General features: G+C 38.1%; 6 protein-coding genes across 9 annotated transcripts; 2 read left to right on the top strand and 4 right to left on the bottom strand.

Annotated features, from left to right (window-relative positions):
- The first annotated feature begins 61,996 nt into the window (after positions 1 to 61,996).
- Positions 61,997 to 67,253, top strand: LOC145014900 (disease resistance protein RPS2-like). Of its 2 annotated transcripts, XM_078973339.1 has the most exons (4): positions 61,997 to 62,204; positions 62,294 to 62,392; positions 63,293 to 66,270; positions 66,859 to 67,253. In XM_078973339.1, exons 3-4 carry the CDS (start codon positions 63,308 to 63,310, stop codon positions 66,860 to 66,862), a joined length of 2,967 nt encoding a protein of 988 aa, XP_078829465.1. In that variant the 5' UTR covers positions 61,997 to 62,204; positions 62,294 to 62,392; positions 63,293 to 63,307; the 3' UTR covers positions 66,863 to 67,253. The 2 variants fall into 2 exon arrangements, with proteins under 2 accessions (XP_078829465.1, XP_078829464.1); XM_078973338.1 differs by lacking the exon at positions 62,294 to 62,392.
- A 421-nt stretch (positions 67,254 to 67,674) lies between these two features.
- On the bottom strand, positions 67,675 to 75,737 carry LOC145014609 (uncharacterized). 2 transcript variants are annotated; one of them, XM_078973023.1, is made up of 4 exons: positions 75,256 to 75,737; positions 73,485 to 74,618; positions 68,251 to 71,431; positions 67,675 to 68,081 (listed from the first exon to the last, which is right to left on the bottom strand). In XM_078973023.1, the coding sequence occupies exons 1-3, from the start codon at positions 75,398 to 75,400 to the stop codon at positions 68,271 to 68,273; spliced, it is 4,440 nt and encodes a 1,479-aa protein (XP_078829149.1). In that variant the 5' UTR covers positions 75,401 to 75,737; the 3' UTR covers positions 67,675 to 68,081; positions 68,251 to 68,270. The 2 variants fall into 2 exon arrangements, with proteins under 2 accessions (XP_078829149.1, XP_078829150.1); XM_078973024.1 differs by having other exon boundaries at positions 75,470 to 75,737.
- Positions 75,738 to 87,148: 11,411 nt separating this feature from the next.
- LOC145015166 (uncharacterized) lies at positions 87,149 to 94,354 on the bottom strand. 2 transcript variants are annotated; one of them, XM_078973614.1, is made up of 4 exons: positions 92,929 to 94,354; positions 90,769 to 91,911; positions 87,500 to 90,621; positions 87,149 to 87,406 (listed from the first exon to the last, which is right to left on the bottom strand). In XM_078973614.1, exons 1-3 carry the CDS (start codon positions 94,034 to 94,036, stop codon positions 87,521 to 87,523), a joined length of 5,352 nt encoding a protein of 1,783 aa, XP_078829740.1. In that variant the 5' UTR covers positions 94,037 to 94,354; the 3' UTR covers positions 87,149 to 87,406; positions 87,500 to 87,520. The 2 variants fall into 2 exon arrangements, with proteins under 2 accessions (XP_078829740.1, XP_078829741.1); XM_078973615.1 differs by lacking the exon at positions 87,149 to 87,406 and having other exon boundaries at positions 88,339 to 88,479; positions 88,553 to 90,621.
- A 6,490-nt stretch (positions 94,355 to 100,844) lies between these two features.
- Positions 100,845 to 102,520, top strand: LOC145015173 (mitogen-activated protein kinase kinase kinase 17-like). The gene has a single exon (XM_078973621.1). It carries the CDS (start codon positions 101,312 to 101,314, stop codon positions 102,371 to 102,373), a length of 1,062 nt encoding a protein of 353 aa, XP_078829747.1. The 5' UTR covers positions 100,845 to 101,311; the 3' UTR covers positions 102,374 to 102,520.
- A 1,159-nt stretch (positions 102,521 to 103,679) lies between these two features.
- LOC145015176 (cytochrome c) lies at positions 103,680 to 105,098 on the bottom strand. The gene is made up of 3 exons (XM_078973625.1): positions 104,866 to 105,098; positions 104,135 to 104,268; positions 103,680 to 104,026 (listed from the first exon to the last, which is right to left on the bottom strand). The coding sequence occupies exons 1-3, from the start codon at positions 104,975 to 104,977 to the stop codon at positions 103,934 to 103,936; spliced, it is 339 nt and encodes a 112-aa protein (XP_078829751.1). The 5' UTR covers positions 104,978 to 105,098; the 3' UTR covers positions 103,680 to 103,933.
- A 2,308-nt stretch (positions 105,099 to 107,406) lies between these two features.
- On the bottom strand, positions 107,407 to 110,185 carry LOC145015171 (uncharacterized). The gene is made up of 2 exons (XM_078973620.1): positions 110,008 to 110,185; positions 107,407 to 109,021 (listed from the first exon to the last, which is right to left on the bottom strand). Exon 2 carries the CDS (start codon positions 108,806 to 108,808, stop codon positions 107,669 to 107,671), a length of 1,140 nt encoding a protein of 379 aa, XP_078829746.1. The 5' UTR covers positions 108,809 to 109,021; positions 110,008 to 110,185; the 3' UTR covers positions 107,407 to 107,668.
- Between the last annotated feature and the right edge of the window lie 33,994 nt (positions 110,186 to 144,179).

The raw sequence follows: 144,179 nt of genomic DNA, 5'->3' as shown, positions 1-144,179 counted from the left end.
CTCACTTCTTCTTAATCCTTGCAAATCGGAACATCTATGAATACCGCAACCAGTATCAAGGACCCAAGAGTTAGAATAGGGTGAGTTATTAGATAAGATAATGTAAATACCTGCATGGTTGGGTTTAACTTTCCCATTCTTCACATCTTGCTGGTACTTTGGGCAGTTCTACTTCCAGTGCGACTTTTCATGGCAATAGAAGCATTCAACCTCTTTTGGGTCAGACGAAGGAGTGACGAAACCTTTCTTGGTCCCACTTGACGAAGAGCCATCAAGGGTCCTAGCCTTGGTACCCTTCAAAGAGAACTTCCTCTTCTTCCCTATACCTTTCCCGATTGCCAAGATAGGGGCGGAGTTTGGAGTAGGAGTAGGTGTGTTAACAACCGTCTTACCTTTAAGACCTGTTTCTACGGTCTTTAGGAATCCCTGAAGTTTGCTGAGTGTGACTTCTTCCTTATTCATGTGGTATTTCATGCAGAATTGATCATAGCACGAAGGTAAGGAGTGCAAAATGATATATATTGCAAGCTCCTCATGAAAGTTCACATTAAGCTTCAGCAAACGATCCATATACCTTTGCATTTTCTGCAAGTGGCTCATGACGGAGTCTCCGTCCTTCATCCTGGTTGTTATCATAGAGCAGATTATTTCATACCGCTCTTGACGAGCACTCTGATGATATCTTTCCATCATATCTTGGTGCATTTCAAAAGGGTAGAAGTCCTCATAGGACTTTTGGAGTTTTGCTGTCATGGTGGCCATCATGATGCATGCCACTTTGGTGGCATCTCTTTCATGAGTCCGAAATTCAGCGATATCCTGGGGAGTTGCAGTGGTATCATCAATCTTTTTAAGCTCCTTATCGAGGACATATTGAAACGCCCGAGTTTCGGGGCTAAGCATTTTAGACGATGTAATAGTCTAGGTCAACTATTGTAACTCATTTTGAAGTAATAAAGATGAAATATTTGAGTATTATGCGAATTATGTGAATTTTTATGTTTATTATGTATTTATCAATATTTAATAAATAAAGAATAAAAATAAGCATCAAAATTAAAGTGTGAGATAAGTCCGACATCTTTATATAAATTTTTAGTGGTCAAAACAAGGATTCCGGGGATATAAAAAACGCCGAAATCCGAGTTATAACGAAGAAGTTATGACTCGTTGAAGTTTCACGACTAAACCGGCACAATATCGGGAAGCGTAAATAGTGAATTTACGATAGAACGATTTTTAGCCTTATCAATCCAAACGAAAGACGAAGAATATGTTAAACTAAGAGTGTCGATAAAAAGAACAGCCAAATCTGACTTCGTATGAGGAAGTTATGATTTTTCGAAGTTTCAGATTAGCAGTGTACAACCCGAAATTCGAATAATAAGTCGAGCGGTTTTAGCCGACATTACCTAAATGAGAATAGAAGATCTCGTTAAGTGTAGCATAACAAGAAAAATATGGACGAAAATAGACGTCGGATGAAGAAGTTATGGATTTTTAACGGACCAATCCTGTCCCGGCCTGTTAATAATATAACTTTTAAAATAAAGTCAAAATTAGCCAACGGAGTCTAAAATAAAGTTGTAGAGTACGTTCCCGCCTATGCATGGATATAAAGAACATCGAAACAGAGTTCGTATGCGAAAGTTATGATTTTTAGAAGTCGGGAAGCAAAATTGTGAATCTGCAAGAAAGGTGATGACGTGGCCGTATCTAAACCGTTGCTTGCTCCCCACGGTCTCGCTTTGGATGAAGGACACGTCGCCCCTTCGCTACACCGCGCGTTCAAGTAAGAGTACTCCCCACATACTTGGCCTTATCTTTTCCGAGTCCGAGTGCGAGGCAGCTGGTGCGAGCTGGCACCCTTGTCTGAAGTTACGCCCCGCGTAACTTATTGAACGCCCAGTGTAATCCGAGAGGCTTCGCGCCTATAAATAGATGCGAGGGTCTCCGAGTTTTTCACACCATTCTCTTTCTCTTTCTAAATTACTTTCTCTCTCTAAGGGTTTTAACCCTCCCCTAAGCCTAGGTGATCCCCTAGCACCCTAAGGAAGCCCTGCGGCTCCCGGAGTCTCGAGAAAAAAAGGGTCTTTCGGTTTCGAAACGCTGCTCCGAGCAAAGCCCGATTTCTTTAAAATTCGCTGTAAGTGAGCTACGCTTACGCAATTTATAATATAGCTTTCAAATAATTATAGTAATGTTATTAGGTCCTTAAAATAATTATTTGAGCTATTATTATGAGTTATATTGAGTGTTATTTAACACTTATATGATAATAATAATAGCTAGACTATTAATTAGTCGCGGTTGACGTTAGACTAAACCCTAGTGGTATTGATACTAGGTTTTATCGAAGGAAAATTGTTTTGAGAGTATCGAAGCGCTGTCCGAGTACCGAGTCACCACCTTTCAGGTGAGTGCATAGTTATTTTCAACTTACACATAGATATGAAGTATTTTATATAAATTACGTGTTGTGTATGCATATTATCTATATACTTGCTATATATGTTGGATGAACGATTTTATACACGTTTTAAATTATTTAAACTGTATATGTATTTTTATATCTACAAAATGTGTTGGGTAGAACATGGGTAGATGTAATAGTTGCTGTGTGATATAATGAAATAATGAGAGGTCTCATTATAGATGTTATTGATGATCCAGTCATCTAGTGGAGTATAGATGACAACCACAGACTATTCTAGACAGTCCAGTGGAACACTAGCAGGTTCGCAACCTATAGGTGTTTATTTGAACTGTGTGCTCACCAGGTGTACTCCATCCCCCACATGGTTGCCTTAAGGACATTTATTGCTAAGGAATCCCCTTAGTAGTAGTGTCTATCCCGATGATAGTCCTTAGATTATGTCCCTTGTGTTAGATGTTTTAGGGACGTAAAGTGAGGATAACGGGAACGGGCAATCGGGTTTGTTTGGCTTGATAAAGTTAATAAACTTATTTATTGTGGGTTGAAAACCCTATGTGCTCACCAGGCTCCCAAGCCTGACCCACTCAGTTTCTTGTATTACAGGTAGTGGCGCATGAGCATAGATGTGATGTCTTGGGATGAGAGATTAATGGATTTTAGGCCTGTAAATACGGAATAATGTAGTAAGGCCTATGCTGTATTATTGTTTATGCTTATGATCTGTATCGAACATGACATCCCAAATCTTTTTAATGAAATACATTTCTACGGAAATGCTTTTGATAAATCTTTATCATATTTTGTTTTGGGAAAAATTCTGCAACACTTTTATTTAAAATATTACTCTGATTTTTAAATAAAGCATAAACAAAATCGGTCTTTTCTAGCCGTGAAAATGGGGATGTCACACATATTCCTTGTCCTCGTAGCGGGTAATCATCCTGATGTTTCTGATCCATTCATTGAAGTTGGATCCATCAAAAGTGACTTTCCCACACAAGTTCATAAGGGTAAAGGATCCATTAGGATTAGAGCCAAAAGCAGTGTTGTTGGAAGACATCTGAAAGGAAGAGAACAAGTTTAATTTAGATATAATATAGTGTTGGGTTATGAGCATTCTAACACTCCTAAGTGTACATGCAACCCTAAATACCTTAGATTTATGTTTTCTCTATTATACATGCAAATATCAACTTTCCAAGGTATTGTTCTATTCTAGCATACTAAACTTTGAATAACACAAGTTAGAATAACATAACTTTTGTTAGTGCTTGTCTTCATGAAGCTTGAGTGCCTAGTGCCCCAAGTGTGACACCTCAAATGGTTCACACAACATCAAATACACTTGGAATAACTTGAGAGAATTCTACACTTCATGAAATCGGCTAGCCCTTTCTTTCTCTCTCTAGTGGCCGATTTTGATCAAGAATAAGATGCTTATATAGTTATACAATTAGGGTAAACCCTAATTGTCATGACTTTCCATTTCCTTGGATCCATGGGTTCAAATACACCATGGACCATCCATGGACCATCCTATGGGTTTTAGCCCAACTTGATTATCCATGGAGCATTAGCCCACTATACAAGTATGGATGATTTACATAATCAACCCATATATTTAATTAGTCTTCTTTTGATCACTTAATTAATCCTAGATTAATTCTTGATCAATACTAATTAAATAATCTCATTATTCTTATTATTAATATACTAGAACTTATAATATATTAATAACCATAAGTGTCTTATTTCTCTCATTATAGTCTATCCAAGTGCATGATGCCATGCAACCCAAATGGACCATGACGGGTCGGGTCAAGTCTTACCAATTATAGTTATGGACTTAGACATTAATCCAACAGTCTCCCACTTGGATAAGTCTAAAACTATTATTGCGTATGACTTCAGGAACCAACTGACAATCGTAGCTCTCAAAAGCTTCTGTCGAACTCTGACCTTGTCGATAAACTCTGACCTTTGTCAATGACTTGTCCATTAGATAAGGGATCATATATTCCTCCATTCTAGATATCATATGGACTGAGACATGGATTATAATCATTCTCTCTGTCCATTTGTTGTTTCCCGATTTTCGATTTATGACGACTGACTAATTGAACAAATCAAATCAGTCCTGGCCCGACCGAGCACTTCCATTTGTCATCATCAAATCATCGAGGGGCCCACAGATATCGCTTTTATCCCGAAGGTAAAAGGAATGGATAAAATTCGACTCATATGGCTTGTTCTACTACTTGTTGAATCATACACAAAGACACGTTTTATAACATCGAGTTACCAATGCGTTTTTGTGCAATCAATGTACTATCAACTCATAGTAACAACTCATATCTCTAGGTTTGAAGAATATAAGATATTATCGTCTCATGATCACTCGTGATAAAATCCATGAAGTGATTCCAATGAGCGCGGGTTGAATCCAATACTCAGAACTTATGAGCACTCATGAGTGTTGTAGCCCTTTGTCCAACACCTTAGAACTCTACAAGCCAACCCATGACAGTCTTAATTCATATATACTTCCAACATATGACCGACTGTGGATGGTTTGAATAACTTAGTCATTCCAGAAGAATAACCTAGTTTATTCGGGAAGTCAAAACATGAAAAGTGAAACACAATAATAATTGAATCCAATATGGTATCAAAACCTATGAACATAAATAAAACACCTTTTATTTATCACAATATGATTATACATTATTCATTGTATACTGTTTCAGCTATCAACTTTATTCTTGAATTTAAAACAATAGTTGTCCCATGCTCCAAGCATGTACACTATGTTTTCTAAACACTAGTCATGCCACACACCAAGTATGCATACTATGTTTGTCTATGATCTTTACTTTGTGAACTAGATCAATTGAACATAACTTCAATGATTCTCTTTTCACACTCCCAAATCCTTGCAAATGCAAGAATTCCAAATTCATGCCATTTACTGAAATCTGTTAGATTCTAAACTTATATGCATTGATCCTCTTGTAACGATAATGCACAAATTCACAAAGACTTGGCAACAATCATTACAAAGTATTCCAAAGGAGATTAACTCCTTGGAAACATCCTTCTTGCATTAAGTTTCCTTAATCTCACATAGATTGAAATTTCTGACTTTGAAACATCTCCAGATTCATTTTGACTATCACTTGTGAATAAGAGTTGCCTCCTTACAGATTATGTCAATATGGTCCTTCCAAAATTATCACTATACTTCCAACTATCCTTGAGCAACCAATCTTTGGTAAACCTTAGATTATCCTCGAGAACTGTTTAATCCTTTTAGTCATATCCAGTTCTAAACCTTTTCCCTTCTTAATGCCCCAGGGATTTGGAAACTTTTAGAACGTATAACTATAGCACATGTAATCGATCCTATATCCGAAGCATATGGGACACGATTCATGATGTCTCACATAAAGACTAAACCAGTCTTTTTCTATAACATTTCTATTTCTATTTGCCAAGTTCTCATAATTCAGATTATGAAAAGGGATGCCGTAATCATAATCGAATTTTAGAACGCAAATAATGGACCCATATACAGAATTTCCTTATGTTGAGCCATTCCAACATGAAATTCATATATATCCTTGACTAAATGATTAAAACCTCACGATCTAAGCTTATAGATTTGAGATGAAGTATAATTTCCTCTCCCTTAATTATAGCAAAACAACTTTTTCCCAACTGAAACCTTTTGTTTTCTATAATTAACATTGCTAACTTGCAATCTTTATCATAATTATCATGCTCCCACTAACATGATGATTATTAGCATAACACTTATGCTCCCACTAGCTTTGACATGTACTCATAAATCAGCTGGACTTCTAGAAATCAATACTTTATTGACTTTCTTACCAAAGTTCAGATTTCTGATACTGGATTGTTTTGATAGAACTTTATCAAAATCATACACCTTCCCTTAGATAGCACATTTGTGTGTCTAAACAATTATTTAGAGGGATGCCGTAATCATAATGGTTAGACCTTTTTGCCACTTCTCACAAGTCCAGGTTAGTGTGCCGGTAAACCACACACGCTCCACTAACGACTTTGAGAATGCAAATATCACAATTTCTATCTATCTAAAATCTACTTAGTGAAAGTGTTTCCTCACCATCATTTTCATGAATCAGAGAGAAACCTTATGACACTTAGATTTAATGGTGTATGTGTTCTTATCCATGTGAATTGTCAAAACCATAGTCACAAGACAAGGATAATGACAAATCCAAACTCATATGGACTGAACTCAATCTTAACTTCTTGCCACCTGGCAGCTCAAGGGCCTGCCATTGCTTCCAAGTTGTTGTGTAACCAATTGAGAACTCTAAGAACTCAACTTTAACTGGAATGGGCACAGACTATGTCAACACGATAGGTTATAAACCTCAAGTCGTGTGCTAGTGAAGAACTTTAGGTTTTATTCTTGATTAGTTCTTGAGACTTTCAAGACCTTTAAGACTCCCACTGTCCTCTTGACCTATAAGACTCCCTTGTCAAACATCCAAGAGATAGTGTGGATTCTAACCAAGACAAACACTTTACATAGTTGGCCTAAGTTGGTCTTTGTTTTATCCAAAACATCATAACTTACCAACTTCAAATGAACAACAGTAGGACACTTTTACTCTTACATTTGACACGTGTTTTAAACCTTCTTAAAGACATGTCACTCAAATTACAATCTTGGAGTATGACTCTAAGACTTGTATTGGAACGAAGTATGACTCATCTTCTTGATTTAACCATTTCAACAATTCAAGATCCCTTATTCTTAATCATAAGAATGCACTAAGACTTCCTTAGAGAACTAATTTTGATATGGTTTCTTAATCATTAAGATGATCACAAAACTGATACTAAAGTACTCTCCCATCTTTTCAGATTTGAGAAACTTTTATCCTTCTGCCTAATTTGATTCTTCTTATTCGCTCTGCCATGCATTGAAACCTTTTCCGATGTCTTAGAGTTACACTTAAGCTTGTAAGTATAATCATATTTAGTGAGCTTTAGTAAACTATGACGAATAGCCTTATATCTTTTGTGGTGGACTTAATCAGTGCACATGACTGTGTACTCGATCCCTTAGTCCATTACTTGACTCACACATCCATGTGAACAAGTAATTAGTCTTAATTTTTCCAATACTTGAAAGTTCTCATTCATCATGCTATACAACTTGCATGATTCCAAGTCCCGGTCCAATTGAGACTTTGGATGATGAGAATCTTTACTTATTTGGTAAATTTAGACATTACCACAAATGAAGAATCAATTTCATATTTCCACTCTTGCTATTAATGGAATCATATAAGCAACAATTTTTCCTCAAATGCCATTGTAAGGATATTTTAAAATAACTAAAATCAAAAAATTTTCTTTTATTTTAAAACTATGCGGAAAAACTTATCCTTACAATCCATATGAAAACTTGTTGTTATCTATTCCTAAGCAATACCTCATAACTCCTAAGAAGTAGCTCAAGAATCCGATCTTCAAACTACGCGATAGAAATCCATCTATGCGATCAGATTCAGCATATTCTTTCTTTAAGTTCCTTCACTTTTTCTTTGATTCTTAAAACATTACCATGTGACCCAGTCACATCATGTATCAGGAATCTCAGAATAGAAACTTAACAGAGCTAGATTAGTGGATTTTACTAGAAGTAGAGTCAACCTTATTGACTTTAACATCCTTAGGTAAATTTGGCAGCTTCACAACTAATGACCCTTCCTTTGGCAATATAAACATATGGACCCTTTGATAATGGTACCCGGGACTATTACAGACTAAGCCTTTTCTCTTTACCATTTGGTCAACCTAGTTGACTATGGTCAATCCCTTTCCTTGGGAAGAGAATGCCTTTTCTGTATTTCCAGTGTCACCATTGTCAATGTCCATAAAGTTTCAGTTAGTTGATCTTAGCAAATAGATAAGATCATTAAGGGTCTTGTCATAGTCTGTTTCATAGGTGTTCCAAAAGAACTCACTATGTGACTTAGAGGGTAGTTGAACCACCAACTTCCTCAGGACTTTGACACCCTTCTCTCCCGACTTGTCAATATGTGACTACATCTCCAATATGTGACTACATCTCCAAGATGTGACCACACCTAGACCTTCACTTGCCAATAGGGTTCGAGTGACCTTAAACTTTTTAAGAGCTTGTAGGTTAGGGAGAATAATTGGAGGAGGTGAAAAGAAGTATGATTTCCATGGGACATCATCTTCATTTAGGAAAGCTTGTTTCAAGAGATTTGGGAAGATCATAAATGTCTAAACCAGACATCTTTTAGGAGATATTCAAGATAGTTGATTTTAAAGTCCTTAATATGACACCCAATATGAAATATTAAGGCTAGGACCCAACAAACTATTTTATAACTTAGAATAGGGATGCCGTAATCCAAGCTATAAAATATTTGAAGGTAGGTGAATGACGATTCACCAATTTCCACCAAGATAAACGAAATGTATTATTAGGTTTTAATTGGTTTTTGAAACTCCTAGATCTTTGAGATTCATTGAACTGTTCAATGGCATATTTCAATCTCGAGTGTGCCCTTCAGGTTTTGTGACTGGGATGCCGAGGATCACAAAACAAGGTGTGAAGTAACCATGCAAATTACTTGGTACCCTTAATTGTTTACCCCTCAATCGATGTGCCGATTAACCACACACGCTCCATCGATACTATGATAAACATTAAGTTACCCTTTGCCTACCTTGTTAAATACGAGTTAGTGTGCCGGTTAACCACACACGCTCCACTAACCGACTTAAACAAAGTGCAAAGTGTAGTTTCATGGATTAGCACCTTATTCACATTTTCCAAAGTAACTAAGATTGGGTATTTATAAGAGTTTAGTTACTTAGTATTTATCATTAATACTTTTAATGAAGGGAGAATTATAGTCCTGTCAAACCCGTTCGGCTAACGACCCTCCACCGGTCAAGCAAGCGGTGGGTGAGAGTGGACACCCATTAAGTTGCCATTTTATAGGCAACAACCTTATACCCACCTTATAGACCGGCTTCGTGAATGAGGCGTACTAGCGGTAAGACCGACTTTACTCTTATACATATATATATATATATATATATATATATATATATATATATATATATATATTAGTAAGTTATAATATTATAAAGTATAAGCGGTTGAATTTTAACTTTTAAAATTCTAAGGGCTATCTTGGAATTAAAGTATTCATAAGAGAAAACTTTACAAATTCCAAAACTTGAGGGCAAGTTTTGAAACTATTCAAAACTAATTAATTCCATAACTTATGTGTTTAAAGTAGTTTTAATCCAAAAACTCTTCAAGTTCCATAACTTGAGGACAAGTTATGGAAGACTTTAAACTAATAAAAGAATTAACTTTTCTTTATTTTATAACTTATGGAATTAATTAAGGTTACACCTTTTTTATTTATTTATTATTTAATGAAGAGACTCTTGGTCCTCCATAACTTGAGGACAAATTATGGAGTCATAACTCCAATTAATTAGAACTAGACTCTTCATTTTGTAACCTTTGCCAACTTTTATGAGTTTTATGAAACTTAAATGTGACTTTTCATATAACTTGAGGACAAGTTACAAAAACACATTTTAGAATCAACTCTTAGATTAATTTGGATTGAAAACAACTTTTTCACTCAACTTTTCTATTAATCTAAGCAACTCATAAGAACAAGATAATTCAAATCAAACTTTTTCATGTAATTAGTCGAACCTTTAAACTAATACAAAACATGAATCTATTGACAATTATCTTTGAAATTGGATTAACATGAACATTACCACATCAAAAACATGTTGATAAGTTCAAAACCATCTTAGGGTAATGTTCCTAGTCCAATTCCAGCCAAAAAAGTCGAGTTTATGCTGTCTGGGATTCCAACTCGTCGAGTGCACTAACCAACTCGGCGAGTTGGATGCTTTTTGCCTTGGACTCGTCGAGTCCCTTCATGGACTCGGCGAGTCTGCTGGGCAGACAGCATCGAAACTCGATTTTTCAGCTTCTATTTCAAGTATAACAAGAAAACAAGCCTAGGCTCTGATACCACTGTTGGGTTATGAGCATTCTAACACTCCTAAGTGTACATGAAACCCTAAATACCTTGGATCTATGTTTTCTCTATTATACATGCAAATATCAACTTTCCAAGGTATTGTTCTATTCTAGCATACTAAACTTTGAATAACACAAGTTAGAATAACATACCTTTTGTTAGTGCTTGTCTTCATGAAGCTTGAGTGCCTAGTGCCCCAAGTGTGACACCTCAAATGGTTCACACAACATCAAATACACTTGGAATAACTTGAGAGAATTCTACACTTCATGAAATCGGCTAGCCCTTTCTTTCTCTCTCTAGTGGCCGATTTTGATCAAGAATAAGATGCTTATATAGTTATACAATTAGGGTAAACCCTAATTGTCATGACTTTCCATTTCCTTGGATCCATGGGTTCAAATACACCATGGAGCATCCATGGACCATCCTATGGGTTTTAGCCCAACTTGATTATCCATGGAGCATTAGCCCACTATACAAGTATGGATGATTTACACAATCAACCCATATATTTAATTAGTCTTCTATTGATCACTTAATTAATCCTAGATTAATTCTTAATTAATACTAATTAAATAATCTCATTATTCTTATTATTAATATACTAGAACTTATAATATATTAATAACCATAAGTGTCTTATTTCTCTCATTATAGTCTATCCAAGTGCATGATGCCATGCAACCCAAATGGACCATGTCGGGTCGGGTCAAGTCTTACCAATTATAGTTATGGACTTAGACATTAATCCAACATATAGTCCATAATAAAACACCCAAATATAATATTAAGGCTAGGATCCAATCACAATATATTATAACTTAGAAGAGGTATGCCGTAATCCAAGTTATAACATATTTGAAAGGTAGGTGAATGACGATTCACCAATTTCCACCATGAAAAACAAAATATAAATATTAGGTTTTTTAATTGGTTTTTAGAAATTCCTAGATTCTTTTGAGATTCAATGAACTTTTCAGAGGCATGTTTCAATCTTGAGTGTGCCCTCCAAGTTTTGTGACTGGGATACCGAGGATCACAAAACGAGGTGTGAAGTAACCATGCAAATCACTTGGTACCCTTAAATTTCATCACTTAATCGATGTGCCGGTTAACCACACACGCTCCACCGATACTATGATAAATCTTAAGTCACCCTTTACCTACCTTGTTAAGTCCAAGTTAGTGTGTCCGTTAACCACACACGCTCCACCAATGACTTAAACAAAGTGTAAAGTGTAATTTCATGGATTAGCACCTTATTCACATTTTTCCTAAAGTAACTAAGATTGGGAATTTAATAAAACATTTAGTTACTTTATAATATTCATTATACTTTTAATGAAAGTTTATATGTCCTTGTCTTACCCGTTCGGCTAACAACCCTCCACCGATCAAGGAAGCGGTGGGTGAGAGTGGACACCCATTAAGTTGCCATTTTATAGGCAACAACCTTATACCCCCTTATAGTCTGGCTTCGTGAATGAGGCGTACTAGCGGTAAGACGACTTGATCTTATACATACATACATACATATATATATATAATTAACTTATAATATTATAAAGTATAAGGCTTGAATTTTAACTTTTAAAAGTCTAAGGGTTGGAACTAAAGTTTATTAATTGACTTTACATGTTCCAAAACTTGAGGGCAAGTTTTGTAACTTTACAAAACCTTTCACACTCATAACTTATGAGTCATTAAAATGAAGACTCTTCATTTTATAACATATGTGTTCTTTTAATGGTTTTTTAACACAAAGAGACTTTTGGTTATCCATAACTTGAGGACAAGTTATGGACTCCATTAAAACACATAAAGATCATGAATTAATCATATAAACAAGTAACTCATATGATCTATCAAGAACTCATAAGAACATGTATATTTATATCAACATATCAACACATATAATCATGAAAAATTGATATTAGCCATTGTAAATGGATTAGAACAACCATCACACCATCAAAAACAAGTTTTATAACACCAAAACAGTTTAGGGTAATGTTTCTAGTATATTTCCAGCAGCACAAATCGAATTTCTGCATTTTGCATGGCCAACTCGTTGAGTACACGAACCGACTCGCCGAGTTGGTTGCATTTTCACTTGGACTCGTCGAGTCCTCCCCATGGACTCATCGAGTCCCCTGTGCTGACAGAAAAAAAAAACGATTTTCAACACTATTGTGCATTAAGTATTCACAAACAAGCCTGGGCTCTGATACCATTGAAGGGTTTTGAGCATTCTAACACCCCTAAGTGTACATGCAACCCTAGAAAACCTTGGATCTATGTTTGTCTAAAATACATGCAAAATATGATTTCCAAGGTTCTTAATCCTATCTAGCATACATGGGAACATTTAACTTAAATGTAAGATAGAATAACATACCTTGTTGTTGCTTGTGATTCCTTGAAACCTTGTGAACCTAGCACCCCAAGTGTGATGCCTCAAATGCTTCACACAACACCAAATGCTTTTGGAATGACTTTTGAGAGAATGCACACACTTGTGAAATCGGCCTAGCCCTTTTATGTTCTTAGTGTAGCCGATTTTGGTAGATAACATGTTCCTTATATAGTGTGACACATCTAGGGTTACACCATGTAAACCCTAATGTGTCATGACTCTTCATCTCCATGACCCATGGGTTTGTAACTCCCATGGAGCATCCATGGAGCATCCTATGGGTTTAACCTAACTTGATAATCCATGGAGCCTTTTAGCTCACTATACAAGTTATGGATGATTTACATAATCAACCCATATATTTAATTAGTCATCTTTTTGATCACTTAATTAATTCCAAATTAATTCTTGATCAATACTAATTAAATAGTACTATTATTATATTAGAACTTATAATATTTTTAATAAACCACAAGTGTTATTTCTCTCATTTAGTCTATCCAAATGCATGATGCCATGCAACCCAAATGGACCATGCCGGGTCGGGTCAAGTACATACCATAAATAGTTATGGACTTAGACACCTTATCCAAAAATTGGGGGTAGGGGTAAAATGGTCATTCTACCCTGAGAAGGACTATTGCATTGAGCTAAGTGTTATTTAATCTTGGTAGCTCGGGGAGCTGAGGGAGCAGTAGTCGGGGAAAACTTCAGTTAGCAGCCAGAGGGTTATCAACAAAGTTCAGCACTGCATGTGAGTTTCCCTTTGTGTGAATGGGTCTACGGCCACAATGTCAGCCCATGTAGTTATGAGTAGGAAGACTCGGGGTTTAGCCCTAGGCACTGTATGCTAGTATGTTATTCCGGACCAAATTCCGATGTCGGGAGGGTGCCTGAGGAAGGTTTATGTGTTAGTTATTTCGAATCAAGATCCGATGTCGGGGTAAGCCCGAGGGAAGTTGCATGTTAGATTATACTCGTTGTCTATGTGATACTTGTATGTTCCTGGTAAAGAGGTGAATGTGGGCGAGGTCCCATATCTCATCATTAGCAGAGTATAGAAGGGGTTCCATATCTCATTAGTAGCAGAGGAGGGGCGAGGCTCGAGTTAGGAAAGTAGTGAGTTTGGGCAGGGGCCCATATCTCACTATCAGCAGGAGTGTGGGCGGGGTTCCATGACTCATTAGTAGCAGGACAGGAGCGGGGCCCAAGATAGGCAAGGCCTTAGGACAATAATGCAGTAGAGTATGTTTAGTTTATGTGTTATGTGCTATGGTTATATGTTTGTACGCGTTAGTGGGCGGGGCAGGCAAGGCCTAAAGTAAAACAGACGTGTATACCGAGCGGGGCTCGATGCCCGGCGGGGCCCAATGCCAGAGCGAGTCCGATGTCGAGCTAGTCCCGAGGCAGCATGGGCAAGGCCCAATATGTGATTATGTGTATGGTATGTGGTAGGTTGGGGAACTCACTAAGCTTCGTGCTTACAGTTTTTAGTTTTGGTTTCAGGTACTTCCGGTAGCGGAGGGAAGAGCTCGGGGTGATCGCATGACACACACCATTGTTTAGTCAGTCTGGTATGTTTTACTTTGATATTAAGAATACGTTTGATTTAACACTCTGATTTCATGTTATGGATTGATGAATGCGGTTTAAGTAACGTTTTAAAAATGAAATTTTTAGTCATGATTTTTGGATCGTTACAGTTTGATTGGTACAAATTGATAATGTTATATACCAACTTCCTTTAATTTTTTATTGTAAGATTTAAAGACAAGCAAAGATATGTATCAACTGATTTTGACATTTAGTGAATGAATTTATTACGGTGTTCTTTAATTTACTAAATAATTCTATAGAAATAACATTAAAGTAATGTTTTTTTTTTTTTAATTTAACTTGGTAGTAACTATTGACTAATTCGGCTAAATGATATATATCATGTTCTTAAAATTGTAAACACTAAACACAATTGAGAATTGAAATATATGATTTTGTTTGCTTATATACATATATATATATATATATATATATATATATATATATATATATATACATACATATATATATATATATATATATATATATATATATATATATATATATATATATATATATATAGGGAGAGAGAGAGAGAGCTAGGTTCAGGTGTTTAAAGTAATTATTGTGTTATTGTATGCATAAATGTGGGTCAATCAAAATTTAAAATAAAAACAAATAAATAAACAAGGGTAAATAGGTAATTTGACAATTAGTTTCCACAAATAATATCCTATAATTATGGTAACCATTGACTTGCTACCTACCTACCTAGGTTTTCTCCATCGGCTTTTTAAAACCACCGAAAGTGAACAAGATCGACATCACCATGGTCGCGATTCTTAAGATCGGCATCATACGAAGGTTTTAGGAGGAGGAATTAAAGAGAAATTTTCTTAGATGACTGTACAGCAACGACATCATAAGCAACAAAATGATGCAGGGTTCATCCCTGCGGCGAGTCCAGTGGTGGTTTCAGGTTCTCCGATGAGTTTTGCGACGGTGATCCCGGAACAATCTGATCCTATCAAGGTTTATAGAAGGCTTATCTAAAGTCTGATCCCTTCTCATCCTATCAAGGTTTACAGATGGATGATCTAAAGGATGAACATCAATTTCAACAAAAAAAATATATGAGATTTGATTTGGGGATTTGGTTTTAAGGTATTTCATACTACTCTGCTTATATCAGCAATGCATACTATCTATTTTATTTTTATTTTAATGGAGTTTATCATTGGTTTAATTGCAGCGATTAGTTATCGCCAATTATTCAAATCCAATCTTTTGGTAACAATAATTGATCTATTGATCCAAACGAAACCCCTGATCAAAACACGAGAATTCAGATCCAAGAAAATATATATATATATATATATATATATATATATATATATATATATATATATATATATATATATATATATATATATATTACAAAGGCGCTACTACTAGTGCTACTCCTAAGATTTTGACGAGGATAAAAAGGAATCAAATGGGCCACTGCCAACACCGAATCCCTCCTCCATATTTAAATGGTAAGAACCTTTTCCTTTTGTGCTTATGCTTCCGAATCTTTGTGTGCTCCTGAATGTTTTTGCACGACAAGTATCTTAAATTTAGGGTTTATGGTCTGATAATTCTAGTTCCTTGATGATGAGAATTGGTTGAAGTTAACAAATCAAGTCTCGTTCTAGCAACAAATTGGATCAGGCATTGAGATTTAAGACAAAGATTCAAAAACAATTCTTCAACAGATCATATATCTGGATTCTAATTGTTTCTTTTTTGTATTTTGTTGAAAAATTATCCTTTAAACTGTTGTACTTCTTCGAGAGTGTTTACTACTTACAAGTTGATCATAAAAGGAACGAAATCTGTAATCTTGTATGTCTCTTTCTAATGTAATGGGTCTAGATTCAAATGAAGTCTTTGAATTTTGCATTCCAAGTGTTTGTGAAAAGTCTTGGTTTGGAATTTAGAAGAACCTTACAAATTATAAGTATATTCTTGATTGTTGTCAATTCTGCATAACTAAATTAGAAAATTGGGACAAAATTGATTGTATTTTTTTATTTAACTTAAAATCAAAACTGAATTGTGTATCTATACAAGTGATTCATTGAGTGTATGTGATGGTCTAAGTGTACAACTTCCCATTGCAACAACAATAGCAACAACCAAAAGATTCAGATTCTCCCCGAAAAAATCAACCTGCTCCAACAGAATGCATACCGTAACTGAATTTTGAATTCCAATTCTATCATAATGGAATCGCGAATTCCAATTCTATTGGAATAGAAAATGGATATTTTTCTCATTGATTTATGCATTGGATTTGTTTCCACAAAAGCATCTGATGCTTGAAGAATGGACCATGAAATTGAAAGTGATTCTTAGCAACATTATTCTTTTAGAATGTATTAGTGTATTTGTTAGATTTTGATGTTTTTTTTTTTCCGATTTGAAAGTTCTTTTAGTTTTATTCTTTAACAATAAATATAATTATTAGCAATTGTTACCTGTATTCTATAAGAATTAATGTAAATTTTGTTTTTATTCTTCAATTGATGGTTCAAGAATTTGTTATTCTCCAAGAAGTTTTTAAAGTTATGATCAAGAAATAGGTTCAAAAATATTTTTATTATTTTATGGTTCAAGAATATTTTTATTTTTGATAAATATATTCTATCAAAATATCCGAGAATTATCATCACTACAATCAAATTTTTAAAATTAATAAAATCTATTATCTCTTAAAATATGCAATTTTCATTTTTTAAATTTATGTTAATTGACTAAATTACCCTTAAAATGGAATTAGATGGTATTTTCTAATTATCTTTAATTTAATAATTGTATTATTCACTTTCTTAAAATAAGTAAAATTGATTGGCCCATATTTATGCATACAATAACAAAATAATTACTTTGAATAGAATAACCTAAGCGTATATATATATATATATATATATATATATATATATATAATGAATTGGTTGGTATGGTATTACTGTGGTATTCAAAAGTTGACTATTATTAAGTTTTCTGAACTTGCAAAATCATAACAACACCCCACTTTTTCTTAGTTTCTTAACTATGTTACTTTTATTAGATCTTTTTAATCTGAAATTATTCCCGTTTACCAAGTGCTCGATAAACCGTTCTTACCGAAAATTATATTATTTCATGATTAAGTACACTGTCTAATTATGTTTTAAGCTGATTTAGATTTGGTAGGTTATATAAATTAAAAACAAGCATATAAAATTTGTATCAATGTGTCAATCGGAAATTAAGTTCACAATAGCTTTTGTAAGGTTCTTTTATCATTTTGTAAGGTTTGTTTACCTAATTATAACGAAAAGTGTTGTCATTCATGAAAATCATAACAATTTACATATTTAAGTTTAAAATGGCATTGCATTTTCTTTTATTTAGACTTGATTCTCATGATTACTTGTAACTTACGTATGGTGCAAACATATAACGTCTATATAAAATTCAAGAAATTATGTGTAGCTTCCAATTTTGCCAAACGCATTATCAACCATTTCCACTTACTCATCTAGTGTTGCACTTTCCCACGTGCTTCTTCGATTCGTTACATTGAGTTAACAAACACTTGTATATCTTTATACATCGTAATGAGGAACATTTTCATATTGCACACTAATTTTCTATGATCCTCGACAATAGAATACGGTAATGGGTTTTCCACCGATTTCTCTTTCGCACAGTGAAAGTCATGAATCATTTTTAACTTGATCCTATCAGCAATACCATATTGTTTAATCTCAACGCGTAGCACTTCATATTTTATTGGTCGATGTGGTGCAATAGTGGATGTTGAAGATTGTGATAAAAGAAAACATAAAGATCTTTAAAAATTATATGGTTCCAAATATAAAGACAAACATTATAAAACGGTATATAGTTTGTAGAGTTATCAACATCCAAAACACATGTTACACTAGTCTAAAATAATATGTTTGTCTAAGATCGACCCGCATCCATCTTTGGGATATTCATCTGCTTTCGGTTTAACTTTTAATTTCCTCTCTGATTTCCTTCTTAATTCGCATGTTTGACTTTGGTGGGTTTGCGTGTGGCTTTTTTCTTTCATTTTTCCCCACTTTTGGTACTTGTCTCCGCAAATAAAAATTTGTATTTTTAGTATAATAAAATACGAATATAATGAAAGCTTTTAAATTCAAACTTACCTTAAACGATTCTAATTTTGAAAATTCTTGTGGTTTGTTCATAATCTCGTTATTTGTAAAATCCATTTTTTTAAACAACACTCATGCAAATTGACCGTGGGGAACCTTTGTAATTCAAACTATGGCTTCGGATTTCAGACTAATCCAACAAATTGAATTTATGCAAATCAACATTAGTTATTAAATAAATAATACAACCATATACTGTGTTACTAGAGATTGTTTTGTAAATAAATGGAAAATAAATTCCTAATGGATCATATCATTTCGTATATGTCTTGGCCAATTCGTTATATGTAACACCTAGTTTTGAAAGTGCTTCGTTGCTAGGGGTTGCGGTCCAATCATCAGTTGTCATAAGGGTTAGGGCCTTGGGAAAGGAAGGATTTGGCCCATTTCGGATGTGGGTGTTAGGGTACACGTGGTCCAAGTGTTTGATTGTGTCTTTGGAGGCCAAGGGTATAACTATAATTTAACATCTCGGTCTTCTAAGGATTTTGGGTTCTTATTCAGAAATTTGTTAGGTAATAAGGAGTGGTTAGAAGCGTAGGGCTTCTCGTCACCTTTCCATGGATATAAAATTCGTCGAAAACAGACTTAGAACGAAGAAGTTATAACACTTTGAATGTTTTGGCAAATTTAGCCCCTAATGGAAATGTTTGGCAGATAAGTCACATGCATGCAAGGGATGCATGCATGTGTCCGACTGGGAATGCCTAGTGTAAGTTGGGTTACGCCCAGCGTATAAAGTTATATGGTCGCGAGTGGTTTGTGAGTACGTCGGGCGTACTAAAAGGTACGCGGGGCGTACTCCATTCAGACCAAAACCCTAAATTTTAGGGTATGGCACTATATAAGGAACATTATGCCTAAATTGTCAGTCTCCCTTTCACCCTAAAAAAGCTACTACGAAACCCTAATCCATATTTGAGTGATTTTGGAGCTTAGAAGGCCTTTTGAGAGCATTTTGTTGTTTTGGATCCATTCTCCAAGGAAGTGAAGAGCAAAGCAAGGTGGTGGTTCAAAGGAGAAGTTATAGATCTGGGATTGATATGTGCATATTTAGCTATATATTTAGTATATAATTTTAATATTTTTTTTGGCTAATTTATTGCAATTTATGGACAAAAGGTACTTAATTATGCTTAAATTATATTTTTAGCCTAAAATATGAGCTCAGAAGCAAAAGGAAGATGATTTAGCAATTGCAAGCTTGGACCTTGGATTTTGAAGAAAGAATGATGTTGCGGGATAGCTTAAGCCCTCGTCAGTGTTTTGGCCATATATCATGAACCGTAACTCCGATTGATGAGATTCAAAATGTTGTAAAAACTATACACAATTTCGGACAACTTTCATGTTTTGAGAAAATGTTGATTCCAAACGAACTCGATGAGTTAGGCCTCAACTCGACAAGTTGGTTAGAATGTTCCCGATTCAAAGATGCCTTGGCGTACACGTTGTATACGCAGATTATCGAAAAAAAACTAGATGAGTTGGTCGTAAAAACTCGACGAGTTAGGTTGATTTTTGGTAACTATAAATAGAGAACATCTATGCTCGAAACCCTAAGTTTTTCTGGAGGCTAGCTACGATTAGTGAATATCAGAAGGGTTCTTGAAGCTTCAGTTTTCGAGATTTCAACCTAAAAGGCAATTTAGAAGAGATCAAAGGCAAATAATTATTCTTCTTTTCTTAATCTTTGTTTTGAACCATGTTTGAATCATTATATTTTGAGTTTAGGTTATTACTTGTTGTAGATATGAGCTAAAAGCTTTACACTTCTGTTAGGATGAGATAATCTTATGAACATGGTTTGATTGAGTGGTTGGATTAATATTGATTTGGTTATTCATATTGTTAAGCTTGTTAAAGATCCTTATGTATTGATGAAAAATATTTTTGTTAATAAGTAAGTTATTGAGTTGCATGAACATCTTCTTGATTACTTGAATCATATAGTTTTGTGAATACAAGATTGTATTCCTAGGAATAGTTAACATGAAACTAGGGTTAACTAGAAAATATGTAAATCAATGTGAGAGAGTGTATGATGAACAACCACATATGAGTTGATTGAATTGAACAAATTTGATTAGCTATTATTATAAGTCTTACTTGATACAAACTGAACACTAGGAAACTTGTTAGTTTAATCACTTGATCACTGTTTAAATTAATATGTCTACTAAAGGATTGGTAATAGTGAACATGAACCCAATCACATTAGGAATCGGTAACCATTGACATATTGATCCATTACACTTTCCACGAAATCAACCATAGGAATAAGTGAATCAAATATGAACAAAAGTCTCTTTTATCATTAAATCTAGTTGTCCTTTCTTGTTCTTCTTAGTTGTTAATTGTCTTTGTTTGAGTGTTAAATTGATTGTTTAAGTTTCCAGTCTTGCAGAACTAGAGAACCCCCTATTTTATTAATTGTTTTATTTAGATAATATTAGTATTAATTTTAACTGTTACCGTTCCCTGTGTTCGATACCCTACTTGCTTGAACTAAACTGATATCGATAGGTACACTGCCTGCGAGTGTTTGTTTTTATTTGAGTTTGTTAGGATTAAAACTAGTTCGTTTCACACACATTAGGATTGTTGCTTCATTTCAGACCTTTTCAAGGTATACAGTATTGAAGTTGATCCTTGAATGCATTAGATCTCTTATATTGAGTTTTTGGACCTTTTTGGTCCCAAGAATGGAGCTTTATGGTTCCAAATCCGTTTCTAGGCTTAGGGTTGCCACCCTTGGTGCTATATGAGTCTTTAAGGTAGAAATTTTCCATCTAGAAGGTCTTACTAGGTTCATACACGTGGTATGGGCATTTTCATGGAAGTAGATTGCTATACTTTGAGTTTGGGTTCATGTGGGTCATATAAAGTCACCAAGTCAGTGACTTTATGGATTAAGACGTTGAAGAGGACTTGGATTTGGGATTTTAGCCTTTAGAATAAGTATTAAGTGATTAATGGTAGAAGTGGCTTAATCGAGCAGTACGTTGGGCGTACATGCATATACGCGCAACATACAAGCCATACAGCCTGTACGCTTAGCTTACTGAGGAGTACGCCCGCGTACTCAACATATTTGGGCTTTGCGTGTTTAGGCCTCAGTTTGGGCCATTCATTGGACTTTGTTTCTTTAGGCCTTAGTGGGCCATCAAAAGTCATATATTTTGGGATAAGAATATGTTTGGGCTTTAGGGTAAGGCTTATTAGAGGGGTTGGGCCCAATTTAGAAAATTGGGCCATTGGTGGTCCATGAGTGGGCTTGGGAAGTCTACCTAGTATTGGGCATTTCATGTTATGGTTTTAGGCCTTAGGTGGAACACCCGGTCTCAGGTACGCATTTAAATTTAAGCCAAACTTCATATTTTTACCCTTGGACTCGACGAGTTGAAGTCTCAACTCGTCGAGTAGGATCGATGCAGGGTCAGGGGATTAAGTGACCTGTTCGACAAGTTGGAAGACCGACCCAGCGAGTAGGAGTTGTCTGAGTGAAACCCTAAATTGGAGGGTTTGCATCCTATTTAAACAACTTGTGAGGCTTCCACCCCATCCTCCATTACCCCTAAGTCTTGTTGTGACATCCCCAAAATCTCGGCCAGAAAAGACCGATTTTCATTTATGCTTTTAAAATAATTTCAGAGTAAATCCTTTTAATTTGAAAGAGTTGCGGAATTTGTTCCCAAAAACAAAACATGATAAAACAATGTTTACCAAAGCATTTCATAAAAGAAATGTATTTTCATTATATAATCAAAACTCGGGGTGTCATGTTCCGATACAGACCAATAAGCATACACGATAACATTACAAGTCATTCAACAAATATATACATATACAAACTTGTAAACAAAACAACTTGATGGTTCATCCATCTTACGCCCCTGCGCCACTTCCTGTAATACAAATAAAACTGAGTGGGTCAGGCTTGGGAGCCTGGTGAGCATATAGGGTTTTCAACCCACAATAAATAAATTATATTTAATTTCACCAACCAATCACTATCCCGATTACCCATTCCCGTTATCCTCACTTTATGTCCCTAAAACAACATCTATCTCAAGGGACCTAATCTAGGATTTTCATCGGGACAGACATTACTGCTAAGGGGTTTCCTCAACAATAGATATCCTAAAGGCAACCATGAGGGGGATAGAGTACACCGGTGAACACATCGTTCACAACACCTACAGGTTATGAACCTGCTAGCGTTCCACGAGACTGTCTAGAAGGAGTCTGTGGTCGTTATTCATACTCCGCTGAATAACTAGGTCAACAACAACAACATTGAGGCCTCTCATCTGTTTATTACACACCAACTATCTACACATGCTCTACCCAACATATTAGTAGATAAAAATATATTTTTTTATACATAGTTTAAAACCTATATAGCATTTTCATGCAATACATATTTCAGATAACAGATGAGGCATACCCACATAACACGTATTTCATAGAAAACAAATCAGATCTATGAGATTGAAGAGAGTGAATATACATTCACGTACATAACAACAAAACTATACACATAACACGTATTTCGTATAAAATACTTCATAATTATGCGTTATAAGAAAGTAACTACACACTCACTTGATCAGAAGATGATCGGATAGCACTACGGCTTGTAGAAGTAGTATTCTTCGGTAGATCTGGAAGATCTTCACAAAAATCGAACTTCTCGCGGGCAGAGCTTCGGCTCGGGAACCGCACTTCTCGGGATCTTCGGGATCTCGGGGCTTGCTTCGGGACTCGGGAATATTACCGGGGCTTCGGGGGTAAAAACACAGAGCTTCGGCACGAAACGGAGGAGAAATGAGCAATTATGCCCGGACCCCTCGCATCCTATTTATAGGAGGCTGGAACCTCCCAGTACGCGAGGCGTACATGCCTCCGAAGTCGTCACTCCATGCGTCATCCAAATTGTCGACATTTCTTGCTGTACGTGGGGCATACTCGAGTACGCGGGGCGTACTCCGGATGAGTCCGGTGACTCGTCTTCGGATAAGGCCGGATTTAATAATTAAATTTAATTATTAATTATTTAATAAACTTCGAAAATTCATATCTTCTTCATACGAACTCCGTTTTCGACGTTCTTTATATCCACGCGAATGTGAGACTACGCTCTATAACTTTTGTTTAGACTGCATCGGCTAATTTTGACTTTATTTTTAGTATTTATTTTTAATAGGCCGGGACAGAAAATTTCGTTATAAATTCATAACTTCTTCGTTTGACGTCCGTTCTTGCCTAACTTTTTATCGCTTTGATACTAACAACGAGATCTTCGATTCTCGTTTAGATCACTAAGGCTAAATATCGCTCTAACATAAATTTCACTTTTTACGTCATTCATCGGTGCCGGTTTTGTTGCGAAACTTTGACATGTCATAACTTCTTCATTATAACTCGGATTTCGGCATTCTTTATATCTTCGGAAACCTTGTTTCAACTACTACAACATTATCTAAAGATATCAAGTTTATTTTATACTTAAATTTTGATGCTTATTTTTATTCTTAATTAATCAAACCACATAATTAAGCAATTAAGCACAAAACACATAATACTCAAATAATACACTTCTATTATTTCAAAACGGGTTACAAAGGTTAACCTAGACTATTACATTGATAAAAATGGCAAGCCCAGAAACACAGGCGTTACACTTATCCTCGAAACCCTAATAAGTTGTGAGCATCTTTGAGCTATATTATGCCTTTGCATCTTGATTTGAAGCTAGAAGAAGGAAGGGAAGTTTGGTGAATTAAGGAGCAAGTCAGTGGATTTCAAGTTTGGTTGCATTTCTTGTGTATTTGAGGTAAATATCCCCTATCTTGACCTCCTATGTGTTAGATTTAAATTGGGGATTGAACCTTCACATCTTTGGGGGCATTTCCATGTCATTTCGGCTTCTAGTGTGTAATGTAGGGTAGAAGCTTCAGATCTGGAACCTTGGAGGGTCCTCATGGCATAAAGGTGTCATCTTTATGGCCATGAGAACCCCATGCATGTAATATACCCCATTTTTGGTCCTTTAAGATTAAAAGTCCCATGCATGGATGTAAAGTTCATGACTTTACATGTTATATCAGCCTTAGGAGCCCAAATCTACCTTTTGGATGAGTTTTGCAAAACATAAATCGAGTTATGGACTTGGGCATAAGTCGACTCGACGATCCGCTCATGGGACTCGGTGTGTCGGGGATTTGGTTCTCCAACCTGTTATGATTCGAAGGGATCCAGTTGAGTTTAGAAGGGATCTAGATGAGTCCAGAAGAAGGACTCAATGAAATAGATGTAGTTGTGGACCTGGAAACCATGGGACTTGGTGAGTCCAAGGCAATATCCCAACCCATTAAGACGAACTTGATGAGTTGTTCATACAAGTCGGCGAGTCACAGACTGGTCATACTCATATGATGAAGATGAACTCAACGAGTTCAAGGATGAACTCAGCGAGCCAGATGAGGATAGTCATGATGTCATGTTTGAAGGAGAACTCGTTGAGTTCTTGCTAGACTCGACGAGTAGAGTCGGGTTAGAAACATATGAAATAATAGGGACTCAAAGAGTTGGTGAACCAACTCGGCGAGTCAGGTCAACTGGGTGTTGACTTTGACCAGGATGTTGACTTTAGCCAGGGGTAAAATGGTCATTTTACTCTAAGAGTAGTTATCTATTTTTAACTAAGTAATTATTAGGAAATTTATAGCCAGAGAGTCACCGGAGCAACAGACAGAGATTCCTCACCCAGAGTTGTAGTAGTCAGTCATGCGAGGTGAGTTTTTCCTCCAGTAGGAACGGGTCTAAGGCACCAATGCCAACCTGTTTAAGTAGTATAGTATGTCGGGGTTTAACCCGATCCAGTTTATATATTTCCGTACTTCGGTCCGATGTCAGCGCGGTTCTGAGAAGTAGTTAAGTATGTGTGATGTCTTTGTGATTCATGCATGTTATATGATATGTGTTAAGTGTTCCGGGCTTCGGTCCGATATCGGGGCAAGCTCGATGTATGTTAGTTTCATGTCATGTGTTATGTGTTTCGGAGTAAGCCCGATGTATGTTAGATATTATACTATGTATTACGTGTTCTGGGGAAATCCCAATGCAGATTATGTGATTATGTTATATGTTTATGATATATGATATGTTGTGTATGTGTCGGGGTAAGCCCGATGCCCGATGCGATTGGATACCGGGGTGAGCCTGATGCCGGACAGGAGTCCGATGTCAAGTAAGCTGATGCCGAGATTCATCTTGATGTAGTTGGAAGTAGTCCCATAGTTATGATATTTGTTATATGTGCTTTGTATGGTATGTGGTACTTTGAGGGAGCTCACTAAGTTTCGTGCTTACAGTTTCAGGTACTTCAGCTAGTACAGGGAAGGGCTCGAGTTGATGGCATGACACACACAAGAGTCTTCAGCCTGGGAGTTTTACTCTGATATTTTGATATGATATTCGATATGAGGCTTGATATGTGATAGATAATATAATATTTTAAAACACATGGTTTATGATTTTTATACTTTGGCAATGATATTATGGTTTTAATATTATTTTAAAAACAAAATTTTTGGATGGTATTTTTGGGATGTTTCATTAGGCATGGACCAAATTAGATCAGGGGTAAAATGGTCATTTTACCCTAAGGAGGATCATTGGTTTTTGGACTAAGTGTTATTTTGGTAATACTAGCTCGGGAGTCAAGATATCAGCAATTCGGGAATCTATCAGCTAACATGTAACATCCCAAATTTCGAGTCCAAAAATTTCATTTTAATTAACTGATTATAAAAACATTCATAAGAGAACTATGTAAAAATATATCATGTCTGAAAAACCAAATCATAAAATAGCAACATGTCAGAGTACAATCTTAGAATATCTCAAGTGCGGAAAATCAATGTGTGTGGGTATGACGTGCTGCTACCGCTTCAACTCCTTCCCCTTCGCTGAAGAGGTACCTGAAACTAAAACTGTAAAGTGTAAGCACGAAGCTTAGTGAGTTCCCCCATCGTACCGCATACCATACAATCATATAGCATGCATACTGTCTGGCAATTATGGGGTGCCCGACCTACCCGGTACGACCATTCTGGGGTGCCGACCTACCCGTGTCAAGCCATTCTGGGGTGCTGACCTACCCACGTCAATCCATTCTGGGGTGTTGACCTACCCATCGGTCCTAACAACCGACCCTCGGGGACTATTCCACCCCCTACTGCTACTATTACATATATCATAACATAAACACACTATCAGACATATCTGGGTGTCCAAACTACCCTTCGGTCCTAACAACCAAACTTGGAGACTATTCCCCTCCTCCTACCACTATCACATATAACATATCAGACCAGCATATAAACTTATCATCACATACTGTCAGACATATTTGGGGTGCCTGACCTACCCTTCGGTCCTAACAACCGAACTCTACTACTATCACATATAACATATCATGCCAACATATACCATATCAGGTAGTAGCAAACCTAGATGATATCACAAAGACGATCATCTATCATACAACTCCTACTGGTGGGCCAACATTGTGGTCGTAGAACCACCGCTACTGGAAGGTAACTCACCTCATACGAGTAGCTGCTGATAATCTGTGCGGGAAATCTCTGTCTGCTGTTGTTATGGAAATCATCTGGATATAATCCCCACAAAACACTCAGTCATAATCTGATATATACTCTTAGGGTAAAATGACTATTTTACCCCTGACCAAGTCCAAGTCAAAGTCAAAGTCAACTTCCAGTTGACCCGACTCGCCAAGTTGGGCCGCCAACTCGTCGAGTCCCTATCCTTTCATTTGTCCTTCTTCATGCCTCTACTCGCTGAGTTTGGAAACGACTCGACGGGTTCTCCCTCTAAAACAAACCCGAATGAACCTTCATCCGACTCACCGAGTTGTATGAACAACTCGTCGAGTTCATCTCCATCCTATGAGCAAGTCCTGTCCTTGACTCGCCCATTTGTATGAACAACTACTCGAGTTCATCTTCAAGAGTTGGGAGATTGCTTTGGACTCGCCGAGTCGGCTCATGCATTCGCCGAGTCCTATGAACTCCAGGACTATGGCTTATCTCAATACGTTTGGGTCACTCCCCTGGACCCTCTAAAACCTTTCTGACACTCAACTGTGTCTCTTTGAATTATAACAGAAAAGGGGAGCCTAACCTCGGGCTCATTGAGTCCCAAGAACAACTCGCCCGAGTCGATACTGTCCAAGTCTATTTCTTCGATTTTTGGCGTACAAATCTTGTCCAAAAGATAGATCTAGGTCCCTAAACTCGATCTAGCACGTAAAGTTACGAACTTTATGTGCATGCATGGGACATTGAGCCTAAAAGGCTCTAAAAGAGACTCTTAAATTGCATGGGGGCTTCCATGGGTGCAAAAGCAACCCTTTTCTGCCTTGTAACTCCTTCATGGACCTAGATACGAAGCCTCAACCCCCAACCATGCTTGCAATCATGGTTGGTTACCAAGCATGGCTTATAAAAGCCCTAAATCTCCCCAAAAAGGGATCTAGCAAATGAACAAGCAAGGTATCGACTTTATACCTTCTGGGAACTACAAATGATGCACAAACTTGAACTCCCTTGGTCTTTTCTGGATCCCTCTACGCCCTTCTTTCTTCCTTGTGATCAAAATCACCAAAAAGCACCACAAATGCCTTAGTTCTTTACACAATGGTTAGGGTTTGCTATGGGGGCTTTCTAGAAGCAATATGGATGAAGGGTGGCTGGATGAGATGCTTAAATAGGGTGCAAACCCTTAGATTAGGCTTTTTTCTAGTCAGATTCTACCCGTCGAGTCTGGAAGCCGACTCGACGAGTACGTAATTTAAATCCCGTATCAAATCCGCTTCTACTCGACGAGTTGGGCCTTCAACTCGCTAGGTCCCATGCCAAAATGCAAAACACTTAAATAAAATACATACCAGGAACCAGGTGCTACACCCCTCCCACTTATTTTAATCTTCGTCCTCGAAGTCTGCTACTCGTTCCTGGAAAAGTTCTCTCCATCATCTCATCTACCGGCTCCCAAGTCCATTCTAAGCCCTTCCGATGTTTCCATTTCACCTTCGCCAATTCGACCTTCTTGTTCCTCAGATCCTTTTACTTCCGGTCAAGGATCGCCACAGGCCTCTCAATGTAATTCAGGCTGTCATCAACCTGAATATCCTCTAAGGGTACCACTGTTGAGTCATCCACCAGACACTTCCGCAGTTGGGAGATGCGGAAAGTGTTGTGGATATGACTGAGTTCGTCTGGCAGATCCAACATGTACGCCACCTTGCCCACCCGGGCTAAAACCCTAAACGGTCCAATCTACGTGGGGCCCAACTTGCCCCATTTCCTGAATCGGATGATGCCCTTCCATGGCGACACCTTCAGGAGAACCATATCCCCGACCTGGAACTCCAGGTCTGATCGGCGCTTGTTTGCATAACTTTTATGCCGACTCTGAGCAATATGAAGCCTGCTCCGGACCTGCTGAATCCTCTCTGTCGTCTTGAGCACCACTTTGGTGCTCCCCATGACCCTCTGGCCAACCTCACCCCAACATATCAGAGTCCTACACTTCCTCCCGTATAACATCTTGAAGGGAGGATGGTCAATGCTCACGTGGTAGCTGTTGTTGTACGGGAACTCAACCAATGGGAGGTAAGTATCCCAACTACCACCGAAGTCTAATGTAACGCCCGTAGATCAGGGATAGTCCATTTAAAGATGATAAGCATAAAAAATGACTTTTTGATAGAATATTATTTAGAATGAATAATCTTAACTAAATTGTAGTATATGTTATAAGGATTCTGTACATATAAAGAACGCCGAAATCCGAGTTTTAACAAAGAAGTTATGACCTATCGAAGTTTCGTGACAGAACCGGCATGACGCTGAATGACATAAAATATGGATTTAAGATAAAGTGATATCTAGCCTTAATGATCTACATGAAATTCGAAGAATATGTTAAACAGAGAGTGTGCAAAAGAACGCCCAAATCTGACTTCGTATGAGGAAGTAATGATTTTCCGAAGTTTCGACTTAGCGGTATGTAACCCGAATACTCGAATATGAGATCGAGTGATTTTTAGCCGAAACAATCTAAACGAGAGTCCAAGATCTCGTCTATATTAGTCCAACGGTAAGAAGACAGACGAAAACGGACGTCGGATGAAGAAGTTATGAATTTCTAATGGAGTTTTCTTGTCCCAGCCCACTAAAAATAATATAAAAGTAATATATTTATAATATATTAAAAATAAAGTCAAAATTATCCAATGGAGTCTAAACGAGAGTTGTAGAGTATACTCTCACCTACGCGTCTATATAAAGAACATCAAAAACGGAGTTCGTATGCGAATGTTATGACTTTCTGAAGTTCGGGGCGCGAACCCCAAAGTTGTGTCAGTGGCCATGACGTGGAAATAGTGCCCATGACGTGACATGAATTTTGACACCTTTTGGATCCTGACAGAGCAAGCGGACGATGACGCATGAAATGACGTTCAAGCCCACGACGTGGAAAATGAGAAATTAGCCCTAAAAATAGATTTGAAGGGGCAGCCGACCAACGTTGCTAATTCACCCTTCTCTCACCCATTTTACCTCGATTTACGTGCAAAGAAGTACCCTCGAAGCCCCGATATCATCCCGAGACCCGAAGCAAGTCCCAAAACCTGAAGATCCCGAGAAGAAAAGAGTTTCCGAGCCGAAGCTCTGCCCACGAGAAGTCCGGTGTGTGAAGATATCCCGGTTTCACCGAAGAATACTACCATTGCAAGCCGTAGTGTTGTCCGATCCACTTCTGATCAAGTGAGTATATAGTCCCTTTCATAAACATGATATTAATACAAGTATTGTTTGAATGTATTAAGTATATGTTTTGGGTGAGTGTGTAGTCACTCTCTTTTAACACATAAATATGAAGTATTTACTATGAAATACGTGCTATGTGTTTATATATTGTTGTTTATTTGAGTTGAGTGTAAATGGATGTTTTATATAGTTTTAAATAAGTCAAACTATATATGTATATTACGTCTACAAATATTTTGGGTAGGACATGGGTAGATGAGATCCGTGAGTATGGATCAGATCAAGAGGTTAATTTTAGATCCGTGAGTATGGATCAGATCAAGAGGTTAGTTTTAGATCCGTGAGTATGGATTAGACTAAGAGGTTAGTTTTAGATCCGGAAGTATGGATCGGGTAAAGAGATAAACTTGCTATTAGTCGAAGAGTATGGATTAAGACTAAGTTAATTGTCCCTAGTCCGGGAGTATGGATTGAGCACAGTTATAGATCCGGGAGTATGGATCAGATATGAATTAAGACTAAGTTAATTATCCCTAGTCCGGGAGTATGGATTGGGCACAGTTATTGATCCGGGAGTATGGATCAAATCAGGATTAAGGTATAGTTAATTGTCCCTATTCTGGGAGTATGGATTGGGTACAATTATTGATCCGGGAGTATAGATTAGATCAGGAGGTTAGTTTTAGATCTATGAGTATGAATCAGTTAATTTTAGATCCGTGAGTATGGATCAGGGGAAAAGGTTAGTTTAGATCCGTGAGTATGGATCGGGTGAAGATGATAGGTTTAGATCCGTGAGTATGGATCAGGTAAAGAGGAAAATTTTAGATACGGAGTTTAGATCGTGTCGTTGTGAGGATCAATGGGGTGGGATAAGAGTTGTCTTTATATGGTGATATTGTACAAGTTTGAATGTTCTATTTATATGAATATATGATATAACATTGTGGGATGAAAACCCTATATGCTCACCAGGCTCCCAAGCCTGACCCTCTCAGTTTTCTTTGTATTACACGTTATGGCACGAGAGCATAAGTTGGCTGACATACCGAGAGATTTTGAATTATAGGTCAGTAGTTATGAATAACTGTTGTAAGGTCTATTTTGTTTTGTTTATGCTTTTGGTCTATATTGAACGTGACGTCTCGAGATTTTGTTATATAATGAAAATTTATTTCTTTAAAGAAATGCTTTGATAAATGTTGGAATAGTGTCTAAGGCTGCAACTATATTAGGCAATGATTTTTGATCCGGTTGTGCATGGTCCTTTTGGGTTGCCTTCACCATAGTAACTTGATGGGATGATTTATTAAGAGAGAGTAAATATTATAAAGAATAATATAGAGTTATTTGATTAATATAAGTCATAGGATTAATTGGAATTAATTTGGTGACTTAAAGAGATTAATTAAATAAGAGGGTATAAACTGTCAATTGTTTGATAGTTAAACTTGAGACTGTAAATCCATACAGATATGGATTGGACGAATTCTAGGAGCTAAAGGATAGCTCAAAATCGTCCATGATGTTATCTAGGAATGGATTTGGATAGCCTTAAGAGAAGATTATCCAATTAGGGTTTAGACTATAATCCTTAAGGAGTCTACAAGTATAAATAGACCCCATAAGTAAGGGAAATCGGCATCTCATAAAAAGTAAGAGAACTCTGGCCGATTTCCTCCCTTCTCTTCTCACCTAAATCATCCTCCTTGCTATTGGTGTTTGTAAGCCATTAGAGGAGTGACATTTGTGACTCTAGAAGCTCTAAGACAACTAGATCAACAAGGAATTCAAAGGTATGGTTCTAGATCTGTTTCAATGTTGTTATTTAACCTAATTAGGCATTAGAAGTCTTGGATTCAAAGCATGTTTAATTACAAAGCCTAGATCCAAGCATTAGGGTTTTGCATGCGCACATAGGAAAGTTCTTATGGCTAAAACCCATCAGTGGTATCAAAGCCTAGCTTGGTTTTCTTTAAATTGTTGCTTGATTAACTGAAACAAACCTGCAAAATTCGATTTTTTGGGTTCTGAGTCATGGACTCGGCGAGTTCCAAAGTGGACTCGGCGAGTAGGCCTGACTCGGCGAGTCCCTTTGTGTACTCGGCGAGTCCGGGCGTCAGGATTAGCCAAAACTGGGATTTTTTCATGTTTATCTTATGGAAACTTACCTTAATCATATTAGATCAACCCTAATCCGATTTTTTGATATATATATATATATATATATATATATATATATATGACTATGATCTTGATCTAATTAAAGATATTTATCATCTAATAAAATATTTAATTTCCTTATATGATAATTAATTAATTATTTTGACTATTTTGGTAATTATCTTAAAAGAAATCTTGGATAAATCAAATATAGATAATTAGGATATTAATTGTTAATTGGAATTATTTGTTATTTGATCCTCCATGTTTTAAATGTTTAAAACTTGCCCTCACGTTTTGAAATTTATATTTGTGATTAAAAGTTTTAATTTAGACAACTTAAATTTCAATACCTACGTTTTAAAAGGTTTAAAACAGAATCCTATACTAATATGATATTACTAGAATAATATATATATATATATATATATATATATATATATATATATATTTATATTTATATGTATGTATAATTAAATGCTAATCTTACCGTTAGTAGGCCTCATTCACGAAGCCGATCTATAAGGTGGGTATAAGGTTGCGGCCTATAAAATGGTGCTTAATGGGTGTACACTCACACCCACCGCTTGCTTGATTGGTGCAGGGTCGTTAGCCAAACGGGTAGGATAGGGCAACCTCAACCTCTCATTAAAAGTATAATAAGTAATACAAAGTAACTACATGTTTTTAAAATTTCCCAATCTTAGTTACTTTAGGAAAAGTGAATTGATGCAATCCCATGAAATTTCACTTTTCACCCTTGCTAAGAAGTTAGTGGAGCGTGTGTGGTTTACCGGCACACTAATTGGTTCTAAGCGAAGGTGGCAAAGGGTGATTCATTGTTTATCATAGTTCGATGGAGCGTGTGTGGTTTACCGGCACATCGAATAGGTGATCGCTACAATGAAGGCACCATGTGAATTTGCATGGTAATTCACACCCGCTTTGTGATCCTCGGTATCCCAGTCACAAACAAGAGGGGCATACCGAGATTTAAACATGCCATTGAATAGGTTCAATGAATCTCATCCGAACCTAGGAATTCTCAATAAACTTAGGACTAATAGTTTAGGTTTTGTGATGGAGAATTAGTGAATCATCATTCACTTACCTTCAATTTATTTGCATGTTAGATTACGACATCCCTTTTCTAGTATGTAAATGTTATTGTTGGATCCTAACCCTAATTTTTCTTATTGGGTGATAATTAGGGATTCTTATTCTAATCTATCTTTGTCCTTTCTATAGACGTCAAACACAAACAACGCTGCTGCTAGTTCTTTCACGTTGATGAGCCTTTGCCAAAAGGTCACCTTCGATGGAACGAAATTTAGCGAATGGATAAGATACATTCGCACCATTGCTCGCTATGAGGATAAGGAGTATGTCCTCGATGAAAAGCTTGAGAAGATCAACCCCGAAATCGCTACTCCGGCCGAAATCACTGCTTTTGAGACTCATGAGCGAGATGCAACGAAGGTACATTGCATCATGATTGCCACCATGAACTCTGAATTCCAAAAGTCCTACGAGGACATGTACCCGTACGAGATGCATCAAGACTTATTGGAGAGATACCACCAAAACGCGAGACAAGAGCGTTATGAGATTTTCACTAACATGATTTCCGCTAAGATGGGTCATGGAGAATCTCTTACCGTGCAGCTGCAAAAGATGCAAAGGTATGTCGACCGCCTTCGCAAGTTAAATGTTGACTTTGGGGAAGACTTGGTGATCGACATGGTGCTTCACTCTTTGCCTCCGATGTACAACCAATTTAGGATGACCTACCACATGAACAAAGAGGAGGTCACCCTAAGCAAACTCCAAGGTCTCTTGTGGGTCGCTGAGAGCAACTTCAAAGACAAGTCTGCTGCACCTACTCCCAATCCGCCTGCTGCTCCTGTCTTGGCAATTGGTCAAGGAAAGGGAAAGAAGAGGAAGGCTTCATTGAAGAACTATCGCAAGGTTAAAGCCCGAGATGGTGCCTCTTCTAGCGGGAGCAAATTTGATCCCACTAAGCCTTGTCCTAACCCAACGGAGGCAGAGTGCCACCACTGCCACAAGATAGGACAATGGAAGAGAAGCTACCCATAATACCTGCAAGCAATCAAAGAAGGAAAGATCAAGCCATCTTTCGCAGGTATAAACACAATTAAATCTAACGATTCTAATCATGCTATTTCTTGGGTTCTTGATACTGGTTGTGGTTATCACATTTGTTCTAATGTGCAGGGACTAAGAAGAAGTAGGGATGTGGAGCAAGGAAGGATCAATCTAATCATGGGGAACAGAAGATCGTCGCCTGTGACCAAGATTGGAGTGTATTCTTTAGTGCTTAGGAATAATTTATGTTTAGATTTGAACAATTGTTGCTATTCGCTAGAAATGGCTAGAAACATCATTTCATTTCATGGTTTATATAGACAAGGATTTAGATTTTCTTTTAATAATGAGAATGGTTCTATTTTGGCTTATCTAAATGGTGTTTTTTACTTTGAAGCTATACCATGTAATGGAATATATGAAACTGTTATGATTGTTGATAACTTAGGAAATGATGTTTTGAATATTGATTCTTCCACTAGTATGGATAAAGCATCCTTGTGGCATTGTCGTCTTGGACATGTCAACAAGAAACGCATAGCCCAACTCCAAAAGGATGGAGTGCTGGAGTCATTCGACCTTAGGGAAGATGACACATGCAAGTCTTGTTTACTTGGAAAGATGACTAAGTCACCCTTCACGAGTACTTGTGAAAGGGGTGAGGGGCTATTGGACCTAATACATACCGATGTATGTGGACCCTTTAGATCAACCACGAAGGATGGGAACCGCTTCTATGTGACTTTTACCGATGATTAAAGTAGATATGGGTATATCTATTTAATCAAGCAAAAGTCAGAAACCTTTGAAAAGTTCAAAGAGTTCAAGAATGAAGTGGAAAATCAATTGGGCAGGAAAATCAAGATGCTTCGATCCGATCGAGGAGGAGAGTACCTAAGTCTTGAATTCCACGATTATCTCAAGGAGTGTGGAATAGTTTCGCAATTGACGCCTCCTAGGACACCGCAGTTGAATGGTGTGGCAGAAAGGCGTAATCGAACCTTATTAGATATGGTTCGCTCTATGATGTGTCGTGCTTCACTACCTATCTCTTTTTGGGGGTATGCCTTAGAGACTGCCGCCCATATCCTTAACCAAGTCCCTACTAAGAAGGTTGCCAAAACACCTCACGAGATGTGGACAGGGAAAGCTCCCTCGTTGGCACACATCAAGGTTTGGGGTTGCGAGGCTTTCGTAAGACGAGATACTCACGACAAGCTTTAACCTCGAAGTGAGCGATGTATTTTCATCGGCTATCCGCATACATCCTTTGGATATCTCTTCTATAGACCGAAGGACAACGTTGTCTTTGTTGCGAGGAGAGGAGTTTTCCGAGAGTGAGAACTCATAAGCCAAGGAGATAGTGGGAGGAAAATCGAACTTGAAGAGATTCAAGAGTCGATAGATGAAGGAACCTCTACCGCTGGCACTCAACCCGAGGAGGAAACTCCGGTTGAACCGATTGACGATTCCTTACCTCTTAGACGTTCCGATAGAGTTAGAGTTCATCCCCAGTTTTATGGTTTTCATATTACTACCGAAGGGGACACATATATTAGTGATGGTACACTAGTGAATCTTGATGAACCTAATAGCTATAAGGAAGCCATGGCAGACCCTGAGTCTGCGAAATGGAAAGAGGCAATGGACAGCGAGATCCAATCCATGTATGATAACCAAGTTTGGAATTTGGTTGATTATGTGCCCGGACGTAAGACCGTTGGGTGCAAATGGATCTTCAAGAAGAAAACCGACATGGATGGGAACGTACACACATATAAAGCGCGATTGGTCGCGAAGGGCTTTACTCAAACTCCAAGAGTTGACTATGATGAGACCTTCTCACCAGTTGCGAAGATTAAATCTATTAGAGTGATGCTAGCAATTGCCGCATTTCATGATTATGAAATTTGGCAAATGGATGTCAAGACCGCCTTCCTTAACGGAAAGTTCGCCGAGGATGTTTACATGGCTCAGCCAGAGGGGTTTGTGGATCCGAAGCATCCAAATAGAGTGTGTAAGCTTGAGAAGTCCATTTATGGACTTAAGCAAGCATCTCGCAGATGGAATCTTTGCTTCGATGAGAAAGTCAAAGAGTTTGGATTTGTACGAAGCGAAGACGAATCTTGTGTATATGTCAAAGCCAATGAGAGTATAGTAAGCTTCCTCATTCTATATGTCGATGACATATTACTCATAGGAAACGACATCCCGACTCTGCAGGAAGTCAAGTCCTAGCTCGGGAAGTGTTTCGCTATGAAGGACCTCGGAGAGGCTTCTTACATTTTGGGAATAAGGATAGTAAGAGAAAGAAGTAAGAGACTAATTGGACTTAGTCAGAATACTTACTTAGAGAAGGTACTAAAACATTTTAGTATGGAAAACTCAAAGAAGGGAGAACTACCGATACAAGGTAATGCCAAGTTGAGTAAGACTCAAAGTCCGAGTACCGAAGCTGAAATAGCAGAAATGAGCCGAGTACCATACGCTTCCACAGTTGGCTCAATCATGTACGCTATGACGTGTACTCGCCCTGATGTAGCCTTCGCTTTGAGCATGGTTAGCAAATATCAAGGGAATCCTGGAAAAGCACATTGGATTGCGGTGAAGAACATCCTTAAGTACCTTCGGAGGACGAAGGAATGGTTCTTAGTCCTTGGAGGGAGTGATGACTTGAAGGTGCGAGGGTATAGTGATGCCAGTTTTCAGACCGACGGGGACAACTACCGTTCGCAGTCGGGCTGGGTCTTTACACTAAATGGAGGAGCAGTAACTTGGAAGAGTTCCAAGCAGGAAACCGTAGCTGATTCAACGTGCGAATCAGAGTACATCGCAGCGAGCGAAGCATCGAAGGAGGAAATATGGCTAAAGAACTTCATCGGTGATCTTGGAGTTGTGCCTGCCATAAAGGAGCCCAAGGAGATTTTCTGTGATAACGAAGGTGCGGTTGCCTTGACCAAGGAACCGAGGGATCATGGTAGATCAAGACATATCAACAGAAAATATCACTTCATTAGACATCGTGTAGAAGAAGGACAACTAATAGTTAATAGGATATCATCAGAAGATAACCCAGCAGATCCACTTACGAAAGGGCTGAGTAGGGTTAAGCACTTGCAACATGCTAGGAGTATTGGGCTGAAGGATGATATTAGTATAGATTAGATAGTATTAGAAACGTGTAATAGATAAATGTAATTAACATTTGGCGATTAAATAAAGGAGTTTTATTTATGAGTAATGTTACTGTCTTATGTTAATCGTTTAACTATTGTTTCACTTTGCATGTTTTGACTTCCAGAATAATTGAGTTTATTAGGAATAATCGAATTGTTCAAATTGTCCACAATCGTTCATATGTTGGAAGTAGATATGAATGAATATTGTCATGAATTGGTGTGTAGATTGTCTAAATGGTGTTAGATATAGCAAAGGGTTGCTGCAACGTTCATGAGTGCGTATGAACTGGTTTTGAGCATTGGAACAAACCCGTGCTTGCTGGAATCACTTTATGGAATACGATATAAAAGGTGATCGCAAGACGATAATATCATATAGTCTTAAAACCTAGATATATGGTTTATTATTTGTTAATTGATTGTACATTGATAATGCGAAAACGCATCAGTAACTCAGTGTTATAAAACGCATTGTTGTGTATAGTTGGTTAATGATTAAGTAAATGCATATAAGTCGAAGTTTATCTGTAACTTTTATCAAAGAAGGTAAAAGCGATATCTCGGCCGCTCGATGATTCGAATTGACTTATGTGTCTGGCCCGGTCAGAACTGAATTGATGTGTTCGATTAAGTTCTATGTCAAATAAATCATAGATCGAGAAATCAAATGCTAGACTAACCATTCCATTGGACTGTCAGCATGATATCTAACAGAGGACTGTACGATCCCTTATCTAAAGGACAAGATTGATTAGATCAGAGTTTGATAGCGTCTTTGAGAGCTACGATTGCAAACCGAATTATACTTGTATAGTTACTAGACTAATCCAAGTGGGAGACTGTTGGAATAGTGTCTAAGGCTGCAACTATATTAGGCAAGTATTTGACCCGGTTGTGCATGGTCCTTTTGGGTTGCCTTCACCATAGTAACTTGATGGGATGATTTATTAAGAGAGAGTAAATATTATAAAGAATAATATAGAGTTATTTGATTAATATAAGTCATAGAATTAATTGGAATTAATTTGGTGACTTAAAGAGATTAATTAAATAAGAGGGTATAAACTGTCAATTGTTTGATAGTTAAACTTGAGACTGTAAATCCATACAGATATGGATTGGACGAATTCTAGGAGCTAAAGGATAGCTCAAAATCATCCATGATGTTATCTAGGAATGGATTTGGATAGCCTTATGAGAAGATTATCCAATTAGGGTTTAGACTATAACCCTTAAAGAGTCTACAAGTATAAATAGACCCCATGGTTAAGGGAAATCGGCATCTCATAAAAAGTAAGAGAACTCTGGCCGATTTCCTCCCTTATATTCTCTCCTAAATCATCCTCCTTGCTATTGGTGTTTGTAAGCCATTAGAGGAGTGACATTTGTGACTCTAGAAGCTCCAAGACAACTAGATCAACAAGGAATTCAAAGGTATGGTTCTATATCTGTTTCAATGTTGTTATTTAACCTAATTAGGCATTAGAAGTCTTGGATTCAAAGCATGTTTAATTACAAAGCCTAGATCCGAGCATTAGGGTTTTGCATGCGCACATAGGAAAGTTCTTATGGCTAAAACCCATCAATAAATTCTTATCATATTTGGTTTTGGGAACAAATTCCGCAACTAATTTCTTTAAAAGATTACTCTGATTTTAAAAAACAAAGCATAAACAAATCGATCTTTTCTGACCGTGAAATTGGGGATGTCACACTTGGTATCAGAGCATTAGTTCAAGCGAACTAGGAATTTGTAGGATTTCTAGACTTAAACTTATAATGCTAAGTGATGATCGTGAGATGAGTGTCTAACATATTTTAGACACGAGCACTAGTATATTTGTAACACCGTAAATTTCAAGACAAAATTTTCATTTAAAATAATCATTTTACTCTTAGAAACACTTGTTTAAAATCTTATTCATAGTCGATTTACAAAACATAACTCCATTTTCACTTGCATAGAAAACCAAGATCCTCCAAAATATGACTCTTTCTCTGGTGTGTACAATCAAGCCGGTGCCGTCCCGTGATACTGAAAGAAACCTGTAAAACATCAAACAAAACACTATAAGCATGAAGATTAGTGAGTTCCCCAAAATACCACACATAACACATATTAGCCACTCGAGGCTATAACTCTGTGGGTCCGTGCACCCAAACTCTGTGAACCCTCAGGTTCTAACTCTGGGAACCTTCCGGTTCCAACTCTATAAACATGCACAACATAAATCACATAGAAATAATGCAGTACAACACATCACGTACATATAGCATACCAATACTCTAATCACATAACTCTGGTTACCTACTCAAGGTAAAGTATAGTGAGAAGACTCACCTGGCAAGCAGAAAGCAGATATCCCCACACTTGAATCTCGAACTCGCCACCGCCTAACACGTAAGGCAAATACTCTCATGAATATAACTCTTGAGGCTAGAATAAATCCTCTCATAACACCCTCTTATGGGTAAAAGACTATTTTACCTCTCTCTTGGCCCAAAGGCCACATCGCTGTCCAAACCCTAAAACTCAACGGCCAACCCTTGGTCGAAATCAAAGTCCTCAGTCTAGGTCAACCCTTGACTGACTCTACTCGCCGAGTCAACCCTGTGACTCGTCGAGTTCCCATAATCAGAACTTCCCCATATCGTGACTCAACTCGTCGAGTCACCACGAGACTCACCGAGTCCCACAACTCTGAGTCCACTCACACCCAACTCACCGAGTCATCCCTTGACTCACCGATTCTCGACTCAACCAGGAAATATTTGGGACTCTTCGTCAAGACTCGTCGAGTCCAAGAACAGACTCGCCGAGTCTACGGCTATCTTCAACCTACTCGCCGAGTTGTTCATACAACTCGCCGAGTTCCAGGCCATCTTCATCCAACTCGTCGAGTCCACCCATGTGACTCGCCGAGTACCACCGGTCTGAATACATTCCGAAGCATTCCAGGCCATGCAACTGCTCCAAGACATAGATCTAGCCTCCTACCACTCATCCATCACGTAAAGTGGCAAACTTTACGTGAATCCAAAGAGATCTAAGCCGTTTGCACATTGGGGCTAGGGTTTGGGACATGCAAGCTTCACTAAACACTCCAACACAGGGACTTTCATGCTCTCTGATTCTTCTCCCTTCCAGATCTGAGGTAGCAACCTCAGATCTAACCTCTAGAATTCCCATTTCATCCATAGACAATTTCTCACAAACCCCAAAATGAAGAAACAACATAATCAACAGGTCAAAAACGAGATACTACCTCTAAGTGATGCCCCAACTGCAATGCAATTCGAATCCAAGCAAAGCCCCTTGCTCCAAGCCTTCAATCTTCCCAAAATTCCTTCAACCATTACTTCTCCAAGCTCCAATCCACTCAAAAATGGTGCTTCTCCGCGATTTAGGGTTTTCTGGGGCTCAAGGGGTGATAAAGAGGCTGGGAGGAAGACATAATGATCATTATATAAGGCTCAACCCCGAGAATTAGGGTTTTCTCCACTCAGTGCCTACTCGCCGAGTCCAATACACTGACTCGCCGAGTCGGCCACTTAACACGCGACCAAGTCGCGACTCTACTCGCCGAGTCCACACATGGACTCGCCGAGTCGCTCTTTCCCAATTTACTCTTTTAGCCCTTCAACTCTACTCTTGATATTTCGGGATGTTACAATTCTCCCCCACTTAAATTAGGCTTCGCCCTCGAAGCCTACAGTAACTCAACTCCAGAAATACTCCCACAACGTGCCACCTGGCCTTAATCAGACCAGATCTCACAAGGCATACCCATCGAAACTCGAACACACTTTCCCTTTCCCTACGGTGTCCTGACCATTGTCTCGAACCGGGCACCGGATGCACCCTCTGATGACCACACACATCGATCCGAGAATTACTCATGAAGTGTCACTGCCCCAAATCTCAATAATCACTCGACCCATAAGGGTTAGAAGACATGAACCATCGGATCCCCGATTCGAATCCCTCTCTATCCAATCCGTGACGACGGAAAGACCCACTCTTAAATCCCAGAGCAACTCCCATGAGTCCTCTTCTTGCAATCACACACCCATGCCGCACCAACCTTCGCACTCTCGGGTTAGGAAAACCCGTCACAATGATGACGTCTCTAACATCCCCAGGAGAAACCACCACTACGCACACAACCCTCGATCAGAATCAAGTTGGGAGTCCCAGACTCCATCCCTACATCCATCCTGAGACTCTTGGCTCTACACCCGCGGAATCCTTCCGCGTCCTCAGCAGACATCCCATCATGATGTCATTCCATACCACTGTCACAGACACAGTGTTCGACCACCATACTCCAAATCATCCATTCTCACTACAACTTTCACTTCCGCGAATCAACACTTTCCCCAGTAAATGAGGATCCAAAACTTCCTCCCATACAACAGCACAAAGGGTGGCATACCAATGCACTAATGATGGCTGTTGAAATAGGATAACTCAACCAAGGATAAATACGTGCCGCAACACCCTCCGAAATCTAATACACATGCCCGAAGCATGTCTTTGAGCATCTGAATCATTCACTCCCTCTGAGGTGTCCTCCGACATCATCAGGATAAGCTCTAGCTCATCACATATCCCTCTTCGAGACTGAGCACCAGGTCAGCTTTTGACTCCACAGCTGAGCCTCCAAAGGTCACCCAAATCATGATCCAAATATCCCACTAACTTCCTCCCCGTGACCACTATCCCGGCCCCGTGACACGCAAGTCACGAAATTCTCTTTTCCTTATGCAAGAAAGTACAATCCAACCGAGGATCATCTCCACTCTGATCTTTGGTTTCTGCTGCGCATATCCCTTGCCATCTCACCACATTCCCCGACAGAGACGGGGACCCCAGTCTCGCCCCCGGTCCAACATGACTTTTTGATAGAATATTATTTAGAATGAATAATCTTAACTAAATTATAGTATATGTTACAAGGATTCCAAACATATAAAGAACGCCGAAATCCGAGTTATAACGAAGAATTATGACCTGTCGAAGTTTCGCGACAGAACCGGCACGACACTGAATGACGTAAAATACGAATTTAAGATAGAGCGATATCTAGCCTTAATGATCTAAGAGAAAGTTGTAGAATATGTTAAACCGAGAGTGTGCATAAAAAGAATGCCCAAATCTGACTTCGTATGAGGAGGTTATGATTTTCCGAAGTTTCGACTTAGCGGTATGCAGCCCGAATACTCGAATATGAGATCGAGTGATTTTTAGCCAAAACAATCTAAATGAGAATCGAAGGTCTCATTGAAAGTAGTCCAATAGTAAGAAGACAGATGACAACGGACGTCGGATGAAGAAGTTATGAATTTCTAATGGAGTTTTCCTGTCCTGGCCCACTAAAAATAATATAAAAGTGATATATTTATAATATATTAAAAATAAAGTCAAAATTAGGCAACGGAGCCTAAATGAGAGTTGTAGATCATACTCTCACCTACGTTTGGATATAAAGAATATTGAAAACGGAGTTCGTATGCGAAAGTTATGACTTTCTGAAGTTCGGGGCGCGAACCCCAAAGCTGTGTTAGTGGCCACGACGTGGAAACAATGCCCACGACATGATATGACTTCTGACACCTTCTAGAGCCTGACAGAGCAAGTGGATGATGACACATGCAATGATGTTCAAGCCCACGACGTGGAAAAAGTGCCCACAACGTGGAAAATGAGAAATTAGCCCTATAAATAAATTTGAAGGGGTAGCCGGCAAAGAAGTACCCCCGAAGCCCCGATATCATCCCGAGTGTCACACCCCCAAACCAAGGATGGCGGAAATGTCCAGGGGTGGAGGACTTCATGTAGAGTATCACAACAACGAGTATAATAGTTCTCAAAGTAATTACAACCATCATAAATATAATTGAAAAAGTTACACTAAAGTATATGTTTACATGTTTCAAAATCAATTACATTATGATGACAAAAATAAATTGTTAACGGTTTAACGTCCCATCCTCAAAGCGCTGAAGTTTTCCTATTTCACTGATTTCCTGAGAATACAAGTAGTTTTGAAAAAGTGTCAACAATTAAGTTGGTGAGTTCATAAGAGTTTTGTTTGAGGAAGAAAATTGTTTTCATTGTAAAATCGATAGAGTTTGATTTCCAGAAAATCCAATATTTTCTTAGTTAAGTATGAACAGAATATTCCTATATGATGTGTAAATGAACCCTAGAATAACTCGTAGATTTCTCCTATAATCGTACAGCGTATACAGGTTATATAAGATTTAAGTTAGATAAAACGTTGAATATAATGGGTCTGCCCTAGGTCCACAACCAAACAAGGAACAGGAGATGAGGCGGGCCCCACAAATTCTAAGCCAATCGAGACTAAATCTTATACGACTCGAACATATTCGTTCAACGATTATAATTGAAATCTAATAATTCTAGATGAAATATAGTTTTAATGTCATAATAACTACTTTATGTGAACCCGGTACTTTGTATTTATACCCCTTTTTGTATAAAGATCCGACACTTTGTATTTGTATCCCTTTTTGTATAAAAAAAAACTGGTACTTTGTATTGGTACCCCTTTTTGTATAAAGATCCGGCACTTTATATTTGTACCGCTTTTTGTATAAAAACCCGACACTTTGTATTTGTACCCCTTTTTGTTTAATAACCCGGTACTTTGTATTGGTACCCCTTTTTGTATAGAAACCTGGCACTTTGCATTTGTACCCCTTTTTGTATAGAAACCCGACACTTTGTATTTGTACCCCTTTTTGTTTAATAACCCGGTACTTTGTATTGGTACCCCTTTTGTATCAAAATCTTTAGTGATGTAAATGATCATAAACTATACCTATTATAGTTTATTAAAATGTTTGAAATGTATATGCAACCTAACTATACTTATTATAGTTTAGTATGTTTCTTTGTGGTGTTTAAGAACCCTTTCTATGTAGGTCAAATGTATAGTACAATATAGCTATGGTTATCTTGCTCCGTTTGGTACTAATGGTTATGATGGAGGATTCTTATAAATTCAGTGTGTGTTTTTCTATTATATAAATTATACTACTACAAGAAATACTTATAATATATGAAAATTCCAAAGATTTAACACTTTGCTCAACATGTTACAAAGTGTTATGAAATTTATATGCTGTTAACTAATTTTAACCTTTCTGCGCTGTTTTAGAAAAGTCATAGAAAAATCATACGAAGTCTAAAACTAAATCCGTAAATTCCGAGAGTTCCCAAAATGTCTGTAGTATACTCATAATTTTTATCATGATTTTTAGTGACCTCCAACTTGGGTGAAAAAGTCCATAATCACAGACTTGTCCGGATTGGTGTTTGAAATGATAGGCAGTTTTGTAAAAATCACCATAAATTGTAGAAAAATCGTATGGAGATGTGGAAGTAGTCATTTTAAAGCTAAGAACTTGAAATATTTTCACCTTGTACACTTTTGAAAACAAAAATGTTTAAGTTGTCCAAAACAGTCCGTTAATGGAGTTGAACTTTTCTCATGAAGGCTGTTAGAAAAGTTTGGTTATGTTATTGGTGTTTTAACTTGTATTCCCCCCCCCCCCCCTAAAAACTTGAGAAAACATTAAAATGTAGGGGTATGAACTCACCTTGAGTGATTTCAGAAGATGGATGATGGAGAAAAGAAGTGTTCAACTCAAGAACACTTGAAGAATCACTTGAAGACTCGAAGATCTAACAAGAATATGATGATGTTTGTGTAAGCAACTTATGATTTTGAGTAGGAGGATGTGTAATAATCATAAGAGAGATGATGTAACTTAATAAATGAAGGATAAAAGTCTTGGAGTATGACTTGAATCTCGAATTTTTAGAGAGAGGAAGTGAGAGAGAAGATATGTTTGATCTTTGGTGGAAGAATGAGAAAATGAGAGAAGTGTGAGGAGAGAGGAGACTTTTCTAGCCTTTGACCAATTGTGAGGTTGGAAAATGGTCGGAAAAGTACAATGATGTGACTAGGTAAAGGTTGATGGTGAATAGTGACATGGAGTGGGTATGGGAGTGGTTGCTTGTGTCATAAGGTAAAGCAAAGTCAACACTCCACCTTAATTATTCATCACTAGATTTTATTATTTAAATAAGGATATTCATGAGAATATGATTTAATTATGAATATTTAGTGCCTTTTATATAAAAATATAATTTATGGAGAAAATCCCGCGTTAAAATCACGAAAAACGGGCTCAAAATGCTAAAAATATCAAAATGGGTGAAAAGCATCAAAAATCCGAATTTCTGGTTGGAGGTTCGGTCCTCTGGTGTTGGAATCGAGAGAAGGAAAGAAGACCGAGAGAGGGCAAGGAACCGAGAGGAGAAGAGAAAGGATCGAGAGGAGAAGGGAAAGACCGAGAGTGGAGAAAGAACCGAGAGGCGGGGAGAAGACCGAGAGGCGGAAGGAGCAGAGACCGAGAGCCGAGAGGAGGAGAGACCGAGAGGCGGAAGGAGCAGAGACCGAGAGTGAGGTTCGGCCCGAGAGACTTCGCCCTTCCCTGTTTCAGCCCGAGAGGCTTCCGGTCTCGGTTTCGGCTGTCAGTTGGGGTCTCGGCTACATAGGGTTTCGGTTCCTTAGGCTTCGACTCCTTAAGGTTTCGGTTCCCAAGAGGAGTTTCAGTTCCTTGAGAGGAGTTTCGGCTCCTCAAGTTCGTTTTTCTCGTTTTTACCCCGTTTTAAGCCGTTCTTTACCCGGTTAAGGGTCGGGACGGCCCGAAAGACTATAAAAAGTTTAAGGAACTTTTAAGAGAGATTTGGGCACATTCTTGGAGAGATTTCTCATACAAAGAGAGATTTGGGAGAGATTTCACATTCTTGGAGAGATTTCTCATACAAAGAGAGATTTCATATTCTTGGAGAGATTTCTCATACAAAGAGAGATTTGGGAGAGATTTCTCATACAAAGAGAGTTTCAGGAGAGATTTCACATACTTAGAGAGATTTGGGAGAGATTTCACATTCTAGGAGAGATTTCTCATACAAAGAGAGTTTCGGGAGAGATTTCACATACTTAGAGAGATAGAGTGATAACGATTGAGAGAGGTTTCGTGTGTGGCATTTGTGAGTGTCTGGCTTCGCAATGCAAGGTCCGTAAACCCCATTAAGCTGTGTTTAAGGATCTTACACACTCCCGATGAGTATGCAAAATTGTTTTATCGGTTTGGCTCGTCACTTACCACAGTTTTAGGTTAAGGAGATCTGGATGTACGTACTTTTTGGTTATGATCTCTCATTAGAATAACGAGTTGTTTAGTATTTACCTAACATAAACTCTAGTACCCACGTGCAACATGAGTCGAACGGTTGACTTGTTGACTTTGGTTGACTTTGACTTGACCGGAAATTGATGGTTATCACATCGAGACCCAAAGAAAGTCCTGAAGCCCGAAAATCCCATGAAGAAAAGAGTTTCCGAGCCGAAGCTCTGCCCACGAGAAGTCCGGTGTGTGAAGATATGCCGGTTTCACCGAAGAATACTACCATTGCAAGCCGTAGTGCTGTCCAATCATCTTCTGATCAAGTGAGTTTATAGTCCCTTTCATAAACACGATATTAATACACGTATTGTTTGAATGTATTAAGTATATGTTTTAAGTGAGTGTGTAGTCACTCTCTTCTAACACATAAATATGAAGTATTTGCTATGAAATACGTGCTATGTGTTTATATATTGTTGTTTATTTGAGATGGGTGTGGAATGGATGTTTTATATAGTTTTAAATGAGTCAAACTGTATATGTATTTTATATATACAAATATGTTGGATAGGACATGGGTAGATGAGATCCGTGAGTATGGATCAAATTAAGAGGTTAATTTTAGATCCGTGAGTATGGATCAGATCAAGAGGTTAGTTTTAGATCCGTGAGTATGGATTAAACTAAGAGGTTAGTTTTAGATCCGGAAGTATGGATTGGGTAAAGAGATAAACTTGCTATTAGTCCGAGAGTATGGATTAAGACTAAGTTAATTGTCCCTAGTCCGGGAGTATGGATTGAGCACAATTATAGATCCGGGAGTATGGATCAGATATGAATTAAGACTAAGTTAATTATCCCTAGTCCGGGAGTATGGATTGGGCACAGTTATTGATCCGGGAGTATGGATCAAATCAGGATTAAGGTATAGTTAATTGTCCCTATTCCGGGAGTATGGATTGGGTACAATTATTGATCCGAGAGTATAGATCAGATCAGGAGGTTAGTTTTAGATCTGTGAGTATGAATCAGTTAATTTTAGATCCGTGAGTATGGATCAGGGGAAAAGGTTAGTTTTAGATCCGTGAGTATGGATCGGGTGAAGATGATAGGTTTAGATCCGTGAATAGGGATCAGGTAAAGAGGAAAATTTTAGATACGAGAGTTTAGATCGTGTCGTTGTGAGGATCAATGGGGTGGGATAAGAGTTGTCTTTATATGGTGATATTGTACAAGTTTGAATGTTCTATTTATATGAATATATGATATAACATTGTGGGATGAAAACCCTATATGCTCACCAGGCTCCCAAGCCTGACCCTCTCAGTTTTCTTTGTATTACAGGTTATGGCACGAGAGCATAAGTTGGCTGACATAACGAGAGATTTTGAATTATAGGTCAGTAGTTATGAATAACTGTTGTAAGGTCTATTTTGTTCTATTTATGCTTTTGGTCTGTATTGAACATGACATCTTGAGATTTTGTTATATAATGAAAATACATTTCTTTAAAGAAATGCTTTGATAAATTCTTATCATATTTTGTTGTGGGAACAAATTCCGCAACTATTTTCTTTAAAATATTACTCGGATTTTAAAAACAAAGAATAAACAAATCGGTCTTTTATGGCCGTGAAATTGGGGATGTCACATCTAACACACATTCCTGCAGCATATCCTCTAGAGTCTGGAGGGTCCGCTCGCTCTGACCATCTGTATGCGGGTGAAATATCGTGCTAAAGTGCAGACGAGTACCCAACTCATCATGGAATTTCTTCCAGAACCTGGAAGTGAAACATACATCCCTGTCAGAAATCACGAAGACTGGCACTCCGTGTCGAGCCACCACCTCTCAAATGTAGATGTCGGCAAACTTCTCGGCCGAGATACTCTCCTGGATCGGTATGAAATGGGCACTCTTGGTCAACCAATCCATGATGAACCATACAGAATCCACTCCCCACGCGGTCCCGGGTAGTTTGGTGATGAAGTCCATGGAAATATCTTCCCACTTCCACATGGGAATATCCAACGGCTGCATCTTTCTGTGTGGCCTCTGGTGCGCGACCTTGACCTTCCTGCAGGTCAAGCATCGCTCAACATACCATTCTACATCCCGCTTCATGCAGGGCCATAATTAGTCTAGATGAAGATCCTTATACATCTTCGTCGCCCCCAAATGAATGGAGAATCAGGATTTGTGCACCTCTTCCATCAGGACCTGGCGCACACCCCTGTGGCATGGAACCCACACCATACGGTGTAGTGTTAATAACCCTCGGCTATCATAGTCGAAGGAGGAAACCTGTCCCACTATATGCTCGCTCTTCCGACTTTCCTCCTTCATGGCCTCCTGCTGGGCCTCTCGGATCTGCTCCAATAGTGGAGTCACTACTATCATCCGCATGCAAATGTCTCGGATCGGCGATGCCTGGCTGCTAAGCGTATCGGCCACCACATTGGCCTTCCCTGGGTGGTAAAGGATCTCGCAATCATAATCCTTCACCACGTCCAACCACCGACGCTGCCTCATGTTCAGATTCGGCTGATCCATGAGGTACCTCAAACTCTTATGGTCTGTGTAAATGGTACAACGAACCCCATAAAGGTAATGACACCAAATCTTGAGGGCGAACACAACAGCTCCCAACTCCAAATCATGCGTCTGATAGTTTTCCTCGTGAGGCTTCAGTTGCCTCAAAGCATAGGCGATGACATGCCCTCTCCGCATCAATACTGTGCCCAAACCCGAAATAGACGTGTCACAGTACACAACAAAAACCTCTACGCCCTTTTACAGGGCTAAGATCGGCGCCTCGCACAATCTCTGTCTCAGTGTCTCAAACGTTGCCTACTACATTAGACCTCCAACGAAAGACTACGACCTTCTTTGTCAGCCACGTCAAGGGTACGACTATCTTGGAGAAATCCTGGATGAATCTCCGATAGTAGCCGGCTAATCCCAAGAAACTCTGAATCTCAGATGGAGACTTCGAAATTTCCCATCTCATCACGGCCTCCACCTTGGCCGGGTCGACCAGAATGCCGTTCTGGTTGACAAGGTTCCCAAGAAACTGCACCTCGCACAACCAGAACTCACACTTGGAGAACTTGGCATACAATCTCTCCCTCCTCAGGGTATCCAAAACCTCTCACAGATGCTCCTCATGCTACTCCTGCATCTTGGAATAAACCAAGATATCATTGATGAAAACTTTCACAAACCGATCCAACATCGGTCTGCACACACAATTCATGAGATCCATGAACGCGGCAGGAGCATTGGTGAGCCCGAAAGGCATCACCATGAACTGATACTGGCCATAGCGTGTTCGAAACACAGTCTTCTGTACATCCTCCTCTATGACCCTCACCTGATGATATCCTGAACGCAGATCAATCTTGGAGAACCAAGATGCTCCCTGTAGCTGGTTAAAGAGGTCATCAATCCATGGAAGTGGGTAACGGTTCTTCACCATTACCTTGTTCAACTCCTGATATTCTATACACACCGATGTGACCCGTCCTTCTTCTTCACAAAAAGAATCGGGGCTCCCCAAGGTGAAGTGCTCGGTCTAATAAATCCCTTGTCTAACAGCTCTTGTAGCTACGTAGACAACTCCTGCATCTCAGGAGGAGCCAACCGATACAATGCCTTAGCTATCAGAGCCGTACCAAGAACTAGGTCTATCCTGAACTCCACCTGCCTCTCTGGAGGTATCCCAGGCAACTCCTTAGGGAATACATCTGCAAACTCTTGTACCACGGGCACATCACCCATCGCCGCGTTACCTATTTCCCGGGTATCCATAACATAGGCGATGAATCCCGCACAACCCTGTTGAAGGTAGCGCCTAGCTCTCGCTGCTGAACATAGAACCAGTCCTTGTTGTGGCCTCTCGCCCTGAATCACCAGCTCTCCTCCACTTGAGGTCCTGATCTGCACCAACTATTGCGCGCAGTCAATCACTGCCCTATTAGGGCTCAACCAATCCATACCAATAATAACCTTGTTCCCACGCAATGGAATGGGAACCAAGTCTACCAGGTAACGTTCCTCCAACAGCCTCAAAACACAATCCTGGTAGACCTCTGATGCTCGTACTGACCGGTCGTCCACAATCTCGACCTCTAGAGGGAAATCCAACATGCCTGAAGACTCAAGAAACTTTTTGCTAAGCGCAAGAGAGATAAATGATCGGGTGGCACCCGAATCAAACAATACCTAAACTGGAATACTGTTCACATGGAACGATCCTAAAAGCGCATACACATCAATATCATATGCATCATATAAATAAAAAAACAGAGAGAAGGAATCATACCTGTCACTATATCGGGTGCGGTGCGTGCCTCCTTGGTAGTCAACTGGAAGGCCCGACTCCTCACCACTGGAGCCTGTGTCTTGCCCTGCCGGCCATCCATAATCCGCAGGGTCGCTGGAGCTGGCGCCTTCACCGGTGCTGCTGCTGCTGTCAACTAGGGGCAATTGACCTTTTTATGGTCCCTCTAGTTGCAGTGGAAACACAACAACTCGGATGTATGAACAGTAGCTGCAAGGGCAGTACAATCCCTGCTGAAGTGCCCCGTCTTGCCGCACTTGTAGCATCCCGACGATCCCAACCTACAAGCTGCCTCATGCGGCCCTGTCCTGACTGGCCCTTCGGCCTAGTGTCTGATCCCTTGGGCTTCTTCCCCGAAGCCCCCATCATTTGTCCCTCATCGGCCTTCCTCTTACGGATGTGATCCAAATCAATCTCTCTCTCCCTTGCCCTGGCAATCATGGAATCCACGGTGGGACAAGCTGAAAAGATGACATGCACCCAGATATTGGCTCGCAGCCTGTCGTGATAGCGGGTCCTCCTTATATCCTCATCTCCTACATACTGGGGCACCAATAAAGCCCTCTCCCAGAACTTGGCGGTGATCTCCGCCACTGTCTCCGTTGTCTGTCTCATATCCAAGAACTCTTGGGCCAACTGATGAAGCTCCACCGCAAGTGCGAACTCATCCCTGAACCGGGTCACAAAATTCGGCCATGTCATAGCCTCAACAGCTGAGGCTTCCAGAGAGTCACCAACTGACTCCCACCAATCTATGGCCCTGTCTCTCAAGCACCCTGCTGTATATCTCACCTTCGACCCATCGGGGCAGAAGCTGGTCAACCGTGCAGACTCAATGTATGCAATTCGTCGCCTGGCTGGAATGGGGTCCTTTGCCCCATGGAAATCCGGCGCACCACTGCCCCTGAAGTCCTTAAAGGACAATGTGCGTGATCCCGACTGGTTGGTCGCCATGTCGCTCCTGAACGCCTGGAGGCAATCCTCCATCAGCTCTTGATCAACCCAAAGATGACCGAGGTCGCATCAAGGATGCCTCTAGTGATCTCGGACGTGATGAACTCGCGTAGCCTCTCATCCACTGGTTCGGAACCTGAGCCCGAACCCGATCCCTCTCCTGAGCTGCCAATTGTTGGCCTCGGACATAATACCACCATTCTGCAATACATAATGACAACCGTCAGTGATACTAATACATCTATAGGGATCACATCCATCACAAGTTCCCTGGTCTTGCCTCATCCTTCCTCGATTCAAGTACGGATCCTCTGCTTTCAATAGTACGGGCCCATACTACCTTCCACATCTATCCGTACTTTCCTCAAGAACCGCCTCGACTCCACCAAGTCCCTTTTACTACTACTGATCTCTGCTACTCCCATCCTAGGCTCGCCCTAGGGTACCTCTGACTCCACCCTAACCAGCCCTCAGCTGTTGAAGGCCCCTTTGTAATGCCAACTAGCCATTACATGAATACAATCACATGCAACGAGGCCCAGATAATCCTTCGAGTAAGGGGCTCATCCTACAATGGTTAGGACTCAAACAAGAGCTGCGAAATAGGATCAAATCCAATCCTCTAAGATTATCCAACCCTGATCACATGTGACTTTAGCGTATTCACATAATAGCTAACTCCCATCACTCAGAGTCCCACAAAGCACAAAGCAATCAACATTCAAACAAAAGGGAACGATCTCAAGCAATCCTATCCTTATAACAGGAAACTGTACTAGCATACAATGCTAAGCTCATACAATCATGCATAACCTAAATAGACTATCCTACTGCTGTCTACTCAATACTAGCATGCAATTCTCATAAGCTAAAACACATAAAGCAGGCACATAAGGCATCATTCCTAGATCCTTAGTCCTATTCTAGCATGCTATTCTACTGAAGCTGATAAACATAACATAAACTTGAATGGGTACTTTGGGGAATACTTACTTGAGCTCGGCCAGTCGCGCACATCACACACTTCGTTCTTTCTCAAACTCCTTTAACTTATCTTTTAGAAAACCATTTTCTTGTAAAAAGCTTTTAATCCCTCGATTTGAGTCCAGACACCCCCGAGGGTGTGTCTGAATCCCTCAAATCAGGGCTCTGATACTAACTTGTAACATCCTAAATTTAGAGTCCAAAAAATTCATTTTAATTAACTGATTATAAAAACATTCATAAGAGAACTATGTAAAAATATATCATGTCTGAAAACCCAAATCATAAAATAGCAACATGTTAGAGTACAATCCCAGAATATCTCAAGTGCGGAAAATCAATGCGTGTGTGTATGATGTGTTGCTACCGCGCCAGCTCCTTCACCTTCGCTGAAGAGGTACCTGAAACCAAAACTGTAAACTGTAAGCACGAAGCTTAGTGAGTTCCCCCATCGTACCGCATACCATACAATCATATAACATACATACTGCCGGGCAATTCTGGGGTGTCTGACCTACCCGGTACGGCTATTCTGGGGTGCCGACCTACCCGTGTCAAGCCATTATGGGGTGCTAACCTACCCATGTCAAGCCATTCTGGAGTGCTGACCTACCCATCAATCCTAAAAACCGACCCTCGGGGACTATTCCACCCCCTACTGCTACTATTACATATATCAAAACATAAACACACTATCAGACATATTTGGGGTGTCCGAACTACCCTTCGGTCCTAACAACCGAACTTGGAGACTATTCCCCTCCTACTACCACTATCATATATAACATATCAGACCATCATATAAACTTATCATCACATACTGTCAAACATATCTGGGGTGCCTTACCTACCCTTCGGTCCTAACAACCGAACTTTACTACTATCACATATAACATATCATACCAGCATATAACATATTAGGTAGTAGCAAACCTAGATGATATCACAAAGACGATCATCTATCATACAACTCCTACTGGGGGGTCGACATTGTGGCCGTAGACCTACGACTACTGGAAGGTAACTCACCTCGTACGAGTAGCTGCTGATAATCTGTGCGGAAAATCTCTGTCTGCTGATGTTCTGGAAATCCTCCGGCTATAATCCCCACAAAACACTCAGTCATAATCTGATATCTACTCTTAGGGTAAAATGACTATTTTACCCCTGACCAAGTCCAAGTCAAAGTCAAAGTCAACTTCCAGTTGACCCGACTTGTCGAGTTGGGCCGCCAACTCGTCGAGTCCCTATCCTTTCATTTGTCCTTCTTCATGCCTCTACTCATCGAGTTTGGCAACGACTCGACAGGTTCTACCTCTAAAACAAACCCGAATGAACCTTCATCCGACTCTCCGAGTTGTATGAACAACTCGTCGATTTCATCTCCATCCTATGAGCAAGTCCTGTCCTCGACTCGCCCAGTTGTATGAACAACTAGTCGATTTCATCTTCAAGAGTTGGGAGATTGCGTTGGACTCGCCGAGTCGGCTCATGCATTCGCCGAGTCCTATGAACTCCAGGACTATGGCTTATCTCAATACGTTTGGGTCACTCCCCTGGACCCTCTAAAACCTTTCTGACACTCAACTGGGTCTCTTTGAATCATAACAGAAAAGGGGAGCCTAACCTCGGACTCGCCGAGTCCCAAGAACGACTCGTTGAGTCGATAATGTCCAAGTCTATTTCTTCGATTTATGGTGTACAACTCTTGTCCAAAAGATAGATCTAGGTCCCTAAACTCGATCTAGCATGTAAAGTTACGAACTTTACGTGCATGCATGGGACTTTGACCCTAAAAGGCTCTAAAAGAGACTCTTAAGTTGCATGGTGGCTTCCATGGGTGCAAAAGCAACCCTTTTCTGCCTTGTAACTCCTTCATGGACCTAGATTCGAAGCCTCAACCCCCAACCATGCTTGCAATCATGGTTGGTTACCAAGAATGGCTTATAAAATCCCTAAATCTCCCCAAAAAGGGATCTAGGAAATGAACAAGCAAGGTATTTACTTTATACCTTCTGGGAACTGCAAATGATGCACAAACTTGAACTCCCTTGGTCTTCTCTGGATCCCTCTAGGCCCTTCCTTCTTCCTTGTGATCAAAATCACCAAAAAGCACCACAAATGCCTTAGCTCTTTACATAACGGTTAGGGTTTGTTATGGGGGGTTTCTAGAAGCAATAGGGACGAAGGGTGGCTGGATGAGATGCTTAAATAAGGTGCAAACCCTTAGATTAGGGTTTTGTCTAGTTAGAGTCTACCCGTCGAGTCTGGAAGCCGACTCGACGAGTACATCATTTAAATCCCGTATCAAATCCGCTTCTACTCGACGAGTTGGGCCTTCAATTCGCCAAGTCCCAGACCAAAAATGAAAATTTTGGTCATGATTTGTGGGATGTTACATTATATTCCAAAAAAGTTCTTCGCATTTTGTAAGCAAATCATAGCATTCCATATATTTCTTGGCCAATTTGTTATATTCCATTAAAGTTATTCGCATTTTGTAAGCAAATCATAGCATTCCATATATTTCTTAATATGTAGAGTGTATTTCTATGGGTATTTACGCTAAAAACTTGTTAACAATAAGATTGAACATATGGACATAAAATCTAAGTAGATTAATATCTAAAATTAACTGGTTTCATGGAATTCATTGTTGAAAATAAAGAATAGCTTCAAATGTTAGGTCGTAATTTTTTTGGATTTTACAAAAGGGGAAATGACACAAATGCCCTACGAAGTTTCTAGGGTTGGTCAATTCAGTCTCTAAAGTTTTTTTTCGGGCTTTATGTGTACCTAAACTAGGATACGACCTACTCTTTTAGTCACTGCCAACCTGTAATAGCCGATTCAACATGCGACAGAAACCATTAGACCAAAAAAATCACATTCTGCCCCTATAAAGCCAAAAAAAATAAATTCGGGGATCAAATGCTTATGCCACAAGATCAAAGTGATTTGCGAGAAGAAAAAACCTGAAAATGAGAAAATGAAGAGAAACCCTCAGTTTCAGAAATAAAATGAGCTGTTGGAGTAGGAATTTTGAAAGATCCTGACATCAATAGACATGTTTCTTCATCTAATTAAGTGAAATTTAGTAGTTTGTTTCTTTGATCTTGTGGTATAAGCATTTGATCCCTGAACTTATTTTTTTGGCTTTATAGGGGTACAATGTGAGTTTTTTTTTTTGGTATAAATGGTCATTGTCGCATGGTGAACCGGCTATTACAGATTGACAAGGACTAAAAGAACAGGTCGTATCCTAATTGAGGGACCCATAAAGTCGGACAAAAACTGGACTGAACCGACCGGTTTTATGTCTATTTCTGGTTGGACCATGAATCAGGGAAGAGAACAGTTCAACTATCACCGGTTTTATGTCTATTTTTGAACCGGACTGAACCGACCGGTTTTTACAAAAATTCGGTTGAACCGGTTCAATTAAACTGGTTAAACTGAATAAAAACACATGAAATTTAAACCTTTGTAGTTTTTTTTTTTCACATTTATTAAAATTTTTCTGAATAAAAACACATGATAAATGTTATGAAGTTTTATGATGTGTTTATATTCATCTACGACTTTATTTTTTTTTAATGCACATGGATGATGTAAAACTTATGGTTATGAGTTATTTTAATGTACGTAGATTGATCTACAACTTATTTTCATGTGTATTTTAATGTTTGAACTTGTGTACATCAAATTCTTGATTTGTGTATGTATATATGTGTATGAAAATACAAAAAATATGAAAATTATAGAAACCAGTTTACTCAGTGGTCGAACCGGTTAAATAAGTTGAACTAGAAACCGGTAATCATATCGGTTCAACTAAAAAACCGGTTTTTAAAACATTGCAAATAACAACGGGAGGAAATTGGGAGTTGGTGGCCGTTTCGGATTATAGGAAGTGGAGTGAAGTTGCAAAACCCTAAAAGTTTTTTATATATATATTTTTGGGATTGCTTTTTAAACATAAAACTCATTTTTATAAAAGAAGTTTTTATAAAAGATTTTTTTTTAAAAGATGGTGTTTAAAATTTGTTTGACTTGCCGTTTATGACTTTTAAGGGATAAAAGCTAAAAGTCACAAAAAGATAGGAATTCTTATCTTTTCTCCAGCCAGTTTTTCATTCTTGACTAAAAGTTTATTTTAAAAGATTTTTTCAATTTACCAAACAACTTTTAGCAATTTTTAATATGAACATTTGTATTGCCATTGACATTTAAGATGAAATGTATACTACAGGATAATCAAAACTAAGAGATGACCAATCTAATATTTCTTTAAAAAAGCATAACCAATTTGATTTCAAACAAAAATTGAGTGCTTATCGTCGGAGTTGGAAGAATGGTTGACAAGCGCTGGTGGAAGAAGGTTAGTCGTCGCGACTGGCGGAGGGAGGCAGATGGTGTAGACGGAAGACGGCAGACGAAATCGAGTTGTACTCTCTTGTCGTCGTTCCGTTCGTGGTCTCGCGTCTTAGACTATTGTCATAGTTCGATTGCTAGAGGCTAGAGAGGAGGTGTGATTTGTGAAGTTATTGAACTGTGAATCTACGACCGTGAAGACGAAGTCAAATAAGCAATGTTTTAAAAACCGGTTTGAACCGGTTGGACCAGGAATCAGGGAAGAGAACAGTTCAACTATCACCGGTTTTATGTCTATTTCTGAACCGGACTGAACCGATCGGTTTTTACGAAAATTCGGTTGAACCGGTTCAATTAAACTGATTAAATTGAATAAAAACACATGAAATTGAAACCTTTTGTAGTTTTTTTTTTTCACATTTATTAAAATTTTTCTGAATAAAAATGCATGATAAATGTTATGAAGTTTTATGATGTGTTTATATTCATCTACGACTTTATTTTTTTTAATGCACGTGGATGATGTAAAACTTATGGTTATGAGTTATTTTAATGTACGTAGATTGATCTACAACTTATTTTCATGTGTATTTTAATGTTTGAACTTGTGTACATCAAATTCTTGATTTGCGTATGTATATATGTGTATGAAAATACAAAAAAAATATGAAAATTATAGAAACCAGTTTACTCAGTGGTCGAACCGGTTAAATAAGTTGAACTAGAAACCGGTAATCATACCGGTTCAACTAAAAAACCGGTTTTTAAAACATTGCAAATAACGACGGGAGGAAATTGGGAGTTGGTGGCCGTTTCGGATTACAGGAAGTGGAGTGAAGTTGCAAAACCCTAAAAGTTTTTTATATATATTTTTGGGATTGCTTTTTAAACATAAAACTCATTTTTATAAAAGAAGTTTTTATAAAAGATTTTTTTTAAAAGATGGTGTTTAAAATTTGTTTGACTTGCCGTTTATGACTTTTAAGGGATAAAAGCTAAAAGTCACAAAAAGATAGGAATTCTTATCTTTTGTCCAGCCAGCTTTTCATTCTTGATTAAAAGTTTATTTTAAAAGATTTTTTCAATTTACCAAACAACTTTTAGCAATTTTTAATGTGAACATTTGTATTGCCATTGACATTTAAGATGAAATGTATACTACAGGATAATCAAAACTAAGAGATGACCAATCTAATATTTCTTTAAAAAAGCATAACCAATTTGATTTCAAACAAAAATTGAGTGCTTATCGTCGGAGTTGGAAGAATGGTTGACAAGCGCTGGTGGAAGAAGGTTAATCGTCGCGACTGGCGGAAGGAGGCAGATGGTGTAGACGGAAGACGGCAGACGAAATCGAGTTGTACTCTCTTGTCGTCGTTCCGTTCGTGGTTTCGCGTCTTAGACTATTGTCATAGTTCGATTGCTAGAGGCTAGAGAGGAGGTGTGATTTGTGAAGTTATTGAACTGTGAATCTACGACCGTGAAGACGAAGTCAAATAAGCAATGTTTTAAAAACCGGTTTGAACCGGTTGGACCAGGAATCAGGGAAGAGAACAGTTCAACTATCACCAGTTTTATGTCTATTTCTGAACCGGACTGAACCGACCGGTTTTTACGAAAATTCGGTTGAACCGGTTCAATTAAACTGGTTAAATTGAATAAAAACACATGAAATTGAAACCTTTTGTAGTTTTTTTTTTTCACATTTATTAAAATTTTTCTAAATAAAAACGCATGATAAATGTTATGAAGTTTTATGATGTGTTTATATTCATCTACGACTTTATTTTTTTTAATGCACGTGGATGATGTAAAACTTATGGTTATGAGTTATTTTAATGTACGTAGATTGATCTACAACTTATTTTCATGTGTATTTTAATGTTTGAACTTGTGTACATCAAATTCTTGATTTGCGTATGTATATATGTGTATGAAAATACAAAAAAAATATGAAAATTATAGAAACCAGTTTACTCAGTGGTCGAACCGGTTAAATAAGTTGAACTAGAAACCGGTAATCATACCGGTTCAACTAAAAAACCGGTTTTTAAAACATTGCAAATAACGACGGGAGGAAATTGGGAGTTGGTGGCCGTTTCGGATTACAGGAAGTGGAGTGAAGTTGCAAAACCCTAAAAGTTTTTTATATATATATATATTTTTGGGATTGCTTTTTAAACATAAAACTCATTTTTATAAAAGAAGTTTTTATAAAAGATTTTTTTTAAAAGATGATGTTTAAAATTTGTTTGACTTGCCGTTTATGATTTTTAAGGGATAAAAGCTAAAAGTCACAAAAAGATAGGAATTCTTATCTTTTGTCGAACCAGCTTTTCATTCTTGATTAAAAGTTTATTTTAAAAGATTTTTTCAATTTACCAAACAACTTTTAGCAAATTTTAATGTGAACATTTGTATTGCCATTGACATTTAAGATGAAATGTATACTACAAGATAATCAAAACTAAGAGATGACCAATCTAATATTTCTTTAAAAAGCATAACCAATCTGATTTCAAACAAAAATTAAGTGCTTATCGTCGGAGGTTGGAAGAATGGTTGACAAGCGCTGGTGGAAGAAGGTTGGTCGTCGCGACTGGCGGAAGGGGGGCAGATGGTGTAGACGGAAGACGGCAGACGAAATCGAGTTGTACTCTCTTGTCGTCGTTCCGTTCGAGGTCTCGCGTCTTAGACTATTGTCATAGTTCGATTGCTAGAGGCTAGAGAGGAGGTGTGATTTGTGAAGTTATTGAACTGTGAATCTACGACCGTGAAGACGAAGTCAAATAACCAATGTTTTAAAAACCGATTTGAACCGGTTGGACCAGGAATCAGGGAAGAGAACAGTTCAACTATCACCGGTTTTATGTCTATTTCTGAACCGGACTGAACCGATCGCTTTTTACAAAAATTCGGTTGAACCGGTTCAATTAAACTGGTTAAATTGAATAAAAACACATGAAATTGAAACCTTTTGTAGTTTTTTTTTCACATTTATTAAAATTTTTCTGAATAAAAACGCATGATAAATGTTATGAAGTTTTATGATGTGTTTATATTCATCTACGACTTTATTTTTTTTAATGCACGTGGATGATGTAAAACTTATGGTTATGAGTTATTTTAATGTACGTAGATTGATCTACAACTTATTTTCATGTGTATTGTAATGTTTGAACTTGTGTAAATCAAATTCTTGATTTGTGTATGTATATATGTGTATGAAAATACAAAAAAATATATGAAAATTATAGAAACCAGTTTACTCAGTGATCGAATCGGTTAAATAAGTTGATTTAGAAACCGGTAATCATACCGGTTCAACTAAAAAACCGGTTTTTAAAACATTGCAAATAACGACGGGAGGAAATTGGGAGTTGGTGGCCGTTTCGGATTACAGGAAGTGGAGTGAAGTTGCAAAACCCTAAAATTTTTTTATATATATATATATTTTTGGGATTGCTTTTTAAACATAAAACTCATTTTTATAAAAGATTTTTTTTAAAAGATGGTGTTTAAAATTTGTTTGACTTGCCGTTTATGACTTTTAAAGGATAAAAGCTAAAAGTCACAAAAAGATAAGAATTCTTATCTTTTGTCAAGCCAGCTTTTCATTCTTGATTAAAAGTTTATTTTAAAAGATTTTTTCAATTTATCAAACAACTTTTATAGCAATTTTTAACTTTTTCAAAAAATTAAAAGTAAAAAGGATGATTAAAAATGAATCCCCCCCCCCCCCCCCTCTGCGGGCAAAATTACGGGACGGAAATAGCTACTTTCGACCCCGATCCCGAAAATGAAACGGGAGTTAGGCTTGCTCCCGATTTTTCTTAAACCGGACCTTATTAATGAGTTTGACCAGATTTTAGCTACTCCGAAATGGCCAGTTTAAAAATAGTTGGTTAGTTTCAGGAAAAAAAAAAAAAAAAAAAAAAAAAAAAAAAAAAAAAAAAAAAAAAAGATATATATTTTTTTAAAAATAAATGAAAATATGATTAATTTAGTTTATATGCCCAAATTAAAACGTCGGCCATTCCTACTCATTTTATTTCCCAATCCTCTCTCCCCTCTCTAAGAAAACAGGAAAATAGTTTATCGTTATCCGAAGACTTTGTTCTTCTATTCGCACAGGTCAACGGCTAACGAATGAAGTATGTGGCTGTGAATCTAATCGAAGCTCTTTTGTGCTAAATATTTGAACTGAAGAAATCCAGCAATCGAGTGCTTGTAACTCTAAAGTTACTCAGGACTTCAAGGTAATCTAAGTAAACTCAAACTTCAACTTCACCGATATACGTGCAGTAACTACACATCGTTAACTCTTCATCTACTTCGTTGATTGTAGTAGTTATGATTGCAATTTTAGAAGGAATTTTTCTGTTTGGTGCCGATGACAGTGTGAATACTTGAATATTTGATCGAATTTTCTCGATTGCAATCCATTGTAAGTATATGCTATGCGAAAATTGATGGTAAATTACATAAAAATTCAACCGCAATCATCAATTTGGGTTGTAAAACATGGCTTGAACTATTTCCTGTGGATTTAATTGATAGTAGGTGACACGTACAAGTACAAATTGTGTGCATTTTCAATCAAAACTGAAAGCATTCAGCAGAACATTAATGATATGTTGAACATTTGCTATACCTATTTTTTTTTTTTTGTATTACCTTGTGTATGTTTTTACCCAGTTGGCTTTCTGACACATTAACAGGACAATGCCAAATAATTGGGTGATTCTAACACAACCATGTTGTTTGATCATAATGTCAGATTGACATAATTTTGTGAGTTTAAGCATTAAAGTTAACACAGCTGTGTGACCTCTTTTGGATTCACTGTTGACTTGATACAGCCAAGTCAAATATGACATGGATCAGTTATTTGACTAGCATTTTGGCAGTTAATTTGGAGGGAAACGTGAACATAAGCATAAAAGAAGAAAATCTGATGATACTATATAAGTAGTTTTTCTTACCATTGTACAAGTATCTCATGCATGATTTGAGCACAAACTTGTAAAAACTTGTGCAAGGACAATTGTTCGTTTACTCTTTCTCCTATACAATTGTGTGATATAAACTAAATGACATATAGTGTCTTTGCATATATAAATTTGTTCTTTAAATCAAAATATGATTAGTTGATGCTTGATAGACACCTGAGAAGAAACCTGTATGGTAATTACCCCAAAATATGGGATTAATGTGACGAGACAAATCAAAGACATACCATCTGCTTGTGATACTCTTACCGATAGATGTTATGTATTTAAAGCTCCATATTTCCTACTATAATATACTTTCACACTCACTAGCTTTTTTTCTTTTTGTTTTCTAGGGTTTACTTCTACTTATGGCTGAAGCAATAGCAGCTGGTGCTGGTGTGGCAGCAGCAATTATCCAAGGTAAGACAGCATTATGGGAGCCACTTAAGCAAACAATTGCATTATCAAAAGATATGGACGAAATACATGGAGCTTTGGATGATGCAATGCAAACCCTCATTGCGAAAAGGGATGATCATGAGGACATGGTTCAAAGGCACAAGACAACAATGACACCTTCCAATGCTTACACCAACTGGAATCACAGAGTAAATTTGGTTGCAAAAGAAGTGGATGATTTAAAAGCCAAATATACAAAGGAAAGGAAAAAGTCATCTTGGTTTTCTATCGGTTCACGTTCTAGCTTCACTAAGAAGATGAGGAAGACTGCTGCAAGGGTCTTTGCTCTTATGGAAGAAGATACACATTTGGTAGATGTTTTGGTTGACAAAAAACCTGCATGTGTCGTGGAGATGATAACTTCAAAAATTACAAATATACCAACTCTCCAACAACCATTAGAACAAACATTGGGTTGGTTATGTGACAAAAGGGTTAGAGGCATTAGAATCCATGGACTTATTGGGAGTGGGAAAACAACGATAATGGAGAATTTGAATAACCATGTCAAGGTTGCTGAAATGTTTGATATAGTAATCTGGGTAACGGTATCAAGAGAAGGAAGCATCGAGAACAGAGGCATCGACCAAATTCAACAAGTTATTATCCAAAGATTGAAACTAAATATCGGGGTTACCACTACCATTGACCTAATTGCTTCTAGAATAAGAGAAGAGTTGATAAACATCAAGTACTTGCTACTTCTTGATGATGTTAAGGAAGATCTGAGTCTGGATAAGATTGGAATTCCTATAAGCGAGAATGGTAGCAAAATAGTATTTACAACTAGGTTACGACATGTTTGCTCCTCAATTGCAACGAGACAAACGAATGTTGCAACATTAAACAGAAAGGAAGCATTGGATATGTTCAAAAGTGTATTGGATCGACCACATCTTGCAGAAAACTCCAACATTAAACGTCTAATGCCTCTTATAGTCAATTGGTGTGGTTATCATCCACTCATGATAAAGGTAGCAGCAGGTGTGTTTAGAGTGAAGGAGACCGAAGAGAGTTGGCATGACGGTTTAATAAACTTGAGAAAGTGGCCAGAAAAAGGAGATGATACCATGCAAGAAATATACAAGTTATTGGCATGTTTTTTTGATTCCTTGAAAGTTGTCCAAAAGAAATGCTTCTTTTATAGTGCATTGTATCCGGAAGATAGTGACATTCAAAAGGATTGCCTACTAGACAATTGGGCAGCAGACGAACTTCTCGACACAGTTGATGATGTGGAAGGAACACGTGTTAGTGGACGTGACATATTGGATTATCTTAAGATGCTCTCATTGGTTGAAGAAAATACTCAACAGTGTATTAGGATGCACAAATTGATTCGCCTAGCCGCATTATATAATTTGTCAACTAACGAAGACCAAGAAAATCTAGTAAAATTTGGTGAAGCATTGAAGAATCCCTTGGATGTGGAATGTTGGAAAAACAAGAGATGGATCTCACTTGTTGATAGTAAAATGAATGCATTACCTGACGAACCAGATTGTCCAAAGCTTTCGACGCTATTTTTGCAGAAAAATCCTAATTTGGAAGTCATTCCACGAGCATTCTTTAATCATATGCAAGGTCTTCGTGTCCTTGACTTATATGATACGAGAATTTCATCATTACCAAGCTCTGTTTTGAACCTAGTCACCTTGAAAGTTCTCTATCTGCAAAAGTGTGTGGCCTTAGTTGAGCTTCCTCATGATATTGGAAATCTTCAAAAACTCGAAGTGCTCGATACCCGTGGCAGCGGATTAGCGAACATACCACCTCAAGTCGAGAGATTGATCTGTCTAAGGCGTCTGTTGGTATCTTTCACTAGCTCATCAAGTAGCTCTCCTGTTCAAGAAGCAGCTGAAGACATCAAAGTAATCTCCAAGATTCCTAAGCTTAAAGAATTGGTAATTGATGTTGAGGAAGGGCTAGAGAAACTTTTATATGGTTTGATTGTCAATGTTGTTACGTTAACAAATCTTTCACTTCTTCAATTTTGTTCTCCTAACAAGGTGGTAGATCTCATCAAAGCTATAGGCGGTAGTTGGAAGATCAACTTTCCTAACGAAAAACTTCTTCAAAAGTACATCGACAAGGTAGAAAGCTCTAAACTCAAAAACTGCCAAATTTTTATAGGTTGTGATATCTCATCGCCTCCTCACATTATGAAGTTCATGCCATATTTCAAGTTCAATGGAGAAGTTAGCAATAACACAATCTCACAAGTACTTGGTAATGATGTTGCAATTGAATTGGTGAATCATAATGAACTTGAGCACTTATCCAACTTCACTCCTGCAAACATGAACAAAATCCGTAGTTGTGTTATCAAAGGTTGCAACAAGATGAGGACCATAGTGGATGGTAACACGGGAGGTAGCTTGATATTAAACAATTTGGAGCAATTACACATGATCAATTTGCCATTTTTGAAGAACATCTCAGAAGGTCCAATGCAAGGTCTAAATAACTTGAAAACTTTGATTTTAAGTAACTGTCCCATGTTGACATGGGTATGTACATATGGTGTAATTCTACAACTTCCTGAGATTCGTCATCTAGAAGTCAAAGGGTGCTCTGAGATGAAAGAAATATTCAGTGGGCCTGTAAATGTTGTTTCTCCGGTGCTTCCAAATCTAAAGAAACTAATACTTGTTGATATGCCTCAACTTACAAGCATACTGGTAAGTAACTCATTTGAGTGGCCTTCTTTGGAGAGACTTAAGATTCTTGGGTGTCCCGAATTGAAAAGATTACCTTTTCGAAAAGATGGTGCTGCAAAGCTGAAATCCATCGAAACAGAGAAAAGTTGGTGGGAAGCTTTAGAAAATGACAAGGATGTTAAAGAACAATTTCAACGCTATTGCACCTTGAGGTAAGAGGCCATTTATCCTTAATAAAATCTTTAGAGTACTAGTTGTATTTTACTGAGCAACAAACATATATAGCAAACATGGATTGTCAATTGTATGTATTTTAAGGGGTTTTGACAATAAAAAGGATTTTTTTTCAAGATATATCTCACATCATATAGTTTATTTCAACTCATGTTAATTAATTATCTTTGTAAAAACAGGGAAAAGTAATTTTCCTTTTGGCATTGTAATATTGTTGGCCATTCTAATTATTTAGCAACTATACACCTTGTAAATGTTAATCACCTCTCTACTTATGTGTGATGTTCCGATCCTACATGCCCATTTTCCTAAACATTTATCCCTAATGAGCCCTAAAAGCAACATTATTTTAACAAGGAAAATTGGGTAATTTATGGCAGTTTCTTTTTTGGCCAGAAGTACCAGGCAAAACATAATGTGCCAATGCAACAACGAAAAGTTGTTAAGTTGTTTTAGTCAATAGTATAGGCACCAAACAAAAAATTGTGTAAAAATAAGACAAATCTGTTAGAATATGTAGCCAGAATGGTTTGAGAAGGTGTAACTATTGCTTTATGTTTTAACAGCTGAAGAGATCAAGAAAATGCAAATGCCAATTTATTGATGATGTGGCAACTACTCTAGTGGCTGCAGCGCATTGGAATAATTGTATCACATGTTACCTTTACCATTCCAATGGGATTATAGGTTATGTTGTTGTAGCACATATTAATATGTATTTGCTTTTATAAAATCCGTTACCACACGCCTACATATGTTGTTACTTGTTACATGTTTGTTTGATTTTACTTCTCCATCGGTGGAAGTTTTTGCTTATTATCATGTAAACCATGTATAGATTTTATCTGAGAAATTTCTTGTTTTTCTGCAATAAAGAGAATGATACATGTATGTGTCCATTGTGTAAACTATAAGGAGGTTTTCCTTCAGTCTCAGCCTAATCGAATTTGTTTTACATGAAGTTTTATTGATTGTTACATGATTCTTGAGTTAGTAGTTCGTAAGTTTTGGTGATTGTGGTAGATATTTCTGTAGCTTAAGAAGCTGGTTTTGTTAAAGTCTGAGTCTAGATAATAAATCTGCTCAGGGAAACATCTTTGGTATCACATATGTTCATGTATAGCAAAGCAGTCAACTGTGGCATTACCCTATCAATATATAGTAGCCAGATAGTGTATCATGCTATAAGGAAGTGTAATTTTTGTAAATATGATTGCATTCTCATTGTAAATGTTTGAAAGTTATAAACATCACCTGTAATATATATATATATATATATATATATATATATATATATATATATATATATATATATATATATATATATATATAGTTTCACTTACCTAAGATGCATTCACACTGTATCACATAATGCTTTCAGAGACTACAAACAAACTATAATCAAGTAACCAACAATATACAAATTCTTCTTGAAAAATACATCATATACTACGAAACAAAAGTCTGTACAACTTATAAAAAAGCTATCACATTTTCTAACAATTGGGTGTAACATATATAAATAGTTTCACTGCTACAAAAAGATATACAAAAGTGTTGATTTGCTTCGCCTTCAACGCTTTCCAAGTGTCTACTATATGAAGTTAAACTTTGCCCTCTCCCTCATCACTAGATCACCAAAAATAAAATACTTTCATTCTAGCAAGTTTTGGCATATGTAAATCACACCCAAACAAACACCTTTTAACACACACTTTGTTTTTAAATTCACATGGGTGTGTGTCCACTTGCACTGTTTCTTTCTGCTTCCTAGTAAGCTCCCCAATACCTAACACACATTAAAAGAAATCATACTATTATTTCAATACATATTAGAATCCCTTATACCCCGTTCGGTAGTGGTGAATTGATATGCTTTCAAGTTTCAGATGATAAAAAATGATAATGTTTATGAGATCAATTGATTTTGATTAAGATATCAAGATAGGAAACTTCACCTGTGTTTAAAAGAAAAAGGCTAATCACTCAAATGCGGGAGAATGTTCACAGCATCAGCTAGTTCATCCATAATGTCACCATTTGTTCCAAGTGGGATGAAAACATTAGCCAGATAGTTAGGTCGACCACGGGTCCACTCCGGTTCACACCATTTCAATGCATCCCACCATTCATTCTCTCCTTTAATTTCCTTGATATCATTATCAAATGCTTTCATGTAGGATAGTTTCTCTAGTTTTGGGCAATCATAAACGACCAGACTTACCAATCGTGGGGCAATACTTATACCACGAGAGATGCTAACCAATTCAGGGAGGTGTAGAAGTGATATCTTTTTCAAGCTTGGAAGATAACGAGTTGATGTAGAGTTGTAGGATCCCAAACTAACAAGGCTATTGATCATAGTACAGTCTTCAACGATAAGAGACTCTAAGCAAGTGAGGCTTTCAAGCAACCCCTGCGTAAAAATGGTCCTCAGCTCAGGGCATGAATGCATCGCCAAGGTTTTTAGATTGGACAGACACCGACTATGAATTGGGCCATTCCAGATGCAAAGGAGACTCTTCATGTAATGAATTGAGAGATGTTGTAATGATCCAAGAACTGGTCTTACGAAAAAATCTTCTAAATGGCGTCCATTGACAATCTGCAGCATCCCATTGCATTCCGACAACAGGCAGAATTTCAGCTTCTCCATCTCCGCCAGCCCAAAGGCAGACAAGGACTGGACAGTCCAGTGGCGATCTATGAAAAGAGAATTAGCATGTTCTAGAACCCTGGCAATCACTTTTGTGTCCCCATTGCCATTTGTATATGTCAGGCACTTTGGCAGTTTTGCAAAGGTCTTATGAAGGTCATGTGGGACACGCGATATGAGACGTTGTTGCAGGTGACCAACAACGAAACCAAAATTCGACAAATGTTGGTAAAGAGGGACCCCTCTCCAGTTCAGTGTCTCCATAAACATCTCCAGCAGTTCTATGGTAGGGAAATATAGTCTCAAAGATTCCAAGTCCCAAAACTTAGACAAAATGCCAATGATAAGTTTGACCTCATCCTCCCACCATTCACCATAAAAATCCACACAAATGCTTAGTTCCTTTAACCTTATCAGTTTTGACAAAACTGCTACATGAATTATTTGCATACTTTGGTTGCTTGCTTTGGACTTGTCTTGAAAGCTATACAAAGAAAACTTCAAGCATTCCAACTTGGTTAGCGACCCAAATTGCTCTGGTAAGCATACAAGCTGTGTTCCTTCTGAATCAAATACCTTGAGATTCTTAAGGGCTCCAATTTCAGGTGGTAGTTCCATCAAAAGGTCACAGTCTCTTATGAATAATTTTCCAAGAGTTGTTAACTTGGAAATGGAAGATGGCAAACATTTTATGCTCGTGCTTGACAAATCTAGAACTTGGAGGCTAGGCATATTATCAAAGAATGTAATGGGAATATCAATGAGATCTTGATTAAAGTGTAAAAACAAATTTACAAGAATTGGGCAGTTGGGGTTATCTGGAAGCTCGGATATTATGTTATTACTTAAGTGGATTTCCCTCGCATCCCACTCTTCAACGTTTGGCATTCTGTTTGATTCTGAACCATCTTGCTTAAGATAAAGTCGATATGCACGAGGTACAAATTCAGCAACTAAAACAACTCGAGTCTCATCTCTCATTCTAACACAATTATTCCCGACTTGTTCTAGAAGGAAGGAACGTATGAGGTCTTCAAAGACATTTTCTCCTTCCTGTTCAGTTTTTACCAACCCATCTCTAATCCAACTCCTTATCAATAAAAATTTATCAAACTCTGTTCCTATGTAGCGTGTTGCAAATTGTATAATGCACCTTTGAGACAAGCTTTCCATGCGAGACCAAATGAATCTTAACACCCTCACCATGATATCACTTGTGATACCCAACTGTGATGATGAAGAAGGCTCTTTTTGTGAGGCTAATTCCTGTAATGCAAATTCCCAAACACCAACTTGAACCACACCTCTCAAAGCCCTTGCAAGTAAAATGATGGCGAGTAAATGGCCATGACACTTTTCAATTAAGCGTGTTGCCATTTCTTGAATGCTAGTGTACTTGCTCACTGTTTCTAGGTCAACATTTGTAGAGAATAATATCCAGGGTAGAAGATGATCCTCAACTTTGATCTCTATATCCACGGGGAAATAAGCATTTTCTGATCCACTTGTCATCACTATCTGAACAGTTTCAAACCATTTGGACAATTTGAACTCAAGTCCATGCAAATCGATTGAATGATCACTGCAATCTACAAACAACAAACAGTTCAGGTACTTTTCCACAACAATTGTTTCATTGTCAGATTCTGAGCTTCTTTTCCTCCACAGATATATCTCTTCTTCTATGTCATTCACAAGCTCTTTGATGTTATGACGTGATACACACAAGACCATATCAAACGCGCTTCTTAACTCTGGCATATCCTTCAATGTTTCTACTACTTCCTGAGAACCATTTCCAGAAATACCAAGCTTCTTGACATTCAAATCCTTGATACAACTTACAGCTCTGTGGGCAGCTGAAGCAACTACACTAGCATGGACTTCTGGTATACCTGACCAAAAACTTGCAATAGAAACTCGCCCAGAGTTGACTCCTGTTGCTAAATTTTCAATTCCTACAGACCCGAAACTGTTGTCTTCTGGTAAATAGGCCACCATATCAAAATGAGCATCATCTAAATGTTCTTCAATGTCTTGAAGAAGTGTTTGAATCTCTATCAGGTAGCTTCCATCCCTGGGAGAGTCCAGTGACTTTCTTATGTACTCATCTAATGAGGAAAAATTGTCTAAAAGAGACCTAAAGTTGACCTCTGCTTCTATTTTCACATGGTAAAACCAGATGAGGTGTAAAAAGTCCTTCATCCTCATCAAGGCATCAGCTCGTTGTATATACTCCAATTGCATCAATCCATACAAGGATTTTGTTTGGTCTTCATCAATGACTTCATGGTTTGGCTCACTAGTTGGATCAAACTCGTCACTAGAGTACCTGATGCTTTGCTGTGAACTTATTTCAAGGCGCTCATATGAATTTTCAGATATAACATCCACATCCTTTTCTGGCATGTCACCATAATCACCCTCATGCTGGTCGGATTTGGCAGACAAAAGCTCAATGTCCTTTTTAAAGTAGCTTCCTCCTGAAAAAGCAATATTAGCATCTTTTTGCAAAGAGAACTATACTAAAGAACAGTTACATGGCCAACATACTAAACATCAACATGGAATCATCAGGGAAAACAGAATAGGGTGATGTATGTATGTATGTATGTATGTATGTATGTATGTATGTATGTATGTCTGTATGTATGTATGTATGTATGTATGTATGTATGTATGTACGTGTGTACACACACACACACACACACACACACACATATATATATATATATATATATATATATATATATATATATATATATATATATATATATATATATAGGTTCAAATGTGGATTGCATCTATTATGCAAATGTGTGGACAGTGTCATTCAGTGAAAATGACTTAGAGAATAGGTTGTTAGGTAATGTGAAGCAAATGATATCCAACCTAGCTGGGTTGATGCACCGGGTTTTATACATATGTGGGGCGTGAGGTTGGGAGTTCAATTCCCTTAAACTACCTCTTGTGGTGCCCCATGTGAGGGAACTTTTCCCTGGAAATCCCTATGCGGGCTGGGTTTACCCTGTAAAGGAGCTCGAAGCCTCGAACCCAGGGTGCTTGCTAAAATATTGCGAGTAGGCTTCCGCTTAATTCGTTTTCCGTTTCAAAAAAAAAAAGGTAATGTGAATACGTTCAATGTCACATAACTATTGCCATTATTCACTCATTCTTATTCTTACAAATTATATTTAATCTTCAAAAACACATTCTGACAGAATGAGAATCATAAAAAGAAAAAAAATCCATATTACCCTTATAGATGATTTAATTAATGAAAATGCATGATAATGACAATATTTATTATGGTTGAACATATTCACATCACCAAACAACTTATTCTCTTAGTCATTCACAGAATATCACTGCCCACACATGTCCGCACAATAGATGTTCATCCACATATGAGCATATATATATATATATATATATATATATATATATATATATATATATATATATATATATATATACACACACACACACACAAGCACTTGAGGCAAGTTAGATGATACATAGTGCTTAAGTAAGCTCATAGAATGTAAATGCTATCATCATTCTTTTACTTTCCTTCTTTTCACTAGAAATCAACCCAAATATGACACAAATATTTAATAGAGTCGTTGAAATAATTTAATAGCTCATATCACCAACTTCTCTTGTATGCATTTATCTCACAAAGTTAGTACAAATTAGTTAATTTGATTCTTTAGATAGCAATGCACCGGTTTAAGATGAAAGATATTGTTGAATACAATTTCTTTGCAGTTTTTTATAACAGGAATTATGGCGAGGATAACAGAAGTGGTAATTGAGAATAATTTTGTTCTAAATAGAGAAGTACATGACATTGAACAAGCGGAAGAAGCAATTGAAGAGTTAAAAGGGCCGGATAATGATGTACAAGGAATACAAGAATGTATGAAAAGTCCTCTTAGTGGATAAAGAAAATAAAAACAAAGTGATTCTCGTCATTTCACAAGCACTTAACAAAATTTGTTAGCAAAGTTAGTGATAAGGACCATTTGTGTGCAAGGTTTGCTCCATAAGGATTATCTATGCAAAAAAGGTCTAATAAGGACTATTTTAGGGAAAAATTGAAAATCATTAGGACCATTTGTGAAAATTTGTCAATATTATATTACTGTACAATACAATGAATAGATACAAGAATATATATATATATATATATATATATATATATATATATATAGATAGATAGAGAGAGAGAGAGGGAGGGAGGGAGAGATGCGGATAGAAAAATCGTACGTGCCGATGGGCTAACTGGGCCTAACCTAATATATAAAATATATACATTCTAACATTTTTTGGCAAGTATACATTGAGAGGACTTTTAGAAGGATATGACATAACTAAAGGACCTATAGTTTTACTTGTGCTTAATTCTCTATGTATTTCATGGTAACATGCTAAATTTACTAAAAACCACATGTATACACACAAATTGATGAAGCAACGGTAAATTAATGCATTCATATACAAGGAGACAATATAGAAAAAGTATGCATTTACCAGAGTTCTCTCCATAGGAAAAGAAATGCTTCTGCAAGCTCCAATCAGATGTAGTTATACCCATTTGGGGAATTGAATTATCAGTTCTCTCATGTAATGCCATTATAGACTCAAGACCAAAGAGAACCTCAGCCATTGTAATACGTGGCTCTTGATGTTCACGCAAACAGCATTTCACTATTCTTGCATAATCATTTAAGCACCTAAGCGAAATCTGCCCCCTCAAATCTGGATCAATGATCTGCTCTACTTTCCCTGTTCTTATACAGTGTTGAGCCCATCTCACCAATCCCCGTTGTTCCTCATCAAGATTCCGATCGGTTGCACGCCTCCTGCATAACACTTCCAATAGAACAACTCCAAAGGAATACACATCAGACTTCTTGCTTAGTCTGCCTGTTGTATAAAACTCTGGATCGATATACCCAAATGTGCCTGCAACTTGCGTAGTAACATGGGTAGACCAGTTATCGGTGGGGATTATTTTAGATAATCCAAAGTCTGTGAGTTTGGCTGCCCATTGGTTATCTAACAAGATATCAGCGCTCTTCACATTGTTGTATATGACCTCTTTCCCACTACTCCCATTGTGGAGGTAGTGTAATGCACGTGCAGCATCAATACATATGTTGAGTCTTTGCGACCAAGATAATGGAGTACGATGCTTGTGTAGGTGCTCTCCAAGGCTTCCATTGGACATATACTCGTAAACAAGAATCATCTCTTTACGATCAGTACAAGATCCAATTAAAGACACTATGTTAGGGTGTCGCAACATAGGAAGCAAATCAACTTCAGCCTGAAACTCAGTGGCACCTTGATGAGAAACAGGGTTCCACCGCTTAAGAGCCACGATGATTCCTGTTCCACTCTTGATTGTGCCTTTGTACACACTGCCGAATCCACCTTTCCCTATGACCATGCTTTCGTTGAAGTCTTGAGTGGCGGATCGAATTTGAGCAATTGTAAATTGATGGAAACATTCTCCCTTTGGGGATGATGATCCGGTCTCTTTACTAGATGTAGGTACAGGTAGCAAATTGGACGGTTTGGATATGTTACCATGATATCCCTTATGCCGGAGGGATTTGGCAGCTGACAAAAGCCTTCTGACCTTGCTAAAGTGGCTTCCCCCTGAAATGAAAAGCAATATTAGCATGTGTTTGCAAAGAAAAGTATACTAAAGATCAACAAGGAATTACCGAGGAATGTCAAGAATAGAGTGATACATGGATAAAGAACATACATACATAATTTTATATATACACATATGGAGGCACTAGTTAGTGTGGTAAGTCAGAAGAAAAATACCCACCCCAACTAAGACTAGAAGCGAAAGTACTTTAAGTAGATAAATGCCGATGGGCAATAAGACAGAAAGCTGAACTCAAGGACCAATGATGCCTATTCAAGGTTTGATATGGGTTTTTCTTTTATCTTATGAAAAAAATTGTATTAATGTCATATCCATCCATCCTCTTCATTCTAAACATCGTCCCAGTGGACACTTGGTTAACATTATATACATATGAAAGTCAGCTTCACTTGCTTTTTTTGGCAAGCATATATTACGAGGGTTTTAAGGACATAACGTTACTAAGGTACTTATAATTTGACTTATTTTTCATCTTGTGTACATTTCATAGTAACATACTAGATTTATGAAAAAAATACATATATTTTTCATCTTGGGTGGCAGATCGAATCTGAGCAATTGTAAATCGATGGCAAATTAGTTGTCCCTTTGGGGACGAGGATCTGGTCTCCTTACTAGATGTAGGTAGAGGTGGCAAATTGGACGTTCTGGATGACCAGTCGATACTAGATGTAGATACAGGTGGTAAGTTGGACGGTCTGGATGACGAGTCGGAACTGTGAAGGGAACCATCCTCCTCAACGTCTAGCCGTGACAACATTTGTGTTCTCTCTTAGCAATTAACGCGAACACAAATGACTTCAAACCGTAATATAGTAGAAAAAACCACCTGCTCAAGAAGAACTCGTTGTATCAAATCTTGTTGCAGTTTCAATAGCAAGGGCTGCTGAACTGTCGCCGGAATTCCCTCGGCCAACGGAGTCGGTGCAGTTAGGTTTCAGAAAATTCTTCGGTTGTCGATTATACTTCTGTCCCTACCATCACCTTTCTGCAAAAATTCTCCCTCCTTCAATTACTCTGTGTTTCTTGAGGATAACAACTTTATCTTCAGTGCGAGAGGGGCGTTGACCGTAGGCGCACCACCAATATTCCGAGTGTGTTTGTGATTCTTTTTAAATAATTTTTTATTGAGTTTTCTATAAGTATCTCTTTCTCTTTCAACTTTTTTTTTTTTTTTCAGTTTTTAATTATTTTTTATTTTATTATTATTATTATTATTATTATTATTATTATATATATATATATATATATATATATATATATATATATATATATATATATATATAATCCGGTAAGAAATTTTTTTTGGTAGGAAGGTAAGAATTTATTTTTCGACATATTTTTTTGACGAACAAAAAAAATGAATCACTAGATGATTCATTTATAAGATGATTCACAAGAAAAAATTCTCGAAAAAACATCTTTATGATTCATTTTTAAGTAAATTAAGAAAAAATTCGCTTTTATGACAATTTTAGTGAATAACAACAAAATCATTATATAAATGAATCATCGAGATGTGTTTTTGAGAATTTTTTCTTGTGAATCATCTTACAAATGAATCATCTAATGATTCATTTTGTTTGTTCGCGAAAAAAATATGTAGAAAAAAAACTTCTTACCTTCATACCAAAAATTTCCTTCTTATTTGATCTTGATTCTATATATATATATATATATATATATATATATATATATATATATATATATATATATATATATATATATATATATATATACTAGCAGTGTACCCGCGCAAAACGGCGGGGAATGTAAATTCTTTCGGTGATATGTTTCCTCTACAAAAATGTTATGTTACAAAAGAAAGTACATGTCGAAGACAAAATAATCAAACTATGGTGTTATTTGGGATATGAAATCATTTTTTGTTCCTGGACGGTGGGTTTTATAGCAGAGGAAGGAATAAAGAGGTATATGCGATTGGAGGGATATTTGAATCAACATGCTAAATTTAAGTATATGTAAAATGGTTCAAAATTTGAATGAATTCGGGATTTGAGGGAACCATATCAAATTGCTGATAAATATAAGGAGATTTGATGATAAATTTTTGAATTCAAAATGTGGTTAAAATTTAATATTATTTTATTAATGGTTACTTGTACTATCAGCTTCATCATTTGGACATCTTAAAAAATATTATTATTATAATCAATCTATTTTTAGAAATAATTAGATTTCTTTTATAAGATAGTAAAGATATATATATATATATATATATATATATATATATATATATATATATTAAAATTGTGTGTTCTTAGCTATAGTAATTTGGGTTTTCTTTTGTTAAAATTTCCCCTTCTATTATGTTCTTCTTGTCTTTGTTTTTTTCAGCGGTCTCTGTGTAACGTCCCAAAAATACAGGCCAAAAATTTCATTTTTTTAAATACATTATTATATAAAACCATCGGCATAAAAACATTCATATTAATATCTCATGTCAAAACCAAAGTGTCAATAACCAAAACATATTATCATATCACCACATCAGAGTGTAATCCCGAAGATCTCATGTGCGGAAAACATAGTGTGATGCGTTGCGATCAAGCCAGCTCCTTTCCTTTGAAAATGAGTACCTGAAACCAAAACTGTAAACCGTAAGCACAAAGCTTAGTGAGTTCCTCCATCATACCACATACCATACAATCACATAGCATACATACTGCGGGGAAATTCTGGGGTGCCCGACCTACCCGTGTCAAGCCATTTTGGGGTGCTGACCTACCCGTGTCAAGCCATTCTGGGGTGCTGACCTACCCGTGTCAAGCCATTATGGGGTGCTGACCTACCCATGTCAAGCCATTCTGGGGTGCTGACCTACCCGTCGGTCCTAACAACCGACCCTCGGGGACTATTCCACCCCCTACTGCTACTATCACATATATCATAACATAAACATACTATCAGACATATCTGGGGTGCCTGAACTACCCTTCGGTCCTAACAACCGAACTCGGGGACTAGTCCCCTCCTATTACCTCTATCACATATAACATAACAAGTCAGCATGCAAACATATCATCACATATTGTCAGACGTATCTGGGGTGTCTGACTACCCTGCGGTCCTAACAACCGAACTCGACTACTATCACATACAACATATCATGCTAGCATATAACATATCAGGTAGTAGCAAACCTAGATGATATCACAAAGACAATCATCTATCGTACGTCTCCTACTGGTGGGTCGGTATTGTGGCCTTAGACCCACCATTACTGGAAGGTAACTCACCTCACACTGCTGAAGTTCCGTAGACATAACCCCACATTGCTGAAGTCCCGCAGACTTCACCCCATCTGCTAGATGACAGATTCCCGAACTGTCAACAGCAAAATAACACCCAATTAATAATTGGGTCCCAACACATAATCATAAATACTCACTTGGATACTTACTACATTACCCCAAGGTTGGCTTTATGCAAGCCCAAGGCTCAATCCTTAGGCCCAAAGTCCACTAGGAAATCAAAGCCCAGCATATGGAATCCTTACAAGGTCTTACCATAAGGCCAAATCATATAGTCCAGTCCAAAATTCAACATTCTAATGGCCCAATATCACATAATCATAAAGGCCCAAAATATGGCCCAATTTTCCAAATTGGGCCCAAACCCTTACATGGGCTTTACCCTAGGCCCATTAAATTATTTTAGTCCAATTGCATGATCTTGTATGGCCCAATTATGTAACGCCCGTAGATCCGGGCAAGTCAATTTAGAAGCAATATGGGTCGAAAACGACTTTTCGGCAAAATATTATTTAGAATAAATAATTTTAACCAAGTTATAGTATATGTCACAAGGTTTCTGTACATATAAAGAACGCCAAAATCTGAGTTATAACAAAGAAGTTATGGCCCGTCGAAGTTTTACGGCAAAACCGGCACGGCACTGGGAAGCGTAAAAAGTGAATTTATGGTTATGATTTTTCAAAGTTTCAGCTTAGCAGTGCACAGCCCGAAATCTGAATTTTAGATCGTCGATTTTTAGCCGACGGGATCTAAATGAATGTTTTATTACTTGTAAATACCAACACGTAGATATAAAGAACATCAATAATAGAGCTTGTATGCGAAAGATATGGACGAAGCTTAGTCCCTACTTTTCGAGCGCGGCGAATTCGATACAGTTTTGTAAATCCGAGATAGAATGAGAATTAGCCAACGAGGTCTAAATGGTAGTTGAAGATCTCATTAATAGGAACTCAACGGTAAAAAGACAGACAAAAACGGAACTCGTATGAGAAAGTTATGGACGAAGCTTAGTCTCTACTTTTCGAGCGCTACGAATTCGATACAGTTTTGTAAATCCGAGATAGAACGAGAATTAGCTAACGAGGTCTAAACGAAAGTTTAAGATCTCATTAATAGGATCTCAACGGTAAAAAGACAGACAAAAACGGAGCTCGTATGCAAAAGTTACGGACGAAGCTTAGAGGCAACTTTACTATAGAACTCCTATAAATACAAGGGTGAACTCCTCATATTTTCTTCACACCATAAGCCTCTCTTTCTCTCTCTAACTTCTCTCTAGCCTCCCTAAACCCCTCCCAAGTCTACGGAACCTCCCTGTCACGAGAAGAAAGCCCCGGAGCGCCCGACGGCTCCGAGAAGAAAAGCTTTCGGCTCGGAAACGCTGCTCCAACGAAGCCCGGTTTTTAATAAAAACCCATTGTAAGTGAGTTATACCTATACTATATTTAATATAGCTTTTATTTAATTATAGTAACATTATTAGGACCTTAAAATAATTATTTGGGCTATTATTATGAGTTATATTGAGTGTTATTTAACGCTTATATAATAGTAATAATAGCTAGACTATTAATTAGTCGTGGTTAACGTTAAAAACTAAACCCTAGTGGTATTGATACTAGGTTTTGTCGAGGAAAATTGTTTTGAGATAACGAAGTGCTATCTGAGTTCGGAATCACCACCTAATCAGGTGAGTGCATAGTCCCTTTCATCTTACACATAGATATGAAGTATTTAATATAAACTACGTGCTATGTGTGCATATTATCTGAATACTTGTTGTCTATGTTGGATGAACGTTTTATACATGTTTTAAAGGATTTAAACTGTATACGTATTTTATGTATATGAATATGTGGGGTATGATGATTGGTAGATAGATGATGAGAGATAGAAGATGACGTGAGTATACATTGGCAACTATATACTTAGTGCCTATGGGACAAACACCGGTAGCTATGGACTTAGTACATGTCAGACACTGGTAGCTATGGATTTAGTACCTGTAGGAATTGGTAGCTATGGACTTAGTACCTGTTGAACGCTGGTAGCTATGGATTTAGTACCCGATGAGTAGGATATAGCAGCTATGGAATTAGTGCTTTACGAACTAACATCGGCAGCTATGGATTTAGTGCCAGTCCTATAACCCTGGAAGTAAGGGACTTCGGAATAAACAAATGCAGGATAGACGACTCTTAGGTTAAATCCTTAAGAGTAAAGAAGATAACGGGGATGGGTAATGGGGTTAATTGTTTGATGATTAAACATAACAATTATATTATTGTGGGATTGAAAACCCTATGTACTCACCAGGTTTCCCAACCTGACCCACTCAGTTTATGTATATCACAGGTGTTGATATGAAGTCACTTTACACTGAGAGATTTAAAGAGATGTAGATCACTAGTGTAAATAAATGTAAGTTCTGTTTATGCTTATGTTTCTGTATTAACAATGACATCCTAAACGTTTTAAGATGAATAAAAATACGTTTCTTCGAAAATGTTTTAATAACGTATTTATCGTGTTTTTCTGGGAACAAATTCCGCAACCTTTTTATAAAATGAAGTACTCTGATTTTTATAAAGCATAAACAAAATCGGTCTTTTCTGGCCGTGATTTTGGGGATGTCACAAATTAGTAACCCAATAATCAAGGCCCAATAGAAGGGTCCAAAAATAAGCCTAGGTGAAATTAGGGTTTCACATAAAATGATGATTAGGGTTAAGTTTCCTACTTAACCCATTAAGGACTTAATCCATTAAGTCCATTATCGCTTAGATTGATCTTTGCCAAAGTTTATTATTTAATATCTCGGGTTATTAAATAATTCTTGTGTGTGACCCGGATAATTCTTAAAGTTAGGGTTTTATTGGCATTAGGGTTTTCCAATCCAAATATTAGCCCACTTATCAATTTGTTGGCCTTTTGTGATAATTAGGGCTTTATTGGGCCTAATAAGCCCACTAAAATCTTATTAAGCCCATATGGGTTTTATTGGGTCCATTAGAGTCCATTAAGCTTCATTGGGCCCATTAGAGCTCCTTTGAGCCCATTAGGGTTTCTAGCACCCCAAACGAATCTATCACGAGAGGCAAAGCGCACCGCCACCCGGCACGGCGGCCGGTGGTGGCAGGAGGCGGCAGCCACCACCTCACGGTGGTGGTTAGGGTTCTTTCTCATTATTCCATTTTGTTACAATTACAATGCTCATCTAATTAACACACGCATACCCTAATCTAATTACAAATACACACACACACACACACGAAAGAACACCCACCCATGGTGGTACACGACGGTAGCCACCACCTCACGGTGGTGGCAGTGGCGGTCTTCCACGATTTTCCGGCTTCACACCCATAAAACACAACTCTTTCTCGGAATGGGAAACCAACCACTTAATTGGTGGTGAATGGCAGCGGCAGAAGGTGATTTCACGTCGTCAGCCACCACCTCGTGGTGGTGGCGGTGGTTACTAGTGGTTCACAGTCAAATAGCCACCCGCATACACGAGCATTGGAGATGAAACACACCCATACGAACTCAAGGCCACTCCCATGGTAGCTGGTGGTGACTAGACAAGGCAACAATGACGGAAATGGAAAGAAACGGAAACAAGAGGTGGTTTTGCGATGAGAGCCACCACCTCACGGTGGTGGCGAAGGCTCTTCTATGTCTTTTCCCATCATCCATTCCACACATGCACTGATGGAGCACACACGAATCTCCGGCGACATCACCTTCAATGGAAATAAGCGGCAGTGGAGAGAAAACACGACTGAGGTGGCGAAGGGATGATGGTGGTGATTGCTCACATATGCTTCGGCCTTGGAAACTTCCGTTGCAGCGTTGGTCATCGCCGGTCATCTCGGTCCTTCGGTGGCCTGGGTCGATCGGAGAAGCTAGGTAGAATGGGGTGGCGACCGACAGTTAGGAGGTACAAGGGGGGAGGGGTGACGGCTGCTGTGTAAGGGAGGGTTTTTGGTTTAGGGTTTGACTTATAATGTGATTATATACCCGACTCCTTTTAAAAGTTTGCCATAGTGGCAACATCAGTCCCTCCATGCCTCTTTTCTTTTTAAAATAATTCCCAATAATTACCACAAAGCCTCTGTCTTCATAAATATTTATAAAATGAGTCTCAAACTCACACTTTTAACCCCCGACTTCTAAAATGGTGATGATTAGCTCTTCGAGACCATCCTTTTATACATAATTATTTATTTTAGGGCTATGAGTCCTTCATTTCTTTCTTTATTTATTTAATAAATAAACAGGTGTTACACTCTGCTCATATATTTCACCTTATCTCATTGGACCAAACTTTTTTTTTTTGGAAATTAAAACCTGCTGACTGAGGATTTAAGAGATTGGGTTTACGTGTGCTCCTGTTTTCCACTGCTTACATACGTGTCCACCTTCTGTTTTCCAAAGCGATACGTGTCCGATGCTTTATCTCTACCTTTTCCATAGTGTTCATTCATATTTTTTCTAGAATCCCACCACCCCACCGCCACCGAAATAAGATTTCCAGTCTGTCGACTCCCCCTTTGACATCATTCTTCTATAATCCCTAATTGAAGATTTCAGCAGACCACCGTTGCCGCACCAGGAAACGTTTTCGCCACTATCGCGATTGACATCTTCTTCGTCCCCCTGTTGGAGACCAACGGGATACCCTCTACCAATCATTATCTTACACTAATACTTTTCTTCCACTGAACAACACCAATGTTGTTAATCATCTCCACACCTTCGATCTCTCCACCGCTTCTACCACTTACTGACCCAATCTGAAAATTATCTTCCGCCAGGATCTTGAGGTCTTATGCTTGCCTTCCTTTTTTCGCCTCTCTGTTAGGTTACATTTCCATTTGATTGTAACTATCGCAGCAAGCATCAGTGGTTGTTGACCAAAAAACGTACCATTGGGCTCGATTGGACCGACCAGGATGGGGTTTCAGCGACTTTGGGTCGATGGAAGAAGAAAAGGAGTGGAAGCATCGGCAGGAGGAGTTGTTGCTCCGATTGTAGCAGGTCAGTAGAGGAGGGGGGGTCTTCTTCAGCAACCTTCCCCATTCTTCTTCTTTTCTCTCTCTTTTTTTGTTATTTTTGATAGAAATCGATGGGGTTTTTGGGTTGCTTTTTGATAGGGAATGAAAGAAACACAAACGTTCACCTCTGCCTCTCATTTCATTTATTGGACGTGTTTGTCGATTTCTTTCTACTTAATCCTTCAGGTTGGTTTTTTTGGGCTTTAGTATGCCTTCCATGTGTTCGATGAAAGTTCTATTTGAACTTTAACTCATACAACTGCTTATCTTGATTCATTGTAACAATTCCTTTTTTTTTACATTTGGTTGTTTTACTTGCCAACGCTACCCTACAAGCATCTCATCCTACATATTGCTTCAACATGTCCACCAGTTTCTCTTTTTGGTGCCATTATTCTTCAGGTAAGTCCTTCATTTAGAATATGTAGGTTAATCTTCGTTATTTTCTTTTGTATTTTAATTTTAAATTCATATGTGGGTTTGATTTCAAGGATGAAAAGCTGCTACAACTAATTGAGTATATGAAACTATTAGTAAATGCTATTAATGTTATTTTTGTTTTTCTTTTTTCCCGAATTGAGATGTTTCTGCTGTGATTTGATCGGGGCACGAACAATTCTATCCTGTATATTAGAGTTACAATCATTGTCAGGAGTAATTGATATGTAGCTGTCAAGGTACCTGTCGACTACTCTACCCAGGTAAATTTTTTCCTCTATTTCTATGACTCCATATTGTAAGTCTGTTTCTATGACTCCATATTGTAAATCTGTTTCAAATGCCCCATTCGAGATTCCAGTTTGAAATAAGTATAAAAAAATTAAAACAATACCCGAATATGCGAGACTTAAAGAAACAAAATTACAAACATGCTTAAAAGGTTAGTTGCTATAGACTTGTGGGGAAAGGTACCTAGGCCATTTTGCATGTTGAAATAAGTTAAGAGAGAGAATGGTCAACTGATTTTGATTTTCATGGATGAAAGTTTCTTATTTGAATGTATTATATTCAACTCTAACTAAATTTTTTTTTCTGATATTGATAGCAGTGGAACCATAAATTATGGTGAGTTTCTTGCTGCAACTCTTCACCTTAACAACCTGGAGAGAGGGGAGAATTTGCTTTCTGCTTTTGCATTCTTTAATAATGATGGAAGTGGATACAATGATCCAAGAAATCGATCAAGATAATGTAATAACTTAACTATTTACTAAACTATCATATTATTATTTCTAATATTAGTTATTATAGTTATATTAAATCATAAATTATTATTGCTTGTTGCAGGATTGACAAATTGATTTGGGGGAATTTGCTCCGACTATGAGGAATACAATCACATAAGATTGCATAACTAGGGTATATGGCCACCCTATAAAGTTTATGGTCAAAGAGGTATGATCATAGCAGTTCACGGTCCAAGTGGTTCACGGTTTCATGGGTTCGCGGTCCCATGTGTTTACGGTCTCAGGAGATACACTAGACTGTAAACTCCTTTTGTTCATGGAAAAGTGATGATTTCAAGGCCAAACACAGGAATCCTAACTAGATATAAGTATAAGAGGATGATACTTACGATTTGAAGACAATTAAGGGTGTTTTCGGCCCAAAACACTAAGGTGTTCTTGAGGATCTTGAAGATCTAGACTCAAAAAATGAAATCCATGGATGAATCAAGAGTGAAACATGGATTTAGGAAGGATCTAACAACCAAAGAAGGAATCACTTACTTGTTCTTGAAGATTTGGAGGTAAAAGTTTATGATCCTTTGGAGAGAATCTGATTTCTAGGCTTGAAATGGTGAAAAGTGATTGAAAATGGCTAAGTGTCATATATATAGGGATGGGTTTACGGTCACCATGACCGTAAACTCATTGGTCTTGACCGTAAACTCCCCTTTTAAGGAGAATTACGGTTGCAGGCAGTTAAGAACTTAAGCTGCTATTTCCAATCTCTTATTCCTTTGATGTACTAGGGTTAGAACACTCAAAACAGGTTCCAAACAGTGATAACTGGAAGCAAAATGAGTCTAACACTGATAGGTTTAATTGATTAAACAAGCTTGGAAATTTCAGGTTGTCACAGATTAGGGTTTGGGACTTGGAGGTTGGAAATGAGGTCATAAGGTGGGAATTAAGTTGCTTAAATAGGGTGCAAAACCCCGAAATTAGGGTTTCATTCTGGTAGGCCTACTCGCCGAGTTGAGGGCTCTCAACTAGTCGAGTAGATGGCTAAAACCCACGTCTAGTCTCGCTTCTACTCGATGAGTCTGGGGCTCCCAACTCGTCGAGTAGCTCTACGAAAATAAACAAATTACGATTAAATGCGTACCAGGAATGAGACGTTACAGTGTTTTATGAATCTTTAAATTAAAAACGAAATTTATGGTCTTGAAAATTTGATGTTACAGTTTGTGTCGGGTTTCATGTTGAATTTGTGTCGGATTTCGTGTCGAGCTTGTGTTGGGTTTCGTGTCGTGTCAATTTTTGTCACCTCTAATTGTCGTCAACTGTGACATTAACATATGAATATAAGAGAATGGAAAATCAACTAAGTAGTCTTTAGGGGTGTTTGGTAGGGTTGTGCATGGGTCGGTTTGGATCGGTTTTAGACCCAAACCTAACCCAACCCGCAAATTATTGGTTTTTATTTTTCAGAACCCAATAGGGTCGGTTTCTGTTCGGTTCGGTTTCTCGGTTTCTGTAGTCGGTTTTGGCAATTTTTCGGTTTTTTAGGTTCAACCCATTACTCATGGGTTTTGGGTTTCAACCCATTTCCCAGAAATGAAGCAAGAAGTTAAATGCTTAAAAACCACCAAATTGAAGTTAAATACTTTAAAAGCATGAGTCTTAAAACCAAATAGTTTATTACAGGTAGTGTTTCGGATTACTTTTTGACCTCAAAAGTTCTTTTTTATTTTAGCTTTTGAGAGGGCAAAAACCAAAAGTTGTTTTTAAAAATATTTGCTTTAGCATTTCTTTACTTTTGAGTGGTTAAAAGTCACAAAAAAGACATCCTTTCTTGACTTTTGAGAAACCACTATTTTCTTCTTGGCAAAAAATTAGTTTCAAAAGGATTTTTCTAATTGCAAAACATCTATTTGAATTTTTTGATTTTTTGAAAAAGTCAAAAATAAAGTCATTTAAAAAGCAATCCCAAACATCCTCTTTATTTTCCATTACACATTCTAAAACATTAATTGCATTTTCCATTCTCTTACTTGAACAATGCAAACAAGGGACGTCACATGTTCCATACAAAAGACATACAAACAAACCTCAATATCATACATACAAAAAGACATACTTATTAGAAGCAATAAAGCAATACATAAACCCTTTCTTAAAAACATTGCATCCACCAAGAAGACAATCAACTACTAAACATCTAAAATTCACTAACTTTGTCTTTATTTGGTCCAACTCTAATTTCATAGGGTATTGATAAATAAACCCAGGGATAAAACATTTGGTCCAAGTCCAATTTCATAAGGTATTGATAAATAAACTCATTGATGGGACATTTATATGAGGGTTACATCATTAAGGGTTCAAATAAGATCCCTCATTTTCTAGTGTCTAATTTTTTAAATATGATTACATTCTCATCATAAATGTTAGGTTATAAAATCATTTATAATTTTTTTATAATTAGTCTAGTCTGAGAAAAAACCATAAAACATAGTCACATTTTAAAGCATAAATACTCTATCCATATTAAACTTCCAAATACAATGGTTTGCTGCCAATTTTTTTAAAATGCAGATGATCATATGGCAATAAATTTATACATATATGTATATTTTGTCAATAATTTAAGAATGGTGCTCTCTATTTTAAAATTCCCTGTTCAATCTTGTCCTATAAAATGTACTTCCTCTTAGAGTTTCCACCATATCGCCTTCAAGTTCTTTATGAAAGCATATGCATTCTAACGCACCATAAATTCATTAATAATTCGTTCAACAATTTTTTTAAACTATTGGGTCCGCAATCTATAGGTTCACTTCCAGTACACGCATGTGATCCATTTACATTGTATGTCACACATTGTTTTAAAAAGACTACAAACCAAACTATAATAAAGTAACAAATAATCTACAAATTCTTCAAAAAAAATCATATAATACGAAACAAAGTTTGCACAACTTATAAAAAAGCTATCACATTTTCTAACAATTGGGTAAACATATAAGATATAACAATAGTTTCATTACTACAAAAACATATACAAAAGTATTTTTCCAAGTGTACTATAAATTTAAACTTTTCCCTTTCCTTTTCCCTTGTGACTAGGCCAGTAGGAAGAAAATGATTTCATTCTAGCAAGTATAGGCATATGCAACTTACACCTTTTAATATACACTTCGTTTATAAAATTCACAAGGGCGTGAGTCCACTTGCACTGTTCCCGCTTCCTTAATACCTAACACATTAAATCAGGATTCAGATGATAAAGAATGATACACTTTATGAGATCAATTGATTTTAATTAAGATATCAAGATAGGAAACTTCACCTGTGGTAAAAAAAAAAAACGCTAATCACTTAAATGAGGGAGAATGTTGACAGCATCAGCTAGTTCATCCATAATGTCACCATTTGTTCCAAGCGGGATGAAAACTCTAGCCAGATAATCAGGCCGACCACCGGTCCAGTCCGGTTGGCACCATTTCAATGCATCCCACCATTCATTCTCTCCTTTAATTTCCTTGATATTATTATCAAATGCTTTCATGTAGGATAGTTTCTCAAGGTTTGGGCAATCATAAACGACCAGACTTTCTAATCTTGGGGCAATACTTATACTACCAGAGATGCTCAACAATTCTGGGAGGTGGATAAGTGATATCTTCTTTAAGCTTGGGAGACAAGGAGTTGATGTAGACTGGGGAGATTCCAAACTTACTAGGGTTTTTATTGTGCTGCAGTCTTCAACGATAAGGCACTCCAAGCAAGTGAGACTTTCAAGCAACCCCTGCGTAAAAATGGTCCTCAGCTCAGGGCATGAATGCATCGCCAAGGTTTTTAGATTGGACAGACACCGACTATGAATTGGACCATTCCAGATGCAAAGGAGACTCTTCATGTAATGAATTGAGAGATGTTGTAATGATCCAAGAACTGGTCTTACGAAAAAATCTTCTAAATGGCGTCCATTGACAATCTGCAGCATCTCATTGCATTCCGACAACAGGCAGAATTTCAGCTTCTCCATCTCCGCCAGTCCTAAGGCAGACAGGGACTGGAGAGTCCAGTGGCGGTCCAAGAAAAGAGCAGCAACATCTGTAAGCGCCATGGAAATAGCTTCTAGGTCCCCCTCGCCATTTGTATATGTGAAGCACTTGGGCTGTTTTACAAAGGTCCTATGAAGGTCAAGTGGGACACGGGATATCATGCGTTGTTGAATGTGACCAACAATGAAACCAAAATTCGACAAATGTTGGTAAATTGGGACCTTTCGCCAGCTCTTTGTCTCCATAAATATGCTCAGAAGTTCTGCGGTTGGGAAATACAATGTCAGAGATTTCAATTTCCGAAATTTAGGCAAAATGTTGATGATAAGTTTGACCTCATCTTCCCACCGTTCACCATACAGATCCACACAAATGCTTAGTTCCCCTAGCCGTAGGAGCTTTGATAAAACTGCTGCAAGAATTATTTGCATACTTTGGTTGCTTTGTTTGTACAAAGAAAACTTCAAGCATTCCAACTTGGTTAGCAACCCAAATTGCTCTGGTAAGCATACAAGTTGTGTTCCTTCTGAATCAAATACCTTGAGATTCTTAAGGGCTCCAATTTCAGGTGGTAGTTCCATCAAAAGATCACAGTCTCTTATGAATAATTTCCCAAGAGCTGTCAACTTAGAAATGGAAGATGGCAAACATTTTATGCTCGTGCTGGACAAATCTAGAACTTGGAGGCTCGGCATGTTATCGAAGAATGTGACAGGAATATCAGTCAGATCTTGATTGAAGTGCAAGAACAAATTCACAAGAAGGGGGCAGTTGGGGTTATTTGGAAGCTCGGATATTATGTTATTACTTAAATGGATTTCCCAGGCGTCCGACTCTTCAATGTTTGACATTTTGTTTGGTTCTGAACCATCTTGTTTAGGATAATGTCCATATCCACGAGGTAGAGACTCTACAAAATAAGAAACTAAAATAACTCGAATCTCATTTCTCATTCTAACACAATTTCCCCCTACTTGCTCTATAAGGAAAGACCGTATAACATCTTCAAAGACAGATTCTGCTTCTTGTTCGCCTTTTACCAGGCCATCTTTAGTCCAACTGTTAATCAAAGAAGACTTTTTTATTTTGGATCCTATGTAGTGTGATGCGAATTGTACGATGCACCTCTGAGACAAGGATTCCATGCGAGACCAAATGAATCTTAATACCCTCACCATGACATCATTTGTGACACCCATCTGTGATGATGAAGATGAAGAAGGCTTCTCTAGTGAGGATGATGATGAAGAAGGGTTCTCGAGTGAGGATAATTCGTGTAATGCAAGTACCCATACACCAACATCAACCACGCCTCTCAAAGCCCTTGCAAGTAAAATGATGGCAAGTAAATGGCCATTGCACTTTTCGATTAATTGTGCTGCCATTTGTTGAATTTCAGAGTACTTGCCCACTGTTTCTAGGTCAACATTTGTAGAGAATAATATCCAGGGTAGAAGATGATCCTCAACTCTGATCTCTATATCCACCGGGCAATAAGCATTTTTTGATCCACTTGTAATCACTATCTGCACTGTTCCAAACCATTTGGAAAGATTGAACTCAGGGTCATGCAAATCGATATAAGTGTCACTGCAATCTACGAATAACAAGCAGTTTGGGAACTTATTGAGAACGTTTATTTTACTACCAGTTTCCAAACTTCTTTTCCTCCACAGATGTATCTCTTCTTCTATGTCATTCATAAGCTCTTCGATGCTATCATGTTTTACATGTACACACAACACCATATCAAAGGCTCTTCTTAACTCTGGCAAATCCTTTAATATTTCAGCTATTTCAAGAGCACCACTTCCTGCAGTTCCAAGCTTCTTGACTTTCAAATCTTTTATACAACTTATAGCTTGTTGAGTGGCTGAAGAAATTGCACTCGCATGGACTTCTGGTATACCTGACCAAAAACTTGCTAAAGGAACTTGCAAGCCTTCTGGTAAATAGGCCACCATATCAAAAGCAGCATCATCTAAATCTTCTTCGATGTCTTGAAGAAGTTTTTGAATCTCCAACAGGTAGCCTTCATCCCTTGAAGAGTCTTGTAACTTTCTAATATACTTATTAAATGAGGAAAACTTGTCTAAAAGAGACCCAAAGTTGACCTCCGCTTCTTTTTTCATAGGGTAAAACCAGATGAGGTGTAAAAAGTCAGTCATCGTCATCAATCTACCAGCTCGTTGTATATACTCTAACTGCATCAATTCATACAACGACTTCATGGTTTCTTCTCCAGATGACAACTCTTGAACAATGACTTCATCGTCTGGCTCACTAGCTTGATCAGAATCCTCACCAGAGAACCGGATACTTCTCATTGGAGTCATTTCATATGGTTTCCATATAACATTAAAATCCTTTTCCGGCTCTCTGACCTCTCTAAAGTAGCTTTCCCCTGAAAAGCAAAATAGCGTCTTTTAACAAAGGAAGGTGTAACAAACTAAATTTACTAAGAAATGCATGTATACACTCAAATTGATGCACCAACAGTAAATTATAAATTCAAAAACAAGCAGACAATACAGAAGAAGTATGGCTTTACCAGAGTTCACTCCGGATGAAAAAAAATACTTCTGCAACCTCCAATCAGATGTAGTTATTATAACCATTTTGTGAATTGAATTATGATCAGTTCTCTCATGTAATGCCATTATAGACTCAAGACCAAAAAGAACCTCAGCCATTGTAATACGTGGCTCTTGACGATCACGCAAACAGCATTCCACTATTCTTACATAATCATTTAAGCATTTAAGTGAAATGTGTCCCTTCAAATCTGGATCAATGATCTGCTCTAGTTTCCCTAGTCTCAAACAGTCTTGAGCCCATCTCACCAATTCTACTTGTTCCTGATCAAGACTTAAATCGATTGCACGCCTCCTGCATAGCACTTCCAGTAGAACCACTCCAAAGGAATACACATCAGACTTCTTACTAAGTCTGCCAGTTACCATATATTCTGGATCAAAATACCCAAGTGTGCCTACAACGGCAGTACTAACATGGGTAGAGTAGTTATCAATAGGGATTATTAAAGACAATCCAAAGTCTGCGATTTTTGCTACCCACTGGTTATCTAACAAAATATCTGAGCTCTTCACATTGTTGTATATGACCTCTTGCCCACTACTCCCATTGTGGAGGTATACTAATGCACGTGCAACCTCAAGACATATTTTGAGCCTTTGTGACCAAGATAAAGGAGTGCTCCGCTTGTTTAGATGGTCTCCAAGGCTTCCATTGGACATATATTCGTAAACAAGGATCATCTCTTTGGCATCGGTACAATATCCAATCAAACACACTATGTTAGGGTGTCGCAACAAAGGAAGTAAATAAACTTCAGTCTCAAACTCTTGGACACCTTGGGATGAGGTGGACTTCCACCTCTTAACAGCCACAGTAGTTGTTGTTGTTGTTCCATTCTTGATTGTGCCTTTGTACACACTGCCGAATCCACCTTTCCCTATCACCAAGCTTTCGTTGAAGTCTTGTGTGGCGGATCGAATCTGAGAAATTGTAAATCTCCGGCAAGTTTCTCCCTTTGGAAACAATAATCCGGTCTCCTTACTAGATGCAGACAGAGGTGGCGAATTGGTCTGTTTGGATATGTGACCATGATCTCCCTTATGCAAAAGGGATTTGGCAGACAAAAGCCTTGTCACCTTGCTAAAGTAGCTTCCCCCTGAAATGAAAAGCAATATTAGCATCTTTTTGCAAACAAAAATATACTCATTAAAGATAAATACATACATACATACATACATACATATGTTTATATATACACACATAGAGGCATTAGTTAGTGAGGTAAGTCAGATGATATATACTGCTTAAACAAGCCCCTATCTAAAGTTCCCATGTTACTGTTATTCTTTATTTTTCTTCTTTTTACGATAAAATGATCAAATTCTAATAGTCATCTCTTGTATGTATATTTAGTCTTCACACTTGTATAGGATTGATTACATTAGTTTATCTCTATCTCTATATTATAGTTATCACTTTAGGTGTATATATAAATATATGTTTAGTCTTCATTTGTATTGGGAAACCTAAATTCAACCCAATATAAATTACATTTTCTCTCCTTTATAAGAGGGAAATAATTCTAAAACCATTAGTTTATCTCTATCTCTTGTATTCATTTATCTCATCAGGTCAACTTCAAATTGTGTATTTTGATTTCTGATAGAACAATGCAACAGTTTTTATTATCTACACCTCCTCGGCTCGATCAAAACAACCCTGCTCAATGAACAAAATCTCCAAAGAGAATTAAGCATACACAGTTCTGACAAAATCGAACCCTCTATGCATAATTCAACCAAAGCAGTGTCTCATTCGAAGAACCAAGATGTAATTCAGAAGTAGGGTTATATAATAGACTAAATGCAGTAGCATATAGTGGTTTAAGGTTGGGAGAGAGAGTGCATACGAAGAGCTAAGGAGTGTGGCCACAATACTATGAAACAACCTCATACTTATAATTATGATCACTTCTCTCTTGTAATGCCAATATAGACTATATGCTACATCATGTAACTAAATACTTATAATTTTGACTTGTTTTTCATCTTCTGTACATTTCATAGTAACATACTAGATTTACCAAATAAAAACATACATATATTTGCACAAATAGATGGTGGATTATAAATTTATTCACAACCAGAAAAATATAATTGAGTTTTGGCTTTACCAGAGTTTCTTTGTCCATGGGAGAATTGCTTATCCAACCTCCAATCAGATGTGGTTATACCCATTTGGGGAATAGAATTATGATCACTTCTCTCTTGTAATGCCAATATAGACTCAAGACCAGAAACAACCTCATCCATTGTAACACGTTGATTTTGACTTTCACGCAAACACTCTTCCACTATTTTCACATAATCATTCAAGCACGTATGTAAAATGTGCCCCTTCAACTTTGGATCTATGATCTGCTTTAGTTTCCCTCTTCTCACACAGTCTTGAGCCCATCTCACCAGTCCTTGCTGTTCCTTTTTAAGACTTGTATCAACTACACGCCTCCTGCATAGCACTTCCAATAAAACCACTCCAAAGGAATACACATCAGACTTCTTGCTTAGTCTGCCTGTTGCCATATATTCTGGATCAATATCCCCAAGTGTGCCTGAAAAGGCAGAAACAGCAGTACTAACATGGGTAGAGCAGTCATCGAAAGAGATTATTTTAGACAATCCAAAGTCTGTGATTTTGGCTCCCCACTGGTTATCTAACAAAATATCTGAGCTTGTCAGATTGCCGTGTATGACCTCTTGCCCACTACCACTGTGGAGGTATTGTAATGCACGTGCAACATCAATACATATCTGAAGCCTTTGCGACCAAGATAATTGAGTATTGTGCTTGTGTAGGTGCTCTTCAAGGCTTCCATTGGACATATATTCGTAAACAAGGATCATCTCTTTGTCATCGGTACAATATCCAATCAAACACACTATGTTAGGGTGTCGCAACATAGAAACTAATTGAACTTCAGCCTGAAACTCTTGGGAGCCTTGATTAAAAACGTGGTTCCACTGCTTAACAGCCACAATACTGGTTGTTGTTCCATTCTTGATTGTGCCTTTGTACAACTTCCCGAATCCACCTGACCCTATGAGCAAGCTTTCTTTGAAATTTTGGGTGGCGGATCGAATCTCATCAATTGTAAATTGACGGCAAAGTCGTCCCTTTGGGGACGATGATCCGGTCTCCTTACTCGATGCAGGTGGAGGTGGCAAATTGGACGGTTTGGATGACCATTCGGAACTGTAAGGGGAATCATCGCCTCTCCACATTTGTGTTCTTCGCTCTTAGCAATTAAGGCGCACCAATGACTTCAAAAAGTATTCTAGATCAGAAAACCCACCTGCTCAAGCAAAACTCCCTGTATCAAATCTTGTTGCAGTTTCAATAGCCGGAGCTGCTGAACTGCCTCCGGAATTCCCTTGGCCCAACGGAGTCGGTGTGCTTGTATCAACCGTATTATACTTCTCTCCCTACCATCACTTTTCTGCAAAAAAATTCCTCCTTCAATTATTCTGTGTTTCTTGAGACTTATCTTCAGGGCGAGAGTGGCGTTGACCAACGGCGCACAAATACTCCACCTACTTGTACCGTCCAGGCATGCAATATAGTTTTTAACCGTGCTAATTTATACCTTTTTTTATACCAATATGGGTGGAATATCACGAACTAATTAAATTTGGGAAAATGATTGTATAATGTAGTAGACTATTATTGTTATATATAATTTGTTTTTTTTTTTTAATTATGGTTTATCAATAAATTTGTATTTGTTGTTTAATAAATACTATTTTGATCACCAAATTATCGGTGGTTATGTATTCAAAAAAATATCATTAAATTCATATTTGTTATTAAATAAACACGGTTTATCATTAAACCAATTTTTATACATATTTAGTCACATTTTCGGTCCTTTTCTCTTAGACTCTGACCAACATACTTCGAAGAATAAGGAAAACACAAATTTATATTTAGTAACTTCATCTTTTTCGGTCATCATCAATTTTCTAAAATGTTCAAAATATACTATTGTTACCAGCTATTGTAGATTTAATCGATCAAGATGAATTTGTCGGCCAAACATAACTTTTCTAGTGAATATTATGAATTTTCCGGTCAAGATTTGCGTGTGTGTGTTTTAAAAACCATTTCACTTTCTAAATCTAACACATCAAAACCCATCAAATTTAAAAAAATCTACAAAGAATATGAACAACTTAGAAAATTGTGTAAATTTCATAACATGCAAAAAGATTATCAGACATTTGTTCGATTTTGAAATATCTCAACAACTCAAAAAACTGGGAAAATGTGTTTGTGTTCGTGGGCTAAAGAACTCAAAAACTAAACAACTCAGAATGTGCTCATGTTCAAAAAAAAAATATGACAACACAAAAAAAAAAGTTAAAAATTTGAGCACAATGGATTTTCAGATATGTGTACATGTTCTTGGTGTAACATTCAAAAATTCAAAGAAATTTAAAATTTTCAAAATCAACCATTAATCAACATTGTTTACAAAAAGAGTCAATGTTTTAAAAGCATTATTTCAAATCAGAGTTTTCCCAAGACCCAGTGACATAAATCAAGAAGTTGTGTACGATCACGCCTTTGCTTTCCCACGATCATCATGATAAACTAAAAATTGTAAGCCAAAGCTTAGTGAGTTTCCCCAAAGTACCTGTAACGCCCCAATTTTCAGGTATTAATTTTATGGCTTTTATTTTCTTAATTTCAATGTCTACTCGACGAGTTGGATGCTCTAACTCGTCTAGTAGAAGCGGGTTGGGCCACGTGTTTTAGTGACCTACTCGCCGAGTCCAAGATAGGACTCGACGAGTAGGAGCTGGAGGATGAAACCCTAATTTTCAGGGTTTTGCACCCTATTTAAAGGATCATTAGCCTCTTTTAGCCCCTTACAGTCCCTTGAGAGTCCAGCAAACCCTAATATGTGTTTGTGCTCCATTGTTGTGTGTTTTAAGCTTTGGAAGGTGGATCTTAGTGAGATCAACTTGAAGATCAAGTAGCTAGCAGCAAGGAACTTTGGTGGATCTGAAATCTACCTCAGTTAGCATCATTTGAAGGTATCAAGTCGTTACCTTGACCTCATTTCCTTCTAGATCTCATTTGGTTAAAGATTATGGCTTTTCTAGCATATTAGGAAGATATTCTTGGGTATGAGCCAAAATCTGAAGTTGCAACTTCAGATCTAAACTATCTTTGGTCTCGAAGTCCATAAAGCTTCCAACTTTAGCAAGTATGAATCTCTCCTTAGGTGTAAAACACCATTTCAAGCTTGGATTTGAGATTATGGGTCTCTAGAGCCTTGCATGCACGTAAATTTTGCAGCTTTACGTGATAAACATGCCTTAGGAAACTGGATTTGTAATATGGAACCTTAAAATGGCTTAAAAAGCACCTGTATAGATAAAGGGTTTAAGGGACTCGGCGAGTTGTATGGTCAACTCGGCAAGTCCGATGAAGATTGTCGTGCAAGGACTTCTGTATGGACTCGGCAAGTCAACTAGGGTTTTTCCGATATTGGACACGCATGAACTCAGCGAGTTGTAAGGAAACTTGATGAGTCAGTGGGGGGATTTCACGACTACTCGATTTCTGGAAGGACTCGACGAGTCGGTGACTGCACTCGACGAGTCGGGTCAACATGGATTGTTGACCTTGACCGTTGACTTTGACTTTAACCAAGGGTTGACTACTTGACTTCTGGGGAATTTTGGGAATTTATGAACATGATTCTATGGTGAATATAGGTGGTAGGGTTTGTGGCGGTGATCTGAGAGTTTGAGCTTATCACTTCGAGTCGACAGTTGAGTGGTGAGTTGTCCTCACTATATTAATAGGGTCTTAGGCACCAATGTCGAACCTTATCGGATTTGCATCTGGGTTTATTGCATGATATGTTGTTGATTACATCCTAGTAGTTAGGATGGTTGTTATGTTAGAGATCGGTTAGATCAGTATCTTGGTTATAGGATGGTTGTTATGTTAGTGATCGGTTAGATCGGTATCCTAGGTATAAGATGGTTGCCATGATTAGTGATCTGTTCGATCTGTATGCTTAATTGCTTATATGTATGTGCACATGTTTTTTGGTTTGGGGGAAAGGGTTGAGGCAGGTCCTGTTGTGTGCAGTAGGCCAAGACATCCTGGGCGGACCGGGTAGACTGCACGCCCGGGTCAGGCAAATCCAGTCAGGATGAAGGCCCATCAAGCGGTCCGGATAGGCTGAAAACCCCGAAGAGGGCGGTCCAGACGTGCCGATGACTCGAAGAGCGGTGCAGATAGAATGAGGACCGAGATTCAGTACAGTCAGACTGTTGGCTCATTATGCATGTTGTATTTGTTATATGATATGGTTATATTTGTATGGCGTTGGTATTTTGGGGAAACACACTAAGCTTCGGGCTTACACTTGTGGATTTTGTTTCACGTACTTTGGATGATCGTAGGAAGGCGAAGGCATGATCGTACCGCTCCTCCTGTTGTTATGATTTTGATGATTTGATACTGGGATACTCGGATATTTATTATTTTGAAAACAAACTTTGTAATGTGAAATGGTTTAAAATGTTTTGAAAAAGTTTAAAATTCGGCATGATTTTTATGGGTGTGACAGTACCAATACACATATACAAATAACAACACACATAGCTAAAAGGCTGGATTACCCTTAAGTCCACAGTATGATTTTGGCTTTCCCTTCAGGCCGATAGCTCATATATGGCTTGCTCCCGAACCCACAACATAAGTCTGGCTTTCCCTTTAGGCACACAGCTTATGTCTGGCTTGCTCCCGGGTTTATTGGCTACCGCATAAAGCAATACTACCTCAACCTAACCATACTATGTCGACATATTCGTAACAAATAAACATATAACAGCCAAGGTTGTAAAAATCGCTTGACGTTACCTAGTCGGTGGACTGGGGTTAAGGGATTAATCGGTTAGGCGGAGATTAATCGGAGACCATTAATTGTTAATTTGTTGAATTTTAAAAAATTAAATATGACTAATATCATATAAAAGTTTATAAATATCACTAATATCATAACAAAATAGGTTAATATGATTAATAAAAGACTAATCATACCTTAAATAGTTTCTATTGAGATATAATTTCTTCAAAGTGTTAAATTTTCATCAAGTTTTATTGCTTCACTCATTGTGTATGAAGGGATTAATCGCTAGACGCCCTCTAATCGGTCGAGTAGCGCCTAGGGATTAATCGGGACCTAGTCGGGATTTTTACAACACTGATAACAGCAGACAGATAAACAAGCAGATCTTAACATATCACTACTATAACATCCTAAAAATCATAAGTAAAAAATGTCATTTTTAATTCAACCATAAAAATCATTTAATTATTCAAAATTACATCAGTGTAAAAATAGTTATCAGAGTATGATCCCAAAATCATATAGTGTGGAAACATAGGTGGATGTAGTGCAGTCATAACGGACCCTTCCCTTTTGTACCAGAAATACTTGAAACCATGAACATAAACCATAAGCATAAAGCTTAGTGAGTTCCCCAAAATACCATATATCATACATACAACGGAGATTGTTATGTCCCGAACATAGTCTTGCGAATAAAGTTGCGGAAATGTCTTGTGGATGATTCCGTTGTGGTTCCATTGGAGGATATTCAGGTGGATGATCACCTGATTTATATCGAGAGACCGGTGGAGATTCTTGATCGGAAGACGAAAACCTTGAGGAACAAGGTTGTTGAGTTAGTGAAAGTTCAATGGTAGCATCGCAAAGGTTCATAATAGACGTGGGAGCCGGAGGATGATATGAGGGAGCACTACCCGGAGTTATTTGGGGTAGCCGACTTCAAGGACGAAGTCTGATTCAAGTGGGGGGGGGGGGGGGGGGGGAATTGTAACGTTCGTAATTTGGTATTTGTCATTTTAGCCCTCGTAATGCTTAATTTATTTCATGTTGGTCCCTATCTAGTACGCTTAGCGTACTAGCTCTCTGAATGATTGCGAGTTCACCCACATACATTGGGCGTATGTGGGAGTACGTTGGGCGTACGAAAGGATTGGGCAAACCCTAAATTTTAGGGTTTTCACCCTATTTAAACAACTTAAACCACCTTTGTACATTTTATTGATCAGCCTCCATCACCCTATATCCTAAAAACAAAACCCTAAGTGCCTCTTGTAAGTTTTGAGCTTGAAAGTGAGATTTGGTGGTGTTTTAGTGAAAGAAGAAGAAGAACTCTTGGTGGTTGCTTGAAAGTAGCTTGGGCTTGTAGATCCATGTTCATCATCATCTTTGCAAGCCATTTTAGGTATAAAGTTCTCTACTTGATTGTTCATTATGCTAGATCTATTTTTGGGACCTTATTTATGCATTTTTGGATCTTTTGAGCTAGAGTTGAGCTTTTGATCTACTCCAGAAGCCATGAATGTTAGATCTTAACTCCATGTAGGTCCCTTGTTCATAAAAATGAAAACTTTATGAAAGATATTGGTCCATGCAAGTGTTAAGAGCCTTATTAAGCTTCTTTTTTAGTGTTGGGTCCCATTAAGTCATGCATGGGTGTAAAGTTGCCAACTTTACGTATTAAGTCACCTTTTAGGATCAGATCTGAGAGTTTGGCTAAAGGTCTCAACTGATTAAGTGCTTAATGGAGTGGATTGGTGATCTGGGGAGTATGTTGGACGTATCCAGCTGGTACGTTGCGCGTATTGTCCCTGGAAGGAGTACGTTAAGCGTACGAGCTGAGTACGCCCGCGTACTCAGCAGATTGACTTTCATTTTGACTTCCTCGGGTTTGGGCTTTAAGGTTTTGGGCCTTGTTGGACCATTGGACTTCTAACTTTGGGTCATGGATAGACTATATACTTTCTCGGGATTAGGTCCATAATGATTTTTGGGCCCAATTTAGAAGTTGGGCCTTATTAGGCCTTGTGATGCCATTTAAGGAATTTGGGCCTTTTCAGTAGTTGGGTTAGGCCTTGTTTTGGGCCAAGTAAGGACAAGGGTAAAATGGTCTTTTACCCTAGAAATTGGTCAAGTAGCTTAGATTCAGCAGCTAGAGGTGAGTTTCCTCACTATGTTTAGCGGGCCGAAGGCACCATTGTTGGCTTATGGTTTGTTATGTTTAGGATGCTAGTTGTTTGCGTGACTCTTGCATGTGATATGTGTTATATGTTTACCGAGTGCGGCCCGATAACTATCATGTATGCTATTTATCTTTGTAATTATTGAATGTGTTGTATGATTATATGTTTATATGTGTATCGGGCAGGGCCTGATGACCGACATATATGTTTACTGAGCGGGGTTCGATGCTGGGCGGAGCCTATTATATGTTTGATATGTATGGTATGTGGTATTTTGGGAAACTCACTAAGCTTTGTACTTACGGTTTTCAGTTTATATTCCAAGTACTTGTGGTTCGAAGGGGAAGAGCCCGGGATGATTGCAGCACACACAACACATCGTTCCGCATGTTTATATTATGCTGATGAACTTGGATGTTATCGATACACTTTGATTCACCATGGTTTTTATGATGTTGTTTGGATAATGGTTTTAATTAATTTAAAAATCGAATTTTTTAGTCTTAATTTTTGGAACGTTACAAATACCGAGAATAAGATAAACCCGCAAATATTAAATCCTAATTCCACTTATACGGTTATACCATATATGTTATTCGAACCCGTGACCTCTCACAAATGAATCCCTGACTTCTCACAAATGAAAAAATCTGACTTCTCACAAATGACAATCTAATACAAAATACTCTAAACCCCTAAATTGATAAACATAGCATTTGGGCCTAATTACAGGCTTTTCCTCGTTGATAAAAAAAATGAAGAAAAAAACCCAAAACAAATAGTTATACGCATTAAAGAAATTATCTTAATGGATATACTTTTAACTAAAGAATTCATATGTTAACGTTATGTATCAGTAAACATTATTGACAAATCTTTCTTGCCATTAATCATCACTTCAACCACATCCTTGATTATAATACTAGGAAAAAAGAGACAGAGACCCTATTTGAGAATGGTTGACCAGTTAAGAATTCCACATTTCTTGGATCACCAATCACTTAGCATCCTTCCTTTCTCCCTCGCTAAAAATATGTGGTGCTTGGAGAGAGAGAGAGACACTTCATATATATCAACCATCTATCCATCCAACCTTTTCGTTCCACCTTCACAATCTAATTTGGTAGAACAGATTCCCAGAATCGTCACAAACTTAGTGAGTGAGGGCGGTTTCCGGCAACTAGGAGACCGCTCCACCACCATAAGTTTGCTCACCTTTTATGTAGCCCCGGCCTGAATTCTGGTTTCCAAAGTTTACGGTGAGATCTCTAAACCCTTCAAGTTCTTACATATGTAAATCTATCTTCTTCTTCTTCTTCTTCCATCTTTGAAGTTGTTCCAAATTCATATTTTGGGTTGTATAAAATCTGTTAATTAAAGAAACTTACACTACTATCAATCTTCAAAGCCAAGAAGAGGCAAAACTGATACCAAAAAAGAAAATGTCGGGAAACGGGGATGATGAGTTGTCTCCATCTCTTTTGCCATGCGAATGGGTTCGTGGCAAAATGATCGGATCAGGCTCATTCGGGGTTGTTCATTTGGCCATCAACAAATCAAGCGGCTCACTTTTCGTGGTGAAGTCATCCGAATCTCAAGAGGGGGATCAGTCTCTTGAGAACGAAGCTAGCGTTCTCACGAGCCTGGATTCCCCTCACATTGTACAATGCCTTGGAAAAGACGTTTCCTTCGGCGAAAACGGTCACACAAAAACAAATCTTTTCATTGAATACATGGCAGCCGGAAGTCTCGGTGATGTCGCCGAGAAACTCGGTGGAAAATTAGACGAGGGAGTCATCCGTGTCTACACCCGGGAAATCCTCAAAGGATTGAAGTATCTCCACGATAGTGGAATCGTCCATGGTGATGTTAAATGCCAAAATGTGCTTTTGGGTCCATGTGGGACCGTAAAGTTAGCTGATTTCGGCTGCGCCCGACGGTTACCTTCAGGCACAGGCACCACTGGAGCCATCAATCGGAAGTTCCTTTGCGGAACTCCGTTGTGGATGGCTCCAGAAGTCCTAAGGAACGAAGGGCTAGATTTCTCTGCAGATATCTGGTCTTTAGGGTGCACCGTTATTGAAATGGCAACGGGGCGGACCCCATGGGGCGAGCTTGGGGCGTCGAATCAAATGGCGGCGATTTTGAAGATTGCTTCAAGCAACGAGTTGCCTTCATTTCCTCGGGATTTTTCGAAAGCCGGTTTGGATTTTCTCAACAAGTGTTTGGTGAGGAAGGCTGAAAAGAGATCTACCGTTGATGAGCTTCTAAATCATCCATTCATCAAGGGCGAAATGGTAATTAAAAAACATGAAATGTATTCGCCGTTGAGTGTTTTGGATATGGGTGATGACGGGTATGGTTCGGATGAGTCTGTGGAGATGAAAGTTAGGAGTAAAATACCATTTTCAGTTCGCCGTTATGAGAAGAGAAAGTCGACACAAAGGCAATGTACAGAAAATGAGATGGTGTCACAGGAAAATTGGGTCACAGTTAGGACCTAAAAAGAAAGAATGTGTTAAAAAGAGTTGATGGATGAATGAATGAATGTATGATTGTATAGGATTTTAGGGATGATGTTTTTGTTTGAAAAAGAAAATGTACAGCCAAACAATAGTTTTTACTAAAACCAGCCCCAAAGTGTTGAATTAGTTTTATTTGTTTAAAATAAAATAAAATAAAAAAATATTGAATATGAATCGTATCTGTATGCAGGACAGGCTTTGAGATTTTAGAGATCATGTACAACTTAAAAGTTTTAGGCACCAAAAATAATAAATCCTAAAAAAAATAAAATAAAAAGGATCCATTTTGCTATCTAAAGTCCACTTCTACATATATTTATTGTTTAAACATGACATTACAATGTTATCCAAGCGCCCTATAGGCCTATATCATCCAACTTCCTTAAACCTTTCACTAGAATGTTATTTAACATTAACAGATTGTGTTTTAACATAAATGAAGCGCACTGTTAGAAGGCCAAATACGAAGATAAAATACAAAATTTCATAATTTTTGCAATCACCAAACAAAAATGGACCAAAATGTACATACTACTCGTCTCATTCTCAACTCGTTGACTCAAGTTTATATGTTTCTTTTAGGATACAATTTTACAAATTTAGAGTCTACGGAAAAACATTACTGGACTGTGAATTGGGCCACAAAATAGTCCTCATATATATAGCATAATTTTTTTTTACATTATTTTCAAGGTGAAAACTCTAAAAAAAAAAAAAAAAAAAAAAAAGCTTATAAAAAATCTATTTTCACACCATTTAAGCTTCTTTCTTGTGGAAATTTTCTTTGAAATTTTTACCACAAAAAAAGATTTAAAAAGGTTTTTTTTTTTCAGGTATCAGATAATAAGAAATTATGAATTTCGTTGATCAGATTTGAGAAATTATAAAGTTCGATATAAAACCTGTAATTTTGCAGATGATATATGCATAAAAAATTTTGCATTTGTTTTTTCTTAAAACGACGTTATTTGGAGTCATGTCCATTTCGACATCTGCAAAATTAGTTGTTTTAGTGTTCAGACTTATTTTTTACAACTTTTTGGAAAATAGTAATGTGATTAGACACGTCTTTTTTGTCTTATCATTATCAAATATAACTATATTATAGTCATTGACGATATATTATGTATTAAAGCATCCACACCAATAACATTTATAGTGAGTTTCAAACGGGTGACACACATCATTTTGTGTCCTATCATTTCTAACCTCATATTTCCATTAGCCTTTTAACCATTATCATAAGGTGTCACCATATAATACACAGATGTTGCATTCTTACCAATTTATATTAAACCCAACATGCCATTGCCATTTGCCACCAAACAAAAGATATAAATCTTGTTTCCCAAAGTATTTGTTCTAATTCGACACAAAAATTACAATAAGTGCCTCATAAAAGGGATACCCGAAACCTAAGAACATGCATATATGTCCATGAAGCCATGTCCAACATATGACATGAAGTTATTTGCAACAAAAGTCAGTATGTGATGTAGTTAAGTCCCATTGAAAATAAAAGGAATGAAATCTTATCATTCAAGAAGTTGATTGCTTCAAATAAGCAATAAGATCAGCTCGATCTTGTGGTTTCTTCAATCCAGGGAAAACCATCTTTGTTCCAGGGATATACTGCACAACATGAGTTTCACAATTTATAAGAAAAAAGAAAAAAGAAAAAAGAAAATGTGATGTGAATTAGGACCTCTCAAGTTTCAAATGATATATGTGGTCTTGTACCTTCTTAGGGTTTAGCAAGTAGTCATAGAGTGTATTCTCTCCCCAGGTCACAGCCATGTTCTTGTTGGCAGCAGAATAAGAATACCCTGCTGTGGTGCCAGATTGCCTTCCAAAAAGACCATTCAGATTTGGCCCTGAAGTTCATATGAAGCCATATGAGCATGCTAAAAAAAACTTGAGATAGACAAAGAAATCTTTAACAAATGCTAAAAGTACAAGACAGATGCAATACAACAACATTTTTATGATTCAATTCCACTTGATTGGTAGTAAATTGGACACAAATGGAAGATTCCATCAAAGGAAGGAAATGATCATTCCATCAAATAGTAGATGGAATTCAAATCCGTTCCCTCACTTGGTTTATTGAAAGACAAAAATTATGAGAATGATTACAAACAAGTGGTCCTGATTAAAGAAGTCGTACACCTAACCATGTGATCCTAAAGCAGATGAGCTTAATAAACATCAAATCACTACATACAGATACAATTACTCGCTAAGAACCCAGAGAGCACACAATTGAACAATATAGCATTCTTTTACCAGGATGTGACATATGAAAGAGTCAAAAGTATAAAGATCACGACATCAAAAGCATTGCATTCGTCGAATCACAGTAAAACGAGAAATCTTCGATAATATAGCAGCGGAAATTATACTATTTCAAATTACAATAGAGGAAAAGGCAAGCAATAAGCTATTTGGGATTTAGACAAGAATGTAAAAACCTTGCTTGTGACCGGCTCCTTTTTCGACGGTGTGGCACTGAGCGCACTTGGTTTTGAATATCTTCTCTCCGACTTTAGCATCGCCTCCTGGTGCTTGTTCGAATGACGCCATTTTCCGGTGAAAGAAACGCTGCCAATAAGAATCTTCAAGAGTTAGGGTTTCGATTTTTACAGAGACGACACCGCCTTTCGAGAACTTTCTTCTTTCTTTTACAGGTGTTTTATGGCGTTTACATAAAGGATCGTGGCTTTATTGACGCGGCACACGCCATGAGACATTTATGCCCTCACTTCAAATTTCATCTGACGCTTTTACCCTCATTTACAAGAAATCTTGTATTTTAGATTAAATTTTTTTTGAAAGAGGTATTTTAGATTAAATTACAGATTAAGACCTTGAACTATTGCTTAATCTCGAGGTTCTAGCATATTTAGATGTTGTTTGATATTTTGTTGACGGATTCTGTCAAACATTTTTTGAGTGACTATATGCGATCGGTATGTTTGATACATGAGAAAAATGGGTCTGATCCGATTATTGATTTTGCTCCGAAGAAAAAAAAAGAGGTTGACCGAATAGGTGAATGAGATAATGACAATCATGCCCTAATAAAAAAACATGCCTCCTTCCGATTTCAGCACCTTCAACGCTTGCCCCCATTTTACCTAGGTGACGTTGTCTTTTTTCGTTTTCCTTGTCCTAGACGCCTTCTTCTTCTTCTTGCCATGATTTCCAGCAGCACTCTTCCATTCTCCACCTACCATATTTCTTAAGATAATGGTGTAGAACTAACACATGTCACACACTGCAATGATAAAAAGTCTTTGTTGTATTTTTTTTTATTTGTGATGTGAATAACAGTTGCATTATGTAATCATTATTTGCAAGAAGTTACTATATTTCTAATTGACATGGTCTTGTTATAGATTCATTTTAATAAGTAATCAACATGTCAATAATACTAGTTAATAGTTATAGTTGTATTTATATAGAAAAGATGAATTTGTATCGTTTGAGTTACAAACAGAACAGAAAGGTAAAATTATCATTTTCATCGTTCCGAACAACCAGTTAGACGTAAATTTAGTCAGAGTTCAAACTCAATCATATATTTGAATCAATCAACTCATTCATCAATTATCAAACAAGTCAATATTTGGTCTATTAGATGTTAGAAAATTAAGTTTCATTTTTATATAATCTAGTCTTGTTACTTATAGTAAGAGGTTAACTAACATGCTTGGTAAAAAAAATCGCATCCAAGAAGTTATTAAATGATACAATTCCTAATTAGAAGTTATGTATGATATATAAAAGTATAACCCGATTGCTTTTGACAAACCGCAATAAATGATTTACCATATAACAAAGGTTTATTTTCCAAAAATTAAAGGATGTAATTGTTTACCAAAAAAACCCGATAATTGATAAGTGATTAAATGTCATCGTTTTAAGTTTGCGAAATATAATTGGGTCATATATATCAACAAACAAGCAACCGACACCGAATGGTTTTTAACCACAAATAGTGAACTTTAAGATTTAGCATCGACATATATGGATATAGATGTTTGTTTATCGAGGAAAAAAAATATAGATTTCCGTATATTAACATTTTTCAATAAAAACAAGCAATTGAAAACAATGGTTATGGTGCTCTGATTTTTTATTTTTTTAATATGGTTAGTTTTTTAACCCAAAAAAAAAAAAAAAAAAAAAGATTTTTTACCATTATTTTGCGGTCATCATGATCGCGATAGAAATTTTATTAAAAAATGGATGTATTTTTTTGACACAAGTTAGAATTAAATGGGCAAACTAAAATATAGTATTGTTATGTTATTAGCCCTATATTTTATGGGTATCACAAAATTCGTTTAAAAATGCTCCAATCAAAATAAATTTCAAATCCCTAAAATTTTGGAAAGCTTGACAAAATTCATGCAAGGATTTTACACCAAATTTATAACTTGACAACTCAACATGCATCTCCAAATTGTTGGTTGCAAATAACATTAGGCCAAATATTTACAAATATGAGATTTACATTTATAAATATGAGATTTTTTAACATTTCATATTTAACTTAAAAATATTTCATATAATTAATATATTTTACATTTAATTTTGATAATATTTTTTATAATTTAATATTTCTTATTTGTGCCTTTAAGACATATTAGAAAACCCTTATAAATATTTTAGAAGAAATTAAATTGTTTGCTATTTTTTATTTTTAAAATATATCTATCTAATAAAATTATGATAAATGTTATCATTCCGTATTTTTTAAACTAAATCATTAAAACTATATTAGAAATATATCAAATAAAATTAAATTAAATGGTGATTTATCATAATTTAATTTCTCATATTTTAGTCACCATCTTTTATTAAAAAGATCCATATCTTTCTTGATAGATTCAATTACAATGTGTAAAATTGCGTAACAACCAACTATAGTTTTATGTGTGGAAAAGAGTTGTGGAACAAAAGAAAGCAATCTCCGACTTCCAAAAAGGAAGCAACACGATCAACAATAACAAAGAAAATGCATAAACTGGATGAAATTTTACAAGGATTTTATAAAAGTAACAGCAGAATATCATTGAGATACACATATCATAATTTCCACCAAAAAAAACAAGGTGGATCTCCCAGCCAATCCAACATATCTCAAAATCCCAAACACAAAAAAGAAAAAACAAAAAAGAAAATTAAAAAACAGCAATACTTATTAAGTCTAACCCCTTTACAAACTATCCACCATTCCCACAAAATTTAAACCCTTTTTTTTCCCACTCAACCTCCCGATGAAGGAGGCAACATAGGCCACCCCAATAACCTTGGTGACCCCACGGGACTCGCCCGCTGACTAGGCGAAAACAAACTTAATTCCACAAACGCCCCTGAACCCCCTTCCTCTCCTCTCTCATTCATCCGAAACGAAATCGACCCTTGTTTTCCCGAATCTGCCCCTCCACTAACAGGACTTTGGTTAGCAATCAACGAAAGGGTATCATTATATTCTTCAATAATCCTTCTCCTATCTTCTATATCTTGCAAATTCTTCAATTCCAATGAGTCCGCAATCGGATAATAAACAAGCACACAAACCGCCACCTCAGCACAACATAAAATCGACAAAAAAGCCAAGAACGCGAGAATCTCAAACAAAGTGTCCCCCGGTTTTGACAAAACCGATAAACCAAGTAACACAACGCGCAAAGGAAAGAAACTTGACACTGTGATTATCAATATGAACACGCGCTTTCTCAACCCTTTGCTTATCACTAAGTTTAAGATTTTCCTTCCTAGATAAAACAAGTACATGTTTAACAAAGTTGCGAAAAGACCGAGAAGGGTAGTGCTCGTTAACGGGTAGTAGCAACGCGAGGAGGGCGGGGATGTAATTTTGAAAAAGTAACCGCGGTCACCCGTCTCATAATGATGCCCGAATATGACAACGAGCGTTTGAAGGGCAAGAATCGGTAAACAAAATAAGAGAATGTAAATTGTTGTTTTGAAGTTCCAATTTTGGCTCAAGGGACCGGATTCGGTTTTTTGTAAGGATGCGCGAAGGAGAAAAACTAGGGTTAGGAAGAGACATGGTTCGGAGAATCCTAGGTTTGATACTATGTAACATTTGCAGATAATGTCTTGCCATTTTAGGTTAAGGGTGTTGAGTAAACGCCCTTCTTGGCGGATGAAATCAAGGCGGAGGATTTCACCGAGGCCCCACCAGATTGTGAAGAAGATGAAGATGATACGGATGACCCACGGACCGGAGAAATATTTGAGACGATTATACCCTTGGGTGCGAATGTGGGATCGGAAGTAAAAGGAGTAGAGGATGCAGAGTGTACCAATGAGTGATGAGATGGTGACTAGTGATATTGTGACCACACCAAGTGCATCAGCAACTAATTTTGTCAGGGGCATCACCCAAAACACGGATTCCACGCATGCTCTCTGACAGCATGGATGCGTAGAATTTTTTTGGGAATTTGTGTTGGAAACGATTTGATTCGTTCTTGGTGAAGGACCAATAGTTGGGTGACACGTGTAGGTTACGATTCTTGGATCTTTTTCTCCCCTTCGACGCCAACCATTCACTCGCGTGATTATGTAATTGTAATGTGCCAGCTAAGCTGCCTGCAATGACAGATATGGAAGATTAATATCAGTATTCAGTAACTGAAGATAACATAATTCATAAGTAGAAAGTTCATAACAGTTAACAAAGGTATGTGGTCTATTCTTGGAATTGATGCATGTCTAAAATCAATAATCCTATTAGCAAACTCTACAAATCCAATGACTTGAGTGATTTATGTTGGGAAGAACCCTAAATAGTTTTCAAGACACACAAAAGTCAAACAAGTTTCCACAGAGTAAATAATATTCTTAATGAGAAAGATGAGTTGAAAACCAGAAAAGCTCCTGAAGGTGACTAACACTTGGAAGAAATACGTTTGGATTCAAGCGACTAAAGGAAACCTTAGATTTGAAGTAGTTTCTACGAATTTCTTTATAATTGTTGTTTAAAGTAAAAAAATATGTTCATAGAAAGTTCAACTTTTCTATCAATGATCTATCTGTAACCTACTAAACCCCAGGCTTCCAACCACCAACGCTAGTGTATAATAAAGTTTTCCTGGAAAAGAACAACGGAATAAGGACAAAACTCGAAGAACCGAAAATTCAAGTATTTATTAACAAAACGCGATAACTTGCATTAATTCAACCGTTTCCTCCAGATTAATAAGTACAAACGAATTTAGCATTCATAAATTCAACCACACGGGAGAATAAGCATACATTAAACTGGATTTCTTCGCTCATTATACGCATAATTATATCTCAAATAACATCCTTAACAATTAGCAATTCCAAAAATCAAATTTCACCAGAAATTATATGGAAAAAAACTGATGAAAAGGAAGTAAACGAAAATATACATAGAAATAACAAAGAATAATTGCTTAAACGCCTAATTCGGCTAGAAATTGAGACTTTGTTGCATAAATTATGCTATGAAACCCTAAGAAACAATAAACGAGGCAGTTAATCAATAAATTGAACAAGTACGAAGGTGAAATCAGAAATTGAGAGATAAAAGCAGATTAATCGTGAACAACCTTACGATGCAAAGTACAACTCCAGATCGCTTGAGCTGAAACCAGATTGAAAATCAAAATCGCGAATGAAAACCCTAGAGAGAGAGAGAGAGATAGACAGCCTGAGAGAAAGAGGGCGAAAGAGAACGTAAGGTAAGGGGAGGACCAAGGCAAATAGAGAGAGAGGGAGGGGGGCTTTGTTGATGACAGCCTGTCTCCAGCAAATACACCATTCAAAGAAAAAAATCTAAAAATAGGAAGAAAGTATTATTTAATAACTTATGGAAATATAATAATTTCAATAACAAAAATATATATATATACCGACCTATTATTATATAAATTTTTCACATCTATCATCTAAATAATGTTTTAAATCATGTAAATCATTATTAAGAGAAGTTTTATATAATATTAAATATATATCAAGTCAATAAGTTGCAATTATATGATTAATAACTTATGTATGTAACTAAATAAACTTTTATTGATTTGTAAAGTTATCTTTTACTTTGTAATTGGTTTTCTAACAATTGGTGTAACAAAGTATATCATTACCACTTTATATATACACATAAATAAAGTAGTAAAAGAAATGTATAACAACTTGAATCAATAATTCAATACCGCATTAATTAATAAATAAATAACCCTATCATTACACAACTTGATAAAAATGTAACTATTTTATATAAATAAGTTCTTGACCTTTATTAAACACAAAGCATAACAATCACAAAGCTTAATATAGACATCAATTATTATGTGTTTTCGTTTCGTATTGCAGCCAAATTTGTACAAATTTAGCAATCAATAATTAAGACATACTTCTAATGGCAAGCAAAATTGAAGTTTTGTTATCAAAGACACATCTTGCCCTTGTGTGAATATGTATTGTTTGGATAAACTAAAACAACAATGAAAGATCAAAGGCATACTAACCTTAAAGTCGTTAATAGTCGGCTTTGACTTGCCTTTTTTTCGATCTTTGATGGGGGTGTGTTGTGTGTGTTTTCTACAATGTGATTTAATTTTTGTTTCATCTCAATTGGAATGGAATTTCCGAGCTACGAATAATGGGATTGACAATAGAGGGAAAGGAATCGATCATGGTTAATGGTTATAGTAAGCATAAACGCACATATAGGATGTCGATAAAATTGATGACTATGTTGATGTATATCACTAATTTCCCTCCAATGTTGGAATCACAAGATCTCATGAAGATGTGTGAACAACATGGAACACTAACGGATGTTTATATAACACGTAAATTATTAAAGATTAGGAAAAGGTCCACTTTTGTTAAGTTTTTTAGGTTGCAAGACGGGCTTGAACTAAAAAGGATAATTAGTGTTGTATGGATCGACAATCACCATATTTACGCCTCAGTTGCGAGATTTGTACGAAATGACAACCATCAGCCAAATGTGAAATCATGATCCAATTAACATACAGCTAAGGCAAGGAAAGATGAAGGTGTTGTTCATCAAGAGGCATGTATGTCTTATGTCGATTCACTGAAAGTAATGGGAATTGGTATTAATGGTGGGCATAAGCAAGTGATGGAAAAACACAATGGGATCTTAGAGTTTGACATGTTGGTGGTACCTGATTCGACATGTGCTACCTTGGGTAAGGTTAGAGACCCATTTTTATAAATAATTTATACACGATATGCAAGAGTGAAGGGTTCTACAAACCAAGTATATAAGTGGATTAAGACTTTGGATTGAATATAAAACTCATAGTGCATGCATCAAGTTTAAGGAAAATGAAGTGTTTAAGGGTGATTTTAAGGAATTCATACCTCTATCAAATAACTTCATTATAAGAGACTATATTGTGTAGTTGGAGATCGTAGGCCTTTTGCTTTGTGCATGGACATCAATGATATTTAAAAGAGTGGTGAGTACATATAGCATAGTGATGTTTTCAACAGAATATCAAGAGGATTCCATCTTCTCGAGAAGAATGTGAATAAAGACTTATATATCATATCTAATTATGGAAAACATATCAATGCTCATGGAACATATAAAATGTGGTGTAAGTGTCCGGGAGATCTCAAAGTAGATTACGTCTATTAAAAAAGACGAGACTAAGTGGACCACTTATGGTAATGATTTTGAAGGGGATGATGAAGCATTGAATAATGAATATGTAAGTAAAATTCCCCTGCAATATGATGATGTTGAGGTTGTATTGAAGGAGCTGCGTACGAAATTAGTTCCTAGTAGGTTAATACCACCGAAACGGCTGCTAAAATGGGTCATGACAAGGCTAATTCAAGCGAGATTTTACTTGATCTAATCCAAGTCATTGTAGAGGAATGTGTTGATCATAATAGGAAAAATGATGTTGATAGGTTTAATGATCAAACCCTTAATAGTGAAGAGTAGAAAAAAAAAATGCATCATAGACTTGTTATTTTGAAGATTGATTATGTTGATTATGATCCAACTCCTTTCAGGTTCTACGATTCCTCAATGGAGTTGGAAGTTTTTAATGATGTTTTTCGTAATTCTTGGGAGTATAATGGTACCGAAGGTAACAAGAACTCCAAACTTTTCATGGAATTCTTAAAAGTAACGATGCCAATTGATGATAAAAAGGGTTAATAATGATAGAGTATGGGTTACTGGTTCGTCTAGGGTGAAGAACGAGGTCCATGATTTTTATAAACAAAAGCTTTCAAATTTTGAGGGATCAAATTGCCTAATAGAAGCTCTTTATTTAAGTGTCTTGACAAGCAAACAATCTTTGGTATAACCTTAGAATGTTCCTGACAGTTGTTTAACAAATTTAGTCACACAAAATTCTAGTATGTTTTCTCACAATGCTCTTAGTATTTGAAAAAATAGAATAACTGAACATTACAACATATATAATCGATCCTATATTCGAAGCATATAGGACTCGACTCATTATATCATATATAAGGATCTGATATATGTTCGATATCTTGCTATAATATTTCCATATACTGAATTTCCTATGTTAAACCATTTCAACATGATATTCATATATGTTTATGACTAAGTTTTATTAAACTATACAATCTAAACCTTTAGATTCGAAAAGAAGTATGAGTGCCCTCTCCCTTAAGTCTACTATAGCCGAAACAATTCCCAAACTTTGCAATTCACAAATTGAAAACCTTGTTCCCTACAAACAATATTATCAACATGCAATACTAGCATGTTAATTATGCTCCCACAAGTTTTGATATGTACTCTGGAATCAACTGGACTTTTAGAAATAAATACTCTTGACTTTCTTATTGAAATACATATTTTTGTTAGGTGATGCTTCGATAAGTCTCCAACTAGACTTATTAAGCTTATACACCTTCATTGGATAGCACATGTGTATGTTTAAACCTTTTCAGAACTTGTAGATATGTGTCTTGAAAGTTTAAACAATTCATTGCCATTCCTCACAATTCGAAATATGAAGAGGGGTGTCGTAATCATGTTGTGAATTTGAGAATGCAATTAACATAACAAATATCCATATAGATCTTTATCAAATCTTTAAAATCTACTAGCGAGAGTATTTCCTCATAATCATTCTCATGGACTAGAGCGAAACCTTTGCCACCTAGATTTTATAGTGTATATGTTCATATCCATGTGAATCTATCATTTCCAATCTACAATCATAAGGCAAGGTTTAGGACAAAAACTAAATTCAAATTTAACTTTTATTCGTGGACTGAGATTTGCTAATCTAAATTTCTCTCCCTATGGTAGCTTAAGGGCCTACCAGTGCTTCCATGTTGTTAGCAAGTCACCCATATTGATCAATGCACTTTCATTGACCAACACGCTTTGTTTTTGTAGTTAGATGAAAAACATAGAACTCATCAACATTGCAAACTTAACTAGAAGTACACAAAAATAAGAATGTGTTAACCAAGCATGATAGGTCATCAACCTCATGTCGCGTGTTAGGGATAACTAAAGGTTTATTGTCGATTGACTATTGAAACTCTCAAAATCAATACGACTCCCACTAACTTCTTAACATATGAGTTTTCTCTCAAGGAACATTCCTTGACAAGCTAAAACAAATATTCAAAAGTTCATGTGGATTTAAGAAAACACTTCATAAAATTGGTCTTAGTTTATCTTTTGTTTCTCGATTAATGAGAACATCATTACTCCAATTTTGTATGTGCCAGAGTGAGAAAACATTTTTAACTCCACATATTTCGAGGTGTTTTCAACCTTCTTAGTTTGAAAAAGAGTTTCAAGATATGATTCATAATTACTAGAGTATGGATCTACAACTTGATTTGGAATTAAGTATGACTCATCTCTTTATCGAATTATTTCCAACGATATTTGATTCCTTTTCTTAGTCATACAATTGCACTAAGATGTTCTTCGAGGATCAATTTTGATAAAAATCCACAATCACTAAGATGATCATAAAACATGATACTAAATCATTCTCATTTCTTCTCATGTTGGAGAATCTTGTATCTTTATTCCTAATAGATTCTTATTATTCATTATGCTACTATTTGAATTATTTTCAAAGTATCAAAACTATGCTTAATCTCATAAACACAACCACAATTACTGAAGCATCAGTAAATCATGACGAATAGAGTTATTGTCCTTTGTGACGCATCTAAATAGTCCATATGAACACGTACTAGATCCAACAATCCTTCACTTGTCTCACATAAACATGTGACCAATGAATTAGTTATAATTTTTCAATGAACAAAATTCTCATACACTATATAATACGACTTGTACAACACCAAGCATCTGTCTAATTGGTGATGAGATTTTGTTTCAAGTGGTCAATTATGACAATACCACATGCGATATCATAAGAATCAAATCCATAATTAATATTGCTAATATTAGAAATGTAACCAATACTTTCATAAATTTCATTGCAAGGAAATATAAATAAGGGAACTGGATAAACCAAAATCTCACTCTTATTGAAAACAAACGAAAAAAATTGGAACTTGTCCTTACAATGCATAAAATGAGAAACTATGTTTCTAGACATCTCCTAAGAGTAATATCAATCTATTAAATTATCATAACTCCTTAGTAGTAGCTCCAAATTCCGATCATCGAACCATGTAACCAAAGTCCATTTCCCACGATTAGATTTAGCTCACTTTGCTTAAGCTTCTTTCTTTCTCTTAGATCATGAAATAACGTTAAATGTGATCATCACATAATGTATTAAGTGTTTATGAATAGGAACTTCGAAAAATAATGGAGTTAGATAATAGATGTACCTGAAGTAGAGTCATTTGAATTGACTTTTCCATGTTTGAGATCTTTCAGGTTCTTTGTGCAGCTTTGCAACCAATGTCCCCTCAATTTGTAGTAAAAACAAATGGAATATTTAGGCTTAACACATGGGATGATCTCAGGACAAGCATTTCTCTTTATAATACGATGAAACTGTGTGACCTTGGTTGATCCCTTTCCATTGGAAAGAGAAATTTTTTCTGAACCACCAATGTCACCATCACCAATGTCCATGGAAAGCTTGGAATTATACCCTATAAGAAACTTTGCTTCAAATGTGTTCTTAAGCATTTATGCTTCAGCAACTATCAAATTTTGGGTTAGATCAATTAGGGTCACATCGAGTTTCCTCATATGGTAGTTTTCAACAAACTGACCATATGACTTAGGAAGCTAGAGTATAACGGAATCAATGGCGTTCTCCCTTGGAAAAACGTTACCCATTCTACCCAACTAGTCAAGGTATGATTTCATTCGTAGAATATGCACACACACATAATTTCCATCTTGATGTCTACATGCCAATAGGGCTTGGGTTGTATCATGTCTTTCAACTTGAGGAAAACGCGATGTTGGGAGAGTCACAGGATGTGGTGGAATAGTTGAAGAAGCATGATGTCCAGTTCCACCAATTCTCGAAGAAGGGATAACATTTTCACCTTGATCAGAATGTGGAAGATCATCTTCAGAAAGAAGAGAAAAAACATTTCCAAAAGAACAAGGAAGACCATTTCTATCTTCATCAGACATCTAAAATTAAGAGAAAATAGAATTCAAGTTAGTTGATTTTAATCCATAATTTTTAACCAAAATTTAAATTAAGGCTAGGAACCATATTTTCGATTCGAACTTTGAAGAGCGATGTCGTAATAAAATTTGAATCTATTTTAGGTAGGTGTAACACCCCAAATCTCAGGTATAAACTTCCAGTCTTATATTTCCAACTTTTAAGGTTGACCCGATGAGTTGGGTGCTCCGACTCGTCGAGTAAGTGCGGTTTTGGTCACGGGTTTTAAGTGGCCAACTCGACGAGTCAGAGGACAGATTAAACGAGTTGGAGCTGGAGGATGAAACCCTAATTTTCGGGGTTTTGCACCCTATTTAAATAGGTCATTAGCCCCCTTAGCCTCCCTTACAACCCCCTTGAGTCCAGAAATCCTAAATCGTGTTTTGTCCCCATCTTTGTGTGTTTATGCTTGGAAAGTGAATCTAGGTGAGAGGAGCTTGGAGATCAAGAAGCTTTGAGCAAGGAGCAGTTGAGGCATCTGAAATCTACTTCATTTTTGCATCACATGAAGGTAACAGGTTGTTACCTTCACTTTCCTCTTTCTAGATCTATTTATGTTAAAGATTAGGGACATTTTAGCTTGTTGGTGTTTCATTTCGGGCATTAAGCATGATCTGAAGTAGCAACTTCAAATCTAGGCTCGTATTGGCTCTTATGGTCATAAAGTTTCAGCCTTTAGCAAGAAAATGCCCTATCCTCACTTAGAGCCTCTTATCTAGCTTGATTTTGGCCATTAGCACCTTGCATGTACATAAAGTTTGCAAGTTTACGTAGGATGTATGCCCTAGGAACTCTGATCTGCAATATAGAGCTTTAGGGTGGCTTATAAGCATCTGAATGGAGAAAAGACTGAAGAGACTCGACAGGTTGCTTGAACAACTCGGTGAGTCCGATGAAGATTGGCCTTGAAGGTTTCTGCATGGACTCGACGAGTCAGTAGGGTGACTCAACAAGCCAGATAGGGTTTCCTAGACTTCAGATTCCGTATAGACTCGGCAAGTTGGTGGTAAACTCGGCGAGTTGGTGGTAAACTCGGCGAGTTAGTGAGGGTTTTATGACCTTCTGAACCCTTAAGGAACTCGACGAGTTGCTAGCTACACTCAACGAGTTGGGTCAACATGGATTGTTGACTTTGACTTTGACCAAGGGTTGACCAGTTTGACCTCTAGGGGGTATTTTAGTCATTTGGAAATTTATTGAAATGGTCTTATGGTAAATATAGGTGGTGGAGTTCGTGGCCGTGGTTCGAGAGTTTGAATTATCACTTCAATTCTTCAATTGAGTGGTGAGTTATCCTCACTATATTAAGGGGTCTAAGGCACCAAGGTCGGCCCATTGGATTTGATATCCCCGTAGTTAAATACGTGTCGAGTATGAGATGATTGTGCATGCTAGTTTGTTATGCTAATTAGGTGGATTTGTAGGACTACCTGTGTTACTGTTTGATTATATGTATGTGTGATTAGCTGTAAATGTAGACATGTTGTGTGGGTAGGGTTGAGGTTGCACTGTCTCGTGCAGTGACCAACAAACCCTAGAGTATGCCAAATATGAGCTGAGGGTTGGGAAGGCATACCAGACTCATATTGAGGACTCATTAGCATACCAGATACAAGCTGAGGACCAAGTGGTATGCCAGAATCATATTGAGGGAAAATCAGTTATGTTTCAGTTGTAGGAATGAAGGGGGCAAGCCAGTCATAAGTTGTGGGCTCGAAAGCAAACCAGACTTATGTTGTGGGCTCGAAGGCAAGCCAGATGTGAGTTGTGGGCCTGAAAGGCAAGCGAGACTCACACTGTGGGCCCAAGGGGTAATCCAGTCTGTAAAGTTGTAGACCCATTGCCTGTTGTTAGTATGTATATTGTCGTTAGGTATCGATATTTTGGTGGAACTCACTAAGCTTTGGTCTTACAGTTTCAGTTTTTGTTTTAGGTACATCAGATGATCGCGGGAAGGCAAAGGCGTGATCGTACAACTCCTCATGTTTATGACTTGTTTCTGGGATACTATGATATTATACTATTTTGAAAACAAGTTTTTTAATGTTTAATGGTTTTGAAATGTTTAAATTTGGCATGATTTTTACGAGTGTTACAAGTTGGTATCAGAGCCTTTGTTTGAGTGAATTGGAGGAACACTCGTGTGAATCCAGTCTCAAACTATGGAAAATATTTTCGAAATGATATTTTAAAACGGTTTTCGAAATAATAAAAAAGGGTGCAGTAGGTACGATTAGCCGGGGCCAGAAAGTAGACCCCAAAATACCATGCAATTATTTTATTATGTGATATGATAGAACAACATGTTGGTACTAGGCTAGGGATCTTCAAGAATTGCATGATAGAATTGCCTGATTATGTGATGCCTGATATCCTATAGTTTTCCTTGTTGGGTTTTGAGCATTCTAACACTCCTAAGTGTACATGCAACCCTAAATACCTTGGATCTATGTTTTCTCTATTATACATGCAAATAAGAATATCCAAGGTATTATCCTAATCTATCATACAAAACATGAATATAACAAGATAGAATACATACCTCTTTGATGTAGAAAGTCTTCATGAAGCTTGAGTGCCTAGCCCCAATAGTGTGGAAGCCTCAAATGGAATCACAGTTATCAAAACACTTAGAATAACTTGAGAGAGTTCTACACTTCATGAAATCGGCTAGCCCTCTCTAGAATAATCCTAGTGGCCGATTTTTGTCAAGAATAATATCATTATATAGTGTTACAATTAGGGTAAATCCTTAATTGTCATGGCTTTCCATTTCCTTGGATCCATGGGTTCAAATACACCATGGAGCATCCATGGACCATCCTATGGGTTTTAGCCCAACTTGATTATCCATGGAGCATTAGCCCACTATATAAGTATGGATGATTTACACAATCAACCCATATATTTAATTAGTCTTCTTTTGATCACTTAATTAATTCTAGATTAATTCTTGATCAATACTAATTAAATAATCTTATTATTCTTATTATTAATATACTATGACTTATAATATATTAATAACCATAAGTGTCTTATTTCTCTCATTATAGTCTATCCAAGTGCATGAAGGTTTGCAACCCAAATGGACCATGCCGGGTCGGGTCAAGTCTTACCAATTATAGTTATGGACTTAGACATTAATCCAACATTCCTTATATAAAATTAACATCATTACTATAGTTGCTTAGTGTATGCAATACAATCATACATACTTAAGGTCTTATAGCCTGAGAATATTTGGTTTGGCCTTATTTCATGTTCTTGTTTGATGAAGGGCTTAGGGTAGGATCAGGTATTTGAAAGTCTATAAGGTCCATCATTATGTATGACCAACATACACTAGTGTTGCAGGGTTGGTGGAAGTTTCATGGATGGTTGAGTTATACGGGGTCAGTAGACCAGTCATGAGATAGTTAGCTTTCCTCTAGGAGTGAGGATTGAGCGATCACCATGCATATGTATGTTGTTATGGCATTGTGATGATACTTAAGACAAACATGGATAGGTGTAGAAGGTATTGTGGGCTTGTATTACTGAAAGCTCAAAACCCATATGTGTAGTAAGGAATTCACAATCCCTAGGTTTTAGTTGGGAGTTGATTCCCTATTATTTATGCAGATTATATGATATCTTCCCGGTGTATTTTTCAATATGGTGGTTACGAGGTGATTTGTGACCGGATCCGAATCGAGATCCGGGCAGGGCGATCAGGGAGCTCTGACAAAGCCCGAGGTTATCGATCAAGGTGGGCCAGCATTGACAGAGGATTGTGTCAAGGTGATCATCCGTGAGGAGGTGATTGAGATTGTTCGGGGTTAGATTCTGGAGATGTTTGGGTCTATTAAGACTGCTATGGTGGAGTATTTTGACGACAGATATGCAGCCCTAGCTGAGATGCTTGCCACAGCAGCTACATCGGCTATAACAACGGCAGGGGGAGGAGCTGTCAGAGCTTTTCAGTACCGGGTGTAACATCTCAAATTTTCAAACAAATTTTTCATTTAAAACAAAACATCTTTATTCGACAAAAGGTTTATTCCAAGTTTATTTCAAAAATATAACTAATAAATCTCCAGGATCTTCAACAGTGGCAGTGTGTACGTGTCACGCCGACGCCTTTCCACGGTCATCACTAGTACCTGAAAAACATAAACACAACTAGTAAGCATAAATGCTTAGTGAGTTCCCCAGTATACGACTTACCCACATACGCCTTCCGGCCCGGACCTTTCGGTCCACATAACATTGCCTTCCGGCCCGTAACATAATCGCCTTCCGGCCCATAATATATATCGCCTTCCGGCCCGTATTAAATTGCCTTCCGGCCCATAGTATTTTGCCTTCCGGCCCATGATAGTATAAAACATAACACATGTAACATAATACACATAACACATAAGTCATACATCATACCGTCCTTTCTATCACATAAAGTCTCGCCTTCCGGCCCGTATAAGCATACATCACATATAAGCATACATCACATATAAAGCATCTACCTCTCTAGACATAGCATGAATATAACACATACGACCTTCCGGTCTCACAGTCAAACCCTTCCGGGTGAAGTATAGTGAGAAGACTCACCTCGTAGTATGCAAGCTATAAACCCTTCGAGCTACTCGCACACGATCCACTAATCCGCAGGTTCCCTATAATACCACATCCTTTGTTAATGATCTTATCAAACAAGACAACTGACCCTACTAAGTTATATACAGGTCAACGGTCAATCTTGACCGGACTCGTCGAGTGCAAAGGGTAACTCGACGAGTATAGACACCCTGACACCACTCGCCGAGTCTGAAGAACGACTCAACGAGTTCCAGTAGATCTTCAAGCTACTCGCCGAGTCTGAAGAACAACTCGGCGAGTCCTAGTGAACCTTCAAGCTACTCGCCGAGTCTGATCATTGGACTCGGCGAGTCCTCGCCATGCAGTCAATCTGCTGCCTCCTGTATTCCGCATGATTCCGAAGTATATAGATATGGGGCTTCCTGGACTTTCACATATACTATTACAGGGGTTTTTAACACTTATAACAACAATATAATCTAACAAATCCTTAAATGGGTTTCCTAAACCCTAAACTCGCATACAACGTAAAAGTTACAGATTTCGATCCGAAGATTACCTGGAAACGTGTTCCCTGTGTCTCCAAACCTCCAGTACTCGATTCCTTTGATCACCACCTTGCTCCTCCTTGTCTAACAATCTCTTCAAGCCTCCTCAAGTCCTTTCTCTTGCTTCAGATGCTCACACACTCCCAGGGTATCTTCAACCGGCCAAAAGACACGACATGACGGCCATAAGATCGTTATATACGATCAGAAATGAAACGGCTAGGGTTCAGCTGAAACAGCGTCGACTCGCCGAGTCCCTACTTGGACTCGTCGAGTCCAGTCGCGTATCTGCGACTGCGACCAAGACCGTGGCCCTACTCGGTGAGTCATGCACCTACTCGCCGAGTTCCCTCTTAAATGTGCCCAAAAATAATTTAAAGAAATACCTGAAATTCCGGGCTGTTACACCGGGACTTTGATAACAACAGGCCCCCAGCATTTGATGGTATGCAGGATCCGATTAGAACCATGAGGTGGTTTTCTAACGTGGAGGGTTGTTTCTGAAGGCTTTTGAGCAGTCTAACACTCACATGGTGTACATACAATCCTAGAAATCTTGGATCTATGTTTTCTTTGTTATACATGCAAATTTGATTTTTTCCAAGGTTCTCAACCTAACTAGCATGTTATGGGTACTTGTAACATAAAATCTAGCAGAATAACATACATTTTCCTTGTGGTTGATTGCTTGGAGCTTCAAGAGCCTAGCACCAATAATGTGGATGCCTCAAGTGGTATCACAAATCACCAAATCTACTTGGAAGCCTTTGAGAGAATAGTATGCACACTAGAAATCGGCCCACTCTTATTCACTCACACACTAGTGCCATTTCATGTGCCAAAGACCTCTTTATATATTATGGTGGATTAGGGTTACATATATGTAAACCCTACTACCCATGACCTTTCAGTTCCATAGGATCCATGGGTTAAAAACTCCATGGACTATCCATGCAAGCTTAACCCATCCTAAGTGAACATAGGCCCATTTTTCTCTCTTTCTCTCTCTCTCTCTCTCTCTCTCTCTCTATATATATATATATATATATATATATATATATATATATATATATATATATATATATATAAGAGTCCATATTTAATTAGTCTCTTTTGATCGCTAAATTAATTCCAAATCAATTCTTGATCAATACTAATTAAATAATATGATTTCATATTAATATATTATAACTTATTATATATTAATAAATCAAAAATATAATATTCTCAAAAGATTATCCATACAAATTGTTTCGGTGAAGTGCAACCCAAATGGACCATGCCAGGTTGGGTCAAGTACATACCAAATATATTTACGGATCTAGACACCTTATCCAACAGTCTCCCACTTGGATAATTCTGATAACTATAGTTGCAAGTATGACTTCAGGAACCTACCAGCAATCGTAGCTCTTAAATCTCTGTTGAACTACGAAATGCCATTTTAGATAATTGATCATATAATCCTTTGTTCTAGATATCAGTCGGACAAATACATGGAACAACGTCATACTTATTGTCTAACAGTTTGTTTCTCGATTTCTGATTTGTTTGACATAAAACTAAATTGAACACGTCAATTTGGTTCTCACCGGACCCGACACACAGGTCAAAACAAAATCATCGAGGGTTCCACATATCGCTTTTAATCCTCCAAGGACTAAAAGAAATAGATAAAGTTCGACTCATATGCTTGTACTAACTACTTGTTGAATCATACACAAAGGCACGTTTTATAACATCAAGTTACTGATGCGTTTTCGTGCAATCAATGCACAACCAACTCATAGTCAACAACTTATATCTTTAGGTTTGAAGACTTATATGATATTACCGTCTCACGATCACTTGAGACAAATTCCATGAAGTGATACAAGTGAGCGTGGTTTAATCCAATACTCATAACTTATGAGCACTCGTGAATATTGTAGAAACTTTTGCTATGTCTAACAACTTAGACATCTATAAGCCCAATTCATGACAGTCTTGATTCATACCTACTTCTAAAGTACGACTGACTGTGGAGAGTTTGAATAAACTAATTATTTTGGAAGTCAAAACATGCAAAGTTGAAACAATAGTAAATGATTGACACAAGATAGCAACACCTTACTTATAAATAAACAAAAACTTTTATTTAATCATCAAATGTCAATTACATTGTACAAGTTTCAGAAATAGTTATCTAATCTGTAAAACAAATATCGTCCTTCAGTCCGATGCGCCTCGCATGCTGCAAATGCCTAACCCTAGTCAATCCTTTCGTAAGGGGATATGTTGGGTTCTCTTCTGACGATACCATATTTGCCACGAGGAGTCTTTCTTCTATCTTGTGTCTTATGAAGTGATATTTTCTGTCAATGTGTTTGGATCTGCCATGTTCTCTCGGTTCCTTGGCTAAGGCAACCACACTATTGTTGTCACAGAAAATCTCCGTAGGCTCCTTTATAGCTAGTACATGTCACACCCCAAAACCAAGAATGGCGGAAACGTTCTGGGGCGGAGGACGTCATGTAAAGTATCACAACACAGTAAATGTAAATAAGCAAACAACATCATCCATTGCATTAAATATAAAATTTTAATACAAGCGTGTTCCGTACAGTTTTAGACACCAAAAATATAATTTAAATCAAAATAGTATGATGAGTCTTGAATGCGCTCCATCTTCTCAAAAGCTAGCATCGGTACCTGACTACTGATGACCTGAGAATACAAGTTATTTTGAAAGAGTTTATCAGCATTAAGCTGGTGAATTCATAAGTATTTTAGTGTCGGGGTTTGTTATCAAAACGTTTGAACCTGTCGCAAGTATGAGTTGTAAATGTATGTAAGTGTTTGTAAAAGTTTGAATCTCTCAGAAAAACCTATATTTTCTGTTAAAGTAGCCCTCTACCAAGGCTTAACTGTTTTGTATGCTCGTTTGATGTAAAAGTGTGTAATTTCCCAAGTGTAACTATCATTTAACAAAATATAGTTTGTACATTAAAGTTTAAGTGAGGTTATCACCAAAATGTAATGGGTAAATTATTGTAGTACGGTAGTTTTGTTTTATATGAACTACTTCTGTACTAACTACCTTAAACCGGGTTTATATTAAGGTATCGTGTGATAAATTGCACCATACTATCGATTGGTAACATCGACAACGTATAGTCGAAAAATAAGGTATGACGTTTGGCACTCGCAGACCTGTCGGTCCCACTGTAGCTAGCAGCGAGGTTGTCACAACTAGAAATTTTGTGTCATATAAGCTATATACTCAAGTAAAGGTTGAATCAAAAATTTTAAAGCATGTTTGATGCCTATTATGTAACATCAAATTTTCAATCAAATACATCATACAAGTACTACACATAGTCGTCAAACAATTGGAAACCCTAGAAGTTCTTGATTAGGTCCATTTTGGACTAGGACTTCCTTATTGGATCTAAATGGACCAATAAGCTTCCAATTTAACTATCATGGGCTTAGAACCCTTAAATGGGCTCTAATTGGACGCACATTAATTTAATTCAACATTTTGGGGTCATTTTGGGCCTAGAATGAAATAAATTGAAAGCTTTGATCCATGATTAACCTAATCTAGCTTAATAAAGCATAAAAATCACAATTTTATCTTATAAGGCCAATGATCACTCAAACTAACTCTAATAATGGGCTTAGGAGCAAAAAGCCCAAAAACCTTTCTTCCTTTCCAAATTTTCGGCCCAAGGCCCAAACCCAAGGAAGGTGGAAGAGTTGACTTGCCATTGCCACCTCATTTTTATCTTTTGGACATCCATGCAACATATCACATATACCCATGCATACATCACCTCAAAGTCACTCTTCTTCTCCTCTCCCACTCACTCTCGTCCGAGCAACACCCACCCACACACAAATCTCTCACAAACTCTCTCTAGATCACTCAAGGCTTCTTTCTTCTTCTCCATCCAAAATCTCGAGATTTAGGAAGCATTCAAGGGAGTTCTTCCACAAAAATCATCATCTAAGGTAAGGTTTTGCTTGGATCTATGACTTGTATTCCTTGTTTTATCAAAAATCTCTTCCTAATCCATGCAAAAATCGTGATCTTGCACTCTAGAAAACTCCATAAACTCGAAAACTTCATCAAGGAGTGCAAAGGCCAAAAATCACTTCACTTCTTCCATTCTTTCTTCAAAAACCGAATCAACACCCAAGGTGAGTTTCATACCCTCTTATTTTCGGTTTTTATAAGTTTTTGTGGGGGAGAATACAAGCAAAGGTGTAGATCCATCATTATGTGTATGTTGTGGTTGACTTCTATGCTTATATGTATGTTTTGTATGATTTTGATGCTAGATCTAGTTATGAAATGCTAAAAACTGAGATATGTATTTCATTATAGCATAAAATATACTACTACATGCAAAGTATACTAAGAAAAATAGCCAAATGGCTTGACAACACTTAATTTGGGCTAAAAACTCATTTTTTTGACATAAAATGTTGAAAATACAAAGTTGAAGGGCCTAAAATGAAATATTTCGAAATCTGATGGGTGAGATGAGTCAAAACAGTTTACATAATGTATTTTCTGAAAATATACTATTTGGAGGGTTAAAAACATAAATTCCAAGCTTATTGGGCTAAATATGACATTTTCGGCCCAATGAGGCCCAATATGCGAAATTTTCTATTTTGGAGGACCAAAACTGCATTTTTCTGTAAAACAGTGGACTATAAGTGTTCCATGTACTTTTCAAAGGGTTAAAATGCTTTTCAAATTTAAAAAGGACCAAAGTTGCAAAAAATTTCCAAATTGGGCCAAAAATGTAAAAATTGCAAAAAAGAGGGGTTATAATCGAGAAAACTGCAATTTCAAGGACTTAAGCTGTTTTCTTTGAAAAATATGCTGGAAAATACTTATTTCAATAATTTTTGGTGTTAAAATGTCAAGAAAATTGATTTAAGGACCAAACCGGAAAGTTGTTAAATAAAGGGGTGAAAAGGGTAAATTTTACAAATAAGGAGGGACTGAAAACAGAAAATTCTCAAGGCTAGTTCAATACATGCAATTTGACCAAATGATGGTACCACGCCTATCGACGAAATACAATACATTACAATACCAAAAGTCGTTGTCAAACGAATTGGTTCGGTCTCGAACCAATAAAAATCCGAAACTACTAACACTACGACATTACGACATTACGATTCATAACTAATAACGATTGGGAAGTCACTATACATGCGAGTGTGCACAGACGTCTACGCACCATCTTTGGGCCCCAAAAGTGTAAAATCTTGTTTGTTAAGCCTAGCTAGCCCAATGACTTGATCTTAAGGCCCGAAGACCTCTCTCTTACGAAGTGTTGGGTTTTACCGATCCGACATAACGTAAAAGGACTTTCAATGGCAAACATGCTGTTGGTCCCCAAGGGTCCTTCAGTGCTGCTAGTAAAGTCTGTAACTCACGATTGCGGGTTGGGCTTCGGGCGCTTCGCAATTGCAATGGTCTTGAACGACGCGGGGAAATACCGAGGGTTTCGCACCTTCTCTTCTTCCCTCCGGTCGTGGGACTACACAAGTCCGGGAGGATTGAGTTGTGTGAAGGATTACGAGTGACGCCTAAGGGATCGCTTGTAAGGTTGTCGATTGGACGTTTTCATTAACGCACGTCACAACACTTCACCACCCACTGTATTCTCAATGCCTCCGGAGCTCAACGGTTTCCTCTAACGCAACGAAACAACGGTACACAAACTAAGTAAAGCAAAGTGATAGGAAAACATCGGGTTTTCCTAGGGTTTTCAACAATTACAATTATGAATTACCGGTCGAATTTCACAACTCTTACGCTTACATCTATAGAATTCAAACAAGCATACTCATGGATCATCACATATTTTTACACTATTCTATTTTTAGAAAATATCGGATTTTCTGATGGTTTTCAAACAATACATTGGATTTCAAACACTACTTATGAACTCACCAACATTTCATATGTTGACGTTTTCAAAATACTTGTATTCTCAGGTAACAGATAAGGTGAAGGATGATTTGTACTCTATGACGTTTTGCTGTGGTTTAAGTAGTATCAAACAGTTATTTTTTTTGAGAATGTAATGTTTTGAACAATGTAATGAATGTAACATTACCAGTTGTATCATTCCAAATGTTGGTGATGTATAATGTTATGTTTCATGTATATGCATTGTGATGGTATTCAATGAGTCACGATAGCCCTCGGACGTTTCCGCCGTCTGGTTCGGGGGTGTGACAGAGGTGTAGGATAGTCAATCCAGTATAGATCTATACGCAAACTCACGCTCTCCCTCCAAGAGACTCTGACAACAACTCGGGTCATGACAATTAAGACATGCTCCCATACAGTGGATCACAATTGTTAACGTATTCGTGTATATGCAATATAATGTTACTTATTCTAGTATCGTTGTATATGTTCTCTTAGTAATAAGTATTGACTCCTGAATGAACTGACTCGTTGATCTAGAAATTGTAGTAGTATGATCCCGTGTTACCCCGATGGTAACTTACTAATGATGTGCTGATAAGTATGAATATGGAAGTACTTTTATGTCTATACATGTATATATGATATATAACTAATATTGTAACGACCCTCGGATGGTCACCCGAAATTCCACCAGACCACATCTCAGTGCGCGAAAAGGAAATAGGGCGGATGGCCTTCCTAAGCCCTTTAAACATTACTTATATATCTATACATATATGGGCATGCAATTTATAAGTAGTAAAACATAGTTTAAATAAAAGCATTTGATAAGTAAAAGAGTTTGTGAAACATTTTGAAGTAAAACAGTTTGAACAGTGATAAAAATCATTGGTTTCCTAGTTATTAATCACATGTGATTAATGCAATCACATGTGATCGAAGCAATAACTATAAGTGTTTAACTTGTATTCCCACCCATAAAGTATTTAAAACATTTCAAAGCATTTTAAAGGTTGAATAAAGGGGTATGAACTCACTTGGAAGTTTGAAGATAGCGAGATCAAAAACCGGGCAGAGTTTCGTCTCGGGAAACGGATTTTTCTCGGGATTCTTGGGAATCTCGGGAGTAAAATCGACCCTCGGGACTTGAGCAAAAAGACCAGAGCTTCGGGTTTGAACGGGCACGGAAATCGAGGCAAGATCATGAGAGAAAGAGAGAAAATGAACAAATTTTTCGGAAAGGCTCGCATCCCTTTTATAGGGGTGCTGAACCGCCTCCGAACGCGGGGCGTACGTGCGTACGCAGCGCGTACCCGTACGTCATCGCTTACGTATTTCGGATGGGGTGGGTCGGATGGGACGGCGGGTCGGGTAGCTTTGCATAGGGCGACGTGGACGATCCGAGGCCGTGCCCTCGAGTACGCGGGGCGTACGAGGGTACGCGGCGCGTACCTCGGCCCTAGGCTGACTCCTCTTCGGATAATACCGAATTTTTAATAAAAATTATATATAAATTATTTATCAAACTTCAAAAATTCATATCTCCTTCATACGAACTCCGTTTTCGATGTTCTTTATATCCCCGCGAAGGTGAGACTACGATCTACAACTTTCATTTAGATTCCGTTGGCAAATTCCAAAATTATTTTTATTATTTATTTATTAAAATGACGTGATTAAGGAATTTCTTTAAAAATTCATAACTTCTTTATCTGACGTCGGTTTTTGCCAGACTTTTTACCGTTGAAATACCATTGTCGAGACCTTCAATTCTCGTTTAGGTCATTCCGGCCAAATGTCGCTCGATCTCCGTTTCGAGTTTTTAGTTGTCTGTTGTTAAGCTGAACTTGGAAAAATCATAACTTCAATATACGAAGTCGGATTTGGGCGTTCTTTTTACGTACGATCATGGTTTAATGATATTTAAACATAGAAGAATTTAAATAGAAACTTTTTGGACATTTTATTATCAAAGTTAATTTTATTACCTCAAAAATGTTTACAATACTTGACCTATTAGGCCATTACAAAGAGTTGAAATATCGGGTTGTCACATTATCCGCCCGTTAGAGGGAATTTCGTCCCGAAATTCAAAGTAAGAGAACACTCGTGGATTAGGGAAACTGGTGTGGGTACTTGCGTTGCATCTGATCTTCGCGTTCCCATGTGAATTCAGGTCCTCGCTTAGCGTTCCAGCGAACCTTCACGATGGGTATGCGACTTTGTTTTGTTTGCTTGACCTCTCGGTCCATGATTTCTACTGGTTCTTCCACAAAATTGAGGCTCTCGTTGATCTCGATCTCGTCGAGTGGGATTACGAGAGTCTCGTCGGATAGACACTTTTTCAAGTTAGATACGTGGAATGTAGAATGTACATTACGAAGTGCGCCTGGTAGATCGAGTTTGTAAGCTACGGGGCCAACTCTTGCAAGAATTTCGAAAGGACCTATGTACCTCGGATTAAGTTTCCCACGCTTGCCGAAGCATATCAAGCCCTTCCAGGGTGAGACTTTGAGAAGGACTCGGTCTCCCACCTGAAATTCCAAAGGTTTCCTTCGTTTATCTGCGTAGCTCTTCTGTCGGTCTCTAGAGGCTTTCAATCGTTCACGGATCTGAACGATCTTCTCTGTCGTTTCCCGGATGATTTCCGGACCGGTAAGAGTAATGTCGGAAGCTTGCCCCCTTGCTAGTTGGGTATCACCCACCTCAGCCCAGCACAGAGGGGATCTGCACTTTCGGCCGTAGAGGGCTTCAAATGGAGCAGCCTTGATGCTCGTGTGATAACTGTTATTATAGGAAAACTCGACAAGGGGTAAATGAGTATCCCATGCCTTCCCAAAGTCAATCACGCAGGCTCGCAACATATCTTCCAGTGTTTGGATGGTCCTCTCACTCTGTCCGTCGGTCTGAGGATGGTAGGCTGTGCTCATGTCTAGCCTTGTTCCTAGGGAATGTTGTAGTGATTGCCAAAATCTTGAGGTAAACCTACTATCTCTATCGGAGACAATGGACATAGGTACACCATGTAGCCGTACGATTTCCCTAATGTATGTTCTCGTAAGTTTCTCCATGTTATCGGTTTCTTTGATAGGTAGGAAATGTGCAGACTTGGTCAATCTATCGACGATGACCCATATGGTATCAAGTCCACCCGCTGTCTTGGGCAACTTGGTTATGAAATCCATAGTGATCCGCTCCCACTTCCATTTTGGGATCTCTGGTTGTTGTAATAAACCAGAGGGCTTCTGGTACTCGACCTTAACCTTTGCGCAAGTAAGGCATTTACTCACGAAGGTAGCAATCTCTGCTTTCATATTAGGCCACCAGTATAGCTTTTTAAGATCCAGATACATCTTATCTGAACCTGGGTGGACGGAATACCGAGTATTGTGCGCCTCGGTCATGACCAAGTCTCGGAAACCACCGTGTTTCGGTGTCCAGATCCGATCCATGAAATATAAGGCTCCGTCACCCTTGGCTTCTAAATTCTTGTCCATTCCTATGAGGGATTCACTTGTCACCTTTTCAGGTTTCATGGCTTCAAGTTGGGCCGCCTGAATTTGATTAGACAAGTGTGAATGGATGGTTATTGACAATGACTTGATTTTGCGAACAGAATATTCCTTTCGACTTAGGGCGTCTGCTACTACGTTGGCTTTACCCGGATGATAACGAATATCACATTCGTAATCACTGAGTAGCTCGACCCACCATCGTTGTCTCATGTTGAGCTCCTTTTGATCGAAAATGTGTTGTAAACTCTTGTGGTCAGTAAAGATAGTGCTTTTCGTTCCATACAAGTATTGTCTCCATATCTTCAGAGCAAACACCACTGCTCCTAGTTCAAGATCGTGGGTCGTGTAGTTAACCTCGTATGTCTTCAACTGTCTCGAGGCGTAGGCGATGACCTTACCTCGCTGCATCAGAACACACCCGAGCCCTTGGTTCGATGCATCGCAATAGACTACGAAGTCTTCTATCCCTTCAGGGAGAGATAGTATTAGCGCAGTGCACAAGGCTCGCTTGAGCGTTTGGAACGCTATCTCTTGTTTCTCTTCCCAGTCAAAGGCCACGCCTTTCTGGGTCAGGGTTGTAAGAGGTTTCGCTATTCGGGAGAAGTTCTGAATGAATCTGCGGTAGTAGCCAGCAAGACCTAGAAATTGACGAATTTCTGTCGGCGTCTTAGGTGTTGACCAGTTCTCAATGGCTTTAATTTTGGATGGGTCCACGTGGATTCCCTCTTCGCTTACCACGTGTCCTAAGAATTCGACTTTCCGGATCCAAAATTCACATTTCGAGAACGTCGCATAAAGCTTCTCTTTTCGTAATGTCTCTAGAACTTGTCGCAGGTGATCGCCATGCTCTTTCTTACTTCGGGAGTAGATCAGGATGTCATCAATGAAAACGATGACGAACTGATCCAAATAAGGTCGGCATACTCTATTCATCAGATCCATGAAGACTGCTGGCGCATTGGTCAATCAGAATGGCATCACCACGAACTCGTAGTGTCCGTAACGAGTTCGGAAGGCTGTCTTCGGAACATCCTCCGCTAGCACTTGTAACTGGTGATATCCGGATCTCAGATCAATCTTAGAAAAATAGTTCGCCCCTTGCAGTTGGTCAAATAGATCGTCGATGCGAGGCAGAGGGTAACGATTCTTGACCGTCAGTTTGTTGAGTTCTCTGTAGTCAATACACATACGGAAAGATCCATCTTTCTTCTTAACGAACAAGACCGGTTCTCCCCAAGGTGAGAAACTCGGTCTTATAAAGCCCTTGCTGAGCAGTTCGTTAAGTTGACCAGAGAGTTCCTGCATCTCAACTGGTGCTAAGCGGTAGGGCGACTTGGCTACTGGGGTAGCTCCTGGGACTAAGTCGATTTTGAACTCAACCTGTCGTTGCGGAGGTAACCCGGGTAGTTCTTCTGGGAAAATGTCGGGGAAGTTGCTCACTACAGGGATGTTCTTTAGTCCTTTCGTTTCGAGGCTCGTGTCGACGACGTGAGCAAGGAATGCATGGTATTCCTTACGCAGATACTTCTGTGCTTGAATACTTGATATGATGTGAAGACTTGCATCGGGTTTGTCGCCATAGACTATAAGAGTTTCGTTAGACGGAAGGTTTAGACGGACTGCTTTCTCATAGCACATGATGTCGGCGCGGTGAAGGCTTAACCAATCCATGCCAATGATAATGTCAAAACATTTTATTGAGACTGGCATGAGGTCGATTGGGAATGAATGGTTATCTAGAGTTAGGGTACAACCTAAGTATATGCTACTCGTACTTTCAGTTTTTCCATTAGCCATTTCTACTGTGAATAGTTCTTTGAGTGCGTGCGGTGGTTAATTAAGCATGCGAGCAAATTTATGGTTAACGAAGCTTCGCTCCGCTCCACTATCGAATAGAATGCATGCATAGGAGTCATCGAGGAGGAACGTACCAGTCACTACTGTAGGGTCAGCAACTGCCTCTCCGTGGCCTATCGCTAGTACCCTCCCTGCTCCGCCCGCATTTTTCGCCTTCGGGCAGTCCCTCTTATAGTGGCCTGTTTCGCCACATCCATAGCAGGTCGGGCTCGCGCCAGAGCCAGGGACTTGGGCGATCGGTCTCGCCGGAGATTTACAGAAACGGACTGTGTGTCCTCTCCTGTGGCAGTTAGAGCACTGCATTTCATGGCAGGGGCCATTGTGATGGTAGTTGCATTTGTTGCACTTGGGCGAACTTCCAGCATACCCACCCACCGGAGTAGTAGTAGCAGCAGCAGGGGTTATTGCGGCATGTATTGCCACAATTTGCTGCTTTTTGGCAGCCTGTTACTTCTTCTTTTCATCCCAGAATTTCCGCTTAGTATCAGCGGGGTTGGAGAGTTCCGGGATGGCTAGGGTGGTTGTGGTTGCAGGGGTTTTGACTCCATGGTCAATGAGTCGTTGTGCCAATCGTTTGGCACTGTCGAAGGTAGCGGGGTTTGATGCTAGAACATTCCCCTGATACGGAGGCACAAGCCCCCATATGTACCTTTCGATCTTTTTCCCTTCAGTAGGAACCATATTAGGGCAGAGGGCCACCAGTTCGCTGAATCTGGCGGTATAAACAACAATATTGGTGCCCTTCATGGTCAGACTCCAAAGCTCGTGCTCTAGTTTCTGGATCTCGCCCCTCGGGCAGTATTCCTCAATCATGAGGTCTTTCATCGTTTCCCAGCCTATGTCGTTGGCTACGACGAGAGTTAGAGATTTAACGTGGCCGTTCCACCACGTCAGGGCCTTTCCTTCAAAGGTGCATGCGACATATTTCACTTTGCTCGCAGCAGGGCATGAACATATTTCGAAGACCGCTTCAGTCTTCTCGAACCATTGCGAGAGAGCAATGACTCTGCCGATCCCATAAAAGGACTTCGGCTTGCAGTTGGTGAAATCCTTGTAAGAGCACTCTCTCGAGCGCACAGGGGTTTCAACCGGGATTGATTCCACAGGGGTTCCACCTCTGCTGGCATCAGAAGAGTGATACGGAGCCATGGCAGTTGCCACTGCTGCAGCTACGACAGCATTTAGGGTTGCAGTATCGATGACCGGAGGCGGAGGAGGTGGTGGTGCAGGATTATTCCTGGGAGATTTGCGAGGAGGCATCTTTCAGCTATAAGTTTATAAAGGTAAGAAAAATGGTAAGAATCATTTTGTAAGCAACGTGAGAGTGATACATGGACTAACTAACCATAGCCCAACAGTTGAATGAGTGTTTGAAATCACAACAAGAAATATTAGTAGGAAAACACAAGTGTATAGATTTTTCCCACAATTTAGATAGATTTCGATAATACTGGTATTACTAATGTAATAAGTTCAAGGAAAAATCGACCTAACAGTAGGTCTTACATCATACCATATAGAAAAGTTTGACAGTTCTTAGATTCCTAATTAGAGTACTGAAAGTTAGGAATATTTTACAGACAAGTGCTACTGAGAGCACAGATGTTAAAGGCTAATCCTTAACCCTAAAGATAATGATGTACTAGACATCATCTAACGGCGATGAATATTCCTCGGGAGAACCCTAAGGTCTCTCATTTGACGGACCACCTCTTGAAGGTGTTGCTCATGAGCACTTTGACGAGCTCGGAGTTCCATGACTTCAGCTTGAGAGGCAACCAGATGTTGCTGTAGGGTTTCATTGGTTCTTCGGGTCTGTTCCATGTCTTCTTCAAGAAGGCGGATGCGGACTGTGTTGACACCTGAGTTGGCATCAATCTCCATGACCCGGTCGATGGCTGCTCTACCTTGCTCGACATTACGAGCTATTCTGCGGATAATGACAGGCAAGGCTCGGTCAGCAGAGCCACCATTGCTGACGTTGTAAAAGCTTCGGTCCCCAAAGTATGGTAAGGGTTGACCCTGTTCATCACTCTAACGATTTAAGTTGTTTGCCCATAAGGGAGTAGGACTTGGAAAAGCTGGCCGAGGGTTGTTGTTCGGGGGTTGACCTACGAGCGGTAGGTTGTTGACTTCAGGCTCAGAGTCTGACCCATCTGAGAAGCCTTCAGCTTGATGATCATCCAACGAAATTTGGTGTTCATTGTCAGACTCTGCTTCGAGCATTCCTATGTTGCCTTCATTTGGAAAGTACGGGTCGTCGTGATGGAATCCATCCATTTAAATCTACGCGAGAAGAGAGGTATAAAGATATAGTATGTATGTAGTTAATAGCACAAAATACACCTATAGTATTTTAAGTTTAAGTTCCACTGATCTTTTTGTGGCATTGTTGGTAAGTTTTTAGACTTGTTAACACATCACAACTATTCTAGGGCATATGCTAATCACTCCTCGGACCAGCATAGTTGATCAGGCTATGCCATTCCCAGGACTGACCATACATCCCCTAGCTTACCTGTGATATTTAACAATCATAATACTCTTGTTCTTGTCGTTGTGACACTGGTTTTAGTATGAATGCAGACTAGTATACTTAATTAACTATTTTAGTATTTAAAGTATAGACTCCTGGTCAGAGTGTTTTAATCCCAAATGGGTTTATAGTTTAGTATATCTTTTATGGGTTGATATACTTGCTTCACTATAAACAATGCTTTGATACCAATCTGTCACACCCCAAAACCAAGAATGGCGGAAACGTTCTGGGGCGGAGGACATCATGTAAAGTATCACAACACAGTAAATGTAAATAAGCAAACAACATCATCCATTGCATTAAATATAAAATTTTAATACAAGCGTGTTCCGTATAGATTTAGACACCAAAAATATAATTTAAATCAAAATAGTATGATGAGTCTTGAATGCGCTCCATCTTCTCAAAAACTAGCATCGGTACCTGACTACTGATGACCTGAGAATACAAGTTATTCTGAAAGAGTTTATCAGCATTAACCTGGTGAATTCATAAGTATTTTAGTGTCGGGGTTTGTTATCAAAACTTTTGAACCTGTCGCAAGTATGAGTTGTAAATGTATGTAAGTGTTTGTAAAAGTTTGAATCTCTCAGAAAAACCTATATTTTCTGTTAAAGTAGCCCTCTACCAAGGCTTAACTGTTTTGTATGCTCGTTTGATGTAAAAGTGTGTAATTTCCCAAGTGTAACTATCATTTAACAAAATATAGTTTGTACATTAAAGTTTAAGTGAGGTTATCACCAAAATGTAATGGGTAAATTATTATAGTACGGTAGTTTTGTTTTATATGAACTACTTCTGTACTAACTACCTTAAACCGGGTTTATATTAAGGTATCGTGTGATAAATTGCACCATACTATCGACTGGTAACATCGACAACGTATAGTCGAAAAATAATATGACGTTTGGCACTCGCAGACCTGTCGGTCCCACTGTATGGAAATATGTTGTATGGTGGTCCTAATGAGTTCATGCATGATATTTAGCCCTTTTTATGGAAATATGTTGTCACGTTTTGAGTTTTGGCTTGTTAGGTAGGTTGCAAGTCACCAAGTTAGTGACTTTATGGATTAAGACATGAAGGACCTGGATCTGATTTGGTAGCCTCTAGAGTGGAGTATTAGGCACTTAATGGGAAAGTTTCTTAACTGGGGCAGTACGCCCAGCTTACACACCATTTGCCTAGTACGCTTAGCGTACGCTCCGCGTACTCTGGCATTTTGGGCTTTAAGTTATTGGGCCTCGGTTTGGGCCATGTGTTGGATCTTGGGCCTTAGTGGGCCAACATAAGTCAGATGATATGGGCCAGGGAATATATTTTGGTCTTAGGGTAAGGCTCATTAAGGGATTGGGCCCAATGTAGCAAATTAAGCCATTAGTGGGCTACTAGTGGGCTTGGGAAGCTTACTTAGTATTGGGCCTTGGTTATGGGCATTAGATATGAACCAAGTTGGACTAGGGGTAGAATGGTCATTTTATCCTAAGATAGATTAATGTATTGGACTAAGTGATATTTAGTGTTGGTAGCTCGGGGAGCCGAAGGAGCAGCAGTGCGGGATTTGGCAGATAGCAACTAGAGGGATATCAGCAAGGTTTCAAGAGTGTAAGGTGAGTTTCCTCACTGTGTGAATGGGTGTACGGCCACAATGCTGACCCATGTGGTTTATGAGTAGGAAGAACCCGAGGGTTAGACCTAGGCACTGTATGCTAGAATGTGTTTCCGGATCAAGGTTTGATGTCGGGTGGGTGCCTGAGGAATGTTACATTTTAGATTATACTTGTTGTATGTGTGTTACCTGTATGTGCCTGGTAGGGAGGTGAATGTGGGCGAGGTCCCATATCTCATCCTTAGCAGAGTATGGATGGGGTTCCATATCTCATTAGTAGCAAAGCAGGGGTGAGGCCCGAGATAGGAAAGGAGTGAGTGTGGGCGGGGCCCGTATCTCACTAACAGCAGGAGCATGGACGGGGTTCCATGACTTGTTAGTAGCAGGCCAGGGCGAGGCCCTTGTTAGGCGAGGCCTTAGATCAGGAGTACTGTAGAGTGTGATAGTTTCTTGTTGTGTGTTATGTTATATGTTTGTATGTGTTTAGCGGGCGAGGCCCAGAGACAGGCAGGGCCTAAGAGAAACAAATTTGTATACCTAGCAGGGCTCGAAGCCATGCGGGGCCTGGGGTCGGGCGGGGCCCGATGTAACGGGCGAGAACCGATGTAGCAAGCGAGGGACATGGCAAACATGTCGTGTCGTGTCGAGTTCGTGTCGTGTCAAGACATTAAACGGGTTGAGAGTGCTTGACCTTAACCCAACCCATTTAATTATCGTGTCGTGTCGTATCAACCTATTTATTTTCGTGTCGATTTCGTGCCGGGTTTCGGGTTAACGTTTAAACCTTATAAATATGTTGTGTCATGTCGGGTTGAAACATTTTTAAGGTTGAAAAATAAGAGTCCTGGAGGAAAAAATGAAAAATTGAAAAGTTGGAGTTGGGAGGTGGAACGAAAAGAAAAATTATACTAGTAAGTTTAGAAAGCAAAATGGAAAGAGTTAAGAGTTAGGAAGCAAATGAGATAGGTAGTGAGGAGGAGTAAAACTAAGTCACTTTGAAAGTTTGTATTTTACTGTTAATTCTTGAATTTGGGCCGCTGCAAATGTTTAACATTGAAAATATTTATAAAAATATGAAATATATGTGTATATATATATATATATATATATATATATATATATATATATATATATATATATTAAACGGGTCATATTTGAGTCATTTTCGAGTTGAAAGTCTTGACCCTAACCCTACCCATTTAATTACCGTGTCGTGTCGTGTCAACCCGTGTACATAAACGGGTTGAAATCTCTGACCTTAACCCGCTAACTTCATGTCGGGTTGTCGTGTCGTGTTTGATTTTGCCAGATCTAGGCAAGGCCCAGTGCTTGCAATATGTGATTATGTATGGTATGTGGTAGGTTGGGGAACTCACTAAGCTTCATGATTACGGTTTTCAGTTTTGGTTTCAGGTACTTTCGGTAGCAGAGGGAAGAGCTCGGGGGTGATCGCATGGCACACACACTAAAGGAGTTTTAGCCAAGGATGTTTACTCTGGTAAAATAAAATAATGTTTTAGACATGATACTCTAATGTTTTATGTTTTTGGATGAATGATTGACACTTGTGGTTTATTTATTAAATTAAAAACGAAATTTTTGGTCATGATTTTTTGGGTCGTTACATAGTCCTTAGTCCTCCGTAGGCACTTTTGAATGTTATTCACTGCAGTCCAGTGATTCTTGCCATGATTCTCCTGATATCTGCTGACCGTGCTCAAAGCAAATGCCACATTAGGGCGGGTACAATTCATAGCATACATGATCGAGCTAATAGCGGGAACATATGGTAATCGACTCATCGCATCTATCTCAGCCTCTGTGCACGGACTCTGAGCCTTGCTCAGTTTGGCATTGCTTTGGATTGGTAAATCACCTTTCTTGGAATTCTGCATGATGAAACTTTTCAACACCTTGTCCATGTTGGTACTCTGACTAAGTTTAATTAGTATTTTACTCCTATCTCTCAATATCCTTATCCCTAGGATATATGCAGGTTCTCCAAGGTCCTTCATAGCAAAACACTTCCCAAGCCAGGATCTAATTTCCTGCAAGGTTGGGATGTCATTTCCTATGAGTAGTATGTCATCCACATACAGTACCAAAAAGCTGATTATACTCCAACTAGCGCTGACATATACACAAGACTCATATTCGCTTCTCGAAAAACCAAACTCTTTGACTTTCTCATCAAAACATAGATTCCAGCTGCGAGATGATTGCTTCAATCCATAAATGTATTTCTTAAGCTTGCACACTCTATCAAGGTACTCTGCATTGACAAAACCCTCCGACTGACTCATGTAAACATCCTTATCTAACTTTTCATTAAGGAAAGCGGTTTTGACATCCATTTGCCATATTTCATAATCATGAAATGCAGCAATGGATAGCATAACCCTAATAGACTTAATTTTTGCTACTGGTGAGAAGGTTTCATCACAGTCAACTCCTTGTGTTTGAGTGAAGCCCTTCGCAACCAGTCGTGCCTTATAAGTGTGCACTTTCCCATCCATGTCGGTCTTCTTCTTGAAGTTCCATTTGCACCCGAGTGTCTTACGACCCAATACATTGTCAACCAAGTTCCAAAATTGATTGTCGTACATGGACTGAATCTCGCTGTCCATAGCCTCTTTCCATTTAGCAGACTCAGGGCCTACCATGGCTTCCTTATAGTTTTTAGGTTCATCCAAATTTACCAATGTACTATCACTGATAAATGCATCACCTTTTGTAGTAATATGGAAACCATAAAACTCAGGTGAGTTCCTTACTCTTGTGGAATGCCTTAGAGGTACATACTCTTCAGCTGGTTCAACAGGAGTTTCCTCCTTAGGTTGATTGCTAGGGTTTGAGGTTCCTTCACCACTTGAATCTTAAAGCTCTTCAAGGTCAATTTGCCTCCCACTGTTTCCTTGGCTTATGAATTCTCTCTCGCGAAAGTCCCCCTCCTTGCCACAAAGACCACATTATCATTGGTTCTATAGAAGAGGTAAACAAAGGATTTATGTGGGTAGCCGATGAAATACAACATTCACTTTGAGGTTCGAGCTTGTCGTGAGTCTCACACCTCACGAAAGCCTCACAACCCCAAACCTTGATGTGGTCTAAATTGGGAACTTTCCCAGTCTACATCTCGTGAGGTGTTTTGGCAACCTTCTTGGTAGGGACTAGATTAAGGATACGGGTGGCAATATCTAAGGCATACCCCCAGAATGAGATTGGTAACGTAGCTCGACTCATCATGGAACGAACCATATCCTACAAGGTTCGATTGCACCTCTCATCCACACCATTAAGTTGTGGTGTCATGGGAGGTGTGAACTGTGAAATAATTCCACATTCCTTAAGATAGTCAAGGAAATCTGTACTAAGATACTTTACTCCTCGATCGGATCGAAGCATCTTAATGTTCCTGCCCAGCTGGTTCTCCACTTCCTGTTTAAACTCTTTAAACTTTTCAAAGGTTTCTGACTTATGCTTGATTAAGTAGACATAACCATATCTACTGTAATCATCAGTAAAAGTCACATAGAAGTGGTTAGCATCCCTTGTGGCGGTTCTAAAGGGTCCACACACATATGTATGTATGAGGTCCAACAAACCTTCACCCCTAGCGCAAGTACCAGTGAAGGGTGACTTAGTCATTTTTCCAAGCAAACAAGATTCACAACTGTCATCTGATGTTAAGTCAAATGACTCCAAGACGCCAGCCTTTTGGAGTTGGCCTATATGCTTCTTGTTGACATGTCCAAGACGATGATGCCACAAGGATGCCTTATCCAAACTAGTGGAAGAATCAATATGCAACACATTATTTCCTAGGTTTTCTACGACCGACACAGTTTCATATACACCATCACAAGGTAATTTTTTAAAATAAAGAACATTATTAGAAAAAGCATTAATACCACCACATTCATTATCAAATGAAAAGGTAAATCCTTGTTTGTGCAAACCGTTAAAAGAAATAATATTTCTCGCCATTTCAAATGAGTAACAACATTTATTCAAATCTAATATTAACTCACTACTCAGCAACAAAGAATAAACTTCAATCTTGGTAACAGGTGAAGCTTTCCTATTCCCAATGATCAAGTTTATCTTTTCGTGCTCCACATCCTCACTTCTTCTTAGGCCTTGCAAATGAGAACATATATGAATACCACAACTTGTACCAAGGACCGAAGAATTAGTATGCAGTGAGTTATTAGACAATATAGTGTGAATACCTGCATGGGTAGGTTTGACCTTCCCATCCTTAACATCTTGTAGGTACTTAGGGCAGTTTCATTTCTAGTGCCCCTTATCATGACAATAAAAGCATTCAGCTTCCTTTAGGTTGGAAGAAGGAGTGACAGAACCACCTTTGGTTCCACTCGAATAGGAGCCATTAAGAGACTTTCCCTTGGTAACCTTCAAAGGGGTCTTCCTCTTTTTCCCTCTCCTTTTCCCGATTTACAGAATAGGGACAGTGTTAGGAGTAGGTGTAGCACCTGGTTTCCGGTATGTGAATTTTATTTGAGCATTGCCCTAATTTAGCCTTAGACTCGGCGAGTCATAGGGTCCGACTCGCCGAGTAGGGACGAGACTTAGGACACGTTTTAAGTAGGCGACTCGACGAGTCCACATCCTGGACTCGGCGAGTCACCGTTGCGGGATGAAACCCTAAGTTTCAAGGGTTTGCACCCTATTTAAACTCTCATTCCGCCCCAACTCGTCCCCATTCACCCCCAGAACTCCCCCTACATCGTTTTCCCTTGTTTCCTTGAGAGTTTGAGGTGTTCTTGGTGTGTTCTTGAAGGTTTTGAAGAGTAAGAGGAGTAGATCAAGAAGAGGAGAAGGAGATCAGCCATCCTTGTGTCATTTCAACATTTCCTTTGAGGTATAACCCGTTTTCCCCTTGATTCTATGCTTAAAACTTCATTTGGGTCCTTCTTGGTCAATGCCCCAAGTTTGCATGTGCATTATATGTCGTAATAAGGCGTTTGGCCTTTGGATCTATGCAAGATTGAGCTCCAGGAGCTCAGATCTGTTAGCTTTTTGGCCCCATGAGGCTTGTTAGCCCTAGATCTACCCTTTTGAGACATTTTGAGCCTTATAATCCATATTGGTGAATATCCACACGTAAAGTTGGAAACTTTACGTGTGATTCGTGTCCTAGAAGTCCAGATCTATGAATGGCATGGACTGGAACCGAGCAAATCGGTATATTTAAGGAGTGCATGGCGGCGACTCGGCGAGTCGCATAGGTGACTCGGCGAGTCTGGTCGCGAGTCACCGATTTGGTCCCTTCTTCATGTGTCGAGTTGTGCCTTGAGTCACGGGGGGTGACTCGGTGAGTTGGGAGCTGAACTCACCCATGTTAGGACTCGGCGAGTCAATGCCCTGACTCGGCGAGTCCAAGGCAATCTTCATAGCTCAAGAACAGACTCGGCGAGTTGTTCATACAACTCGGCGAGTCTTAGCATAAAGTGTTCATCGGATGAAGATGAACTCGACGAGTTGTTCATACAACTCGGCGAGTAGGATGAAGGTGTTGAATGACAGTTAGAAGGTGAACTCGTCGAGTCATAGCCCGACTCGACGAGTAGAACCAGGGACCCAGGACATCGGTTTGCTAGGGACTCGGCGAGTGGTGATCCACTCGGCGAGTCGGGTCAACTGAAAATTGACTCCAGCTTTGGCTGAGAGCTAATCCAGGGGTAAAATGGTCATTTTACCTAAAGGACAGTTAGCAGTGTTTGATTGAGTGTGTCGTGGAAATTGCAGCCGGAGGACTCCCGGAGCAGCAGCAGCCAGTTAGTTCCCGATCAGTTCAGCAGCTACTTTGAGGTGAGTTACCTTCCAGTAGTAGTGGGTCTAAGGCCACAATGCCGACCCACCAGTAGGAGATGTATGATAGATGATTGTCTTTGTGATATCATCTAAGTTTGCTATTACCTGACATGTTATATGCTAGCATGATATATTGTATGTGATAGTAATAGAGTTTGGTTGTTAGGACCGAAGGGTAGTCAGACACCCCAGATACGTCTGACAGTATGTGATGATATGTATGCGTGCTGGCTTGTTACGTTATATGTCATCATAGTAGTAGGGGGGTGAAATAGTCCCCGAGGATCGGTTGTTAGGACCGATGGGTAGGTCAGCACCCCAGAATGGCTTGACATGGGTAGGTCGGCACCCCAGAATGGCCGTACCGGGTAGTCAGGCACCCCAGAATAGCCTGGCAGTATGTATGTTATGTGTTTGTATGGTATGCGGTACGTTGGGGGAACTCACTAAGCTTTGTGCTTACGTTTACAGTTTTGTTTTCAGGTACCTCTACATCGAAGGGGAAGGAGCCGGCGCGGTAGCGGCACGTCATACACACACTCTTCGGTTTCCGCATTTATGAGATTTACTGGGATTGTACTCTGATATTTTGATGGGATGTACGGTTTGGCTTTTGAGAACATGGTTGCAATGTGTTATGGTGTGAACAAACAATGTTTTTTTTATCTAAACAATGTTTTTATTTATTAATGTTTTCTAAAGTAATATCTTAAAAATGAAATTTTCGGACGTAAAAATTGGGTCGTTACAAGTTGGTATCAGAGCCCTGGTTTGAGGGATTCGGACACGCCTTCGGGAGTGTTTGGACTCAAATCGAGGGATTGAAAGATTTTTCCAAAAGAAATTGTTCTTTGAAACCCGGAAAAGAGTCACGAGAAAGAGTAAAGTGTGTGACGTGCGCGACCGGCCGAGCTCAAGTAAGTATTCCCCATAGTACCCATACAAGTTTATGTTATGTTTATCAGCTTTATGAATATTGCATGCTAGAATAGGCTAAGGATCTAGGAGTGATGCCTTATGTGCCTGTTTATTTGCTACAGCTTATTGAATATTGCATGCTAGAATTGAGTAGACAGCAGTAGGATAGCCTGTTTAGGTTATGCCTGATAGTATGAGCTTAGCATCCTATGTTAAGTGTCGTTTCTTGTTCTAAGAACAGTTTTGGCTTGAGTCTGTTTTTCCTTATCCGAATGCTGCTTGCTTCGTGCTTGGTGGGATTCCGAGTAATGGGAGTGAGCCATTAGGTAAACACGTCACACCACATGTAATCAGGGTTGAATAATCCCAAAGTGTTGGAACTGGCCCTATTGCGCAGCTCTTGTTTGAGTCCAACCGTTGTAGGGACGGACCTTTTACTTGAAGGATTATCTAATCCTCATCACATGTGATGGTGTTTAGGTGGTGGCTAACTGGCATTATGAGGAGACCTACAGCAGCTGAGGACCAGTTGTATTGAACTTGAGTTTTCCCTGGGGCAAGCCTAGGATGAGAATAACAGAGAGTAGCAGTAGTAGAGGGGAGTTGGTGGAGTCGAGGAATTCCTCGGAGAAGGTACGGATAGATGTGGAAGGTAGTATGGGCCCGTACTACTGAAAGCAGAGGATCCGTACCCGAGCCGAGGAAGGCCAAGACGAGACCAAGGAACTTGTAAGTAGTTGAGATCCCTCAGAAAGTAGCAGTACCA

The sequence above is a fragment of the Lactuca saligna genome, chromosome 9, assembly GCF_052625555.1.
Source record: "Lactuca saligna cultivar CGN05327 chromosome 9, ASM5262555v1, whole genome shotgun sequence".
In the NCBI taxonomy this organism is placed as follows: domain Eukaryota; kingdom Viridiplantae; phylum Streptophyta; class Magnoliopsida; order Asterales; family Asteraceae; genus Lactuca; species Lactuca saligna.
Note: the sequence above shows the minus strand (reverse complement) of the source record. Positions and strands in the feature narration are given on the sequence as shown.

What these genes read in the sequence shown, in the direction of transcription:
- LOC145014900 (XM_078973338.1), top strand. Translation starts at nt 63,308, where the DNA reads ATGGCTGAAGCAATAGCAGCTGGTGCTGGTGTGGCAGCAGCAATTATC.
- LOC145014609 (XM_078973023.1), bottom strand. Translation starts at nt 75,400, where the DNA reads ATGTTGTCACGGCTAGACGTTGAGGAGGATGGTTCCCTTCACAGTTCC. An exon ending in GCCACCTCTACCTACATCTA is followed by an intron (nt 74,619 to 75,255) that starts GTAAGGAGACCA and finishes TTTTCATTTCAG; the next exon opens with GGGGAAGCCACTTTAGCAAG. An exon ending in TTCCTATGGAGAGAACTCTG is followed by an intron (nt 71,432 to 73,484) that starts GTAAATGCATAC and finishes TTGCTTTTTCAG; the next exon opens with GAGGAAGCTACTTTAAAAAG.
- LOC145015166 (XM_078973614.1), bottom strand. Translation starts at nt 94,036, where the DNA reads ATGTGGAGAGGCGATGATTCCCCTTACAGTTCCGAATGGTCATCCAAA. An exon ending in CCATGGACAAAGAAACTCTG is followed by an intron (nt 91,912 to 92,928) that starts GTAAAGCCAAAA and finishes TTTTCATTTCAG; the next exon opens with GGGGAAGCTACTTTAGCAAG. An exon ending in TTCATCCGGAGTGAACTCTG is followed by an intron (nt 90,622 to 90,768) that starts GTAAAGCCATAC and finishes TTTGCTTTTCAG; the next exon opens with GGGAAAGCTACTTTAGAGAG.
- LOC145015173 (XM_078973621.1), top strand. Translation starts at nt 101,312, where the DNA reads ATGTCGGGAAACGGGGATGATGAGTTGTCTCCATCTCTTTTGCCATGC.
- LOC145015176 (XM_078973625.1), bottom strand. Translation starts at nt 104,977, where the DNA reads ATGGCGTCATTCGAACAAGCACCAGGAGGCGATGCTAAAGTCGGAGAG. An exon ending in AGGAGCCGGTCACAAGCAAG is followed by an intron (nt 104,269 to 104,865) that starts GTTTTTACATTC and finishes TATGAACTTCAG; the next exon opens with GGCCAAATCTGAATGGTCTT. An exon ending in ACTTGCTAAACCCTAAGAAG is followed by an intron (nt 104,027 to 104,134) that starts GTACAAGACCAC and finishes CATGTTGTGCAG; the next exon opens with TATATCCCTGGAACAAAGAT.
- LOC145015171 (XM_078973620.1), bottom strand. Translation starts at nt 108,808, where the DNA reads ATGCCCCTGACAAAATTAGTTGCTGATGCACTTGGTGTGGTCACAATA.